The sequence below is a fragment of the Lissotriton vulgaris genome, chromosome 7, assembly GCF_964263255.1.
Source record: "Lissotriton vulgaris chromosome 7, aLisVul1.2, whole genome shotgun sequence".
Lineage (NCBI taxonomy): Eukaryota > Metazoa > Chordata > Amphibia > Caudata > Salamandridae > Lissotriton > Lissotriton vulgaris.
In genome coordinates, this window is record NC_141695.1 from 1,720,840,282 (window position 1) to 1,720,960,841 (window position 120,560).

The 120,560-nt window shown below is 47.0% G+C and overlaps 1 protein-coding gene across 1 annotated transcript; it reads right to left on the reverse strand.

Moving 5' to 3' along the window:
- Nucleotides 1-22,519: 22,519 nt before the first annotated feature.
- ENO2 (enolase 2) lies at nt 22,520-104,715 on the reverse strand. Its single transcript, XM_086932920.1, has 12 exons — nt 104,595-104,715; nt 78,764-78,871; nt 66,163-66,258; nt 65,206-65,264; nt 62,267-62,336; nt 61,133-61,266; nt 60,755-60,977; nt 58,539-58,736; nt 54,047-54,248; nt 53,319-53,427; nt 37,322-37,380; nt 22,520-24,270 (listed from the first exon to the last, which is right to left on the reverse strand). Exons 2-12 carry the CDS (start codon nt 78,846-78,848, stop codon nt 24,201-24,203), a joined length of 1,305 nt encoding a protein of 434 aa, XP_086789046.1. The 5' UTR covers nt 78,849-78,871; nt 104,595-104,715; the 3' UTR covers nt 22,520-24,200.
- Nucleotides 104,716-120,560: the final 15,845 nt, after the last annotated feature.

A 120,560-nucleotide genomic window follows, 5' to 3' on the forward strand; every position in this document is an offset into this window, starting at 1 on the left:
TACTCTCAATCCAAGCGTGGTTGTTATGTGAGGGTATGTTTAATGTTTAGGTTTAATTGCTTATAAAGCACTAGAATGCCGAAGCGTCTTGGCGCTAAGGTGTGAGGGTAAAAGATGAGTGGTGACATAGCCTATGTAGTTGTAAAAAGCCTCGTTTTTAGATTCTTCCTGGATCGATAGAGATTTGACTGGCGTCTCAGGGACAGAGGCAGTTTGTTCCACAGCTTAGCCTCCCAGTATGTTATAGCTTGGCCCACTCAACTGGCTCGTTTGAACTTCACAGTTTCTATGAAACCTTGGCTGGCCGACCTGAGGGCACATGAGTTAATGTATAATGTAAAAAGTTTTTGAAGATCTGCTGCACTCCCACCCCCCCTTATTGCCTTATATACCAAAGTTAAGGATTTAAATTTGAAGCGGTATTTAATGGGCAGCCAGTGGAGTGATTTGATTCCAGCTGAGGTTGGCTGTTCTCTGCGCAACCCTAAGAGAAGTCTGGCAGCCTCATTTTGTAAGGACTGCAATTTTTGCAGTTTGAATTTGCCAATTCCCAAAAACAGTACATTGGAATAATCCAGCTTTGACAAAAAAAGAGCTACCATCACTGTTTTTTAGAGCTCTTGGGGTGTGAAAGGAATTTTTTTCTCAAAGTTTTTAAAAGGAGAAAACACAAGGAGATGAGACTATTCACTTTGGGCACCAAAGTTCAATGTATTATCGAAAATGATCCCTAAAGGATGTATGACGGTACAACGCGTACCGTCACAATGCATCCATTTACACCGCATTCCTTACAACGCAAGTCGTTACCACGACTTGCGTTGGGGGCGTGTATTTCGAATAGTATAATTTACTATTCTAACACCAGTCCCCGTGGACCCTAGGGAAGGTGTTGGGATAGTAAATTTACTATTTTTAATCCTTTAGCGCCCTCCAGCGCAAGTCGTGGTAACGGCTTGTGTTGTAACGGCCGCATGGTAAAGGTACCGCGTGGTAAAAACTTTGTGGTAAAGGATGTTTACCATCCCTAAATTTCTAACCTTTTCGACTGGATGAGGACACTCTCCGGCCTCCGACGGCCACCAAGCCCCGTTCCAAAGGGGTTGGCCTGGTCCAAACTCCATCACCTCTGTCTTCTCTGTATTCATTTTCAAATAGCTCTGGCACATCCAGGCCATGATGTCAGCGAGGCAGGCGTGAAACTTAGTTGCTGTGGTCTCTGGCTGGTTAGTGATGGAAATAATGAGCTGAGAATCGTCAGCATACGAAACCAATCTGAAGCCATTTCTCCTTACTAAGTTGGCCAGAGGAGTGACATACAGATTAAACAGGGTTGGTGATAGCGCAGACCCCTGCGGCACTCCACAGGGGAGATGAAAACTCTCTGACTGCATGCCATCCCAAAACAGCTTCTGCTCCCTTGCCTCCAGAAAGGAGGACAGTATGGACAGGGAGGTCACTTCGACCCCTATATCCCTCAGCCGCTGCACCAGGACAGTGTGGTTTATGGTGTCAAAAGCGGCTGATATGTCAAGGAGCACGAGGACCGCCCTTCCCCCAACATCCACAGCCCTGCGATCTCTTCAGCTGCAAGAATTAGTGCAGACTCAGTAGAGTGACGTGGGCGAAAGCCATGCTGTGACGAATCCAGCAGGTTGTTTTCGTCAAGATAGTCTGTTAACACTCTACTGAGTTGTTTTTCTAGCACTTTTGCAGTAATAGGGAGACCGGCTATGGGTCGATAGTTCATAGGCTCACTGGAGTCTAAATTCTGTTTCTTTAAAAGAGGCGTAATAGCTGCCATTTTCCAAGTTGTAGGATAACAACTGGTGGCTAGAACTTGATTCACAATAGGGGCCAGATTTTTGCAGATCTTATGCGCTGCTTGATGCATAATAGAAGGGGGGCAGGGATCAGTAGGAGCGCCATATTTTGTGGAAAGTAGAAGTTTTTGAACCTCTCCGTGGTTCATTGGCTGAAAGCAGGTCAGCTTGCATTGTGGGCTTATATTGGCCACTATCAAGTCCTGAGGTCTAGCAGGGCTTGGGAAATTTTTGTAAATTTCTCTTGCCTTCTCTTGAAAGTAGTCAGCCACTTTATTGCATACATTTTGATCTGGCTTGAACGCTTTGTCTCGCTGAGGTTTGGCCAACAGATTAACTGATTTGAACAATTCCCTGGTGAAATTGCCTGCCTCTTTTATTTTTACATTAAAAAACTGTTTTTTTTGCAGCGATAATTGCTTCTTTATATAAAAGAATGGTGCGGTTGTAGATGGCTTTCTTGTGATTGTCATAGTTTTGCCGCCATTGGCGCTCCGCTCTTCTGCAGTGGATTTTTAAGCTTTTAAGTTCTGGGTTGTACCATGGCGTTGACGTTTTTACTCTTTTTGCCATCGCTAACTTCTTGGGCGCGACTATATCAGCTGCTGATGTTAGCCAGTCGTTAAACTACTGAACTGCTTTGTTGTTGTCAGAGTCTGGGGTTGTCGGGAAAATATTAAGTTCCGACTCAAAGTCCCCATCATTGCTTTTATCCCCTCGCCTGATTAATAATGCCTTGGAGATTTTGGCTTGAACTCCGGGTTGTATCTGGGTGAGTTTAAGTTTAAAATAAATGGCCTTGTGGTCTGTCCATGGTAATGCTTGTAGGTTGGAAACGGTGATATCAGGGTCACTAGTGAAAATCCCATCCAACGTATGGCCTGCCAGATGCGTGGATCCACTTATCATTTGTCTGAGGTTAAGAGCCTCAAGATTGTCTAACAACCTAGCGGTGTCTGCATTCTTGTTTGCTTCTAGGTGATAGTTCAAATCACCTAGAATGGTGAGGGAGAGCGGGTCAGTATAAGATTCCAGGAACGTCAAAAGGGCTTGGGAGGAGGCCCCTCTGGTTCCCTGTGGGCGATAAATCAGTAACCCTTGCAAAATCTGAGAGTTGTTTAATTTAATGCGGAAGTGCAGTGCTTCCGCTGGGAGCGTGGAGATCATCCCAAGCTGTACTGTGAAATGATCACGGTAAATAATCACTATCCCTCCCCCTTTGCTCGCCGCTCTATCGTCAGAAAGGTAAGCATAACCCTCTGGAATGGCAATGTTCCAGTCCCGAAATGGAGTTGCTGCTGAATATGCTGTATGTGTGTGAATGCATTTAAGTACACACAATTTGCGGCTGTTGTCGAACCCGCTTTGGCTGCCTTCATTTACCTTTTCTTTGTGTATGGGGAGCTTTCACTTCTGCTTTCCATGCTGTGCTTGTCTTGTACAAGTTGCGTAATTTACGTTTATTAAATAATCAATTTTGCCATACAACCACCAAACCAGTTTTAGGGTGGCCACCTTACTGTATCTAGCTACTTACGCCATCAGTTCATTTGGAATGTAGCAAGTGGCCTGATAACAAAGTGGTAACAAAGCTCTATGGGGCCCACAACCTTGGCCTCTGCAAATGCGTGCCCCTCCCCAACCCTCGCAATTTGTTCGCAACCTGGACATTATTATAGATGATCAATTATCTATGCGTCAACAAGCGGTCAAGGTTGCCTCAACTTGCTTTGTAATTTTGAAATGGTAAAAAAAATCCTGTGGATAATGCCACCAATGACTCAAAAGACAGTGATTCAAGCCCTGATCGTATCCAGACTGGACTACGGTAACGTTTTATATCTAGGTGCCAACAAGGAGGTAATACGGAGGCTGCAAGTGGTCCAAAACTCAGCGGCCCGACTCCTTTGTCAGTTACCTCGAACGGCCTCCATCACAGGGACCCTCCGGGATTCACACTGGCTAAGGATTGAAAAGGCGTCCAAATTCAAAGCCCTTTGCTATATGCACAGAATCAATGCCGGTACTGCTCCTCGTTACCTTAGCACCTTAGTCTACCCGTACATTCCTACTCGTCTTCTTAGATCCACCAAGCAGGCAAAGTTTGTGACCCCCAGGTTAAAACTCACACGTATGGGTGGTCGGTCCTTTGCCTACTTGGCCACGTCTTTATGGAATTCGCTTCCACTCTCACTTCGTTTTGAACATAACTATGCCAAATTTCGAAAAAGCATTAAAACGTGGTTATTCAATCTTTGAAGCTTCGACTTGCTGATCTCTTCCTTCCTGTATGGGTCCGAAGACACCGGAAACCTACGGGTAGCTGTTGCGCCCTATAAATTTAAATATAATAATAATATTAGGTTGGCGGAGGCCCCTGTTTCTGCATTTTTGGCAGCAGTTATGCCATCATACTTAAACAAAAACAAACTTTTTGTTTCAGGTGCTCCTGTTGGTGCGGTGAAAACACTTTTGACAAAACCATGTCATGGCGGTCGGAAGGCATTAATATTTGTTTTGCAAAAACAAACCCCAAAACTTGATGTTTCTTTTGGTAAACAAAAAATCGATTACCTTTCCACGCAGGGGCATTTGTTTTGGTTTTTTGTGCCGAACTGTGCCTGTCACAGAGTGGAAAAAAGCATTCACAGGCCAACACTAACCAAGGAAGGCCTTCCAGTGCTCTGAAACCTTCAGTCCTGTGACAGGTGGGTGGACAGAGGAGGTTTGCCGGGCCCGGCAAAGCTGGTTGTCGGGAAACAGCATTTACAACGCGGCACAAAGCACACATGACGTTACAACGCACTCCTTTACCACGCATATTGTTACAATTACATGCCTTTGGGAAAGTGGCGTTGGACTTCGAAGTCCAGCGCTTTCCCTACTGTTGTGCCGACTCGAGTTGGAATAGTGAATAATATGGCTCCAAAGTCCTACGCCTTCCCTAAGGCATATCAGTATACATGGTAAAGGAATGCGCGGTAAAGAGGCATGTGTTGTAATGCCCGCGATGTAACGGCATGCGTGATAAAGGCTTGCGTGGTTCTGACGTACAACCCTGGCTGTCACTCCACTGAGGGAAACCTTGTGATCCCAGCACCGGTAGATTGGACTTATTTGTGGCACTTCTGCTGACCCACTAGCCCTGGGCTTTTATTGTGTATTGTAGGTTAGATTTAGCACTTGCTAAAGCTGACAAGGCAATGAAGCACTTTGTGGACACCCATTGTTCATTTTTAGTGTTAGTTGTAAGTGTTGTAGTAGTAGGTGATATCATTTTATTATCCTTGGTATGCCGATTAGTTGCAAGCAGATTCTACTCTAGAGGAAAGTGGGTCATTAAAGGTTGTCATTGATGGAGACACTTTAGGTATGCATCAATGTGCATTCCTAATTTTATATCTGTGATTGGTGGAATGTCTATTATTCTGTTGTTTGGTTGTCCTAGGATGTTATTGGATGGCAGTAGTGTTGTTGGAGAATGCAATTATATACATTTTGGGTCAAGCTTATAAAAGCTCAGTCAGAGAGTCTGGTGGGACTCTTGTTTGTAAGATCAAACAGTATAGGATAGGGGGAGCCGTGAACTGACATAGATTGTTAGTGAAGGTATGAAACAAGTCTATGCCAGCCATGCGCGGTTTGGCGATGGCTCACATGCGGGGTCATGGAATGAAGCACAATCACAAGAGGATATTTTTACTGAGTTTTTCTTTTAAAATAGAGTTGTATAATTCAGAATATGTGAGCATAGAAATTCGATGGAATTTCCTTGCTGCTGTTCTGGTCTCCAAGGATGTGCATAAAATTAGCAGGAGTTCGTCCTCCTTTCCAGATGTTGCCTGGTGTTCTACCGCTCATGATCTGTTACCTGGATTGTTTTGGGGCACTGCAATTCCCTTTTTCCATTGATGGGTCCTTATTCTGTTTTATACTCCAATGTGCAATTGGGTGCAACCACGTCTTATGCCTCCTTCTAACTCCAGGTCCCCCATGTATTCTGTGGGTGAATTCCATAGTTTGGTAACTTGGTCGGAGAAGGAAGTACAACTGGGAGCTTTCTTGCAGTATAGACGAACAATTCGTGGAGGGGCGATTCTGGAGCACAGCATCCTTTTTGGGGAGGGCCTCTATAGTTTCATCTGCAAAATATTGTCTTTTTTCATTGGTTGCACAGTGCTTTGGGGGTAGATCTTATGGCAGCAGGCAACATAATGCATGCTGGGTGTTTCAGTCTAGGTTTAACTCGTTAGATTTGCACACCGAATAGCAACGGTTTGTAAGTGATAACAGGCACCAGAAACATGGTCGGTGATGCCCTGGCTGAGCCGGTTTTCTTTTCTCTTCTCCCCTCTTCGCTCTCCCCCTTCTTCCTCAGGTCGCTGCCAGCCTGCCTACTCTTTTCTCAAATATCTTCCCGCGGGGCCCGAACCGCAGTCTTTCCCCTCCGCGCCTGCTCTTTCATCTCCCTCCTTTTCCCTTCTTCTCCCACGGTTGTAAACTTGTCAAAGTTGCAATGTTTGAGCCGTGGCTGGGAAACGAGGGTTCAAAATTAACCCATTGGATTAAATGGGCGAAATTAATATTTTTGAGCTTCGCCTCAAAAAAATCGAGTTTAAAAAAAAAAACGAAAATTGAGTGTGAAGGGAAAGGGTGCACACTCAGTCTCTCCTCCCCCTCCCGCACACCTCCGGCTCCCCTCCAGCTCCTGCCCGCGCTCCATGCCTGCTCTTGACTCTCTCCCTTCCGTCCCCCCTCCTCCTCTTCCTCTTCGCCTTCCTCCCCTGTCTGCCTGAGGGATAGCTCAGGCCACACTTCAGTTGCTCCCTCCTCCTCCTCTCTCTTATGCACGCGTTGCTAAGCAACAGCACAAAGAAAGGTGAAGCGAGCAGGCTCGGAGGCGCCCCAGAGAGATGGAGAGAGAGGGAGAGAGAGAGGCAGACGGCTGAGACGGAGAGGGTCGGGGAGAGATAAAGGCGGACCAGAGAGAGAGGAGAGACAAGATAAAGAGAAGTACTTCCGGAGAGAGACAGGCAGGCAGAGATAGAGACGTGCAGGGCCTCAGATGAAGAGAGCTGAGGGAAGCGAGACAAAGATAGACAGGCAAAGTGAGACAGGCACACGCATCCGAGCGGAGGGCGGAGACAAAGACAACACGAAGAGACAAGCAGATGGGGGAGAAAACAGAGACAGGCACACAATGCATAGTGGAGGTAAATAGCTTCAAACCAAAGTAGGAAGACACCCAAAAAAGGGATTTGGCGAGACAAGGGTGTCTCGAGACAGGCACAGAGAGAGACACTTGTAGAATGGCAGACGTATAGAGGACGAGATACTGTTTCAGGAACAGGTAGGCTGAGACATGCAGTCGGCGACATACAGACCTGGCCAAATAAAAATAGCTTGAGAGACATTGATAGGCAAACAGAGACAAACAGGCCAAGACAAACGGAAAAAAAACACAGACGACATGCGTATAAAAATAATAATTCAGTGATGCACAGGCAGACAACGATGGAGAAGGAATTTGTCAGAGAAGCCCAGAGGCAGACAGAGGAAGAAAGGCACGAATGCGCAGTGAAGAAGAGATTGACAGGCAGAAACAGACAGGCAGAGACTAGTGACCCAGACAGGAAGGCAGAGGAAGGCTGACTAGTATAGAAAGAAACAGGCAAATCAACAGAGTAAGGCGGTACATAGAGAAAGATAGTCAAGTAAAGATAGGCAGAGCGTGAAATACCGGGGTGTGGAGACAGAAAAAGATAGAGAAGCCGAGAAACTGTCACAGATAAGAGACAGAAGTTCATGGCTATCAGACAGAGATAGACAGAAACAAACTTCCAGGCAGGGTAGACGGACAGAGCAAGGCCAATTAGGGAGAGGTAGACAGACACAACAAGGCCAACAGAGAGAGGCAGACAGACAGAACAAGGCCAACAGAGAAAGGTAGACAGACGGAACAAGGCCAACAAGAGAGAGGCAGATAGACAGAACAAGGCCAACAGAGAGAGGCAGACAGACAGAACAAGGCCAACAAGAGAGAGGCAGACAGACAGAACAAGGCCAACAAGAGAGAGGCAGACAGACAGGACAAGGCCAACAAGAGAGAGGCAGATAGACAGAACAAGGCCAATAGAGAGAGGCAGACAGACAGAACAAGGCTAACAGAGAGAGGCAGACAGACAGAACAAGGCCAACAGAGAGAGAGGTAGACAGACAGAACAAGGCCAACAGAGAGAGGCAGACAGACAGAACAAGGCCAACAGAGAGAGAGGTAGACAGACAGAACAAGGCCAACAGAGAGAGGCAGACAGACAGAACAAGGCCAACAGAGAGAGAGGTATACAGACAAATCAAGGCCAACAGAGAGATAGACAGAGTAAGGCCAACAGACAGAGGTAGACAGACAGAGCAAGGCCACAGCGAGAGGTACACAAGCAGAACAAGGCAAAAAGAGAGAGGCAGACAGACGGAACAAGGCCAACAGAGAGAGAGAGACAGGCGGACAGAGCAGGGCCAACAGAGAGAGGTAGACAGACAGCAGAAGACCAACTGAGAGAGGCAGACAAAGCAAGCCCAACAGAGAGAGGTAGTCAGACAGAACAAGACCAATAGAGGGAGGTAGACAGAGCAAGGCCAAAAGAGAGAGGTTTACAGATAGAGGCAGACAGAGCAAGGTCAACAAAGAGAGACATACAGACAGAGCAAGGCCAACAGAGAGAGGTAGTTAGAGCAAGGCCACCATAGAGAGGTAGACAGACAGAACAAGGCCAACAGAGAAAGGTAGACAGAGCAAGGCCAACAGAGAGAGGTAGACAGACAGAGCAAGGCCAACATACAGAGGTAGACACAGCAAGGTCAACAGAGAGAGGCAGACAGACAGAGCAAGGCCAACATAGAGAGGTAGACACAGCAAGGTCAACAGAGAGAGGCAGACAGACAGAGCAAGGCCAACAGAGAGAGGTAGACAGACAGAACAAGGCCAACAGAAAGAGGTAGACAGAACAGGGCCAACAAAAGAGAGAGGCAGACAGACAGGATAAGGCCAACAAGAGAGAGGCAGACAGACAGGACAAGGCCAACAGAGAGGGGTATACAGACAGAACAAGGCCAACAGAGAGAGGTAGACAGACAGAGCAAGGCCAACAGAGAGAGGTAGACAGACAGAACAAGGCCAACAGAGAGAGGTAGACAGACAGAACAAGGCCAACAGAGAGAGGTAGACAGAGCAAGGCTAACAGAGAGAGATAGACAGACAGAGCAAGGCCAACAGAGAGAGGTAGACAGACAGAACAAGGCCAACAGAGAGAGGTAGACACAGCAAGGTCAACGGAGAGATATACAGACAAATCAAGACCAACAGAGAGAGACAGAGCAAGGCCAACAGACAGAGGCAGACAGAGCAAGGTCAACAAAGACAGGTATACAGACAGAGCAAGGTCAATAGAGAGAGCTAGACGGAGCAAGGCCAACAGAGAGAGGTATACAGACAGAGAAAGGCCAACAGAGAGAGGTAGACAGACAGAGCAAGGCCAACAGAGAGAGGTAGACAGACGCAACAAGGCCAACAAGAGAGAGGCAGATAGACAGAGAGAGTCAGACAGACAGAGAGAGGCAGACAGAGAGAGGCAGACAGTCCATCCAGGGCAGGAAAGGGAGTCCGATTAAGAGACTAGCACAGACAGACATACTTAGAGAGATAGTGAGGAAAGCCTAATAGAGGGCTAGAGAAAGACAGACAGAGAGGCAGTCTCCTAAGAATATAAGGCCTGGCACGGTGAACAGAAATGTGGCTCCCTACGCACGTTTCACCTTTTCCAGCTTGCCCTGTGATTTTTTCCCCCAGTCCCAGTAAAGAAATGGACATAGGAGGTTTTCGGTGGTTACCTGTTCCAAACAGTAGAGTGCATGGTTCTGGTAGCAGGCGATGCACTAAAGTGTACCACCATCTGTAGTCGAGGGCAAGTCTTTGAGTGGGATAAAAAAAAGTGGGTCTGTACAATATACGCAGTTGTAGAAAGTAAGAATAAAAATCAACACACTCGACGCTGATTACCACCCATAAAAAGTTTTAAGTTTCATGGGATCACCATTTTTTAATGTAGTGTCTTGAGGGATCGTGCCTACTAGAACACACCACAAAAATTAGTTGTTAAGATTAAGACAACACGGTCCAGTGTATAGCAATGGAGTAATCACGGTGGAACCAGTCTGCTTTAACACTAGTTACGTTTGACTTCCATTTGTTTCTCTCTCCTCTACCTAGAAGATCTACTGAGGACACAGTGAAGACAGGTGAGCACATTAGGCCTCACTTTAGTGCATGGAATGTGTGCACCTTTCATGAGCAGGGACATTAAGCAGTAGATAAATAGCCCTGACGAATGCCCCAGGCCCAAGTGGGCTCTTAGCGCGGGCCGAAACATGTTGGCATGTTGAAAGGGGTACAACTGAACAATTATATTCAGAAAACCTTGAACTTTTCACGTTTTTATTCATGCCCCAGGTACCCTCCTAATAAAACATTGTTTAGGTATATCTGAAGGTATTTTTACTATCACTCATCTGGTTCCCTGCATGACCAGTACTTGCTTTATATAAGAACTCCCATCAAATCTTTGGTAGAGTCAGTCTGGGTAGTACCATCTTACCTGGGTGTGGATAGACGCCTATGATGAAGCATGTCACGATAAGTGAGTGCAGCATCTACTCCAATATTTTTGGGTACCCCATCGCCCAAAGATTAAGCAGAGGGAGACCAACATATGCCCTCGTGACCCGATTTTACCTCCTTTTTCTTCTCCATTCAGTGAAACTGACGTTACGACGGAGCAATAGTAAGTTCACTGCATCACTGATTGTAATGCCGAGGTCTTGTTGCCTATCTAGCCTGGCCTGCCTGACGCCCAGGCGTGTGCTGCCTGTGTGAGTGCATAAAGTTTAGCAATGATGTGACATGGTGTGGACATTTGTAAGGGGTGAGTCAACGCTGGCAACTCTGGTGGTTCAAGCAAATCCGCCCCTAGTAGGTCACACATCGTGTGACGGGCCCTGTAGTAATAGAACTGGGCCAGGACCGAGGATTCAACATTCTGTGCAGAAACAACCTGTTCCCAGTTACACATTGTACCATCTTGGAAGACATCCCCCATAGTAGTTAGACCAAGCCCCCACCGCGCCCGTATGCCCTCCTTCTCCAGATGAAACCACGTACACCAATCCAACAGGGCGAGCAACGGAAGGATTCAGCCTGTTGCTTTAGAAGCCACTGCCAGGAATAAATAATGACATTCAGTGGGTCCAGGGCACTGTAGTGTCGCATCGGCTTCGGAAACAAGGTCTGGTGTAGAGCTAACGGCCTCTCGCTCACGCCACAGTGGTAAGTTCTTCAGACCATGTACCCAGTAATGAGCACACATGCACCGCGCGGTCCTGTGGTAGGCCTCAAGGTCTGGAGTGTTCTAATACGGTAGTGCTAGCATGTCCCAAATCACCCACAGTTGCTTCACAGCCCAGGCCAAACAAACCTCTCAGATTGTTAAACCCTGCACGTGGCAGCAAGATCGGGTTATTAGCAAACAGGAAGAGGAATCGGGGCAGCACAACCATTTTCATGATGGATATCAGCCTTCTGAGTGACAAAAAAATTTAATCCACCGCTTTACAGCGTCCAAGAACTTCTGCCCTGCTTTGCCGTAGTAATCTAGTAGAACCACTAATGGGTCTGTGTGCACCTGAATCCCCAGGTATCTCTCAGAGACAGTAGTAAACTATAATGGAAATTCTGCTTGAACCTGGGTTGTAGCTTGAAAGTAACGCAGCACAGCGCAGCCAAATGGCTTGCAACACTGCACTACGTTACTTCATTGTAAATCTGGCCTTTTGTCCTGTTGTACCACAAGCTCCTTTCTGGGGCCTCATTCGTTTAGGGCAGTGAGGCTGAGCAATCAACGTTTAAGCTGCAAAGATTATGGCATGGGACCTTAGATATTGTGTGATGCATTCATCGTTCGAAGGTCAGCATCCAGCCAGGGCTATAGTTCGACAGCACAGACCTTTAATTACATTGTAGATTACTTGAACAGTAGATGGGTGATACACAGAGCAAACCAGGAGGTTCAAGCACAATCTGTGGCTCAGATATGACCTCCACTGTCACCTCCAGAAAATGATGTATCAAAGGGTTTTACTCATTCTGTGTCTATGGCAAAATGTGCACATACAGAAGGGCCTATGTTCTGATAGTAGTGCCCTGTGGCTTCATAACTGGGCTCAGCAATCCTGCCACGGATATAAGGAAGTCTCCCATTCTTGTGCATGTCCCTTGTAACAGGGAGATCAGTCTTGTTATCAACCATGACTACGGAGGATAGTGGCTACAACAGTGTCTCGGTGAGTTTCCAAGCAGATTATAGCCATCGGCTCAGCAGTCAGGGCCAGTGCTGCAGAGTTGGTTGTTTGCAAACATCCCAAATCCCACCAGCAAGTGCTGCCCAAAGAAATCTCAGACGCACCTTGTTTATGATTATAGAGGCAGTTCTGGGATAGAAGGCAAAAAATACACAATTCACTGGCTAGAACAAAACATAGCTTTTACCACTCTTCAATAACTTCTGGGGCCGTTATCTTACAATGTGGCAGACTCTAGGGGAGCTTTGAGTGGAAGGGGTTACCCGAGTGTCCCTCTTGGGCAGATGAATAAGAAGCTGGAGCATCCATGGATGCCTGTGCTCCTTCTCCACCTGGGAACCTACACCTGGACACAGCTGGGACTTGAGCTCTGGTTGCCAAATGGCAGACTGCAAGTGATGGGTGTGCAAGTGGACCAAGCAGGGAGCTAGCTCAGCAAGCTGGAATCAATCAGTGGAGACCCCTACATAGGCCAGTGTTAATTTTCATTCTTTTGGTTTGCACTGGACAGACACTCTTCTGATCTTGGGCAGGTTCCGCTGTCTCTCTACTCTGGGCCACAGGTCTGATCCACAAAATGAGGCATATGTCCTCGCTGCTCAGGGCTGTGTGCATCCTCCTCTTTCCTGATGGGCAGAGTAACTTTGTGGGTTCTGCAATTCTAAGGCTGTTACTTGTCATGAAGGACACAGTAATCACTGCCTTGCAACTGTTTCATAACTTCCTCAATGCAAATGTAGAGACTTCTTCGGGAATCAAAAGGCAATACAGTACCAACTCTGATGTCCCAGTTTTTATCTAAAGTTATGGGCACCGGAGAGTCAACTGGTACCCAGCTCCAGGAACGGCCAAAGTTGAAATTAAGGTGACTGTCTGTTCAAATGTCCCATGCTTTTCCCGCAGGAAACATAGAGAAGAAGGATGGGGCATTAAGCTCCGCCCACTCTTCACCCATATTTTTCATTGGCTTGTGTCATTGTAAATGCTGGCTTCTGATTCGTTATTAGGCCTGTTAGTCCCTCCTTAGTCCGCCTTGTCTTCATTTGTAACCTCCCATGAGGACTGGCCCTTTCATCTTCTGTTGTTACACGGTATGTCTTATTTAATCTGTTAGCACTATTTTCTTTAATAAGTTTCTCTTACTGCAGGCATGACCTGCTTTTCCTGCAACATTCAGTGCACCATGCCCGCTTTCACTTTCCAAGCAGCTGGGACAACGGCAGCCGCTTCTTTGGAATGAAATAGGTTTCACATTTACAAGACTTTGAGCTATTGGCATTGTAAATGACAATGCCTTTTATGTATGTGTTAATTATCAAAACAGACAAATAAAAGCCATTGTCATTTACAATACCAATAGCTTAACCTCTCGCAAATGCGAGACCTATTGCATTGCAAATGCTTGTTGAATTCACTCCACAAACCCAAGATGGTTCAAGTTTCTGGGCAGATTGGTCTGGCTTTGCTCTCATCCACTGCAAAGGGCAAAAGCATCATCTCATGCTTGGTTCTCTCTGCCTCAGTCTTGAGGGACAGCCATTAGTATATAACTATTAGGAGCCTATAGTGCGATAGAGACAAACATAGTGTGGGTAGGGGGGCTGGGGGGGGGGGGGGGCACGGAAGGATGGGGCTCATCCTCTAGCTAAAGACACGTTGGAATTGACCTTGCCTAACCCTAAGGGACCTCCAGGTTGGATCACAGTCACAATGTCCTTCCAAAGTGTCACCAGGCCTGGTCTTACTGCAAGAAAACTGTAACCCACCTGCTAGCCCCCCTCTGCTTTAAAGAAAGAGATGTGCCCCTGATCTGAGAGAATGATCAGCATGTGGAGTCCTGACTCCGAGTAATAACCTCTACTCCTGCATTAGATTAACAGCTACCAGAAGCCATCACTGCACATGGCCTCAGTAGGGAGCAGCGGACACTGCCATCTATCGGCGAATGTCTGCTCTGCACAGACTCCCCGAATAGCAGAGTCTAGAATCTGCTAGAGGCAGCAGTCAGTGAAAAGATGTGGATGCCTCACGGTTCTAGTCCCCTGGGAGAAGGATGCTGGCTTGTCCTGGATGCTTTGAGAGAGGTTTGACCCAACAAGGCCTAGTGGGCGTCTCAGAGCCTGTTCAGTCTCCCACAGCTAAGCTCCTTACCTACCCCAGTGTGTACAGTGTCTGCTATGCGTGTGTCACGTCACATGGGATTTGTGGAAGTGGAGATCAACTTAGACAGGGGCAGAATGGGAGACAGACCTGCAGTGACAGATAAAAAGACAGAGGCAGAAAGGGAGACAGACCTGCAGTGACAGATAAAAAGACAGAGGCAGAAAGGGAGACAGACCTGCAGTGACAGATCAGGACACAGAGACAGAATCAGAAAGAGGGAGACAGACCTGCAGTGACAGATAAAAAGACAGAGGCAGAAAGGGAGACAGACCTGCAGTGACAGATAAAAAGACAGAGGCAGAAAGGGAGACAGACCTGCAGTGACAGATAAAAAGACAGAGGCAGAAAGGGAGACAGACCTGCAGTGACAGATAAAAAGACAGAGGCAGAAAGGGAGACAGACCTGCAGTGACCGATCAGGACACAGAGACAGAATCAGAAAGAGTGAGACAGACCTGCAGTGACAGATCAGGACAGAGAGAGAGAAACAGACAGAGTGAGACAGGCCTGTAGTGACAGACCAAGACACAGACCAAGACACAGTGACAGAGGCAGAAACGGAGACAGACCTGCAGTGACAGACAAAGACACAGAGACAAGTCCAGAAAGTGAGACAGACCTGAAGTGAAAGATCAAAACACAGATACAGGGACAGAAAGGGAGACAGACCTGCAGAGACAAATCAAGAGACAGAGGCCGAAAGGAGACAGACCTGCAGTGGCAGATAAAGACACAGAGACAGAAGCAGAAAGAGTGAGACAGATCAAGACACAGAGACCGAAGCAGAAAGAGTGAGACTGAGACCAGCAGAGGCAGACAAAGACACAGAGACAGAAGCAGAAAGTGAGACCGACCAGCAGAGGCAGATCTAGAAACACGCCTCCAACATTAGATAACGTTAGACTTGGTTAGGCTATAAGAGAGGTAAAGAAATGCATATAGGACAACCTGACAGAAGGTCAGAGACAAAGAGTGACAGGAAGAGAGAAAACGGCAGAGACACTCAGAGAGTGTAAGGGCAGAAGTCATCAGTTGGCTGGGAAAGCTGTCGCGCCCTGACCGTTTGCCTTTTTTTGTAGCTTGCCCTGTATGTTTTTTCTTAGGTGGACTTCACTGTCTGCGAGTAGGGTTACTCCTTTTGTACTCTGTAATTCTGCCCCTATTTGCTTTAAAAGTGTAAAACTGTTTTAAGCTTGTTCTCAGCATTATAATCCTTTCGATGTGTTTTCATCTTGTATTTTTTTGCTTTAAGTTTATATTAAAAGGAGAAAAAAATGCACAATTTTTATTGATTTCTCAATTTTTTTTTACCTTTCTTGGCATGAAAATATCGACCAAGATACTGGTCAGCTGGCCATCCTATCTGAGTCCACCCAAGCAAACGACGGTCATTCCCCTGGAACTTCTGTGCAGTCCTCCATAACTGATTTTCATACATTCCCTCCATAAAATGTGAATATATTCCAATAGATCTGATGTAGGCGTGAGACTCAACTTTTTAAATAAAAAAATGGCTTTATTGTAGTTGTCCCCCCCCAACTAAAATATTCTCCACTTCCATTAAGTCAACAGAGAAAACTAATTTCCCTGATTTTTTGTTGTTAAAAGTCTCCCACTTTCAAAATCTTAACATGTGTGGATGTGTGCAAGCAGTTTTGTGGCATGTTACGCAATTGTTGCTGACTCTTAAACGGTGTGGCATGGAGTATGTTCTGTGCAAGCACGACATGCACAAAGAGGTCTTTCCCCCTCAGGTGGTTGTCCTGACTGTTCCTTGTGAACAGCCCCAGAGAACACATAGATGAGCAGTGAGCTGGGAGGTTATATATCAGGGTCCCTGTGGAATAATGCCTGCCTGCAGTACCTGAACACCTCCTATTTTTCTTAGTGTCACTTCGGGGGTCAGAATGCAATACATTCTATTTCCGTGTTCCTGTTATGAACCAACTTTATGCTTTGGTTGCCTCTGGCAGTCCCCACTGCTCTCAAAGAAGGATTAATGCTCAGCCAATAATGCCTGCACCAGTGGGTAATGTGTACTCGCAAGGAGACTGTGAACCACCCCAAAAAGACGGACACCAGAGGAATTGCCTCTCAAGCTCTCATCGCCAGTCGACTTGACTATGGGAATGCCCTCTACACTGGAACCACCACCCTCCTTCTTAAGCACCTCCAAACAAATCAGAACGCATCAGACAATCCCACATCACCCCCCACCTCCATAGCCTTCATTGCTCCTCATCAAGAAGAGATGCCACTTCAAGCTGCTCACGCACGCCTACGAAGCCCTCCACAACAAGGGACCAGAATACCTGAATATCCGCCTGACCTTCTACCAGCCCACCAGACACCTGTGGTCTGCCACCATCCCCCGCATCCATTGTACTCGAGACGCAGAATGTTCCTTCTCCCACTTCGCTGCCAAGGCCTGGAACTACCCCCCCATCCACCTCCGAACCTCTATCTCCTCCCCGGATTCAGGAGAGGCCTCAAGACCTGGCTGTTCGAGTAGCCCCACCCCAGGCAGCCTCTGGATACCCCTCAGGGTGATCAGCACACTCTACAAATACTTATTGATTGATTGAAAAAGATGCTTGCCAGGAAGGGGACATTTATGGTCGCTAATTCCCTCAAGTCCAGGAAAAGATATTGGACCTTGGAGAAGCCATTGACCCTCCTTGAAAGAAGAGGGTGTTGTATACCTGGTGTGAGGCCAGAAGACTTCCCCTGATGAGGAGACAAGGCGTAATGTCCAGCTGACTGAAGCCTCTGTGGCGCTTTTGTCTAGGGAGTGAGCCGCCCAGTAGCAATGAGAACTTTGCAGCCCATAATGACTGGACTGATCCAAAAAGGATCTGTGTGGCCTGAGACGTAAAATCAACTTAGATTTATTGCAGAATATCAAGTCTGGGGAGCGCGAGAATACATGCCAGCATTCGGAAGAAAGAAGGCGGGAGATTTGGAACAATAAATTCAGGAAGTTTATTTTCCCCATTGACCTGTATTGAACTGTAGGCCGTTTTAGGTGGGAGACAACTAAAATAAAGCCATTTATGTCATAAAAAATGTGAGTCACCCCATCCCAATTCTTACCATCTCCATCCTTAGGGAAACTTGTCTCAGTCTGTTTTCATACCAAGGGAGACAAACGTTTTTACTTTCCACGTCCAATCAATTTGAAATACTCTAGCTGTCAGGGTTCCAGAGGTATGCTGTTTTGAATTTGGGGTACAACCCTTATCTTATAACCCAAGTCCCCAGACCCAGCTGATGAGACTGTTGGCCCAGTAGGTGTTACCAGACTTGTGGGAATCTATGATGCGGAAGAACCCAGTTTCAAGATACTGGCCCCACAGGTTTCGTACCCCTGGAGGATGTACCGCACCATTGGTCTCCCTGCCATGACTTCTGCTCAGTTGGAACCCTAATGGAACTTCCTCAGACTGACCTGGTAGCCTTGACCCTAAGCAAACACAAGGAGATGAACGATGGAGCACTGAAACTTTTCAGACACTCACCCCCAGTCACAGATCTGGGTTGAATCCATCATCGTTCTTTAGCTCACTGTGCCACCTCAGTTCAGACCCAGCTATATGCAAATCAGTCTTGACCCTGTGCCTCATGGGAACAGTCCAGCCTGAACTGCCAAGACAGGTCTACCCTGAATCGGAAACAAGCATTGTGGGACCGGTTTCTGGGTAACACCCCTCTTCAGCCAGGTTTGCTTGAATCCAGTGCAAAGTGAGCAAGGGACCCACGGGTGGGCATACCCTGCCAACTTAGGGCGAACAAAGCAATACAAAAGGGGATGATGGACGGAGCACTGAAACTTTTCAGGCACTCAGCCTTGACCCTAAGACTACTAAACATTTTGGAGCTCCATCAACTAGACACGAAGATCTGTCCTCTTTTCACAAGGATCTTAGAACACATTTCTTTTGATTCTAATGTTTGTTAAAGGACAGGCTATAAATCTTTCAGCACCAGGGCACTTTCTGGTCACAGTGTGTTCGATAAATGGTATTTGATTTATCCATTCATTCAAGATTTGTGAAGTGCCCATTGGTATCTCAAAAAGAATCTTGGACGCAGTTTGAACATCTGTTGCTTGGCTGTTGGTCTTTTTGGCTTTCCAGGACATTTGTTTTTTGGGAAAGTAAACAACCAGGGCTGAACCTGTGATGGTCCAGCTCAGCTCTTTACCCAGGGTGGCTGAGGAGATAGAGCAGAGGTCTGATGTATCATTGCCAACTTTCTGTCCAGTAGCCTTCTGTCCTGCAAAATAGAGGAAGTGAAGAAAGTAAAGGCTATTGTAAACCAGAGAGTTGACCAATTGGGCTAGGCACACAAAGAAAGAGACAGCTACCAGGGCCGGTGCTAGGGAGCTGACTTTTTGATGGGGCGCCTGTTTGGAAGTATTTCGAGGTTTTGAAAGCACCTGCTGCTGCATTGCTGGCCTCCGCAATGTTCATACAAAAATAAAAATGTCAAGATAACTCTGTGAGTAATGCTCTTCTTGGAGCAAGAAGGAGTTTTGTCAATTGGAAGTTTTTGCTCCTTTTATGGAAGCACAGCGGGTTAATGTGCCTGCTGCAAAGAATGTGTACCATGCAGATTATAAAGTGCATATAGTTTAAATAGGTCAGTGCTTTTGTCAGAGAGATCCTTTTGTAACTTGCAGTGTATATGTTAAAATCCTAAAATGGAACAGTGAACCAATAACTGTCATCAAAGAGCTGCATGCAAACTGCAAGGAATAGATTATGATGTTTTCCTCCATCTTTCTGATGTTTCAAAAAGGGTTCATTTCGGTTAAAAAAAATCCTAAATTATTAAATGTAACTCCCAACCATGGGGTTATGTTTTATATTCTGAGTCTGTGCTTCTCCAGACCAAGCACTCTTAAACTATCCTCCCTACCAGTATGAATGACATGTCACTCCTACACCTTGTAGTCCTCTGTATTATGTAACATTTCCTAAACACTGATTTACACATGTATGATTGATGGTCTCTGTGTAGGTTTTATGATGTAAAGTGCTCTGACACCCTACACTGGTATAGGTGGCGCTATTAAATACATCTGCGAGAGCGTGGTTATGGAGACTTGAGGGGGTACCGTTCAAGGTTATTAGTAGTGTGGGAGTCTGTGGGAGGTGCCCATGAGGGGCGCTAACTAACGTTGTCGCACAGGGCGCCACCAGCGCTAAAGCCGGCCCTGACAGCAACATGCAAAAGAGAGACAGTTGTAGATTTACGGACAGGCAGAAAAATGCATAGAGAAGGAGACACACAACATTTGAGAGACAGAGATAGAGTTTGAACCTTGACAGGCAGGCATTAAGAGACAGACCCAAAGAGACGAAGCCGACACATCATCTTAGCCAGAGCTCAATGAACAGGTACAGCTGTTTTCCACTACAACAGGTGCAGATGTCATCAGCTCGCTGAGACACTCTGGTGCAGCTGTTCACAGCCCATCTGGATACACCGATACAGACGTCCATGACTCTGATGAAAGCACACATACAGCTGTCGCCTGCCTCTGAGTAAAAGACCCAGAGTCACACCAGTCAACCTCTCCAATTGCTCAGCATTGTCCAGATAGGTTTGCATTATACCAGGGGTCTCCATCGGGTACCTCTGGAGCTACCAGCAGCTCACCAGCTGTCAGTGGGCAGCTCTTGGACATGGAGGCCTGCCCAATACATAATTCAGTGGATCTGACAGCCGTACTGCCTCCTGCATTATGCAGGAGTCAGCCTTACAAAATTGGAGTCCCTAAAATTTGCAGGCAGCCCAATCAATTCCAAAGGATCAAGCACACTTTCAGAGTGATTGACAGCAGGAAGCATGCAACATAACCAATCACCAAGCATCAAAGGCCTTGGCACAGTGGGCCCTGGTGCTAAGTGACTAAGGTCTCGTCTGAGAGGGGAGAGCAGGTACCTGGAGTGAGTGAGGGCCTACAAGAGTTGAAACAATTCTGATGACCAGGTCTGACGTGGTAACTACCGTCACAGCTAATATATTAGTAGCTCGAGATGATTTCTCTTGACCAAAATAGGTCGCTTTACAGAAGAGGTTGAAGACCCTTGAGCTGTACAAGTACCTCTACATACTTAAGTACACTATGAGCAGACGCAGCAGTTCCTAACCCAACTAAAAGCAGCACTGTCCTTGGCTGTCCCTCGAAGCCATGTATGGTGTAGACTGCATAGGGTAGATGCAAACATGAAGCTGTTCTTCGTCCGGTTAAAGCAAGGCACAGCTGTGTATAACCACAGCGAGAAGAAAGACATTTGTAGCACCACTGGAAGCGTCAGTATACAGATCCTTTCCTTGGCTTCAAGAACACTTTATACTAACCTCATGTCGGCTGGAAATGCATGTGTACGAGACGCACGGGCGATGCTGTCGTATAGCACAGTTGTACAGAAAGAAGTTACTTACCTGTAACTCTGGTTCTCCAGTATTGGTATCTTTCATAGATTGAAGTTCAGGCTTAGTTTGATGGACTGTTGTTGGTCTGCAGCATCAAGAGGCGTCAATACGGCTCTCCATTGATCATCTGATGGTAAAGGTGCATTTGTTTGTGTTTCCGATGGAATATCGGTAAAGCTCTTCTCAGCTCTCAATGAAAGAAAAAGTTGCAACTTTCCTCGGCTTTGTTGCATCCTTTCCTATACGGTTGCATCTTGCTTAGTTGAGCTGGTTCAATTGGTTAGTGGCAGCAACCTAAGGGTGTAACTCTCAGAAGGCATTAGGTTGTTGGAGACCTCATGACATGGAGCAAGATGGCAATTGTATGCTCTGAGCACATCTGGAAACAGATGCACCTTGTCTTCACATGTGGATAGTTCGGTGAGGACAGGTGCTGCAGAAGTTTCCACAGTTCAAAGCGCGTGTTCAGCTGTTCTCATCTAGTGTCACCTTCGTCCTCTGGTTTGACGATTGCATCTTGTCGCCAACCCCTAAATGGGGTCAAATGAACAATGCTGTTTAAAGTCCCATGCTTGGGTCTTGGGTCATTGTGGAGTTAGATCCTGTGAAACATAAAATATTATTGCTATATTCCCGGTAAAAAAAGCAATGTGAGGGCAAAAAAATCTATATGAGAAGGTTCCATTTGGCAGACTGCAAAGAAGGGGCCAAGGTAGGTTTAGATTACAACTTGGTTCCTGGAGCAGTCTCATCATTTGATTTCTAAAGGCAAAGCACATTACCTTAAACAATCTTTGTAGCACTTATTGCATTTACTTTGACATTTGCTGTCCCAGATAGATCTAAGAAACAACCACCAACAGGAAGCAAAACCACCCCATTTCTATAATTTAGGCAGTGGGTCAATGGCCGAAACCGCTGTAATTCGCTATCTAAAGTCAGAGAACCGGGCCCTTTTTTTAAACCTATACATCAAGGATGTGAATGACTGTCTGGTTAATTTCCTCCCTTGATATCAAACACACAAGCTGCACTCAACTGAAAAGCTCCAAAACCGGTCCTGGGTTGCTTGTGTTTTGGTTCACAGAGGACCTTGTTTGGCAGTTCGGACAGGATTATTCCTATTGCAGCAGGACCAAGACAGATTTGCATATGGCTGGGTCTAACTTGCAGTGGCATGTTGGGCAAAATAACAATGGGTTGGAATGCTATGCCAAGCGATTGTCGGTGGTTAGACAAATTGCAAGCATTCCTCCCATTACCCTTTGAGTATTTGATGTAATACCCCAAGAAACCAAGGTTATGGCTAGAAATAGGTCCCTTGCTCACTGTGACACAGGAACCAAGCTGCAGCAGACCGAAGAGTCACAATTCAACCAAACCTGCTCTTGGGTTCAAAAAGGACCTGGCTTGGCAGTTCGGGTTGGACTCTTCCTATTGGAGTAGGACTAAGAGTGATTTGCATATGGCTGGGTGTAATCTGAGGTTTCATGGTGGGCAAAAGAATGATGGATTGGATTGGTGTCCCGAGCGACTGCCAGGGGTTGGAAAAATTGCACGCATTCCTGCCATCACCTTTTGTGTGTTTGATGTCCACCCCAATAGTCAACCCACTGAAGGCTTTGCCACAACTGTATTCCAATAAGACGGACAGGACAATGGAGACAGACACAGGGGTAGTGCTGAGATCAACGATTTTTATTCATTTACTGGCTTAATTTTCTCATTGCATTTTTATTTTATTTAACAGGCTAAAAGCGCATGTGATAGCAGGGATTGGTGGAACAGGGGCATTGCATGGGGTGTCACGTTTTCGGACGGAGAGCATGTGACGCGTGTGATACTATCAGTGACCAAGGCAAACTATTTCAAAATAAATAGCCGGTTATTTCATGTGGCCAAAATATATTTATACAATAATAGAAATATAATTCAGTATTCAGTGCCACTTATTTTATTGGTGTCTCCATATTTTGGGTACTTCGGCTGGCATTTTTATTTTTGAAAACATGAGAACGTGGCAGTATTATTTCATGTTCCAGTCATAACACAAACTCAGTGAATCTTCGAAGCAGACCAGAATCAAGTCGAAAGTAATGTTCATATGCTTATCTGGATGCCACGGCTAAAAATGGAACTTTACTGTTTTCTGAATGTGATGGCGGTTCCTTCATGTGGTGGGCTGTCAGATTAGGCCAGTTTAGTTGTAGGTGAACAACAAACCTTCCACGCTTACCCATTGTCTTTCTTTGGTTCCCCTTTGATTACCAGCCCCACTCACTAGAGGATCTCCGGAAAGGGTTGTTACTCCAAAGGAGTCCGCGAGGTGTGGCAACGGGAAGCTTAGTCATGGTGGCACACCAGGCCACTTGCTGCAGGAGGTCCAGCAGGGGTGAATTAGAGGCGGGAACATGGCTCCTGGTGCTGCTGTGGATTGGTTATCACGAAACATTTTATCTAGAAATGTCCTCCCTTTTTGTTAAAAATTATTGCGTCCCATCAGGCGTGGACATAAATGGCCATTGTTGTCTTTTAGGAGATAGATAAAAGATGGAAGTCAGAGAGAAAGGCCTGGAAAGACAGAGAAAGAGATGCACTGGAGGGTGTAGCAGAGAGTTGGGTGTGGAGGGAAACTAAACCTGGCTTAGAAAGGCTTTCAGACATAGGAGAGAGATTGTATTGTATTGTATATTGTATTGTATTGTATATTGGATTTATATAGCGCTTATCACCCAGGGGTCTCTAAGCGCTTGCCTTGGGAACCCGTCCTGGCTTTTCCCTGTGAGATAGCCCCTACAGGGCATCCCCAAGGTGAAAGCCAGGCATCCCGCCGCGGGGGGCCGTTGTGGAGATTAAGCAAGCTTAATTCCCAGTGTTTCAGAGTGTGAACCCATGATTAGGTCAGGCACCGAAGCGAGAATTATCGAGTCCGAGGACACTTGGGCTCAGACCCTGCCGAGCCGGGAATTGAACCCTGGTCCCGGGTCTGACCTCTGCTTCAGGGTCTGCCTGCTCTAACCAGTGAGCCACACTTCTCCACAGATGGGTCTGCTAGGGAAAGAAAGAGTAAAAGAAAAAGGCAAGGGGAGGGAATTAACATACTGATGAGGAGAGAAAAAGAAATGGAGTGAAAGACAAGCAACGTAGAGAGATTGCAAAGACTAAAGTGGAACAGGGCTAGCAAGAGAGAGCCTGGTGATAGTAACTTGGGGATGAGGGAGAGAAGAGAAGGAACAGGAGCAGGATGGAGGTGCAAGGAAGGTTTTCTGGGAGGAGTGTGGAGCCTGCAAGCAGTTGGCGAGGTGGATGCTGATACAGCAGGTGTGCTCTGGGCCCTTCAGGACCTCCACAACAGTCGGATTAAAGGGCGCTGGGATTGCGAAAGTTGTGACCAGCGAAGCGCGCCTCGTCGCCAAGCTCTTCCTCGATCCTAAAAGGAGGAGAATACAAATAAGATGATTTTAGATCATTTCACCATACAGTAACTAAACATATCATACTAAAATCACATTTATTTTACACCAGCATCACAGTCACACATTTGCTACAACTGTAGAATTACACCGCATGTTCACCAAAATGGTATGACACTGTCATTACATTGCCTACACAATTACACAACCAGAAGTCAGGGGCCTCAGGTCTCACTCATTGCGAGTGAGAATCACACATTTGGTGGGCAAGGTGAGATGTTACTGAAAGGAGATGAATTTTATACCTTGTGAGAAGTCCTAGAACTGAACTCTAAATGCAACTGTATCCAGAGAGAGCTCTACAGTGTGTGTGAGCTGCAGGGAGAGTCTCTTCTTGACCCGCTTTTCCGATTTATCCCTCTGCTCTGATTTATCTTTTTCAACTCTGTCCACAACCCTCTCCTTTCCTCTCTCAAAACACCTTCCAGTACCAGTTGAGATATTTCCATTGCGGAAGTATCCTTCTCGAATTTCCTTTTATGGTCAACTCCATAACAGTAACCAATCCTCTACCAAAAACATCCAATCATCATTTCCTGCAGCCCATAATCTTTCCTACCGCCACCCTAAACAACATTTTGCAAGTGCCCCTTACTCTTCACCCCACTACTCCTCTCCATCTCACTGCCCTGAAAATGACCTCAATTGTCCCACTTCTTCCTACCATGCCGTTAATGCTCTTATCCACTCTACGATTTCCCAAAGTATTTCTGCATCTACGTTCCATGTCAGACCAGGTACCCGCACATCTTCTTTGACACTTGAGCACAACTCCTCACATCTTTAAAAAATTGGGCGTGCATGTCCACAGGAAAGATTGTAGACAGTGCTGTCTCCATTTTGTTTTGTGGAATATAGAGAAAAACTGCAAATTTTCCTTACTCGCAGATCACAAATTTAACACCTTGTAGAATGCTCTGAGCCGGTCATCTAGCAAAATCAAAACTTCATCTATGGAGGTTGATCTCTTAACATCCATAATATTGAGTCTCAGTACCCTGGATCGCACCGTCCCTAAGACCCGGCCTGGGACTGATAGATCCCCTGAAATCAACCCATAGAAACCCATACACTGCACTTTCAAACACTCCAGCTCTAACCATCGGACGCTTCAAGGACCTTCTCCTAGCCTTGCAGAAGTGATTGCCCTATTGGCTATCGCTCCAAGGCAGCGGAATCCCATACAATGAAAAGGCACCCTAAAGCTGGTAACATCTCTGACATACTTTTAAGACCTGATGACCCTCTTGCAGCACACACCAGCCCTGAGGTTCACAGCATCCCAGTCTGGATGCAACTCCTCTGTAAATGTCTGTCCAACAGATGGGCTGAGCTAAACAATCATCATGAGATCTTGATAGCATCCTTTTCATGTGAATCCACAACCACTTCTGTGCTATGATGCCTTCTTCATAACTCATAAGATCAGATTTAATTCGCCATGGGCCTGGATGATACTGATGGAAATGTGACTGAGTGGCGGTCTAGTCTCTCATGACCTCCCAGGACTCACGGATACAAAAGCTGACGCTGGCGCGAGCGCGCAGCATGTGAGGGCAGCTCGAAGGTGGGAGGCTGCTGGTAGAGAGCTAACGGCTGTGGCTCTTGCCTTTTTAAAATGTATTTGTTACTTTGGCATTCTATTTTTGGGGCATTTCTGTTAACTTTCCTGACTTTTAAATAAATTCACCTGGACACTTTTTAAATGTACACAACTTCGCTCTGCACCTATTTGTGAGCACAAGGGGTACGGGCTAACCGCGTCTTCTTTCTTCTGCTCTCCCGACGTGGGGGTCCGTCTGTGCGAGCGGACCCGCCACCTTGGGAGTAGCATAGTGGCGGTCTAGTCTCCCATGACCTCCCAGGACTCACGGACACAAAAGCAGACGCTGGCGCGAGCGCGCAGCAGACGCACCGAAGGCGCGCCAAAGGCAAGCTCGTCTGCGCCCACCCGCGCCAAGGACGCGCCCAGCGCCAGTTACGATGCCCCTTTTGAGATGGGACCGAGGCCAGTTGTTGGGGGTGATCCTAGACATTACACCAGTAAAGAACTAAACATCATCGGTGAGTGGGGATGTGATAGAGGGATCCTTATGCTGTCCAACACTGCTTTCCCTGTGTCGGACTTCCTGAGGAGTGACACTATAGCCGGTGGGCTTTTGAATGTGAGATCTCTCCCTAAACACAGTGTTGAGATACAACTGGTGTTGGAGGCTCACGAGCTGAACTTCTTGTGTATGACCGAAACATGGAATGCGCCGGAGTGCGAAGTTGATGCTGGGAATGCTTGTCTGCCAGGGTTTAATATCCGCCACAAGCCCAGAACTAGTGGGAGGGGGGGAGGGGTGGGTGTGATTTTTAGCGATACGATGGACTTGAATGTCATCGAAATTGATGCGTGCAGCGGCTGTGAACTATTTAGATTTTCTTTTAAGAATGCACAGAGGCTTTTTCTAACAGGAATTATCTGTTATAGACCACCTGGGGTCTTTACTTTAGCCCAGCAGCAGTCATTATTGGAACTGCTCACCAACATGGCTGCTACTCACAGCCAACTGGTGATTCTTGGAGATTTTAACCTGTGGTTGAATGGCACTATGAACACAGGCCTTCCTAATATGATTCACTCATGTGAGGCCCTTGGCCTCTTTCAACGAGTCTCTCAGGCGACCCACACAGGGGGTCATTGGTTGGATCTGATTTTCTCTGAGACCAACCTTCTTACTGTTGGGGACGTTTTACCTATGGCCTGGACTGACCGTTCCCTGACCAAATTCTTTGTGAAATCAGGCACACTTACTGCAGGGACATCTAGTCAAGTGAGGGAGTTTGTTAGCAGGGATTGGAAGTCTCTTGCTTGGAAAAAAGGTGCCTCACCCATGTTCATGGTTGAGGAGTGCTTTGCCCCTGACATGCAGATTGAGGTGAATTACACCGCCCTTTGCTCGAAGATTACCTCGGTTCTGGACACCTCTGCTCCTTTAAAACATCATAGGAGTAGGGGGAGACCCTCCGCACCCTGGTTTACGGACAGCCTCAAAAATTTGAGGCGGGAATGTGAACAAGCGGAGAGAAAGTGGAGGCACGCATACCTGGATAGGGACAGGCTTGCTTGGAAAGCTAAGCGGGTGGATTATAAGAAGGAGACCCATAGAGTTAAGGCAGCGCACTTCTCTAGGGTGATTCTCGATGCCCCGAATAGCTCCCGCAGCATTTTTTATATTTTGAATAGCCTTATTAGCCCGGACTGTGCCAAGAATGAGTTCCCCCCCTCCCAGGAACTCTGTGAGAACCTAGCCAGGTTCTTCCAGGATAAAATCAAACTGATCATTGACGATCTGGGGGTGGAGCAGCAACAAACTTTAGCGTTAGCTGATTGTGGCAGCTCGCTGACTTCTGGAGTCGTTCGTGAACAGGGGGGAGATAAGTCCTCGTGGAATTTGCGCAGTTGTCTGCAGAGGAGTTCAGGGGAGTCGCCTTTGGTATTACATCTGGGTCCCCGCTTGACCCGATTCCACAAAAAATCTGGAAGGAGTTCAAGGCTGAGCTCTTCCCTATGCTTCAGCTGGTTTGTAACCAGTCGCTTACTATTGGAGTGGTTCCACCTCAGTGGAAACAAGCAGTGGTGACCCCTTTATTGAAAAAGCCCACCCTTTATCCTGAATGCCTCAAGAACTTTAGGCCCATCTCGCTTTTACCTTATCCGGCAAAAATTGTAGAGCGGGTGGTGGCAGGCACTCTTTCTAGTCACCTAGAACAGCATAAGCTCCTGGAGGAAGTCCAGTTTGGCTTTCCGCCAGCCCATGGCACCGAGACGGCCTTGGTGACCGTGCTGGATGAGCTTCGTTGGTGGGCAGACAGGGGACAGGCAGGGGTGTTGATCGTGCTTGACCTGTCTGCCTCCTTCGACATGGTGAACCATGGTATTTTGCTGGATAGGCTGAGAGAGGTGGGGGCTGCTGGTAGTGCCCTTGGGTGGTTTGAGTCCTTTCTTCTGGACAGAGAACAAGCTGTGTCCCTCCCTCCCTTCCAATCCGCTTTTTCCACCATCTCACATGGCGTTCCACAAGGCTCGGCAGTTAGTCTGATATTATTTAACATCTACATGAAGCCTTTAATTGCGGTCATCAAACAATATAAGATTGAAATTGTGAACTACGCTGATGATACGCAGTTGATTCTCTCCCTGGAGGGAGATGAGCCAACCTCCTTGGAAGTATTCCATAACTGCATGCGAGATACAGCGGGCTGGTTGAAAGGCCAATTCCCTGCAATTCAACACAGGAAAGACGGAGGGGTTATACTGCCCAAGGCCTAGGGTACAATCTCTTTTTCCAAGCAACTTCTGGCCTGCTGATTTCTCTCCTTTGGTGCAGCCTGTGAAGGTAGTGCGGAACCTGGGTGTGATGTTTAATAGCGATCTTACCCTGGAGGCGCATGTCTCAAAGATAGTAACTGGCTGTTTGGCCATTATTCGCCTCCTGAGAAAAATCCTTCCTCTGTTACCGCCCCTTGCTCAGATAGAGGTGGTGCGCTGTACCGTGCTCAGTAGGTTAGACTACTGTAACTCCCTGCTGTTGGAGTCTCCATGTTACCTTATGGATAGACTCCAGAGAATTCAGTCTGCAGCGGCAAAACTAGCCCTGGGGTGGCCAACAAGATCTTCTTCTTCAAGGGCTTTGGCTCAGCTGCACTGGCTCCCAGTGAGACAGAGGGTGCAATTTAAGTCCCTCTGTCTGGCCTTTAAAGCTCTCCACGGGTTGGGCCCTGCTATTTTACAAAAGAAGTTCTCGTGGCATGCGACGGCCCGCAATCTACGTTCCTCCTCGGCCAGGTTAGTGACCATACCTAGGTTTAGGAGATCCAGAGCAGGAGGTAGATCGTTCGGGGTGGCCGCGGCGAAACTCTAGAATTCCCTTCCGGCTGAACTTAGGCATGCCACCGACCTTCCTGCATTTAGGAGGCATTTGAAAACATGGCTTTTTCCCAACCCTCTAGCTCTTTATTAGTTGGTCCCCTTTCGATATGAGCTTGTCAGCGCCAGGATGCCTTTTTTTAGGTGATAGTGCGCTTTAGAAATGAAGTAAATAAATAAATAAATAGCATCCTTTTCATGTGAATCCACAACCACTTCTGTGCTATGATGCCTTCTTTATAACTCATAAGATCAGATTTAATTCGCCATGGGCCTGGATCTCTTGATACTGATGGAAATGTGACTGAATGAATCTTCCCAAACACTACATAGCCTCCAGGCTACAAGACTTTGATAAAGAAAGAACTCAACTAAAGGGCTAGACGGACAGCAATCACCAACAACTGCGCCAAAATTCACCAAGGGTCTGTCATGCAAGACTGGAAATGTCTAATGCTCCTCTTGTAATTCTACCCATTATCATCTCCTCCTTAATTACAAATCTTCACACAAACACTACAACTGCTAACACCTTAAGTAACTAGGGGTCACATGTACAAAAGGTTTTAGTGGTTGCAAAATGTCAGTCAGGCCATTTGCGACCGCTAATTAGCCTTTTGGCTTGTGCAAACCCTAGTTTGAGAGTCAGTAATCTATTACCGACTCGGAAAATAGGGTTTGCAAGTCGATATTAGGAAGAGGCATAACAAGGGCGTCCTTTCCTATTAGCAAGCCACAGGGGGATGTACGAATATTTTGCGACCAGTTGCGATGCAAAACATTTGCAGTTTCTTGCCTACTTCAAGTAGGTGGTAAGCCAGTGGCAAACGAGAAGGGGGTTCCCAGGGGGCCCTTTCCCCTCTGGCAGCAAAAATGTACTTTACGAGGAGGCATGCCTACTCTTAAAAAATTAAACCAAAACCTTTCATATTTATTTTTGATATGCATCCCATTTTCCTTTAAGAAAAATGGGCTGCATTAAAAAAAGTTTCTTTATTTAAAAGCAAACACAGACATGGTGGTCTGCTGTCCCCAGCAGGCCACCATCCGTGTGTTTTTTGGAAGCCCCATTGGGTGGTAAATTGCAACCTACCTCATGAAAATTGACGAGGTAGACCAAATACGACCACATTTGGAATCGCAAAATGTGACTGAGACACATTTGTACATTGCATTTGGCGAGTTCCTAATTGCGAGTCGCAAACAAACGCAATTAGGAACTCGCAAAATGACTCGGTTGCACATGTGACCGTACATTAGAAGTGTATGCGTCGACAACTATGCCTTACTATCCTGGGCGGCAGGAATATGTATTCAAACTGACAACACTTCAACACTCAGCATCCACCATCTTGTTACCAACCCCAGTAACAGTGCAATCCATACTGTAAATGAGATCTGCTCAATTCAGGCCTTGGAAGACCATCTGGTCTTAGCTTTTCATCTATCATCCTCACTGTCACGCCCTACTAACTCTTCCCAGCTGCCCTTGCATTTGGAACTCGCATCAGCACCCGATTCCTCGCCTCCAGCTCGCCCCACCACCGCTTCAAAGACAGACGTCCAACTTTTTGTCCAATGAAAACCACATACTATTTTCACAAACATCTTGAGCAAGATGGTTCAAACACTCACTTTTAAGGATCTCTATGCACCACCATAAGCTCACTGCACCTTACCATGAGAAGTCTGTCTACAAAAAACAATGAAGGCATTGCCGTGCAGCAATAAGCTATACAAAAGAAAAATAATAACACAAAACAACCCGCCACCCACCAAAAACATTTTCAAGCCCAATTATAAACCCACAAGCATCCACCAATAAAACAAAGCAATCCCAAGTCTAGGAGACTTACCATCTGACACTTCATCGTCAAAGTAATCAATACAGTCCTTCAAGTCACACAGACATTGAATCTCCACACTGAACTCCGTCCATGCAATCACTGAAGTACCACCAACTTCTAGTTCACCAGCTGAATGTTCAACCATAATACTGTGCGCAGGGTTTCTTGTCTACCATCCTATCATCAGTAATTATATAATGAATATAGAGTACCTCTTCGTAACTCCACATCTAAGTACCTTGAAGATGTATATTTCTTCTGACTACAACTAGGGTATGACCCTTTCCATTGTTGCACACTGCACCAATCCTGCTTCATTACAAAATGTTTTTGTTCTGTCTATTATTTGAAACAAAATATATTCAACCACAGCTAAAAGACACACACTCAACCCAGACAACTTAAATTATACACCCCTCTCTAGCATACCCATTCCAGCTAAACTCCTATAACAACCCTTACGTGAGCACCAAAAGCAATCACTTAAGTTGTGTGACCATCCTGAGTTTTCAAAATACAGACACAAGTGGATCAAGTACTCTCTTCTTGGAACATTTAGCGACTTTCAGCACTGTAAAGCCCCTAATCAGGGCGAAACCGGTCCTGGGTTACTTTTGATCTGGTTCAGATAGGACCTGGCTTGGCAATTTGGGCTGGGCTCTTACTTTTGGAGCGGGGTCAAGACTGATTTGTGTATGGCCGGGTCTAATCTGAGGTGGTATGGTGAGCAAAAAAACGATGGGTTGGAATGCTGCCCGAGTGATTGCCAGTGGTTAGACGTATTGCAAGGATTGCTCCCAGCAACTTTTGTGTTTTTGATACACTACATGAGAATCAGCAACAGATACCTCAGATTGGATAACCTCCTTGTCTGACAGATCTGACAGATCCCCAAACCTTTTCCTAATCCTTGAATAAAGAGATTGGGGTTGAATTGAGAGGACAGGAAGATGTGGCGCTCAAGGCTGTGTGATCACTGAGTATGTCTGTAGGTATCAAAACTCGTGGTGCAAGACAGGTCAGGGGAAAACAAACCCAGATGGCAAACAACCCCTGTCCTGGTGTAGGAAGGCCTATACCAAACAGAAGAGAAACAAGTCCCGTGCACAAGCTAATGGAATACGTGGTCCTGAAGTCAGGACTCGACAGATAGTAGCAAAGTCTCTTGAGGTAGAAATGAAGGTCAAACACAAAGGTTATGAATGTGAAGAAGATTTATAGGTCAGTACAAATAATAATAGCCATCCGAGCCGGCTCCACTACTCGGATTCACAACGTTTCCCGCCCGCACTGACTAGTGCGCTCTTTTCCCAGGTCCCTGTTTTGAATCTGGGACGCACCCGTCCTGATTCAGTGATCGCGTTTTTACGAGCAGGGAACACACGTGGCTGGCAATATAGTTTGATCCGCCACCCCGCCCTGATGAGTCACATCTCCTTCACGGTGTGACGAAACACGTGTCGGCTGGCTATTATTATTTGTACTGACCTATAAATCGTCTTCACATTCATAACCTTTGTGTTTGACCTTCATTTCTACCTCAAGAGACTTTGCTACTATCTGTCGAGTCCTGACTTCAGGACCACGTATTCCATTCGCGTGTGCACAGGACTTGTTTCTCTTTTCCTAATCCTATTCACAACTCATTTCCATACACTACTCTTGTCAGGTTCATTTGTATGTGCATGCTCCCTCATTCTGCACTTGGGTCAGCTCAAGTATGAAGACACCTAAAGTCCAAGGGAAGTCTTTCCTCTCTCAGCATTTCCACTAAGGAGCATGATAATAAGCACACTGGTTCTTTCACACTCTGATTACACCTACACCCTTTGCTTTGGGCTCCCGGCTTCCCTACTTCATGATCTACAGCAAAACAGCAGTGCTATCCCTACTCCTGGTCACATCACCCCCACACAGCATTGAACAGAGAGTTGTATTTAGAAGTGGTGCAGAGTTCCTCCAAGCCAAACTGGACCAATATTGTCACAACTGTAGTTTCCAATCAGTGTCAGTAGACCTGCTCACGGTCCCTCTGCTTCTCGTAAACTCCTAGGAGGGTTTCATTCTCTGAGCCAGCCACCAAACTCTGAAACCCATTGAGATGGGACCGTCTAGAGAGACACAGCCATACCACACACTGTCACACGCCTCCAGGAAAGACATCTCAGCCTATCTCCTGCCCTCCCTACTCCCATGTCTCCAGGGCACACTAAACATAGTCACCACCTTCACACAAGGAAGACTCTTAACTTATACACTGACGCCTAAAGCACCAACAGCCACATATCTGATACCCTGGCCTACTAACTATGTACAGCTCAACTTATCGTTTCTACAGACTTCTCTCAGAAAACACACACTTACTGCAAGCTCACCAACACTCTTCTTTGCCATGCTTCACACATATATTCCCCCTGCATGCACCACTTAATAACCATCTTATTCTGTCTTGAACAAACATGCTTTGTACAGCACCAGAGGCCTCCTGCCAGGTTGGATATTGCTTTAAACGCCCTGATTACATGTTGGTCAGGTATTGTCTGACCTCTGCATAAACAACTGTTTGTGCAGGGGTCAGAATTATGAGTTTGGGTGGTATTTACTGCATCTGGTAATCACCAGGTGCCATAAATATGTCACCCTTTGTTAATTTTCTGGAGATCACACCTGGGTCTAACAAGGGAAAGGTGTGTGGTAGTTACAATGTCATGCAGATGTTAGTGCAGTAAGTATCCAAATCCACGTTATTCACTAGAAATTCCCAATATGTACTATTTATTGCACTCAATCAATAACGTACCCCTGCGTACCATTACATATCGACCGAGATACAAAGCACCTGTATTTCTTCAAACTCGAAATTAGGGCCTCTGACACAATTTCTGGCTACCCTACAACAACCACATTTTTGCTCTCCTACACTTGTAGCCATGTTCCACTCTTTCCCTTCAAGCTAAGCTGTTTGGGTCTCACCTGAGTCAGCGCACGCACTGTCGCCTGTAAGAAACTTTGTTGGCTTACAGTGAGTTTTGAGCCCACCCATTGCTTACCATTGGTTGGCCTCTCATTTGCTTGCTTGTCTGTGGTCAGCATGTGCCAGCTTCACTTCCTTCTATTGAGTTTGGGCCTCCTCTGGAGCCTTGCCCAAGTACTTGTGCCCTTTCACTGCTCCTGCTTTCAGGGCTACTTTTTTCTTTTTGTTAAATCACTCCACAAGAGTGCACGTGTTTGCAGGCCATCTCCCTTATGTGCCTCCTTCCCCACACTCCATTCCCGCCAGACGTTTTTCAAAACTTCCAGCTGCACTGCTGTACAACAAAGCTAAAACAAATCGACAAAGCCAGTAGTTCTCATAGGTGAAACCTATTAGCTTTGGCAATGCTAGTTTTCTCTGCATCTAACACAGTAGCCATAGATGGCTCTCAACACAATACCTATACCACCTGCTCCCCTTGCTTCACTCCTGCATGGCACAGCACAACCCAATTCTATGTCCTTAACTCACTCTTTATATGAACTCTGCCTTCAAGAGTGTCTCTCAGAACAACACTAGTTCCCACTCTTGGTCCCTCCCTCTCTCCACAACCCTGCCCACAATCTGCCTGCCCACCAGAGTCACAGCACCCTTTTCTTGAACCTTGTGTACACCCCTGGAGCCAGATGGCGTTGCACCATCAGTTCGCCTAGGACCATGTTGCTCACTAGCTGCAGCACACACCTGACCTTTCTAAAAGTGCTTGTAAATCATACTAATTCTGGAAATGCAATATACAACTATCAGTATCACAACAGAACTACGTTACCAGTATGCAAGCACTAGAACTATTGTGTCAGTAAAATGGCACTGCCAGTGCACTGGAAGTACATCAGCACTACAGTTACAAACCAGTGGCACCTGTTTGGTAATTACACTACCATAGACCCGCACTGGAAAGACACTGGGGCATATGTACAAGGAAGTGGAGGAGAGAGGCGTTGGCTTTCCTGGCTTAACACCCCTCTCCTCCACTTCTGAAACGCAAGGCTGCACCATATTTACAAGAACGTGGTGCAGCCTTCGGTTTCTCCCTGCGATGATGCTAAGTTTAGCAACTTAGCGCCAATGCAGGCACCCTACACCAGAGTGCAAGGGTGTCTGTGTGCAGGGGATAATTGTTCATGTGTAGGAAGGTGTCCCTTTCTGCACATAAACAATCCTAGAAATGCCATCCTGTCACTTTAATGGGTGCAGCTTCATGCAGCACATATGAAAGTAACAAAATGACACCTTCCTGTACATAAACCAACAATGGCATTTTGCTTTGTCCATGTGTGCTGCACAAGGCAGCACACATGGAAAATGCAAAAACGAGGAGAAATAATGCATTCCTCCTTGTTTCGCCATTTTAAGACCAGTTTTTACCTGGTCTTGATTTTGGCGCTACCTCCTATGTACGCCACCCTTTTACATAGGGGGCAGCGTCTAAATGAATGGGTGCTGCAGTGGAAAGTCCACTGGCCACCCCTTTCACGCTAACCATAGCATTAAAGGGGACCTTATGAGGCAGCGTTAAGCAGCTTAACACTGCCATGTACATAAGGCGCAGCCCCTATCGCCACCACAGCGTCTATAAAAGTGACGTTGTGGTGGCGATAGGGGCTTATACTAATGCCCCACTGTCTCTACACCAGCACTGCAAATCCACTGCTTGTATACCAGGTAGCCAATTACACTGCTTTTATAAAAGTGGGGGGACCCCACTGCCAATACCAGCACTGCACTTACAGTACTGTTACAACAGTATTACCTTTATACTGGTGGTGTCCCAACAGTAGAATTACACTGTCAGTACACCATCAAAACACCATCACTAGAAGTACACTGCTGCACACAAGGATCTTTTTGTGTAGGGGCAGGGGGGTTGACTGCACAGGTGGGTTTTGTTGGTGGAGTGGACTGCACTCAGTTGTTGCGCTGATAGGGTTGACCGCATATAGGTGTGTTATTGGTACAGGGGACTGCACACATGTGTTCATTGCTGGAGTTGACTTCACCCAGGTGGTTCCTTGCTAGGGCTGCCTGCGCACCTGTGTCACATGGTTGTATGACAGAACCACGCACGCCTAAACGATGCGTGGCTTAACAACACAGTCACTACCACATCTGGGTCGTTACCACATGTTCCTTCAGCACGTCAGTCAAGACAACAACTTGCCTTGACGTTGGAATAGTATAATTTACTACTCCAACTCCAGTCAGTGCATCATCAGTATGGAAGGTGCCGGACTTTAAATCCACCAGCAGTCCAACACTGTGTTCCCTAAAGCAAGTCGTTTGTAACGACTTGCGCGCTAAAGGAACGCGTGGTAACGACTCATTCGATGTAGTGCCTGTGTTGTAAAGGCATTAAGTGGTTTCGACTGCGTGGTAAAGGGTGTTTCCCATGTCTCATTGGTGGAGTGGACTACATATAGGTGTTTCAATATCAGTGTGGACTGCACATAGGTTTTTGGTTGGTGGACTGCTCACATGCGTTCATGGAGCGAACGGCACCCACAGGCCTCAGGGATAGTTTGGCAGCATACTGCTGTTTCTTTGGTAGAGTGGGCTTTACAGAGATGCTTCACTTTAAGGTTGGCTTGAAGAAGGCCTTGTCGGGTAGAGTGGACGAGACGCAGGTGTTTCATTCACAGCGTGGACTCCACACATGTGTTTCCTTGGGGGAACAGCGTTTACAACGCAACTTTTACAACGTAGTACCTTTACGACGCAACCATTACAACGCAAGTCATTACAACGACTTGCGCTGGGGGGCGCTCTAGGATAGGGAATAGTTTTAATTTACTATCTAACACCTTCCCTACTATCCACGGGGACTGGAGTTGGAATAGTAAATTAAACTATTCACTATCCAGCGACGCAAGTCGTTGTAAAGACTTGCGTTGTAAAAGTTGCGTCGTAAAGGCATACGCTGTAAAAGCATGCGTTGTAACGACGTACATCCGTTTCCTTGGTAAGGTGGACTACACACAGGCCTTGCATTGGTGGAGTGGACTGTAAACAGGTGTTTCATGGACAGCACACAGCTGTATTTGTAGAGGAGACTGCACACAGGAGTTTCATTGGGCGGGTTGGCTGCACACAGGTGTTGTATTGCTGGACTTCACACAGGCAATGCATTGTTAAGGTGAACATCACAAAGGTACTGTACACACCAAGTGCAACATATGTAGTTAAAACACAACATTACAGAAAATTGTCCTTACCTCATGAGCTGGTTGTATTTTGCTAGTCGTTCAGACCTGCAGGGAGCGCCAGTCTTAATCTGCCAGAGAATACAGAAAATTCAGCATTTTGACCCAAAAACAGAACTGTCAGAGCAACAGTCAGAACTCATACTTCCTCAGGGGTGTGGAATTTTGTAAAATATCTACTGTGGGAGGAGTGGGATGCTTCATGAATCTACTTGTCCTGAAAACCCCCCAAATCCAGTTCATTTAGGTGCCATGCAGTGAGGTGACAAGCTATGGCCGTGTTCTCAATATACCAGATATCTCACAATAGTCCTTCTGATTATGCAAGGGCTCATAATATATCAAGGTTTGGATTCTAGCAAACTTCTTATTTTGGCACCTAGTGGTAGTTCCTTGAAGTAGGCAGAAGGCGATCTGATGCTGGACTGCGCTCTAAAGGCCAGATTTTTTTAAAAAAGCCACACAACGCAGAGCATCCCCCAAAGAGGCTGCGCTGATTGCGTGACACGGAGGGAGAAGGAGAGTGCCATAACTACAGAGATATGGCTCTCTCATCCCTTTTCCCAGCGCTGGCACTGATTTCAGCTGCTGTGTGCCAAGCACACACCTTAGCGCCAAAGCGCCAAGGGGCTTGACCGAGTCTAGCACAGGTTTTGTACATGAAGGGTACCCTTCCTGTACACAATACTATGCTTAGACAAGTTCAAACACTATTCCCACTTTGTATGTATGCGGCACGGTGCAGCACGCAAAGTCGTAAAAGAAAGAAGAAATGAAAGCATATCTCCTCTTAACGCCTCCTTTTAGATGGCGTTAACCTTTGGCGCTATACCATGTCTACCGTTGTTTGTAGATAGGCTTTTGCATCAAAAGGCAGGGGTGGTTGGATGGGAACGCCCATGTACCACCGATGCAATGCCCCCTTGCCTCTCAGTAATGCTTCGCAATGCTTTGTGTTCCTTGTAGGGTACTTTCCAGTGCAAGACAAGTTTGGGCTGGAAAGTAAATTGGTAAAAAAAACTTTTGTGCTGGTCACTTTTGTGACGCTAACACAGTGCAAAATGTTTGACAATCTACCCCTAAATCTGTGTGCATCCGCAAACTATCCTGTCTGACAAGAGTAAAACTTTTTCAAGATTTTGAGAAAAGGGGTTGAGGAAACGTGAATTTGTAATCGCTCAGCAAATGTTTGCATGAGCTAATAATATACATACATATATTTTCTCATGCAAAAATGGAATTCACAAACATTTGTTCGGAGTACAGTTCATGGTATCTGTAAACTATTGTTCAAATGTGCACCAATGCAAGGACCTGTACCTATAGGTTCACTGTTGTGACTTTCTTTAAGAATCGTGCCCCTAACTTATTTTGATGATGCTCATTATGGTTTGGCCCTAATTTTCCATTATTAATTTTTTTTCAACATATTGACATTCATCAAACACAAGTTATTAAACAATATCACAGAGAACAGGTATTGGAGGTTGCACAACAGTTTAGCAAAAACACATTTTCAAGTTCCAATTCTTTTTGTGTATATTTTATTCTGCAAAAAACAATGAACTATTATACTCAACCTTATGCATGTAGTTGCATATAATGAAGGATCATTCCAGAAACATTATATATAGCCTCAAATGTTAAAATATTGGAAACATGTTTACACGTGTCTATACTGCAGCCACTGTCAGTAACGCAAGATTAACATACAGCTCACAGCATATTTTATGAACACTCTCCCTTTTCGTAAAGGCGTTGCAGCAATGAACCATATATACTGGTTTGAACATTCAATATATATTTGGCGGAAAGCTTCAGTCTGTGCGTTATACTATCCTGTCATTTAGTAATTAGATGCAAAATTATTTATAGTATTTTTAAATCTGGCTGAGAGAGGGGCCTGTGCTTTGCCAATATTTATGTTCTTCTCCACAAGTTTTTGATTGGTCAGAACATGTGTGCTTCCATTGAAAAAGAATGCTTTTTCCCTTGTGGGAAAGCTTATGATCAATTCAGAAGGCCTCTTTGGTCAAGGCTACCCACCTGTTTGTTGTTTGGAAAACGTCATGCCATTGGTCTGTGTTTATTATGAAAATGTACAACAAAGGAATTATGCCTAACTTACTTGTTGCTTTTTAGGTCTGGCCTGCGACAACGCGTGTGATTACCCTCATTTCCTTGTTTCTCTTTCTTTAGTGCATGCCAACTTCACTTCTTGTTCCTGTGTTTGTCCCTCCCCTGGAGCATGGCACAAGTACTGCGTACTTGCTCAGCGTGTGTCCTTCCACTACTTGTCAGACTTTGGAGGTTCTATATTTTACTTCTAGTTGCAGCAGAGCATGTGTTTGCAGGCCATCTCCACCCCACCCCACTCTGTGTTGTTGCTTGCGCTGTTGTTTGTTGTGGCCATTGCCATTTATTGCTTGCCCTACTGTTTGTTGCCTGCACTGTTGTTTATTGCTTTCCCTATTGTTTGTTACTTGTCCCGTTGTTTGTTGCTTGCCCCGGTGTTGTTGTCTGGCCCTCCCGCGTTGTGCTTGCCCCCACAAACCTCACCACATTCCTCTGTTGTTGCTGTCCCTCTCCAGCCCCCTCCAACTATCCGCCCCCCAGAAAAAAAGCAATGGTAAAGCCAAAATATCTCGCCTATGAAAAGCTAGGTTTCCGCAGACTGGTGTGAGGAGATCTCATCCTTTTTCATTAACAAGATAAAGCTAATTGAAGAGGGATTTGCCTCGAGTGCTGCTGCCGCACCTCCATTGGCAGAGACGCCCGGTACTCTCTTGAGCAACTGCCTTGCCAAATTCAACATGGCTGACCAATCGGACATTCTTGTCCTGCTGAAGTCTCTTAAATCGGGTTCCCCTGCGGACCCTTGCCCGGCAAGAGTTTTGGCTGGAGTAGCAGATTGGGTAGCGACAGAAGTAACAGCCATGGTTAACTGGTCACTGCAATCTGCAACGGTACCTAGGCAGTGGAAGCAAGCAAAACTTCTGCCCCTCCTAAAAAAGCCTTCAGCAGACCCCCTTGTCGCAGCAAACTACCGCCCCATCTCTTTGCTCCCGGCACTGGCTAAAGTCTACGAAAAGGTGATTTTTCGGCAGCTGAACGCCTTTGTGGAGAGTCGTGGGCCCTTCACCCAGCCCAGTCGGGCTTCAGGGCCTCCTTCAGCACGGAGACCGCCTTGGTCGAGGTGGTGGAAACCATCAGGGAGTGCACGGACAAGGGTGGCAGAGCGGCGCTTATTCTATTGGACCTCTCTGCCGCCTTTGATACGGTTCCTCATCAACTCCTTCTGGCTCGCCTCACTGACATCGGCCTCTCTGGGGCTGTATGGTCATGGCTGGAGTCCTTCTTGGACTCAAGGTGCCAGCAAGTTTGGATGCCCCCACACTCCTCTACGGCCAGGTTAGTTCAGACGGGGGTCCCACAGGGCTCAACATTGAGCCCACTTCTTTTTAACATCTATATGACCCCTCTGATCTACCTGGCCAAGAAGCTGGGTGCAAAAATTATGGCCTATGCCGACGATACCCAGCTCCTGTTTACCTGGGGTAAATCACAATTAGAAACGGCTGCAGCACAAAGATGCCTGGCGGCCGTATTCACATGGTTGGCACATGCCAGGCTTAAATGCAACGAGGGAGAATCGGAGATTATACTATATGGTCACTTTCCAAATCAATTTACTGAATTGGTTTGGCCTCCAGATTTTCCCCGTCCCCTCTCTGAGGGGGGCCCTGCCAAGAATCTGGGCATTTGGTTCAATGAAGATCTAAGATTCTCAGAACAGATAAAAAGACTGACGGGCGCCTGCTTTGGGACCCTTAAATCCCTAGGCAGATTCTTCCCTCTATTGCCCCAGCCGGGCAAAGAAACGGTCGCTAGAGCCCTCATATTGTCCAGCCTAGATTACGCTAACACTCTCTATCTGGGCTCACCCTCTTTTTTGTTAAACAAGCTGCAGCTCATCCAAAATGCGGCGGCAAGACTTTTGCTGGGCATCCCCAGACGCATCAGCATAAGATCACAACTGGCCACACTCCACTGGCTGCCGGTGGCCCAAAGAGTGCAATTCAAGGCTCTGGTTCTCACTCATCGAGCCCTGCACGATACTGGCCCGGCTTATCTTAAGGAAAGAGTGACGTTCCACATTCCCAGTCGCCTCCTCAGGTCGGCTGCCCAACGCTGGCTGGTAACTAACTCCCCGCTTTAAGCGCACTAGGCTGGGCGGCCAATCTCTTTCTGTCAAAGCAGCCACCCTCTGGAATGCCCTTCCGTTCACTCTTAGGGACACCAGAGACCTGAGCTGCTTCAAAAAGCTTCTTAAAACTCACCTCTTGGGAGGAGCCAAGCCAGCGACCAAGATGGCCGCATAGACGCTCGGCTCCGTGAGCCCTCTCACCCTGCGCATACATCCTGGCAATTATCCTGAGCGAATGTCTGACATAATATCGACAGACAGAATATCGAAATACAAAAATATCGGCACAAAAATATCGACATCAAAAATATCGGAGTCATATCTTCATAAAGGTAAGTACAAAAATATCGAAAAAATAATATCGTAGTACAAAAATATCGAAATTAAAAATATCGTTTTTTTAAATGTATTAATAATAATGTAAAAATAATTTTAAAATACATATAATTTTACAAATATTAAATAAAAATATTAAAACAAAATTAAAACTAATACATATACATTTAAAATAAATAAAACACTTAATAATTTAATGTAATTTTCTTTTTTTTAAGTTCATTTTATTGATTTAATGTAAAAAAAAAATATTTTTACCCTGTACGCCTGTACCCCAAAAACCCAAAACTGACCCTGAACCCTAAAAATATCCCTGTACCCCAAAAACCCAAAACTGACCCTGAACCCTAAAAATATCCCTGTACCCCAAAAAACCAAAACTGACCCTGAACCCTAAAAATACCCCTTTACCCAAAAACTGAAAACTGACCCTGAACCCTAAAAATACCCCTTTACCCAAAAACTGAAAACTGACCCTGAACCCTAAAAATACCCCTTTACCCAAGAAATGAAAACTGACCCTAAACCCTAAAAATACCCCTTTACCCAAAAACTGAAAACTGACCCTGAACCCTAAAAATACCCCTTTACCCAAAAACTGAAAACTGACCCTGAACCCTAAAAATACCCCTTTACCCAAGAACTGAAAACTGACCCTGAACCCTAAAAATACCCCTTTACCCAAAAACTGAAAACTGACCCTGAACCCTAAAAATACTCCTTTACCCAAAATTAATTAATATTATTTAATTACCAATTAATTATTAAATAACAATAACAATAAAGTAAATATATTAGCACATTAGCTGTAATTAATTTAATTTAATAATTAATATTATTTTCCCCAATTAATTAATTAAGAATAACAAAAAATTATATATAAAAAAATTACTCAAATTAATGTAATTAACTAATTAACATTAATTAATTACCAACTAATTAATAATTAAAAATATGTACAAAATTATATTAATTAATTAACTAATTAATATAAATTAATTACCAATTAATTATTAATTAAAATATGTACACACATATATTAATTAATTAATTAATTGTTATTAAATTACTTCCCACCCTATTCCCCTATAAACCCATAACCCGCTACAGAACATATTTATCAATTAATTAAAATTAATAAAAAATTAATTCTCAATTAATTAATTAATAATTCCTACTAATTAATAATTAATTTAACATAATTAAATTACTTCCCACCCTATTCCCCTATAAACCCACAACCCGCTACAGTAGTAAAAGACAATATTTAATTAAATTACATTAAAAATAAATAATAAAACATAATAAATACAATATAATATACACTAAATTTATTTAAAAATTGATATTAGTAACATCGAAGTTATTTATTTCGATATTATTGACATCGATATGTAAAACTTCGATATTACTGATATCATACTAATATCGATATTAAGACTGTCGATATTACTTACCTTCGATATTTTGTCCCATCGATATTTAAACTTCGATATAATTGTATATCGAAATTTAAAACTCGATATTTTGTCTGTGTACCATCCTGAGCCGTAACGGCATATTTAAGTAGGCGAAGGAAAACTTTCACTTACCGTTTGCTCCTGAGGCTTCTACTTGCGGCAGACCCGGAGAAATGTCCCCGACTGTTTTGCGGCCCTCGCGGAGCTGGGACCGGGGTGTCGAGTGAGAAGAGCAGCCGGCCGCGACTGCGACAACAGCGGCCATTGGTGGAGGTGAAGAGTCGGCCGGAGGGCGCCGGAGAATTGATGGGCCGATGGCGACAGTGACGACCCAGTCCACCTAGCGGAGTGCCTCGTGGGGATGCGTGGCAAAGCAGGGTCGAGGGGAGTGCACGATATTTGGCCCCCTTTCCAGTTTTGTGTCCGGGCATAATCAAGGACTTCCCCCGGAATCGGCGGGCGGCTCCCGGGGAGCGGCAGAGATTTTGTTTAGCCCTTCGGTGACTCTCCTCTGGGAAGCCTGCCTTGACTCTCTGAGTCCTCGCTGTGAATCCTGTTGCGCCCTGGTGTGGGGCCCGGTCCCTGAGGTGAGGTGAAGAAGGACGAGGCCGGATCAGCTAAGATGGCGGCTGTCACCCTCTTACGCAGTCCACATCCAGATAGAAAAGCTGCCTTGCGGGTGAGATCAGGGGACTGGCGGCACGAGAAAGAGCCCACGTCCAAAGATATATTGGCTGCTCTAACGACCCTGCATGCTACCCTGATCTGTAATGCCCGGGACCTGGGAAGAAGGATGGCCACCATTGTTGTCCTGCCGTTCCACACGGGCATAGATCGATCTCAAGGCAGTGCCGAAGTGCCCGCCTCTATGTTAGTGAAGAGTGCTCCAGCTACGCCTAGGTTCATGGAGACGCTGGAAGACCCGGCTCATGAGATCCCCTTGGACAGATCTGTTGTACATGAGAGTGTCTCGTCGGGGCATATATCTAATTCGCGGCTGGGGAAACAACGCCGATCTATGTCTTGGGCTGCCCCGGCGACGTCTCGGAGCTTGCCGGATGGTGTGACTCTCTCTCCTTGGATGGTGAGACTGTGTTCGGACTTGAAGATGTTTTCGGGGTCGATATCGACAAAGACGGATTTCCGCCATACATGTTCGGCTGGGTTTTGGTTGCTGAAGTCCCATGGAGTAATAACACGGCCCGGTCCGCCCGGATCACTTGGACCCTCCACGCCGCGCTGTATGCCGATTGATAAGTGGACGTATGTTGGTACTACTGATAGACAAGGCCAGGGTGATACCGTCTAGAATCCAGTGGACTTATTGTTGGCTGACGGTGATTGGGGGACATTCGGCGGGGATTATATTGATGGTGCGGTCGGTGATTAATGTTTTCCATGGCTATTCTGATCTTGCATTTAGGATGTTTACTGGGCGCAGGGGTGGGGGGGGGGGGGGCCGGGTGGCAAGATCGAGTGCCCTTCTCCACTTTTTTCTTCTTTCTTCTTTCTCCTCTTTTTCTATATTTCGGGTCTCTTATTTAGGGCGACAGGCACGCTGCTGGGAGGGGGGGGGGGGTAGGCCGTGGCCTTCTGCAGGGGTGCAGGGTGGGGGGTAGGGGGATGGGGTTTGTTAATTTGTAGGTTATTTGTTTTTATGGCCCTTTAGTCTTTCTTCCTTTTTAGTGTCGTCGTTCTTCATGTTTCCTACAGTATGTTTTGTTTTGAGGGGTGGGGTTCAGCTTTGCTACGGAACGGGTTTGTGCTTACATTTATCCTGACTTGTGTACCTTACCCCCAATACTTCACTTGTATTTGCACTATTTGCGGATTTCCTGCTTCATGCTGTTATTGTAGGACCATGTATGACCGTATGGCATTTATTCTTAGTTTTTTCTCTACTATAAAATGAACCTTCATAATCCTGAATTTCGGCCAGCACGCTTGAATACAAGTTATATCCTGGACATTTGTTAGCCCCCGGTTTTCGAGCTGCTATAATTTCCCACATTGCTTTGCTGTACTTACGATTTGACTAGCGGCCGGCCGGGGTGGTTGTAGGCCCATGCTTGTAATTGCTTGAAGTAATAATAAAGGTTCCTCAAAAATTTAAAAAAAAAAAAAACTCACCTCTTCAATCAAGCTTACTAAAATAATGCTGTGCTTTTCTTCGGTGACTTCTCTGTGGTTATGCTTCGCGCCAGGATACTCAAGAGTAGTCGTGCTCGTAATAAATACCCATATAACATATAACATAACATAATAACGTTGCCAATGTTTTCTAGCCATGCTGTATAGCAGCATGGCTAAAAGTTAAAACTGCCTATAGGTGCCGCCTACGTGAGAGCGATTGCCTTTGTCAATGTTTCATAGCAATGTTGTACCACAGCATGGCTGCTGTGCAGCATGGCTAAAAGTTCACAATAGCCAATAGGTCTTGCCTACGTGAAAGCTAATGCCTTTGCCAATGTTGTTTTTAGCCATGTTGTACAGCATGGCCGAACGTTTTTAAACAAAGCTCTATGACATGGCTAGTGCTGACCTATTGGCTTTTCAATGTCGGTTTATTGTTTGTGTGGTCCTTCTGTAAAAGTCTGTTCAAATGTGGGTACATTTCTTAGACTTCACTAGTTTTAAATTGGCCAAGCTGAAATTACTACTTTGACATCACTAATTATTACAGCGTCACTTGGTCTACATTCGCAGTTACAGTGACTGGTATGTTTCATCCAGACGCTACTTCTTTCCTGTTAATGTAGATTTTATGGAATATGATCATGAAAATTCTCAAGAGGGTATTACTCTAGTTTGAGGTATTAACTATTTTCTTTTTGCTTTCAGCGTACGAATACGAGTCATAATTCTGTCTGCTTTACTTTTGACTTCACAATATGGTTTGCTGCTTAGTGTCCTGATGCCTTAGTTGCTGTTGCTGATGTGACTTAAGATGAGGCTTAGCAGAACCAGGGGTGATTTGTGCTTCAGATCCAATTATGGTCTTAAAATCTAACAGCAGGCTCATTTGCGAATGTTGACATTTGCTTTTACTGCACTTTGCCTGTTCAGGTTACCCTTCGTACTGTACAACACATGCTAATACCACACATTTTTTTTAGATTGAAAAACAATGTATTTGTGGGGGGAGACCCCCACCCACCCACCCAAACCTACCTTAAATGAGTGGTATTGGCATGCATTGTAAATGCATATTCGTGGTAAAATCATGCGTGCTAACTTAAAGGCACAATGAGGTGAAAATCTTGTTGTAAAGGCTGTTTCCCGTTGTTTACCCAGTAAATCGAAGCACCATTTGGACCATCCCCAAAAATGACATAAAGCACCTGTTATGGGTGGTGGTGTTTTTGGCAGTTCAGCACAAAGAGTGAAAGAGCAAGCCCTGTGTGTACAAGACTGTAGGAAAGCTCCCTTTTTAGGTCGAGCATTCAAGACCTCTTTTATATACTTTAGTATATACTTATAAGTGTATGTACTTTGTGGGCTCTGGAAATCAGCCCTGGGACTTATCTGCTTCCGCTTAAGGACCTTTTTCTGTTCAACTGCCTCAATTCAACTGTCTTGATAGAAAATGACCAGTAGAGGTCCGTAAAATACCATAATTGCTTTCTGCTTCTTCAACTGCCTCTATTTTCCTTTCTTGATAGAAAACGACCAGCAGAGGTCAGTAAAATACCAGAATCACTTTAGCATTCACTAGATTCCAGTTTCTTGTAAATGAGCACCGGTAGACAATGATATTTTTTCAAATCTTGTATTTTCAGTAATATGACCACCGAAGGCCCTGATTTTAAAATTAAAAATAGAGCGTTGGACTCTACTTTTTCCAGTTGAAAGACAATATTTCTCACCGTGTGTTCCCATACCTGGTGTGTCACGCAGTTTAGTGCTTACTTTCCCTCCATGTTAAAGAACAGTAGATGTTTCAGCACCAAGGCTAATGTGCTGCATAGCTAAATACATATGAGGTCCCAAAGGCGAGAGCAATTGCATTGCAAATGCTTGTTGACATGGTCACCCCCACTTTTTGCCCTAGTACTGTTGCTCTTTGACTGAAAGTCCACTGGGTCCCTGCTGACCAGGCCTCCAGTGCAAGTGCCCTTTCCATTAAAACAATGTGCATGTCTAATTGTAACCCAGTTGGCAAGGATTTTAGCACCAATGTAAGTTTATAGTAAATGGTACCCCTGGTACCCAGGTCAGGGGTACTAAAGAGGGTCCCATGTATCATGCCACCCTTAGGGACCCACACAGCATGTAGACTGCTTTGCAGGTTGTGTGAAATGGTGCAAACCATTCTGAAAACACGAGATGGCACACTCACTGTGTGCCATGCCAAGGTACACTTCATATACTATATGTAAATCACCCCTACAGGTGACCTTACAGCCCTAAGCCCCCCATATGATATGTGAGGGCACACCCCTGCATGAGCAAATATGCCCTGGTGATCTCCAATTACATTACTAGATATTGCAAGTGATAAGGCAGCCATCTTAGGGACATGTACTGGGCACTGGTCGTCACAAGTTACAAGGCTACATGATGGCTGCACTGAAACCAAAGGTGTTTTGGTATCAAACACCTCATCTAAATACATCTATACTGATGCCAGTATCAGATTTATTGAGACATGCACCCAGAGGGCATATTAGAGGTGACCCATGAAAACCTACAAGTCCTCTAGTGTGCTGACCGACTGGTATCCTGCCACCCCAGATGAGTTTCTGACCCCCTGTAGGTGAGAGCCCGTGTTCTCTAAGGCCAGAAACTGGGCCTGATGCGGGGAAAGGTGTTCATACCTCCTTTAGCAGGATGGTTAGTGAAATCAGCATATCAAGGACAGAGGCTTCAAAGCCTCGGCTGCCTTGCATATTTGACCATTGCCTCCAACCAGACCTGGGGAATGCCACCCTCTCCCCTGAGGCCCATCTGGCACCAGAGCAATCAGGAACATTAGAGTCAGAAGGCATGTCACACTTTCAGGCTAGGCACACCCCCTAAGGTGGGCCACCTGAAGTGTTTCAACATCTTTGATTTGGTGAAACGGGGAACGCTGGGTCAGGATTATGCCCACTTTCCACAGAAAGGGGATATATAGGGTATTATTGGGGATGTAGTCACCACAGGGGCAGGTAGCCCATTTCCTACTACTCTGCACTCCTCTAAACACTCCTAAATTCAGTATGTAGTGGTCTCATGACACCAAGAAAACAAATTGTTCTACTTGACACTGAAGGAAGGCTAAAGAAGAGCCGATGTTGTGAGAACAGAGGTCCTGCACTGAAATTTGCGCCAGAACCTGCCTGGCTGCGTTGCACCACGAGAATCACAAAGACCGACTTGTCCAGAAGCTGAACAGTCTCCCCAAACCCTTGGAGAACTGTTCCCCCCTTCAAAAACCAAGCAGCATCTCTCTTGGGGTGGAGGAGCTGTTCTCCTGCAACTGCACACACCAACTACCCTGTACTTTGTTTTGCTGGCCAGCGGACCCACCAAGGGAGAAACTCACCTGGAAGAGGTTGTTGTGAGTCCAGGAGGTCAGCCTAGTCGCTTTCACCAAGTATCAAGATGCTGACCCCTACACGAGTCTCTCAGCACCAATACCCTGGATACCTGAGCCCTTACAACTACCAGGGCTGGTTATTTGTCCAGTCTGGACACCACCAACGCTAACAATGAACTGCAGTCGAGAGACTTCAGGAAGCACATGGCCTTCATCAAGAGTGGCCCTGCTGCCCTGTTTTATCTCCCTCTTCAGGTCACCAAAGCCAAGTGAGAGCCTCTAACTACAGCGACCCGCTGGACAAAACATCTCTGCACCCGAGCCCACCAGCATAGGTTCACATAAACCGACTGTGTCCCTGAGTTGAGCCCCCTCTGGGGTCTACCAGGCTGGCCCCCAAGTCCCCACTTACACACTTTCTTTTGCAGGTACTTCTCCTATAGACTATAAAGTGTAGCGCTCGATGGTGCCAATGCGACCAGCACCTCTGCATCTGGACACCCCAGGGCTGGTAAAACCGAACTGCGGGTCGTTTCTTGGACCTCAGCCCATTTAAAGTAGTGGTGGGGAACATCTGGCAGAATTTAACTCGACTGTATGGATTTAGAGCAGAGGGTATCCTGCAGCAGATTCTCCACCAATCACAATGCTTAATTTGTAAAACAATGAGTGCTGGTGCTCAAAGCTCTGCTCTGGCGGTGCTATTAAAAATGGGTGAGCCGAATATAAAGGTTGCATAGTCTTGAATTCACCTCATGCCTCTTTAATCCACAACCAGACCTTACTGCTCCTTTACCTCACTCTTGCTGGTCTCTGTTTTCTACTTTGTACTGGTTTTACTGTCTTTCTCTTCCTCTGTCTTTTCACTTCCCTCTCTTGCTCGCAGTCAATATCTGATGGGGAAACAAAAGTGCTGGTCCTCAAAAATGAGTGCCGGTGGGCCCCACTGACAACCACAGGTTCAAATTGAGCCCTGATCGTAGAACAATCATCCAACAGAGGTGTTATTACTTCCTCCTCTAATAAAAGGATTTCTTGAGACCGGCCACCTGGTATCCTAACAAGTCCTTCCTATAAATCTCCTCCAGGGTTAATAGCCAAACTCGACCTTCATAGAAGCCATAGCCACAAATTAATTGTGAACAAATTAACATGGCCTGTAGACCATACTCCGTACTTGCATTCATCTTACACATCTTTTTCTAATTCATCACACATCCCCCAACTGTCTCTACCACTGCCCAGGAATGTTGGAAATGTTGCCATAATAGCAGTCCACACCCTGGCATATGACATGGTAGCTGTATGGGCATATGATGGGATTGTTTAGAATATATAAGGAGTATGTACCAGGGTATAAAATAACACTATATTGCATGTGGTAGTAGTACATGGTCAACTTTTAGGATTCTTTAGCTTTTGTGGTTGATGGACCTACAAGTTGTCCTGGAAAAGTTGTACATCGGTCACTCTAAGTAAGACACAAGCAGACAGACCAATAAAACAAATTATTTTGCAAGCCAGTGATGAGGTCCAAAAGAGAGTACCACCTATATCTGGAGCTAGAATTAAATTCAAAGTCAAATGCAATGCAAGAAAAAAATTGTCATCAAGTTTGCCTCACTAAAGGAGCTGAATCTTGGAGTAAATGGACTACATTGACCACATTTCACTGTGAGGACTACTGAGATGTTTCACTTAAAACCCACAGCTGACGGCTACCTCAGTGCCAGTTTAGTTTTGAGTGAATCCACATGGATGCTGTTTTGTAAAATGATTGCTGGGACTAATGGCTATGTCTTTCTCGCCATTTCAGCGAGTACCCTGGCATGTTACGGCGGGGGTGATTCAAACCCCACTTCTAGGTGAGTCGTTCAATGAGTTGGTTTCTAAGAGACACATGCAGGGGAACACCACCCCCCACCTCCGCAGGAATTCCCACTAACACCGGACATACTACTACTTGGCATCACCACCAGATCGTCGACAATATGCATGATTGTTTGATACATGGAACGATATGCACTTGGACCTGCTGCACATTTTTTAACCTGTAACAACAATGTTTTTATACACTGTCCTTCCCAGGCATTTGTCTTTCCCAAATAATTGTGAATGCGGCTACTTAACCATTCTGTACCTCCAGGGGCCTTTTTCAGAAGGTATAGATCTTTTTACCCCTTGTTTTTCCTAACAGGACTACAGCTCAAGTCCAGACCACAGGGGATGTGACCTTCCTTCACACATACTTATGCCGTCCCTTTAGAGTAGATGAGTGGACTATAGAGGGCATGAAACATGTCGACCCTCTGCACACCTTACACATCTTTCTGAACTGAAGCAGGTGTAATCCCCCCTCCCCAGTCTATGACTTCATAGTGAGTGTTTTTACTTAGGGCACAGGAACCCAGCTAAGAAACTCTTTTTGGAGTATCCTGTAACTATTTTTAAACCACACTCACACTATCCCGTTTCTACTCACTACAGATATGCCCCCACATTTACTTTTAGCTTCACATCGGCAACCAGAAAAGGACCTCCGGCAAAGAGGCAGCCCAACAAGAAGCTGCCCTATGATGAAGCATGAAACTCTTTGGGGTGTGTGAGGGCCCGTGATCCTTATTGAAGCTATTCCTTTCCAACCCCGTGCTCTCTTTATAAGCACCTGGTTCCAACTATTATATCCCCTTTGCCCACCTTTTTCTTCCCCCCATTCAACATAGGAACAGCATATCCTTTCTTTCTTCCTAATGGCTATGGAACCGAAGTGGTGGTCCATCTAGTATCAATGCTGTTTGATGAAAAGCTATAAAGGTATTGGCATTTAATGTTGCGTGCCAGCTAAGGGGGGCACACAACGCCAGCTTCCCAAAGAGCGAAACGTGTCGGTGGCTAAAACTAAATTGACCAACAAATGCATTGGAACAAAAAAAATTGTTAATACGATTTACCTCTGCAACTTTGCATAGGTGGAATTCTACAGGAACAGCGAGCGCTCGAAGGGCTACTGAGTTGTGCTTCATTTGAAGTCCAATTATAAAGCTATTGATGAGTGCCCAGTCCTGTTCTGAGTGAGCCATAAGGCTGTTGTATTATAAAATGGTTCCCAGGACCAAAGGCAATGGAAGAGCACTTACGAAAGCGGAAACGATTACCACCCAGCCCCGAATGCACTCCAATGACAAGATCCCAAAAAGCCAACAATGTGTCCGGAGTTTGCATTATAGGACTATTAAATGCACAAGAGGAAACAAATAGGTACCACACTTTCCTTCACAGAGAGCACGCCAACTCTGCAGAAATGAACAGTCTAGATCACAACTCGCCGGGAGGCTACTGATTTGTGTTTAACTTGAAATCCACAGCCGACGGCCATTGGTGACCACCAGTTCAGGTTGGACTATTGCCACATGGATCTAACCAACTCTTTATTTCCGTCACTAATGTGGAGGTCACACGTATGCGCTCTGCTGACCAGTCAGTTGGTAAGGACGTTTCTCCTGTATAAAAATTTCAGGTGGCCTTTATCTGAGCAACATTCCAGCCATGTACCTGGGACCATAGGAATCAGTTTTTTATTGTGATGGCCTATCCCAGATGATCCTGGTTTGCTTACAGAACGTAGCCAGGAAAGTAGGTAGTCTACTTTTCTCCAGCAGTCCCAAATGGATTGGTTTAATAAATAGTATTTGTTCTCAAAATCTGAGGCTTTGAGCCGACTAGGCTTCTGTTGGGCTTCTGAAAGGCTCTTGTAGCAAGGGTTGGAGTTGGAAGCGGGATTGGCACAGTAGGTGAGCTGTTAGATAACGCGTGCCACCCTTGACTGGTCTTCTTGGGGGAGTTGTGGGCCTGTAAGTTAGCTGCCGGAGAACGCCATACGTATCTAGAGGACTACAGAGGAGTTTGCATGACAATGGATACACACCCTTGAGTCCGTGCTGGTAATGTGTGAAAGGAAGAGGCAAGGAGGTGGCGGCTTGGGCAAGGGACTAGTAAAAGGCAATGGTGATCCTAACAATTTTGAATCGCCTGGCCATTGGCTATTTTAATTGAGGTTGCTGCCATAGAGGACATTTGTTCAACCTAGATTGTCCCCTGGCCCTTGCAGAGTCTAATCTTCAGGGATTCTTGCAAAGAGATTTCCTAGGTTAGTCACCCTGGAGTTATTGATGATCAGTATGCAAAGATCTAGTAGCCCTACTAGTCTCATCAGTCTGAGAGAACTCTTCAAGAATGACAATTGACTGTTCAGGGTGGCCACCCATGGGGCTCAAGCACATGCATACACACACAAACACACATGCACATACACCCAAACACACGCGCAGGCACATGCACACACACACACACACACACCACTACAGCCTCCACCATCTCTTCCAAAGCCCTCACCCACATGGAGACCAGGACTGGTGAGGCTCTCCCTCTCTGCATCTGTATTTGCACAACTGTTCAGGGATGAAGCTGCGTCACCTGCACACATACCTGGCCAGTGCAAAGTCCAACAACAAGGTCTGCGATGAAAGTGTCCTCAGTTTCGCCAGAGCGGTGACTCACCATCACACCCCATCCATTTTCCTGAGCAAGTTTACAGCTGTAACAAGAACATTAGAATAAGATCAGGGTTAAAGGAAAATGTACACACTCCCGCCCCTGGTGTATTGAGTTGCTAAGTATTGGCCTATGGTTCTTTGACACAGTTTCACAGCTGTTCCTTGTGGTTTTCAGGAGCCAAAGTAGTTAAGGTGCATCCTCTCGCCCCATGTTCCTGCACAAGGGGGCTCCATAAATGTTGAGGTTCAAGAGACCACAAAATTGAGATGTGAGAGGATGGGACAAAAGTGAAATTTTTCACTTAAAAGTAAGTTCCAACTTTGAGGCTTCAAAAAAGGGACCTCATTAGAGAACTGCTGCTACACAGGGGATGCAGAACTTTTTACAGCCTCTTCTATAATATAATGCTTGTGCGTTTGCACAGTTGGTGCCAGAGTTAACTCTTTTCCTGACTCCAGTGCCAAAGTAAAGCTGAAAATAAATGGAGGTAAATGCCACACTTGGCTTGAAAGTAACTGTATTGATGAAGACCCTTTGATAGAGCTGTAGGGCCATTCTGCCCTATCTAAATATCTAAATATACCTGTAAGCAATGTGACAAGAGTGAGAACGCCTCCTGGAGCGCCATGAGTGAGATGGAAGGCGCCCGGCATACTCACGCCCTGATGGCCTCGGTGACGGAGCCGATCTGGTTGACTTTGAGCAGGAGGCAGTTACAGGCGCTCTCTTCCACAGCTTTCTCAATGCGCTTGGGGTTGGTCACTGTCAGGTCATCTCCCACTACCTGGATGCCGACCTCGGCCGTGAACCGGGACCAGGCCTCCCAGTCGTCCTGGTCGAAGGGGTCCTCGATGGACACAACTGCAAGGAATGAGACGGAAGGGTCTGAGGCTGTGATCTTGTGCAACAGCATCCACACAAGCAAACACAGTCCCAGCGAAGCTTTGGGGGTTCACAGTGGGAGGCCGCAGATTGTTTTTGGGTGCTGTTTGCTCAGATTGGACTTCGGTGTAGTAAACGTGTGACTGTTCACTCTCTGGTTTACTAGTGAGTGGGTTCATGCACCATGAATCCTGGCGCAATTTTTACCCTACGAAACAGTGGCCTTTCTAATTGAGGCCGCTCAAACTTGCGCCAGAGTTCGTGTTGCTTTCTAGAGCTGAAAGGCCTCATTAACAAGAAACGATGCAATGGATGTGTCAGCTTCTTTGTGCCTGACCCAAATGTCCTTGCGACACCATGAATGCGCTGTATTTACAATACAGGGCTCCATGGCGCAAGGATTAACATATGCGTCAGAGTTTCTGGCACATCTGTTGGCGCAAAAGTGACGCTTTGCTGCAGTTGGTCATAAAACTGACACAACTCAAGCAATGCACAGAACGCCTAGGTGAGTCCCATTGTAAAAGGCCTGCGTCAATCCTAATGCCTGGTCTGAGCAGGCGTATGGATTTTGATGGAGTATAGTCGTAGAGTAATGCAGTGAAATATTGTAGATTTCACTGCCCCAGTTCTACGTGGCTCTTTTGCTTGGGAATGCTTGTCCTGCATACATTACACCTGGCGCAGGAATAATGTGATGCAGGGATCTACAGTCTGACGCATTGGCCCAATGCATCAGTTAGCAGATATGGCGCAGTGTGGCGCACTGATAGCATCGTCGCTGCGTTAAAAAAAGTGACACAACGGCGGCGCAAGGGGCCCAAATACATTCCCCACTTCCAAACTTCAAGATTAATACTCACTAGTGCCAGTGTTAAGCTTCTTGATTTAAAATATTAATTAGGAGAATGTATGATCAACTGCAACAGCAACAAAATTCACAACCCATGTTAGAATTCACACTAGTTTTCAGAATTCAAGCCAAAATACATCAGGGTCAGGATTTACATTCATTACCACTAGTGTCAGCATTCATGTTAGCAAGGATCACTGTCAAGACTCATGGTCACAATCACAAACATTGTTGGCAAACTTGACACCCATGTGTGCTAAAATCTGGATGTGCACTATAGTACTAGTGATCGGATACAAGCCCAAGCACCACTGGCAGCATTTAGGATCACAAGCACTAGTGTCAGGGGGAGTAATATCACTGCTAAGACTCATGGTCACAATCACAAACATTGTTGGCAAGCTTGACACCCATGTGTGCTAAAATCTGGATGTGCACTATAGTACTAGTGATCGGATACAAGCCCAAGCACCACTGGCAGCATTTAGGATCACAAGCACTAGTGTCAGGGGGAGTAATATCACTGCTAAGACTCATGGTCACAATCACAAACATTGTTGGCAAGCTTGACACCCATGTGTGCTAAAATCTGGATGTGCACTATAGTACTAGTGATCGGATACAAGCCCAAGCACCACTGGCAGCATTTAGGATCACAAGCACTAGTGTCAGGGGGAGTAGTATCACTGTCAAGACTCATGGTCACAATCACAAACATTGTTGGCAAGCTTGACACCCATGTGTGCTAAAATCTGGATCTGCACTATAGTACTAGTGATCGGATACAAGCCCAAGCACCACTGGCAGCATTTATGTTCACAATCACTAGTGTCAGGGGGAGTAAAATCCACGAAAACTAGTGGCAAGTTTCTTGTTCAAAGTCTTGTGTCAAGAGGATTAACACTTGAAATTACTCCTGGCAATTTACTTGGGAAAGTCTCTCGAGGATCCACCTTCACAAGGACTAGTTTGAGAAGAATTCCTACTCAAACACTATTGACAAGCTTCTGTGTCACATGCACTAGTGTGGAGAGAACAGACTCACAATCACTGGTCCCAACTTTCATAAAATACAAACCAGTGCCAGGAAGATTCATGCTCACTAGTATCAGAACTCCCGGGCTAACAAAGACACGTCACGACTCACAATCCATGCGGACAACACTCGTGTCAGGATTCATCTGCACAAGAACTAGTGTCAGGTCTTATTCTCACACTTAGAGCTGTCAGGATTCAGGTTTACGAAAACTCACAGGATAAACACATACTAGTGTCCCAAACAAATGCATTGATTGATTCTCACAAGGACTAGTATAAGGAATCACAATTACAAACAGTAGTGGCAGGGGAATTTACGCTCATAAACGCTATTGTGCAAATCGATTCCAGTTCAAACGTGTTCATCTGAAGACTCACATTCACAAGAGACATACTTAGGTTTCATGCACAGAACCACGAGTTGTGAATTTTCATTTAAAGTACTAGAGTCAAGATTTAAAATCACAAACACAAACATGAAGGTTCACGATCATTAGCACTGGTGTCAATACTTTTCACTATCAATAGCGCTGTCAGAAATCATTACAGCTCGTAGGCGCTAGAGTCAGATATCACACTCCCAAATGACACTATCAACATTTACTATCACACGTGCTAGTGTTGTGACTAACGTCTAAAGGCACTGATAGCAGGGTTAACAATTACATTGCTAGTATGAGTAAAATCAATGCTGGCAAACAATAACACCCGAATTGATTGAAACTCACAAGCACCAGTGCTAGAGTTCGAATTTATAAGTGTTTGTCTTGGGGATCACTAGAGTTAGGATGCATACTTAGAACTACTAGTGTCATGATTAAGGCAAACGCGCGCTAATGTCAGGATTTATGGATTAGGATTATGGCACATTGTGCACCATTTCCAAGCAATGGTGTATCATACACACTCACAAGTACATGTCAGGCATTTATGTAAATGAGCAGTAGTGTTAGGACTAGTGCACATGAACACTATTGTCAGGATTCCCACTTCCAAGAACTACTGAGAGAATTCAAGCAAAAACAATACTTTAAAAACCATGCTCGCGGATAGCAGTTTCCAACTTTACAAAGACGCCCCTCTCTCACATATTAGCTTCAGGAGGGTTCAGGTTCACAATCATCATTTTTAGCACACACTCACACAAGCACTCATAAGTAGCCGTGTCAGCATTCATGCACACAAATTTATTTTGAAAGATCTGAGGATATCCCCATGCTATAACTTGCAGTGATGTAAACACCCATCCCATCTCCTGTGACCTACAATAGCAAACTAACCAACTGGATTAACCCTCACACAAACATGTTGTCAGGGTTCACCGTTGGAAACGTAGGGCCCGGTTCACAAAAGTAATCTGAGATAAAATCCTAACTTTATGACTTTCGGTATTCACAGAAGGCATTTAGGAGTAGTAAAGTTAGGGTTTCTAACTTTACCTCTCCTAAATGCCTTTTGTGAATACCGAAAGTCGTAAAGTTAGGATTTTGTCTCAGTTTACGAGTAGTAAAGTTAGGGATCCTAACTTTTACTATTCCTAAATGCCTTATGTGAATACCGAAAGTCGCAAAGTTAGGATTTTGTCTCAGTTTACGAGTAGTAAAGTTAGGGTTTCTAACTTTACTACTCCTAAATGCCTTTTGTGAATACCGAAAGTCGTAAAGTTAGGATTTTGTCTCAGTTTACGAGTAGTAAAGTTAGGGATCCTAACTTTACTACTCCTAAATGCCTTATGTGAATACCGAAAGTCGCAAAGTTAGGATTTTGTCTCAGATTACTTTTGTGAATCGGGCCCCTAGTGTCAGGGTCCAGCCACAAAAGTACATGATCATTATCTGTATTTACAGCTAGTAACCTTTGAACTCCTATCCACAACCTCGACTGTGAAAAGCCTTTAAAGTAGGAATCAAGCTACCTCACATGCAGCTGTCTCCCAATGTATGCTCAAATAGTGGCAAGGTTCGCTTACAGAATCACTTATCTAGTGATTAACATAGCACTGGTTTCAGAGCACCCACTTCAATGAACTTGTGCCAGGATGCACATAGTATTATCAAGGAGATTTGAGCATGTAAATGCAACTGCCAGGATTCAAGATCACAAGATGCAGTCCCAGTGCTCTCCCTCACAATACCTAGTGTCAGTCGTCACACTCAAAATGAACGGTGAGAATTGAGGTCTTCTCTTTCGAAGTTGGTGGCCATCCTGAAAATAAAGAAGGCCAACTGGGGTGGCAGGAGTTTCTCATTCTTAGCCGACAAACTTAAGGAACTCTCTGCCTCTATCCTTAAGATCTCGTTGAAGAAGCCTGCATGAGACACAGGTTTGCATATACTGCCTGTGAAAGAATCGGTGGTCTTGATCCACTTTGTCCCCACCTGGGTAGTCCCGGATAAAACTCTGGTAGAGTTCGCCTAATTCCTCGGCCGAGATGTAGCGGCTGGGGTCATCTGGTGACTTGAAGTCCAGATCGTACTTCCCATCACGGAAGAACTCGGACGCAGCCACATCCATCCCCAGCACGATCTTATCCGTGTAGCCGGCCTTCTCGATGGCTTCCTTCAAGAGCTCCAAGGCTGGAAAAGATGCAGAAATATGTTAACAATTATCAAAAATTATCGAGCTAGAGCCAAAGACAATAGCATCTCTGACCACATCAGGGGTTTCTATAGGACCTCAGAAATGTCAGAGACGATCCATCCGTAACCTTATATGTGCCTGTGGTGGAGCACCCATGGTCAACTTCATCTATGGGTTTGTGTATGGAATGCTTCAATTACTTACCGGTAATCCCATTATCCCGATACACCATCCCCCGTGGCAGTCCATAGGTCATGCGGTGTTTCCACACAGACATGCTGCAGCCAACCAAAAAATAAACTCCTGCCCCTCCAGGTGTGCCTATAAATGGCCACCTCTACTCAGCTAATCCCTGAGCAGACTATCTAAATCTGGGTAGGGAGTGTGGAGTGCGCAAGGGATCATCAGTCCACTGACAATGCAAACAACAAATAAAAAAGGTGTGGACTGGCAGGGTGGAATGATGGAACAGAGAAAAAGTCACATTACACAAGGACAAGGACAACTAGCAATGCACTCATAGCAGGCAAGGAAATGTCTAGCAGGGCACAAGGGACAGGCCCATGGCAGGCTGCGAACCTTAGGAACAAGAAAAGGGAAGGGAAAAACATCTAGGCTCAGGAAGACCTAGTCGGGGGACATGTCCCTTGGGGTGCAGAAGGTTTAAGGGGATGGTGGTGCAAAGCTCGGGCCAGAGTTCATTACTGATACCAGGCAACTCCAATAAGCTCAGAAGAGAGGCGGGGCATAGGGACCGAAGTGAAACAGGGATACAGGGTACGCATCTCATAAACCCCCTAGTCCAGCAGGGTGAATAGAAGGATGCATAAGACCAGCCCACTCTCCTTAAACAAACAAGGATTTGCAATGCAATAGGTTTTGCATTTACTTGATGTTAAACTATTGGCATTGTAAATGACAATGCCTATTATAATTTTTTTTTTTAAATGTAAATAAAAAGCATTGTCATTTACAATGCCAATACCTTAAACCCGCATAAATGGAGAACTATTGCATTGCAAATACTTGTTTACGTTTAAAACAGTGCGGCTCCGCTTCAAGGACACCGCACTCAGTTCATTTTTTTTTTTAACGTTAACATTGAGAGCGGTGCCCTTGAATTGGGTGCCGGACTCAGTGTTAGTGTAAGAAAAACAAATAAAGAAACCAAGCATGGTGTCCTTGAAGCGGCGCAATGCCCAGTTTTACAGTTAGAAAAACCCAAACAAACAGAGCACGGTGTCCATGAAGCGGCCACCGTGCTCACTATAAAAGTACCCACATTTTTTTATTAAACAGAGCGTGGTGTCTAAGAAGTGGACGGCGTGCTCGGTATTAAATTAAAATAAATAAACAAACTGAGTGCGGTGTCTCTAAAGCGGGCGCCACGCTGAGGGTAAAAATACAAAAAAAATAGCAGCTGCCATTTTCACCATAAGTGGCCATAAACAAAATAGTACCCCCTAGATAAAGCCAACCATTTACAAAGCCATGTAAAATATCCAGTCGTCATGGGCGGTCACAAATTGGGACAGGGCGGTACAAGGAGGGACTAACAGGCTTCATAATGAATTGGAAGCCAGCATTTACCAAGGACACCAGCCAATCAAAAATATGGGTGGAGAGAAGTTGAGGCTTCCACAGCATACTCGGCTACTGCATGCCTCACACAAAGAGAGGCGAATGCGCGCTGCTGCCAGGCTAGACCTAAAAAGGGGGTGACACACATCTGCCCACTAGTGAAAGATGTTCCAGTGCCTTCCCCAGCCCCAAATCGAGTTGGAAGTCTGTGAAGGATGGGAAAAACATCAGAATGAGTACCACGAGGGCCCCAACAAACCCAGTAGGGAGGGAGAGATACACAGAGGCTTCAGGGCCTTGAAAGTAAACACATACCCATCTTAACCCAGTTGCACCAAGAAACAGACTTAAATATCTGATTCATCTCTCACAGTTTCACAGCACTGAGATCTGAAGGACACACAGAAATTGCCACTTTGAGTCATTCCCTCACCTTCACTGTTCTCCAGGATATTGGGTGCAAAGCCACCCTCGTCGCCAACATTGGTGGCGTCCTTGCCGTACTTCTCCTTGATCACACTCTTGAGGTTGTGATAGACCTCGGCGCCAATGCGAAGGGCATCCCGGAAGCTCTCTGCCCCCACTGGGAGAATCATGAACTCTTGCATGGCCAGCTTGTTGCCCGCGTGTGAGCCCCCATTGATGACGTTGAACGCCTGGCAAAGTAACAGGAGGTTAGTAGATTGAAACAGGCCAGCTAAGAACTCCCTTCCACACTCATCCAGGGAAGGAGGTGGACTGGAGTCCTCTCTGTCTCCCCAAAGAGATTCCTGCCCCTAAAAGAGAGATAAAGGACCGGAAGTTATCTCACCGGCACAGGGAGGATGAGGTCTGTGTTGCCCGCCAGGTTGGCAATGTGGCGGTACAGCGGCACGCCTTCTTCTGCTGCTCCCGCCTTACACACAGCCAGGGACACCCCGAGGATGGCATTGGCACCAAACTGAGCTGTAGACACCACAGAAAAAAGTAAGCATTAGAGTTACATGGGATGGGTGCATAACTGCAGGTGCTGATCCCCAACACAACCTTCCCCATCTACAACCCTGTCTTCACTGGTACAATCTCCAGCTTTGCTCTTCAGCTGGTGGCATGCCCTCCTCCTTTTAGGTTTCAATTTCAATTTTAATGATATTTTATTTTCCTAAAGGAAAAACAACCATATTCCCAAGTGCCACTATGACAGAACTGTTTATAAAAACACAAAAAGAACAATTGATGGACAGAATGCTGAACATTGTCAAACATTAAACCCCCAGTACAGAGATCTGGGTACAGAGAGTACAGATGTGGGTCTCAGGCAAGTACAGAGGTGGGTCCTGGACTCACTGTGCCACTGGATTCAAGCTAACCTGGCTAATGAAGAGTGACATACCCTGAAACCGGTCCCAGGAGGCATATTTCTGGTTCAGGGAGGACCTGGCTTGGCAGTTCGAGCTGAACTGTTCCCATGAGGAGGAGGGTTAAGACTGATTTTCATATGGCTGGGTCTAAACTGGGGTGGCGAGGGAGCAATAAAACAATGGATTTAGGCCCAGATATCTTGTCTGGGGGTGAATGTGTGATTTGGTCTGCATTCCATCCATCATTTGTGTGTCTTTTGTGAATATAAACACAGCACAGATCCCAAGTGTTTTTCTAGTTTAATGGTTTTAATACTTTTTGAGGAGGATTTATTATTTATCTCAATCTCATAAATGTCTTTATGGCTTTCCTTTTTAGCTCTTACTCTCGCCTTGAAACGCTCCCATTTCCCCACCCATCCTCTCCCCTAGGATTTAATTTCTTTCACCATTTTCTGTCTAGGGCTTCAGTTAAACATGAAGGTGTTTGGGCAGAGAATGGCATAAACCCTCCTTCATTAAATTATATCCATCTGAACAAGTCCTAAAAGCAAGCATATTTGTAATTTATTTATTTCGTAGAATTGTGTTTCTTCACTTCTCACATTTGTTCTCCGTCCCATCCATCTCGAGCATAAGGTTGTCAATCTTATCTTGCTCCGTCACAGCCAAACCCTAAAAACAAGAGAATTGCATCAGAAAGTTGCAGCTCCTATCAATGTGAACGGGAAATCAATTCAACACATAGACATGCACTGGTGATTCAGTACTTGAGACCATCATAGCTTATATACACACAGGTCTTCATCCCAACTCTTGCACACATTTTGGACCAGATGTATGAAACATTTCTGACAGCAAAATGCCTGTATAAACCCATTTTAGGAGTCTGTAGACTTTTACAAAAGGATAAAATGGAATTGGGACAGGATACCAATTCAGTATTTGGTAGGGTGGACTGCTATTAAAAAAAATGTTTTTAAACGCTGGGGGCGTGGCTATAACACCAATCCAAGATGGCGTAACTGCATTAAGCTCCAACCGGCAGAGGAGACAGTCAAGTATTATCCCTCCTGGGCCCACTAGGGCCGGTGACTCCCCAGTTGTTGGCAGGCAAGAGGCAGTGGTGACTGGTGGTGTCCAGAACGGCTATACACCCGGGGGAGCTGTAAAGTGCCGCTTTAGAGCTGGGGCACTGCTCCCCCAATGCTTGCCTCCAAGATGGCGCCTTGTGCCCGCAATTGGTGGGGGCCTTCCCTGAAAGATACCAGGCCGCAGCCTCCAGGGAGGACCCAGCCCGACGCCTCACAGTATGAGGTGGGAGGCGCAGTGCTGCAAAGAGACAGCCTTGGTATTATCAGAGAGCAGAGACCAGCGGGCCCACCGTGAGAAGAGGACACGGAGAGAGCCACAGTGCGCCCACACATCTAATGGGACTTCCCTGCAGTCACAGCACACTTCATGGGACCACGACCTAACCCGCTCGGCAAGACCCACAGGACATTGTTGCTGCTCGACCTCAGGGATGTGGCGGCAGGCAGTATCCACCGCCTCCTCTCAATTTCAGAGCGATGGTGGCCATGTGGGGGGCGGGTACCTGTGTGATGGTGAGCCAGGGCATCGGCCTGCATATCCCCACAACTGCTGGCGAGACTGGGGTACACCTGGGGCCTACTGGAGATGGAGCTGCATTTTTTATTTTTATTTTTATTTATTTAAAGAGTTTTATATAGCGCTGGCTAGACCCGAAGGTATCAGAGCGCTTTACATGAGAATCAACAATGTAACAGAAAAAGATCAACAATTACACAATACATAAAAAAATAGGCAATACAATAGGAGAGGAGAGAAAGGAGGGAGAAAGTAGTGGAGGGGGCAGGGGAGGTGAGAAGGGAGGATAAGGGAAGAGACAACAAGGCGAGACGAAAGGAAGTCTGTCTAAAAACCGACTGGGTAGGTGACGACCTAGGAGGGAACCCACGGCCCATCTCCTCTATAGCTAAACCAGGTAGCTCTATCGGGCATCAAACAAAATAATTCAGTCTCAATAAATTGAGAGAGGAGAGACATAAATAGAGGGAGGATGCGGGAAGAGACGACAGGAGAGACGAAAGGAAGTCTGTCTAAAGACCGACTGGGTAGGTGATGCCCAAAAAGGGAATCCCCTCCTCTATAGCTAAACCAGGTAGCTCCATCGGGCATCAGACAAAATAGCTAGATCTCAATTGACGAGGGAAAGTTCACAGACAAACAGGGTGGGGACTAAGGGCCAGGACAGGTAAGGGCAACGGTCAGTAGCAGGAAAGTGGAGAAGAGTAGAGTGGGGAGGGGTAGGGGGTAGGGGGAGGAGGGAGATAAGGTCAGGAGAGACGCAGGAGGGTTTGTTGCAGCCATCATTTTAGGCAGGTACAGGCAGTATATACGAAAACACGTTTAAGGAGTGTGGAGGAAGGATAAATAGGGAGGATAGGGGTAAGGGGGAAGGAGGGAGAAAACGGGGTAGCTCCACCGGTCATCGGTAAGGTAGTAAGGTCTCCGCGGTCGAGGGAAAGTTCACAGGGTAAATGTCCTGAAGGGTGTGCAGGTTCCAGGTCGGAAAGGGGTAAGAGGGGAGGGGGAAGGAGGGAGAAGACGGCAGGAGAGACAAAGGAAGGTCTTCCCAATGTCCGGCTGGGTAGGGGGCGGCCGAGGGGGGAAACCACAACCCATCTCCCCTATAGCTATCCGGGTAGCTCCACCGGGCATCGGCAGGGTGCATAGCTGATACCATATAACCCACCCCAACATCACACAAGCCAACCCGGCTGACCATCACCTCCCTTGGGGTTCTTTCACACCCGGGATACTGAAGGGGGTGGCCACTGCTCGGCCCAGAGCACCAGCAGAAGGGGACTGTACTGATAACGGGGAAGATGCATGAACCCTCAGGCACCCCAACCCCTGATACAAACAGAAGATACAATGGTCAAAACAGCAGCCAACCGCCTGGACCACTAGGCTTTCAAGACCCTGCCACCCAGAGGAGACGATGTCCCCTGGTCAGTGAACAAGGGACACCGATTGGGTGGCAGCCATCTCTCAGAGAGATAATGGCTGTAATCAAAGAGTCAAGAGAGCCATTAACTAACATAATAGACACAGTGGCCCTGGACATTATGCTTCTCAGGGAAGACATGAAAAAAATATTGGCATGGGTACAGGCAGAGGAGACCAGCCCAGGCAACCATGCAGAAACCATTAAACCGCTACAGGTCGAAGTGCCCCAGCTCAAGGAAATGACAAGTAAACTGCACTTTCGTGGCCCAGGAACCCCAGCCTGCACTGGGACAGCTGAAAAAGTTCCCAAACAAAAGTAACTCTGACTCCCACTGTCTAGCCATAGGTGCATACGGAAGCTCCTGTGTGAGGTCCGAAATGAGATAGTGCTGTCGACGCCACAAGAAAAAGAGGGAATAGTGGAAGAGCAGAGATGGAGACCAGCAGAACCAAGATTTCAAGGAATTAACTCTATAAATGAAGGACACTTGTAAGTCAAATGTCTTACAGACTCCAGCAGGGCGGGGGCGATGGTGTTGTTGATGTGGTCCACAGCCATGAGGACACCTGCAGGGAAAAGAAGACACAGATCAGACTGTGTGTATGTGTGTGGTAAACATGGTTATGACTTCCTCCTCTCTTAGCCTGGGCTGTACCCCACCCTTGACTGTGCCTCCTGCCTCAGGCTGTAGCCCGGGGTTCACAACTTGTCTTGCGGCCTACCTCACACTTCAATGATCGCAGAGACCATTTTTCTAGATTTTCCTTTTGGATTTATGCTACAAATACGATTGGAACGCTGCTTCTTTTGATTTCTTGCCTTGAGAAAGATCTAAGCGTGCCAGCCACTTTGGGCAAAACACGTGTCGGCTGAAACCCTGATGATTTCAATAAAAGCAAATCAAATACACAAAGAATGTCTTGGGCATTTATTCCTGAAATAAACCATAAACTTCCTAGGCATGGCCTGTTTTCCCTGAATTACCTTTCCAATTACCTGGTGGACATTAGTCGTGTTGCCACCTGACAGGCAGTCCAATTTTTGGACCATTGAATATGGGTCGTGTCCTGGCCCCTTGAGCCGCACCCCTGCTTCTAGAAACCAGTGCCCCACACTTTGCCCACTACTGAGGCTGTGCCTCCTACCTTGGCCTGGAGAGTGGTTGAGACACCACGACGCGCCCTGCAGAGGAGGCTTTACCCTGCACCCCAAGGCTGGGCTTCAAATCTCACCATTAAGCCATGTCTGCTTCTACCTGCTCCTTTCGGCTGCAGCCCACCCAGCTCTTCAGCCCTCCGGCCTTGCTGTGCTACTGAGACTACACTGCTCGCCGTGCTCTACCTCCCACCTCGCCTTCAGTCGTGACTCTCATCAGGGCCTTCAGTCAACCCAAGCCCAGAAAGCCCACCTATAGGAACACATTTCAAACCCCCAGAGAGACAGAAGTGACGTCGGCGTCTTTACCTTTTCCCAGGAAGCGGGACTTGTCGTCGTCTCGTAGCTCGAGAGCCTCGTAGATGCCGGTGGAAGCCCCGCTGGGAACGGCGGCTCGGAACAGGCCTTAACAGGGAGACAGAAACCGTGTTTGTTTCAATAACAAGCAGGGGTGTATCTTTACCAATATTGTTAGGGAGGTGTGTGAGTCTGATATTTCCAAACAAGCACAGTGCAGGGGCATCTTAAGGATTTTGGGGGCCCTGGGCCAAACATATTTTGGGGGCCCCAGTGTGGAACAGCTTTTAATTTATGATCCAATTTGTGCCTTGTAAAGCCCTCTTTGGCCAGGTCTCCACAGGCACACTGGTCCAAATTCTAAATGGGTTTCCATCAAGATCCAGGGATAGTGGTGTGGTGGGTTCAATATTGTAATAGAGCAGCAGCTCACTAATATTATTAAAAATAATCTCTGCGACCCACTGCCATTTCGCCATTTCTCATATGTGAGGTCCTGTTTTGATCTAAAAGGAACGTTCTTTCTGGATGTTGCATGGTGTTGAAAAGCAAACAACATTTCCCTACAAAATGTCTGCAGTAGACTCCCATACATCACCCGTATTAAAAATCAATTAAAGTAAAAGAGTATTTAACTCCTTGCATGCTCATGCACGGTGGCCGTGTGCTGATGACGAGCTGAGCTCGTAATGACACGCGCGGCGCTCACACGCAGGGTTAATTCCCCCGCGGTGCTGAGCGTTCTGAAAAACGGGCGTGGTCATGACGAGCTCAGCTCGTCATCAGCACAGCGCCACCGTGCAGTGTGACGAGCTCAGCTCGACACAAGCACCGTGGCACTGCGCGCGCCCCCTCCTCCCTAGCGCCGCACGGGAATTTGTCCTGCGGCGAAGGGGTTAAAACAATCAATGTTTAAGAATCATTAGAGGTCATCAGGGGAGGACTGTGTGGAGAACAGAGCTGTAACTATTAGGGGGGCCCTGAAAGACTGAGGCACTGGGTCAGAGCCCACTTTGCCCATGCCTTAAAACGTCTCTGCAGGCATACCCACCTGAGAAGGACATGGGTGGTGCATGCGACAGGAAGCCGTGCTGGAGAAGCGTCGGAGCAGTTCTGATGCCGACTGCAGAAGCTATTTTATACCTGACTTTGGGAGACGGTCCTAACACATCCTTCCAGCTATGTGCATTTCAGTGGAAAGTGCTCACAGAAGAACACAAGCAGCAGCCCCCACACATTCAACTAACAGGCAGCAAGTGCCCAGCTCACAGACAACCACAATTCTCTTTGTTCAAGATGTTCCTGGACTGGCAGCAGGTCTTAGAGGTCAAACTGAGAGCCCACCTACACAACTCCTCCAGACAGAGCAGCCCATCAGGGGAACAAAGACACACTGGGTGGTTATACATTGCCAGGAGACAAACAGATCTGACTGGTGTATTTTTTTTAATATAGCACAACTGCTGCATTTCTGACCGCTCTACATAAGAGTTGTCGTTATTGTCCTGTCAATTCCCTAACTGTTACACCAGATGTTTAATAAAAGTAAACCAGGTTGGACTTCGGAAGGGTGGGGACTCTTGAAACCTTGACCTGCAGATCACCGCATGTTTCTTAAGCAAGTGTTCGGCTCGCTGAACCAAGGCCGTAGCTTACAAGTGGTAATGGTAAGTGTTAATACCACCCAAGAGAACTCATTTTCAACAACCTTAGAATTACAAAACATTAAGGGGATGATTACGATGCTGGTCGGACGAGCATCCGACCGGCATTGTGTCAGAAATGGGAACGGCCAACAAGGAGTCTGCAGTTCTGCTTTCCGAATTATGACGCGACCGCCTTCACAGCGGTTGGAAAGTGTATGTTTCCTATTGCGGCTTGTGCTGGGGGCCGCCGCACAAGCTCCAATAGGAAAAATACACTTTTTAAACATACATGCACCATGTGGCAGGCATAATGCGGTGCCTGCCACACCATGCATGGATGCTTAGGAGGGCACTACAGGTGCCCCTAGGGCCCGTAGTTGAGGGACACTGGGGAAAGGGGCTCTGCTAGGGGCCCCAAAGTACCTTTTCCAATAGCCTTTTCATGGCAGAAGAGCTGACATGAAATGTGCACCATAATCCCCACAGTGGTGCCTAAGTAGGCACTGCCCCCATTTTGAGGATTACGATCCGCCCCCCGCCCACAACGGACTCAGGGGTGGCCTTAGGCATGTGCAAGCTGTGCACCTGCACAGGGCCACCAAACCCCAGTGGCCACCACGCCAATATATATCCTTAATATAATAATCCTCTGAGGATGGATACATATTTGTGTGGTGGCCCCTGGCAGGGATTTGGCGGCCTCCAGCTCTGTTCCACTTCCAAACACCCTGAATCCCCCCTCTTCACTGGCCTTCACACTCAACCCCACCGGGACACCTTCTTCTGGGGCCCCCTACCTACACTCCCTGCCCAGGGCCGCCATGAGCCTAGAGCCGCCCCTGACGGACTCCTTGAGCCTGTCGGAGGCAGAACAGATTCCCCCTGCAGGCATCGATTGGACCACCTGTATTGTAATACAGCAGTCAGACTGATGCCTCAAATGTCTGGCGGACCACCACCGACGAGCTGTTGGATGGCCTTCCGCCCGACATCGTAACAAGGCCCTAAGTTACCTTGGATGGCATATGCAGCTGTTTGCAGATAGCATAAAACTCTCTGAGCTACTTTGCCATTATTGTAACTCATCTCCTTTAGGTTGCACAAGTCTTTCTGCAGCAACCGCATTAATCCACTGTGCTATCATACCTAGGAGTAGGCCTATCATTAATACCATGGCAGTGTGAACAGTTTCCTCTTCCTACTCCCTGAGCATAGAAGTCAGAAGGAGTTCACTGGGGGACCTCATGCAAACAGCAGAGGCAGGCAGTGCAGGAAGCATGAACCAAGGAGAAGAAACATGCTTATGTGTTTATACACTAATAGTAACCTTTTATATAGCACAATACAAAGGGACGTTTTTGGTCCTTAGATGAATTTTTCGAGTTCCTTATACTGTGTGTCAGGAATACTGGGGGCCGGAATAAGGGCTGGACTGGGAACCGAAAGCAGCCCTGGCAGTTTTCACGGACCAGCCTCTGACTGGCCCTGGGAGGCTGGAAACGCTTGCTTGCTGATTTTGTTACTGGGGGCCGATACTGCAGCACATCTGCAAAACTGGCCCCCGCTGCTGCAAATCGGCCCCCACCTTTCCAGCCTCCCAGGGAAATGCCCGATGCACGGTACAGCCTGTCCGGCCCTGGCCGGAATCACCAGTTCTGTCTGGTATCCCAGTACCAAAATACGGGGTTTCAAACTATTCTCCCCAGAATTGGGAATAACGTTTTATACAGGAGTACTGGGCCCTATTATGTGTGTGTACTTTCCTATTTCATGGTGAATAATGGGCCCACATCTTCATCCATTTCCCATCAGATTTATGCCAGTGGTAAGTGGATGTGGGCGCCTTGCTTTGCCCTAGGTGTAGGTAGCAGAGAGTATGAAGCAAAGGAAAGACCATGTGAAGCATCTATTGCTCTATCTAGGTTCAGTAGGAGAGTGGGGGCAAGGTGCTGCAGTTTCCCTCAACCCCTTTAACTTCTCTGTCACCTCCCTATCCAGTGTCTAAGGGCCAAAGAATACTGGGTCTGGTATTTGCTGGTCTGGTAACATTCCAGATTGAGACACTGAAAACCATATAGTTCACAGAGCAGTATCCACCCTAGGAAACTGCACCGGGCAACTAATGATAACGGTCTTAACGTTTATTTATTTATTTATTTATAAATATAGGGCAAACAAGATCCCGAGGGATATCAGAGCGCTTTACAATAGGATGGGAGGAAGGACATAGATGCAAAATCGACATCAAGTAGGAGTAGAAAACAGGAATGATCGCATATTCGGGGACATTTGCACACAAAAGCACCATAACAAATGATAGTCCAATGGAAGTAAGAACAGTGTCTTCGAGCAGGTGCGCCTAGCCCAATTAGGGTAAAAATGTATTCATAAAGAATTTTTTGGCTTCCAATTTGAACGCCATTGTTGAAGAGATTCGGCATACTTCAGGTGGAAGAGAGTTCCATAGCTTTGAGGCAGCGCTGGAAAAAGCTCTGTGGCAAGTTCTCTTTTTCCTACAGATGAGTGGCTTCTTGAGGCTCTAACACCCCAAGAAAGCTCCAGTTTTTGCGCCAGGTACCTGGGAGTACTGGAGTGAAGGGCATTGTGCACCAGAACGACGATCTTCAACTGAATACGCGCTTCATAAGGCAACCATTTGATAGAATTTAGGACAGGTTATATGTGCTCATTTCGCTTAGTGCTTGTAACCAGTCTAGCCGCTGTATTCAGTGATGCTCTTAGTGGAGCCAGGGAGTATTTGGGAAGGCCATAGAGGGTTGCGCTGCCGTAGTCCAGCCTAGGCAGGACAAGCACTAGCACCACCTGCTTGAAATCGTTTTGTGGAAGTAAAGGTTTGATATGTCTGAGTGTCCTCATCCATTGGTTTGCTCCTTTGCATACCTTACTGATGTGATTTTTCATATTCGGGTGCTTATCCGAGGTGACTCTGAGCGATTTGGCTGAGTCTACGATGAGAGGAGTGCAGTCTAAGGCAGTGAGGTGATTCAACCAGAGGTCAAACTTGGGGGTGTGGTTCGGAGGGGAGACGACCAGGAATTCCGTTTTGGAGGTGTTGAGCAGAAGATGGTTCTCAGTTAACCAGTTTTGAGTAGATGTTAGGGTCGAGTTGAGAGAGATGATGTTTTCGGGGAAAGATATTCTCAAATAGAGTTGCGTATCATCCGCATACATATGGAATAGAGTGTTTGAGGAGTTTGAAGATTTGGCATTGGTTCCAAGAACAAATTGAAGAGGATCGGAGATAGGGCTGATCCTTGGGGAATCCTCATGAGAACTGGAGAGGGCTGGGAGAGAGAGTGGTTTGCCTTGACCCTTTGAGATCTGTGGTAGAGGAAAGACGAGAACCATTGTAGCACCTGACCAGAAAAACCCATCCTATTTTTCAAAGTGGCAGGAGGTTGTCCTGATTAACCGTGTCGAGTGCGGAAGAAAGGTCAAGGAGGATCAGGAGGCAGGATTCATTTTGGTCAAGCATTTTTAACAAGTCATCAACGGCGTGAGTGAGTGCTGACTCAGTGCTGTGCCCCTTCTGAAAGCCTGATTTATGCTGGTCAAGGAGTTGGAAATTCTCTATATGTGCACAGAGTTGGGATTATACGCATTTTTCTATGAGTTTCGCTAGGTGGGGATGTTGGAGATAGGCCGGAAGTTATTGAGATCCGCTTTGTCAGCGGTCGTTTTTTTTAGTATAGGTGATACCTGAGCTGCTTTTAGGCTGTCGGCGATTTTACCTTGTGAAAGCGAGGCATTTACAATCCTTGTCCAGGTGGGGAGGAGTACACTTGATATCTTTGAAGATGGCCTGGGGTAACGGGTCACTGAAGTGGTTGGATGGGTTGATATTCAGATGGATCTTGTAGATGTCTATTTCACTAAGTAGAGTAAAGGTGCACCATGATGCATTGTTCTTGGTGATCAGGCTGTAGATCTGTGCTTTCCCGAGAGGTCATGGGATGGTATGTCCCTGGAGGAAGACAATAGAGCCTTCTTAGAGGTGAGGTCAATGGAGATGCTTTCTCCCTGAAGAAAGCAGCAAGTTTGTCGCAAGAGGGAGGGGTGCCACCAGGGTCAGAGTGGTTGGGACCTACTACTGATTGCTGTTTGTCCAATTTGAAGAGTTTCTTGGGGCGGTTTGCCTCTTGGTCCAGTTGGTGTCTGAAGTAGTCCGACTTAGCACTCTTGATTTGTTTGTTGTAGAGGCTCCTAGCCTCTCTAAGGAGGTTTAGTTGTTCCGAAGAGGGATTGGATCACCAGGAACGTTCGAGTGCTTCAAGGTTGTTTAATTTGTCATTATACCAGGGTTTAAATATTTTTAATGCTGCATTTTTTTGTTGGATAGGAGCAATGTCATCCATGATGTTGGAGATGGTCGAATTGTAGGAGTCAGTGAGTGACTATACCTCAACCAGGTCGGCTAGGGAGGCGAGGGTCAAACTACAGTGGGGCGCTATTTTAATGAAGTCTATTGAGATGAGGTCCCTTTCCATATCTTTAATTTCATTGGTTGAGCCAACCTCATCGACATCTCCCTGTTGATATAAAAGAAGATGCAGTGCTGGTCGGACCAGTCACACAGGGTCATGAAAGCCAAGGTGATGGTCTGCTCTTTGGAGATAATGAGGTCTAAAGTTTCTCCTTTAATATGATTTGGTTGGTCACAGTGCTGAGTTAGATCTGGATCATTTAAGAAAGACTTAAGGCAGGATACAGCGAGGTCGTTGGGGTTAGACCAGTGAAGGTTGAAATCACAGAGGAAGATTTGGGCCATGGTTTAATCAACATAGCAGAGATGATTTCCATTAGTTGCTCGATGAAGGGAAGCTTGTCTGCCGGGGGATGGTAAAAGGAGTGAAGTTTACAGACTGGTAGGTTCTTGCTTGAGATGCTGAGACAAAGGTATTCAAAGGAGGAAGGAGTAGAGGACTCTACTTGAGAGATCGAGAGTGTGTTTCTGTGAATACAAGCTAGGCCACCGCCCAACTTCCAGGTTCTGTCGAGCCTAATTATGTCATGAGTGGGAGGAACTAGGAGGTCTAAGATAGGAGTGGAAGAGGGGTTTAGCCAAGTTTCAGTGAGGATGATAATGTCTAAGTCCTTGTGTTGGATGAGGTCGAAGATAACGGAGGCATGTTTACTTGCTGATCTGCAATTGAGTAATGCACATTTAAGACATCACAGATTTGGGGAGGAAGGCATCTAGATGACTTTCACATGAGTGGGGTTGTCAATATTACTGCCTCATAGTACCGAAAGTTTGGAGGTTCTCTGTATGGGTTTGCATGGATGGATTGTATTTGTCTCTGCGAGGTCATGTTGGGGTTGGACCAGGTAGGATAAGAGTTGTGAGGGTCCTAAATTGCTAGCACACAGCTGAACCAGTTCAGTAAAAACAGCCAGGATACAAACATCTGCCTTACATGTTACATGCAGCGGTTTCCAGTGGGTGCATAACTCACTGAGCTTGTTTTACCTGGACTTAAACTTGTTAAGCACAAGTTGCACTGGGTTTCGGAGAACAAAAAAACTGTAATCAACTGATCTATCTTACATAGAACACAAATGACATTCTATGTTGTTAGTTTTAATTATTACTATTAGTATTATTATTATTGTTGCTTTTTATTAATGTTTATGATTGTTAATTATTACGTTTTTTTAATTATTAGCAAAATAGTAATACTACTTATAATAGTATCAGAAATATCAATAAAATAGATTAGTGCTGATAATTTGTTCTGATGTGCTTTATTGATAAGAGTTTCTTACTCAGCACTTTTCCCAAACTGCCCATTTTCTCTCTTATAATGTTAAATTGCCCTTCTCTGTTCTGAACAGGCAGCCAAGTGTTGCAGTCACAATATCAGGCAATGTAATACTGCCACTGACCACTGGATGTCACTAGTGCACTCTCTGCTCCTTCCAAGGCCTCACTCAAAGCTTGTTTCAAATGGTCACTGGTTGTGCCTGCTTTGCCAGTATCTGGCGCTGCCACCTTTTGCAGAAGAAATACCGTTCGGGTCTTCAGATTCGATCCGAAGCTGATACTTGAAAAATACTTTGGTAAAAAAATCTTGCTATTCTTTTTTAAAGGGCCCATAGAACCTCTGTGGGGCACATGAATCATTGGAAATTGCGGTAGAAAAGGGGTAGAATCTGCCCTTTGCGACTGCAATTTTTGCATATGGGATGCATCATCCCAAATGCAAAAAATCCCTATTTAAGTAATCGCTAAATTTGCAATTACTTAAATTGCGATTGCATTTGGGGAATCTCAAAGTACGATTCCCTAAATGCATTGTCACAAAAAAAAGAACAAATTGTGATTCTGCATTGAAGAAATGCAAATTACCTTTTTTTTTTTTTTTGCTGATTTATATAGCGCGCACTTGACCCGAAGGTATTGGAGCGCTTTACATGAGCAGCGGTTATGTTACACAAGGACCAACATTTTTTTTTGGGGGGGGGGGGATACGGGGAGATTAAGTGATTTGCCCAGAATCACAGGATATAGACAAAAACCCGCGGCTCGAACCTTGGTTTCCAGCACCAAGGTCGGCAGCTCTAGTCGTCAGACCACATCCTCTCCCCAACTCAAAGTTGATGGTAATTTGCGTGAAATAAAAAAAATTCACAAAAGTGCATTTTTCAAAGTTCTATGTTGCACACATGCATGCCCTTGGTCCACCTGTGTGTGCAACATGTTTTTAAATTGCAATTTCACTGATGCATTAGGGTGTCCTTTTAGCACCCTTGCACCCTTGAAATTGCATGTGCAATTTGCGAGTACCTATTTGGTACTCCCAAATTGCGCATGAAATTCCCATTGATACCTATGGGCCTCTAGGCCCATGGGAATGAATGGGACACAATTCCTTATTTGGGATTCACAATTTGCGAGTCACAAATAAGGAATGTGCAGGAATCCCAATTTCTTTTGCGATTCCTACTTGCATATGGAATTGTGATTCCTAACTTTGATGCATGTGGCCCTGTATGCTTTAAATAATTTTGGAGGAACACTTCCAAGAGCTATCATATATTTTTGAGCTCGTTTTCTCTTTAATGTTTTTCTTTTAAGGTTATTTTTCTCAGAGGAAAAATACCATGCTTCACTGGTTTTTCTAATGTTTGTATTAACCTCGACATAAAAATACCGACCATTTTGGTAAAATGCTAACTAACATAAGAAATATAGGGGCATATTAACAAGCTGAAGTATCGCCGCTTTCTCGGCACAATTCGCCGAGAAAGCGGCAATACTTCCAGCGCCCTATTAACAAGGGCATTGCAACGCCTGCCACAAGCCCACTTTGCATGTCAGCGAGAAACATCGCTAATGACATGCAAAGTGGGCGTTCCCATGTCCAACCACATGTAAAATGTGGTTGGAGGTGGCAACACCCTATCCCCAAAGCAGGCGTTGGGAGAAAAAGACCTGCGATAAACTTGTTTATCGCAGGTCTCCCAACGCCTGCTCTGACCAGGCGTTAGGCATTGTTAACATGGGCGTGTGGATCATAAAGCTGAATCCACCCCCCATATTATCAAGGCACACATTAGCGTGTGAAAACAACGCTTGTTTTCACACGCTAATGTTCACTATCACCGGCTATCGCAAGATTTACTATCGCCTACGTGTTGCGCGTTGATAATATCGCGCTAACACAGCAAAAAATCCGGCGATAGTGAAATGTGCGATGTGCGTTTTTTAACACACATCTTGTTAATATGCCCCATATTTGGAACCCATTTGCCTTCACTAAAGCTATTTCAGAGGTATGCTATTACCCAAAGGAATGATACGCATTTTATTGACCTCTGAATACAAAAGGCAGAGTTGACCTAACCAGACTTGAACCTGCAGCCACCTACCCAGACTTGAACCTGCAGCCACAAGATTCATGCTATGGAAGTATCTGCACACTGAGCCACCAGACTCACTGCAGAACATAAGTCACTACCATAGACTGACTCGCTACTAGATGGCTCCAGGCTTCAGGGCATCAATGGATGTCTCATTATTGTGACTGGCCACTAGGTGGCAATGCTGCCTTAATATCTGTTATGTGGCTGCAGGTTAGGCGGTGAATTAATGAACCATGAGACCCAGACTGGCTTAGGGATGGCTAGTGTGTTCAGTCCAACCAATCTCAGGTTGAATGAGGTGAAACAGAACCTAAAAGGCAAATACAGAAGAAAAATCTACTCACGAGTAGTAGTGATGTGGAAACTGTGTGGACTTTTACAGCATGGACATTTTGAGAATATTTCGTTCTTGGGAGGTGAACATTCGTAGCTGTGAAGAGTATGACAGTGTTTTGTGCGGCAGGAAATAGACTAGGGGGTTTATTTACAAGCCCCCTGTGCTGCCACTGCGTCACTTTTAATATGGGAAAAAGTAACGTAAAATGTAAATGTAAATTGATACTTGTATAGCGCACTACTCACCCGCAAGGGTCTCAAGGCGCTTGTACGAATACTGCTGTGGAGCCCGTCCTGGCTTTCCCTGTGAGGCGTCCACTCCTGGGCACCCCCAAGGTGGAGGCCAGGCAGCCCGCTGCGAGGGGCCGTTGTGGAGATTAAGCAAGCTATTGCCCAGAGTTGCAGAGTGGGACTCCATGATTGGAATAGGCACGAGGAGAGAATTATCAGGTCCGTGGAATTTTGAGCCCAAGACCCGCCGAGGCGGGGAATTGAACCCTGGTCCCGGGCTAGACCTCTGCATCAGGGCTGCTGCTCTAACCATTGAGCCACACTTCTCCACCGTACAGGTGGTCAAAGGGGCTTGCAATTAAACCCCTAGATTTCTAAGTGGAGTGTACGGTGCCAGGAAGGGGCACAGTGCTACAGATGCTGGGAAGTAACTCTGTTTTGGCAGATTCCTGCATAAGTGACTGGAGAGCTACCCAATGGAGACTGCCATTAATCATCAGCATGGCTAGTGGTACTTTGAAGCCATTGTAGGCAGGTACCATATAGCATCACCACAAATGGGCACAAGGGGCGCCAAATTTCAACAAATGGCCAGAAATAGCCATTTGTTAATTGAGAGAAGGAAGCACCTACACCCAATTGGGGCATATTTACAAGCCCCTATCGCCACCACAACATCACTTTTTAGGACGTTGTATTGGCGATAGAGGCTTCACCTTATTTACAAGGCAGCGTTAAGGTACTTAACGTGGCTTAGCACTGCCTTGTTAATTAGACACCCTTTCACGCTATACTTGGCGTGAAAGGGGAGGGCAATAGGTGTTGCTGTGGGCATTCCACTGCAACACCTATTGATTTTGGCGCTGCCCCCTATTTACAAGAGTGGCATGAATAGAAGGCAGCGTGAACCTGGTGAAACAAGGAGAAATGTTTAATTTCGCCTCGTTTTTGCTGGTTCCATGTGTGCTGCATTGTGCAACATACATAAAAACAGCAAAACACCATTGATTGTTTATGTGCAGAAAGGAGTCCCTTCCTGCACACAAACAATCATTAAAAAAATATGTGTTTTGCAATTTCTATGTGTGCTGTTGCAAAACCCCATTTAAAGATTGTTTATGTGCAGGAAGGGTGACCTTACTGTGCATAAACAATCTTCCCGTCAATGCAGACATCCTTGCACTGTGCATCAGTTGGTCCTAGGCTGCTAAATTTAGCACCAGCACAGGGGGAAACGCAGGGCTGCACCATATTGTTGTAAATATCAGAAGTGACGGAGCGCGTTGTTAAGCCAGGAATGCTAAAGCCTCACTCCGTCACTTCTTAGTAAATATGCCCCAATTGTGCTTGGATTTCAAAAATCTAGGCACATTCAAATCCTGGGCCAGACAGAAATGGGGATATAGAAGGCAAAACAGTAATATTAGACTGTTGTCAGCTTATGGGTGGTAAGAACAGCCAATTAGATGATGCTACCAGGGGAAGTGCTGCATAACAGAGAACAGACTGAAGGATAAACCCTTGTGGAATGGGAACAGGTGGCGACATAGAGGACCAAGATGCAGAGAAAAGGCATTCAATAATAGGATCTGAACCAGTTTAAGACGGATTCCGTAAATTTGTCAAAAGATAATATTGAGAGCAAAGAAGGGTGGTCAGCTTTTCTAACCATTGCAGATTGTTCCAGGAGGGTTGGGAGACCTGCATGTTTAACCAATAGGAGAACAGTCAGCATGCTCTCCCTGACTGATCGATTGATTGATTGGCTGTAGGGCAGATAATTATGAAGTATGGATATGATGAGGTTAGAGAGCAATTTAGGCAGAATAGAATCCAGGTTCCAGAGGGCTAAGGTAATGGTGTGTAGAGAAGTAAAAAAAGATGACTCCAAACTAGCGGGCATATTTACAAGCCCCCTTGAGGGCGGCGGGGTCAGAGGTGGGTTCAGCTTGGGGAGTCCTCATGCTGAGGTGCCAGGGTCTGGTCAGAGCGTAGGGCCTGTTTGGGTGTATGTAGCATTGAGGGGAGCACCTCCTCAAATTGAGGTGGGTATCTCAGCTGAGGGCGCAGGAGCGGGTCAGGGGAGACTCCTATTATCTCGAGTTGCCTATTGTGGGAATTTATTTTCGGGGTGCCCCTTGATCTGAGATAGGTTTGGGTCAGGGGGTTCTCACGTGGAGGGGCATCAGTTTGAGGTGCTATCAACTATAAGGCACAGGGAAGTTTGAGGAGAAGCTCAAACCTTGAATATGGGTGGTGTACATTTATTGGGGCTCACCTTGAGGTGGATATGCTCAGTTTGGGGAGCAGATCTCATCTGTAGGGTGAAATGCGATCACTTTGCAGTCTGTTGCCTTAAGGAGTGATAAAGGTATATCAGGCGGGCTCCCGCTTTGAGGGGAGGAGGGACAGGGTCCTTTCGGGGTACCCAGTTTTATGAGACTGCGATCAGTTTTGGTTGGTTTCACACAGGGAAGTGGGGAGGGGTCAAGAGTTAGTTTGAGGGTGCTCACCTTTTTCAGTGCACAGGTCCACCTCCACGGTGGGGTTGCCCCTCGAGTCCAATATTTCACGCGCATGAATCTTCTGGATGGACATTTTGGAAGCCGCGGGGGTTATTCCTGGTGGAGAGAGAGAGACAAACACACAGGAGGTTCAGCTTAGGGGAGAGAAGGCAGAACAGAAGAATCTCATCCCATTCTCACCAAACCACCAATCGTATCCAACCTTCACCACCCAAACCACTGCAACCCCATCGCCAATGCTTTGACCACTGAGGCAAGCCCCTCACTTTACTCACCCACCCTACTAATCCTGCCATCAGACCAGAAAACCAGCTCCACCCATGCCCAGGTCTTTGTGTGTAGAACTGTCCTGGACTGTGTTCCATGAAATGTTTTGTCTCAAATGGGCAGTGATGCTGTTGCCCCTGGTGACAGCAAGCACCTCGGGCAGGTCTGTAGTTGTTGTAACATGATTAAAATGACGCTTTTGTATGTTGTGTGGAATGTATTATCAGTCGAGATAGACGTTCGTGGGTGGGTTAGGAGGTGTTTAAATGGGGGGGGGGGGGGCGCCGTTATTTTCTCAAAATGTCAAATTAAGGTAAAGCCGGTGGGGTGCTAGTGGTACAACCTGGCCGGCGCTTGGATTGGGTGAGTTAAGGCCCTGGGCGCCACCTAGTGGTGATTCAGAATGATTGCAAAAGTCCCAGAATAAATCCAGGTTTTAATGTTTCAGAAGGATTGTACTACTGAATAGCAACACTCACAATATTGTGGCATACTAATATACTGATATCGAGGACCGAATAATGAGGAATAAAATATCGAAAGCTAAGTGCATATAGGGAAGTATAGATTTACTGTTCCTAACCCCACATCTACGTACCTTGAAGATATATACCTATGTCAGTTCATATTTGCAAAGTTAGCTATAGAAAATCTAGGCTTACCCGTCAATATTTTATTTTTGATATTCTGTCCTCGATACTCTGTCCCATTGATATTGTTAGATTCGATATTCAGGGGGCACACCTATTCAGAAGAGCTCCAGCTGGTAAAAATACATCTAGGCTGCTGTGACGAATCCGTGCCCAGTTTCTGGGGCACACCGCGTTGAAAGGCATGGTGTCCCCCCAAAAGAGGACTTGTAAAAAAGCATATGAGAAGCCGTCCATCACCTTGACAAACTGTTGACTCTGGGGCTGATTAAACATTATGTAAAGTTTATTTCCCACTTCCCCCACCAGGGGCAGCTCTAGGCTCATGGTGGCCCTGGGCGGGAAGAGTAGGTAGGGGTCCCCGGAAGAGGGGGTCCGTGTGGGGCGGAGCGAGAGGCCAGTGAAGAGGGGAGGGTTAGGGTGTTTGCAAGTGGAACAGAGCCGGAGGCCGCCAAATCCCTGCCAGGGGCCGCCACGCAAATATGTATCCATCCTCAGAGGATTATTATAATAAGGATATATAATGGCATGGTGGACCCTGGGGTATGGTGTCCCTGTGCAGGAGCACAGCTTGCACATGCCTAAGGCCGCCCCTGCCCCCACCCTCGTAAAGTGCGGAACACGTGCGGTTGGATGAGTGAGTTAGACCACAGACACAATATTTTAAATCATTCCTATGGAGAATAGTGTACAAGTTAAAGAACGGTCCATAAGCCATTGTTAATGATGCTAAACAAGCATTGGGAAAGCAACTAGATCTGGATTTTTGTCAGAAGAAGAGTTTGATAAGAAGCAATTGTATGTGTGTTGCCCCAACTGGTCTTGAAATCAACTCCCATCTAAAAGCAACATCTGGCTACAACATTATGAACGCCGCCATAGGGTCCTTTTGCTGAACAGGCTGCATTAGTGCAGTAAAGCTGAAACCTCAGAAACGAGTGTTACGAAAGGTAGTCAGAAGATGACATTTGCATTGTAAATAGTGAACTGAAACGTCGTAGAAGGCAAAATATTACATAGAAGATACTTTGACAAACTGCTGACGCATCGTAAGAAAGTGTTGGTTCATGCATGTGTTTGTGAGAAAAAAAAGGTTTAAACCCAGCGACATGTTAGCACAGCAGTAAAAGGAACGTTCACAATGTTGATTCGTGAATAGCACTGACTTATTGCATTGTGCACTTAGATATGGTTTATTACCCCTGACGAGGCATTGAAGTGGCTTTGCCAGTGCTTATTTTCTGACATGCACAAACACGCCTTTCTGCTTGTCCGGCTGTTTTTGCGCATTTCAATTGGGGTGACTCAGATTTGTCCTCTGTATTTTTCTTCCCCGGAAGTGTCCCTCAGGCTCCAGTGAATTACACTGTACGTCTTCACATCTAATTCTGCGGTTTGCTCCGTGTTGCGGTGTCGGCTAGGCACTATATCTAGTCTCTGGGCACTTACATTTGATCCCTGTTTCCCCAAGACACCTCCGGGTATTCGGGCGCTTTATAAATCCCAGTAACATTAACATTAACATTAACAAGGCTGGCTTTTCTGCACTTCTCGTGCTAGTGTTATGTGAAATTGTAGTTTGCTGTTTTCCCCTTTTTGCTTCCACCAATAGGCCGTGAAATGACTTTACTGGGCCTGTTTCAGGTTCCTGAAAAATCCTCTTATCTTACAAACCCCTAAGGCTTACGCTATGGCCCTCACCTCTCTTTTACACCTACTCCTACTCGAGCCTAATCCCAGGGTAGCGCACCAGGAACTCCACTCCCTCTTAACCCCTCCCATGCTCGTGACGGAACGGTTCAGTCACGGCCCGCTCGCCGCGCCTGCATGGCACGAATCCCGCGCCTGAGCTGACGTTCTAAAGAGCGGGCAGGGCCGTGACGGAACCGTTCCGTCACAAGCACAGCTCACCCGCGGGCTGTGACGGAGCACGGGACCGCCGCGTGGCCCCGCCTCCCCTTTAGCGCTGCGGCGGAATAGCCGCCGCAGCGAAGGGGTTAATATCCATATCCTATCTGCAGGACCTTCTTTGTTTTAAATTTAAAAGTGAGTTCATTGAAAATCTAATAACACATAAGATATGGAAAAAAATAATACAAATAATTATGCAAAGAATAACACTCAGCTAAACAATTTGTCTATGAAAAGAAAAACGATAAAACGGTATGAAATCTTCAGGCCCTTCTAACCCTTGATCCCATCGCCCCTGAACCCACCTCAGGGTCTTTTCTATATACCTAACTCTTAGCCTACCTGGGACATTCATTTCCCTCACATCTCTTGCTTAAGGAACAGAGAATATTTTTTTGAGACAGCGTGCACTTAGAGGATGCCCGAATGTAGAGAGAAAAAGCATTATTTGGATGTGAAGATAGTGCTATATTAGGTACTTTGATAGGCGCTAGAGTACGGTCAGCAGTCTGCCCATTTCTGGGGTACCACTACATCACCCCATCAGCAAGGAGAGCTGGTGGCGTCCGGTACGACAATCACTTTTGGCCCCCCAATGTGCCATGACCGCCTCCTCGGATTCTCTCCGTACCACCTGCAAAAGTACCCCTCATCTCTCCTATCATAAGATATCGCTAAACACAGCACCCCTCTGAAGTCACAGCGCCCCCTCCTCAGGTCAGCGCCCAGTGCGGCTGCACCAGTCGCACTGCCCCAAAGCCGGCCCTGCTGGTCGGCTCATGGAGTGGAAGCGTAAAGTAGCGGCTCGATGTAAGCATTGACAGGAGCCTCTGCGAATGCCGCAGCGGATGTCTACTGATGTTCAACCTCAAGCGCGGCTCACGGTATTAATTATAAATCAGAGTGGCATTCATTTAGGACGCCTCTGGTTTGATGTGCAGAAGATGGAGGGTGAGGAGAGCTTTCGCAGACAGCGCTAATTCACTGCATGCATTCCTGTGGTTGGAGATCCAGAAACTGAGGTAAGGAGGCTCCATATGAATTTATTAAAGTAACCCTGGGCTTAATACTAACAAGTACACAGCGTCATCAGCTACGCTACGCAGACTACGTGTACTACGTGAAGTTCAAAGTATACTACGTGAAGCTAATTGTAGTGCTGCTACGCAAACTACGCCCAGGCCTACAATAAAGCCTTTACTCTCAAAGGGCTGCTGATCAGACTTCCAGAAGCGTGCCCCGTTGTGAGACGGTGGGGCTGAGGGGTGGAACTGCAGAGTCTGTTTGTGCAACGGGAAGGGGTCCTTAAGGTAAGCCCCAGCCTTTTGTCTTTCTTGATCACACTTTCAGAGTTCAAAGTCCACACCTTTATGCAAGACTAAGGCATACAAGGAGCAGGCTCTTCCTAAACAAACAAGCACTTGCAATGCAAATAGGAGTGGCTTATAAATGAAAGTGTCTCTTTAGTCACTGATGAGTTTAGGTGCTCAATAAGACATCATACATCCATTCTGTCACTCATTAGAAGCAAAATAAAAAATAAATGAAAGGGGAATTATAAAAGGAGAAAAAGAAATGGCTCACCATCTCTTGCACTGAAGCCCACTTATTTTCAGATGAATGTGCACATGTGATCATAATGCCATCGCTCACAGATGAATAGAGCCAATGGCTTAAGTGGGCCGACTCATAGGCCCACGCTGGTTGCTGCCGCAGGTAGAAGCAGAATGTGAATGACACTGTAATAGACACATGGTAGAATAGGACTGATCTAAAGGCCCTCTGTATATGTATGTATAGATTTGAAGGAATTCGTTGTTTCTAGAGCCTGGTAGACAAATAAACCAGGTGAAACTGAGGTAGTTTCCATTGTGGAAATTGCACAAAATGCCCACAATTACTAGAAATTGTGCATTAATTTGCAAACTGATGGTATTTGACATAACTTTCTGCCAATGTACCAATCAGTGTATAGTTGCTGAAATTAGCTTCACATCACAAACAACTCAGGTGTTTTTTTATTGATCATAACGTTTCCCACAAGACATCCATTAGGAATGCAGTCATGAAATTATAAATAAACACAAAATCACAGTTGGCAAAACAATGTGCAACTCCTCTTATGAGGGCCTAACAAGGGTTCTAACAGTGTAAACTTTCTACGCCAAGGGTTTGTGAGGGGGGTATTGAACACCATGCCTACAGGGAAAATTATGAATTCACCTGGAACTAAACACCTGTCTACAGGCTTTAACACAGTGTAATAACAATACTATCTTAAAAGTCTACTGGCTTTACCCAACATTCACAACAAATAAATCAGCTCTACTGCTTCTGTCTTAACATTTCAGAATAAGCAGATCAACCAATGGCGTCGGATATAACATTTCCCAATAGACCAATGAGGCCCACAGCATTTATCTTTGGCTTTTCACCATAACCATCTTAGGCCTATTGTATTAAGCAAATGCATTCCCACGAGGCAATCTTCAGGTGAAGAGTGATAAAACTAAAAATAAGAACCCAATTACAGCCGGAAGAACAATCTTTAAATCCACTTAAGACGGCCAATGATAATCCTAGTACAAATCTTCTACCCAAGGGTTTGTCAGAGAGAGTCCATGTAATAAATATCTGTCTACAGTATCTACAGGTTTTAACCCCTTGCACGCTGTGCTAATTCTCCCGCTGTGCGGGCAAATTTAGAGTGTGGGCGGGATTCGGACGCCCCCCAGCCGTTCTCCGCTGCACACGCCCACCATCACGTGGGAGGCCGGTGGCCGTCCGCAGCACCGAAAGGGTTAATACAGTTTAATAACTACCACAATCAAAACCGTAAGGCTACTACCTTTGTTGTAACTTTTCAGAATAATCAGAGTAGATCTATGGCACCTAATGTAAAAAAAAATTCCCAATGAGCCAGTCAGACCTACAGCTTTAATCACTGGATTCACACCATAACCAGCTCAGCACATTAACAACCAAAATAAACTGTTTCCCACACCACTGAAGTTTTTTTGTTTAGAATGCCACTGTATGGGGACAGCCAGTATAATCACGCCCTGGACCAGAAACACAGGCCATTTAAAAGAACAATGTCATACTAGCTGCTTAATCTTACAGCTAAACAAAGTAGGAGCCACCTCACGTAAGCAACCACCACGACCTCTGACTAGTCCCCCTACAGTCAGGTTCTATGTTTGGAGCCTTAATTTACTTGTGAAAAGGAAAAATAAATTCTGGGGTGTGGGATTTTTTTTGTTTTGTTATTGTTTTGTCTTGAGTAGAGAGCTCCCCCTTTTTTCCTATTTCCCTCTTTGCTCCCCTTTGTTTAAGACCATAACCAGCTCAGGCCTACTGCTGGCGCATAAGCTTTCCGACATGGCAACCATCAGGCATATAGTCATAAAATTATAGATATGCAAGAATTGCCATTGGCAAAACAATATACAAACTCCTAAGAGAGGGCCCGATTAACAGAACTAACTTAAGACAAAATCCTAAACGTACTACTTTTGCTATTCACAGAAGGCGTTTAGTAGCAGTAAAGTTAGGATTTTGACTTAAGACAAACTTAAGACAGACTTAAGACAAACTTAAGACAAACTTAAGACAGACTTAAGACAAACTTAAGACAAAGTTAAGACAGACTTAAGACAGACTTTAGTTAGGATTTTGTCTTAGGTTTGTCTTAAGTCTGTCTTAAGTCAAATTTAAGACAAAATCCTAACTTTACTACTCCTAAATGCCTTCAGTGAATACAAAAAGTAGTAACTTTAGGATTTTATCTTAAGTTAGGTCTGTGAATCTGGCCCAACGTCGCCAAAGATGATCAAACAGAACATCTTCTACACCCAAGGTTTGTCAGGTGGTAGCCAAATCCCTCGACTACTACAATAAATCTATGTGAACCGATGTACCTCAGTACCTGTATACCGTCACAGTGTAAAAGCAATGACCACTTAAAGATCTACTGTATCAGCCATAATCTTTCCCAAAAGGCAATCATCATGTATACAGTCATTAAATTACAAATATGCACAAAACTACTTTTAGTAAAACAGTGTGCACCCCCCACTAAGAGGGCCCAACAAGGATTCTTAAAGGGCAAATCTTCTGCCCCCAGGACTTGTCAGAGGGGGTAACTAACACAAAAGGGATTGTCTACTATGGTAAATCACGAGATTCCATGTATTGAAATTCCGATCTACACGCTTTAATACATTGCAATAACAATTCACAGTTAAAGACATATTGGCTTTAACATAAGCGATTCACAATAAATCGGTTAGGCATACTGCTTTTCTTGTAACTTTTTCTAATAAACAGATCAAACATATTGGTAAGGACATATATTTCACAACGAACCTATCAAGCCTTCAGTCTTTATCATTGGCTTGTCACCATCAACATCTCAGACCTACTGTGTTGAGCTGAGGTTTTCCCAAAGAGAAACCCTCAGGTGAGCATCAATATTGCAAACATTTCCAAAATTACAGTTGGCAATACAATATACAGCAATTATGCAAAGGGTGATGGGAGGAATGCTTGCATTAAGTCTAACAACTGGCATTTGCTCGGCCATCATTCTTTTACCCACCATGCATCTCAGTTTGAACCTAACTATATGCAAATTAGTCTTGAACCTGCTCCAATAGGAACAGTTCAGCCCAGGCTGCCAGGCCAGGCCAGGTCCTCCCTGAACCAAAGACCAGTAGTGGTGCCTCCGTGAGGCAGAGTTTCACCCACCCTGCTGCCAGTGCAGCAAACATGAAAAATAAAACAGTAATACAATTATTTTATTTATCAGGCCAGCCTATGCCAAGTGTTGGGGCGTGGTCATCACTACTGATTGGCAGCAGGGGAGGAGGAATGGTGCACCCCTAAAGTTTAAAGTATGCATGTCAATTTGGCCAGGCATCTTGCAACGGCCAGCCTGACATGCGCACTTTAAACCTCTCCTGCCCAAGCTGTCTTAAACAGCTGGGTGGGGAGCAGACACAGGCCACCAGTGCCTGCAGGAGCATTGAGCCAGCCGGCTCCATCTTACCTGGCACTTCTCTCCTGCTGGTTCACGGCATGAGAGTAGCATCTGGATTGCTTAGGGGAGTTGGCTCAGAGACCCCTTACTACCGAACTTCGGGACCAGAGAGGACGGGAGTAGGTAAGTGCATTTTATTTTTTTCATTTATTGTACTTTTTATTTCTTTCTACACACTGCCAGGCAGTGTGAGGAACTCGCACTGCCTTCAGCCCCAACTCCTGAGCTCTTCATTTTGGCCCATTATAAGCACTGTTTGTAATAGACCACGAATAAGAGTTTTGGGTTGGCGCCTAAGGGCATTCCTGGAGTCCCCACCACTTTCTAAAGCAGTCAGCCGCCACTGTCCAAGACTGGTTTCACCCTAGATGGGGCTCATGTCTCGGCATACACTTGCCTCTTAGGGCAGTATATCAAAAATCCAAAAGGTTATGGAGGAATGCTTCTAATCTCTCCTAGCTATACTTGATGTTTCCACTTTGAGGTCATTCTCCATGTAAATTCTAGTCCTCGCCAGTTTGACTGAGTTTCATGCTACATTCCTTTCCCTTTGTGTGGGCTTGCCCTCAAGCCTGATGCTACCACCTGCACAGTGAAACAGGGCAGTTTATCCGCAGCAAAGTTTGCAATGTTTAAGGTCATGCCTACCAGACACTGCAAGCTGTCTGTTTCTAAAACACCTTTTGTGATCTGGCAACGAACTGACACAGACTTAAAGCCCGGCCATTGCACACCATTTGCCGGCTTTAATGTCTCATTCATTTGATTGCTTCTTTATCGACCTGGCCTGTCTTGTTCTTTTTGTGTTTGTATTCTCCCTACCCCCAAAACCCTGAGCATAGCCTCTTTACTTGTGTCCTTCCACTGCTCACTTTTAGGGAACTACTTTTCTGTATTACTTGAGTGCTCCATGAGAGTGCATGTGTTTTCCAGCTGTCACATTTGTGTGTGCTCCTCCTCCCTGTGCTTTGAGTTGCTTTCTCTCATCTGTTTGCTTCTTCTCCCAGACTCTGGTGCTCGCTCTCACCAGTGTGCTTCTCCTCCCCAATCTGGATGTTGTTGTTTCCCTCATGTGTTTCTCCGTCAGCCCTCTGTGTCGTTGCCTCCTTCGTCTTCTTCCCCTACATGTTGCTCTCCCCTCATGCTCTCAGTCGACCATTACATTGCCTTTCCACACTTTCTCCCCCACCTGCTCCTCTGTTGACCATCCACCACTACCACCATTTAAAAAAAAATAATAAGAATAATTGTGAGGGTCAAGCACAAAATTGTTGCTGGCCCACCCCGAAAGTGTTTTCCCACAAATATATATATATTTTTTTGATTGCTCTAAGTGGCCTCCATCATCTGAGCTTGATCAGTGAGAAATAAAAGAAAATGGCGCCTTTGTCATTCTGTAGGCACCGGTATGCATGATGACACATCCACACACCTATGGAAGGACTCCATCAGCAGTCCCGCCATTGATACTTTTTAATAATATATTAAACAGCTCCAGCAAAAAAACATTTTGTTTTACTAATGCTGTTCGGCATCACCAAAGGCAGTGGCAAAGTCAGTTGGTTCCAAAGGAGACACATAATGGCTTCGCCAAGGCTTGTTTTCTGTGAAATGCACAAGCACGCTTTTCTGTTTTTTTCTGCAGTTTTCCTGCATTTCAAAACGGGTGACTCATAGTTTTCCTCTGTAATTTTCTTCCACGGAAGTGTCCCTCACTCTCTAGTGAATCACACTGTAGGCAGCTGTGACCCGTGCAGGTAAGAGCAGTGGGGCCTGGTGGGGGGGGATTTCGACAGACGACGACGAGGGACCATTGTGTGGGCCACAGCTGGAGGTCTACCTTCCCGTCTGATTGTGTGCTTTGATTTGTGGCTGTATAGACAGACTCTATATCTAGTCTCTGGTCACCTGTATGTGATCCCTGTTTGCCCATGGCTGGCTTTTCTGCACTTCTTGTGCTAGTGTTATGTGGTATTGTAATTTGCTGTTTTGACCTTTCTGCTTCTACCATTAGGCTGTCAAATTACTTCACAGGGTCTGTTTTAGGTTCCTGAAAAATACTCCACTCTTACAATCCCATCAAGCCTACCACCAGGGCCATCCGACCCATCTAACACCCAGCCTACCACCAGAGCCATCCAACCATCTAACAGTCAGCCTACCACCAGGGCCATCCAACCCATGTAACTGCCAGCCTACCACCAGGGCCATCCAACCCATCTAACACCCAGCCTACCACCAGGGCCATCCAACCCATCTAACACCCAGCCTACCACCAGGGCCATCCAACCCATCTAACACCCAGCCTACCACCAGGGCCATCCAACCCATCTAACACCCAGCCTACCACCAGGGCCATCCAACCCATCTAACACCCAGCCTACCACCAGGGCCATCCAACCCATCTAACACCCAGCCTACCACCAGGGCCATCCAACCCATCTAACACCCAGCCTACCACCAGGGCCATCCAACCCATCTAACACCCAGCCTACCACCAGGGCCATCCAACCCATCTAACACCCAGCCTACCACCAGGGCCATCCAACCCATCTAACACCCAGCTCATCACCAGGAACGTCGAACCGATCTGACAGCCAGTCTACCACCAGGGCAGTCCAATCCAGGTAACACCCAGCCTACCACCAGGAATGACCAACCCATCTAGCACCAAGCATACCACCAGGTACAGCCAACACATCTAACACCCAGCCTACCACCAGGGCCATCCAACCCATCTAGCACCCAGCATACCACCAAGGACGTGCAACCCATCTAACACCCAGCCTACCACCAGAGCCATCCAACCCATCTAACACCCAGCCTACCACCAGAGCCATCCAACCATCTAACAGCCAGCCTACCACCAGGGCCATCCAACCCATGTAACTGCCAGCCTACCACCAGGGCCATCCAACCCATCTAACACCCAGCCTACCACCAGAGCCATCCAACCATCTAACAGCCAGCCTACCACCTGGGCCATCCAACCCATGTAACTGCCAGCCTACCACCAGGGCCATCCAACCCATCTAACACCCAGCCTACCACCAGGGCCATCCAACCCATCTAACACCCAGCTCATCACCAGGAACGTCGAACCGATCTGACAGCCAGTCTACCACCAGGGCAGTCCAATCCAGGTAACACCCAGCCTACCACCAGGAATGACCAACCCATCTAGCACCAAGCATACCACCAGGTACAGCCAACACATCTAACACCCAGCTTACCACCAGGGCCATCCAACCCATCTAGCACCCAGCATACCACCAAGGACGTGCAACCCATCTAACACCCAGCCTACCACCAGGTACAGCCAACACATCTAACACCCAGCCTACCACCAGGGGCGTCCAACGCATCTAACACCCAGCCTACCACCAAGGACTTGCAACTCATCTAACACCCAGCCTACCACAAGGTACAGCCAACCCATCTAGCGCCAAGCCTACCACCAGGAATGTCGAACCCATCTAACACCCAGCCTACCACCAAGGACGTGCAACCCATCTAACACCCAGCCTACCACCAGGGCCATCCAACCCATCTAACACCCAGCCTACCACCTGGTTCAGCCAACACATCTAACACCCAGCCTACCACCAGGGGCGTCCAACGCATCTAACACCCAGCCTACCACCAAGGACTTGCAACTCATCTAACACCCAGCCTACCACAAGGTACAGCCAACCCATCTAGCGCCAAGCCTACCACAAGGAATGTCGAACCCATCTAACACCCAGCCTACCACCAAGGACGTGCAACCCATCTAACACCCAGCCTACCACCAGGGCCATCCAACCCATCTAACACCCAGCCTACCACCTGGTACAGCCAACACATCTAACACCCAACCTACCACCAGGGGCGTCCAACGCATCTAACACCCAGCCTACCACCAATGACTTGCAACTCATCTAACACCCAGCCTACCACAAGGTACAGCCAACCCATCTAGCACCAAGCCTACCACCAGGAATGTCGAACCCATCTAACACCCAGCCTACCACCAAGGACGTGCAACCCATCTAACACCCAGCCTACCACCAGGGCCATCCAACTCATCTAACACCCAGCCTACCACCAGGGCCATCCAACCCATCTAGCACCAAGCCCACCACCAGGAATGTCGAACCCATCTAACACCCAGCCTACCACCAAGGACGTGCAACCCATCTAACACCCAGCCTACCACCAAGGACTTGCAACCCATCTAACACCCAGCATACCACAAGGTACAGCCAACACATCTAACACCCAGCCTACCACAAGGTAGAGCCAACCCATCTAGCACCAAGCCTACCACCAGGAATGTCGAACCCATCTAACACCCAGTCTACCACCAGGGCTATCCAACCCATCTAACATCCAACCCATCTTGCACCAAGCCCGCCACCAGGAATGTCAAACCCATCTAACACCCAGCCTACCACCAAGGACGTGCAACCCATCTAACACCCAGCCTACCACCAGGTACAGCCAACACATCTAACACCCAGCCTACCACCAGGGGGCGTCCAACGCATCTAACACCCAGCCTACCACCAGCGACGTCCAACCCAGCCTACCACCATGGCTGTACAAACCATGTAACACCCAGCCTATTGCCAGGGACGTCCAACCAAACTAATACCCAACCTACCACCCGGTCCATCCAACCCATCTAACTCCCATCCTACCACCAGTGCTGTCCAACACATCTAACACCCAGCTTCCACCAGAGACATCCAACCCATCTAAGACGCAGCCTAGGAGCCAGGTCTGTCCAACCTGTTGATCACCCAGCATACCGCCAGGACTGTCCAACCAGTCTAAAGCCCAGCCTACCACCAAGACAGTCCACCCCCTCTAAGAGCCAGCCTACCCGCAGAGCCATACATCTCATCTAAACGTTAGCCAACCCCGAGAGCTGCCCAATCCACCTAAAACCCAGCCCACGACCAGGATCGTTCAACCCATCTAACACCCAGATGTCAGGACTGTCCAACACAGCTAACACCCAGCCTACCACCAGGGGCGTCTAACCATCTAGCACCCAGATGTCAGGACCGTCTAACAGAGCTAACACCCAGCCTACCACCAGGGGCGTCCAACGCATCTAACACCCAGCCTACCACAAGGTACAGCCAACACATCTAACACCCAGCCTACCACAAGGTAGAGCCAACCCATCTAGCAACAAGCCTACCACCAGGAATGTCGAACCCATCTAACACCCAGTCTACCACCAGGGCTATCCAACCCATCTAACACCCAGCCTACCACCAGGGCCATCCAACCCATCTTGCACCAAGCCCGCCACCAGGAATGTCAAACCCATCTAACACCCAGCCTACCACCAAGGACGTGCAACCCATCTAACACCCAGCCTACCACCAGGGCCATCCAACCCATCTAACACCCAGCTCATCACCAGGAACGTCGAACCGATCTGACAGCCAGTCTACCACCAGGGCAGTCCAATCCAGGTAACACCCAGCCTACCACCAGGAATGACCAACCCATCTAGCACCAAGCATACCACCAGGTACAGCCAACACATCTAACACCCAGCCTACCACCAGGGCCATCCAACCCATCTAGCACCCAGCATACCACCAAGGACGTGCAACCCATCTAACACCCAGCCTACCACCAGAGCCATCCAACCCATCTAACACCCAGCCTACCACCAGAGCCATCCAACCATCTAACAGCCAGCCTACCACCAGGGCCATCCAACCCATGTAACTGCCAGCCTACCACCAGGGCCATCCAACCCATCTAACACCCAGCCTACCACCAGAGCCATCCAACCATCTAACAGCCAGCCTACCACCTGGGCCATCCAACCCATGTAACTGCCAGCCTACCACCAGGGCCATCCAACCCATCTAACACCCAGCCTACCACCAGGGCCATCCAACCCATCTAACACCCAGCTCATCACCAGGAACGTCGAACCGATCTGACAGCCAGTCTACCACCAGGGCAGTCCAATCCAGGTAACACCCAGCCTACCACCAGGAATGACCAACCCATCTAGCACCAAGCATACCACCAGGTACAGCCAACACATCTAACACCCAGCCTACCACCAGGGCCATCCAACCCATCTAGCACCCAGCATACCACCAAGGACGTGCAACCCATCTAACACCCAGCCTACCACCAGGTACAGCCAACACATCTAACACCCAGCCTACCACCAGGGGCGTCCAACGCATCTAACACCCAGCCTACCACCAAGGACTTGCAACTCATCTAACACCCAGCCTACCACAAGGTACAGCCAACCCATCTAGCGCCAAGCCTACCACCAGGAATGTCGAACCCATCTAACACCCAGCCTACCACCAAGGACGTGCAACCCATCTAACACCCAGCCTACCACCAGGGCCATCCAACCCATCTAACACCCAGCCTACCACCTGGTTCAGCCAACACATCTAACACCCAGCCTACCACCAGGGGCGTCCAACGCATCTAACACCCAGCCTACCACCAAGGACTTGCAACTCATCTAACACCCAGCCTACCACAAGGTACAGCCAACCCATCTAGCGCCAAGCCTACCACAAGGAATGTCGAACCCATCTAACACCCAGCCTACCACCAAGGACGTGCAACCCATCTAACACCCAGCCTACCACCAGGGCCATCCAACCCATCTAACACCCAGCCTACCACCTGGTACAGCCAACACATCTAACACCCAGCCTACCACCAGGGGCGTCCAACGCATCTAACACCCAGCCTACCACCAATGACTTGCAACTCATCTAACACCCAGCCTACCACAAGGTACAGCCAACCCATCTAGCACCAAGCCTACCACCAGGAATGTCGAGCCCATCTAACACCCAGCCTACCACCAAGGACGTGCAACCCATCTAACACCCAGCCTACCACCAGGGCCATCCAACTCATCTAACACCCAGCCTACCACCAGGGCCATCCAACCCATCTAGCACCAAGCCCACCACCAGGAATGTCGAACCCATCTAACACCCAGCCTACCACCAAGGACGTGCAACCCATCTAACACCCAGCCTACCACCAAGGACTTGCAACCCATCAAACACCCAGCCTACCACAAGGTACAGCCAACACATCTAACACCCAGCCTACCACAAGGTAGAGCCAACCCATCTAGCACCAAGCCTACCACCAGGAATGTCGAACCCATCTAACACCCAGTCTACCACCAGGGCTATCCAACCCATCTAACACCCAGCCTAACACCAGGGCCATCCAACCCATCTTGCACCAAGCCCGCCACCAGGAATGTCAAACCCATCTAACACCCAGCCTACCACCAAGGACGTGCAACCCATCTAACACCCAGTCTACCACCAGGTACAGCCAACACATCTAACACCCAGCCTACCACCAGGGGGCGTCCAACGCATCTAACACCCAGCCTACCACCAGCGACGTCCAACCCAGCCTACCACCATGGCTGTACAAACCATGTAACACCCAGCCTATTGCCAGGGACGTCCAACCAAACTAATACCCAACCTACCACCCGGTCCATCCAACCCATCTAACTCCCATCCTACCACCAGTGCTGTCCAACACATCTAACACCCAGCTTCCACCAGAGACATCCAACCCATCTAAGACACAGCCTAGGAGCCAGGTCTGTCCAACCTGTTGATCACCTAGCATACCGCCAGGACTGTCCAACCAGTCTAAAGCCCAGCCTACCACCAAGACAGTCCACCCCGTCTAAGAGCCAGCCTACCCGCAGAGCCATACATCTCATCTAAACGTTAGCCAACCCCGAGAGCTGCCCAATCCACCTAAAACCCAGCCCACGACCAGGATCGTTCAACCCATCTAACACCCAGATGTCAGGACTGTCCAACACAGCTAACACCCAGCCTACCACCAGGGGCGTCTAACCATCTAGCACCCAGATGTCAGGACCGTCTAACAGAGCTAACACCCAGCCTACCACCAGGGGCATCCAACGCATCTAACACTCAGCCTACCACCAGCGACGTCCAAACCAGCTAACACCCAGCCTACTGCCATGGCCGTACAACCCATGTAACACCCAGCCTATTGTCAGGGACTTCCAACCCAACTAATACCCAACCTACCACCCGGTTCATCCAACCCATCTAACTCCTATCCTACCACCAGTGCTGTCCAACACATCTAACACCCAGCCTACCACCAAGGATGTACACCCATCTAACACCCAGCCTACCACCAGGGACGTCCAACCTTCTAACACCCAGCCTATCACCAGCGACGTCCAAACCAGCTAACACCCAGCCTACCACCAGGGCCGTCCAACCCATCTAACACCCAGCCTACCACCAGCGACGTCCAAACCAGCTAACACCCAGCCTACCACCAGGGCCGTCCAACCCATCTAACACCCAGCCTACCACCAGCGACGTCCAACCATCTAACACCTAGACTACTGCCAGGGCTGTCCAACCCGTTTAACACCCAGCCTACTGCCAGGGTCATCCCACACCCAACCTGCGACGCCATCTCATCCCACCATCTCCTGGCTGCAGCCACAGCCCCCTAACATATGTCATGCGTTCACTGCTCTGTAGCCACAGGTGTAAAGAGGCACCTACAGAGATGGCAGCACCCGAGCCATTCACAGAAGAGATAGTGTCGCTCATAAGACCACACAAGACCCACCGAAAGCTTCCTTGGTTCACCTCTGGAGACGAGGTCAATGGAAAAGTGTGCTGCTCTGCAGGGCACTGTCAGGGTGGAGTGGGAGGCACTGTAACACGGCTACATTACTGTTAGGAAATCGCCAATGGCCAACTCGAGGTATTTTCTTAAATTAAATATATCAAGTCAAGTAAAAAATAACTTTATTTCAGCAAAGCCATAACATTTCGATAAAATATAATAAATAAGTAAATAAAGAAAATGTGCAACACAGTATTACATTATTAATGGGAAAGTGTCAATATGCCAATTTAAAATCAACAATGTAATGTACAAACTGTTAAAAATGACATAAAATAAAAAAAATTATAAGACCAGTACCAGTGCATCGCTATCCTAAAATCAATATAAAAATCATAATCATTCTATGGCAGTTCTTCTCTTCGCCCACATCAGCCCCAAAAATGTTGCAACTGTACAAGCAAAGAGTACAGAGGGACAGATCTCAATAGCCTCAAAGCGGTTCCGTGGCTAGATGTACCCAGTTGTCTGCAAATGGATGCCAGCCATTTTGGAGCATGGCTAGACATAAGCCGTGCTCATGTGGTACAGACTTGGTTTGATCAAGAAAGAAAGAACAATTTCCAGAGACAGATCCCCACCATTATGCAGTGGATGATTTCAGAGGGAGTGTCCCTATTCTAAATAGTATGCTGACGGCTCCCCGTCAGCAAGAGGATCATGCTCAGACTCCTCACCCACGCACACAAGGCTCTCCACGGCCTGGGCCCCAAGTACCTCAACAACCGCCTCACTTTCTACACGCCCACCCGCCAGCTGCGTTCGACCAGCCTCGCCCTTGCCACAGTACCTCGCATTTGCAGAGCCACCGCTGGAGGAAGATCCTTCTCCTACCTGGCGGCCAAGACATGGAACTCCCTCCCCATCCGCCTACGGATGCCCCACGTCCATTTTCCCTTCAGGAAGCAACTCAAGACCTGGCTTTTCGAGCAGTAACTGACCCCCCCCCACCCCCCCCTCACAGCGCCTTGAGACCCTTCCGGGTGAGTAGCGCGCTATACAAATTTCTTTCTGATTCTAAATTGATGGTCTAAAGACACCGTAATCAAGACCCAGTACTCTTCTAGACATACACTGATCTAAACATCAAAAATTCCCCGTCAGTGAAGTGCCTGCAATATTTTGCTCCTCCCTCTGCAACATAAATGTCCAATATTCTTTTTTTAGCACCTCCTTGGAGGGGATTTGGGGTTCAGTAGGGTGGTGCCAAAAACCCCCAAAGCCGAAAGAAACCATAATTTTTTTGGTTACGGTCAACCTGGGAATTTTGTGAAATCTATCTAACTTAATGATGTCTTTTAAGGCAGCAGCATGGTGGGCCAACTCTGGAGTAGCCATAATCTTTGCCAGAATAGCAGGGGCTGCAAGGGTGCTTTATGGGCTACCTTCAAACTCCCATGTACAGAAATAGAGGGTGCAATGGTGTACTTGATGGAAGGGAGTCAGTGATCTTAAAAAAACTGTTCTCAGATCACTCCAACACAGAGACGTCAGCAAAGCCCCACATCTCCGCACCATATAGTTCCATGGCAAGGGCCTTGTCATCTGAAGAGCTGGTGCTCTTGGCTTAGGTAAAGAACCCCGATGTTCTTTCAGGATGGCGCCAACAGTCTGCCTGTGCTTCAAGCAAGCCCTATCGATATGTGGACACCATGACATGTTGGCCGACAGTTTGATCCCAAGGTAATCAAACGAATCAACCCTCTCGAGGGCCTTATCCACTAGCATCAGCTTTACCTAACTTTTTGATGGTTGCTAAACACCATACATTTCACTTTATCTGCATTGAATTCTAAGCCATGAACATGATAGAAGGCAACGAATTTGTAAAGAAGAATTTGCAGGCCACTTGGAGTTTTGATATTAAATAGTGTAATCTGCAAATGGCAATATAGGGATTTGGTGTTAGCTATAACGGGGACTTCCGCTAGGGAGGCAGAAAGATAGTTAACCAAGCCATTTATATACAAAGTGAAGAGAGTGGGTGCCAGACGCACCCTTGCTGAACACCTTGCAGCACTGGGAACTTGTCGGTCAGTTGGCCCTGTGACCCCCTTCTAAGGGTTATAGTTACTCTCATGTAGACTAATCAGTAGTCACAGAGTATCGCAAGGCATACCCATGCCTACAAAACTTGCCACAGCCTCAAGTACGGAACAGGTCAAAGGCAGATTTTGGGTCAACAAAGGCAACAACTAAGTTGCCCTTGCAGATCAAGAGTCTTTCATAAATGTATAAGAAACCGAAAGACCTGGACTATCTCGAGGTTTTGTCGGAAACCTGCTTGAAGCAGGCTCATAATATCCCAATCTGATATCCACTTTTGAATTTTTATCAGAATCAAATGAGAAAAGACTTTTTGAACACAATCAATACGGCTAATGGGCCTATATTTGACCCGTAAAGACTTGTCGCCTTTCTTATATACCGGTATAACTTCGGCGCCTTGGCAAGATTCAGGAATGGATGCTACCAGTGCAATCACAATTGATAGAGCTACTATATAGTCAACCCAGGCATCAGTACCCTGAACAAACAAATCAAGAGGAATACCGTCTGGGCCTGGAGCCCTTCCTCTTGCAAATGTGGACAGTCAGACTAGCCCGCCTCTGTAGTGAACAGGAAGGACGAGTGTGTGTATATATATATGACCAAGACCCCGAGAAGGGTCGAAAGGCGTCTTTTTTGTTGCCATCTACAATGAAATTGACTTACTTGAGCAAACTGGAGTGGCTCGTCTTCCCCCGCTGAATGAATGAATGAATGAATGAATGAATGAATGAATGAATGAATGAATGAATGAATGAATTGTCAATTTATAAGAGCGCAACTTAACCCGGAGGCATCAAGGCGCTAGCTGAAACGCGATTGCGGGGAATTTTTGGTGCGAGATATATATATATATATATATATATATATATATATATATATATATAGATATATATATATATATATATATATATATATAAAATAAAATGCTCTTAAGTTTGGTCTCATGGTGTTTATATTTACATAATAACTATTTTTCATTTGGTAATGACATCTTTGTACAAACGAGAGGAGCTGCTATGGGGACCTGCTTCTCCCCCAGTTATGCATGCTTACATGTAGGATGGTGGGAGGAGCAGGTCCTCAAAAAAACTCATGCCAATGATTTTAATAATCATGTTTTGTACTGGTTAAGATACATTGATGATGTTTTTATTGTTTGGCAAGGAAATGAAATAAGTGAAACTAATTTTATCAGTCAGATTAACAACAACGCTGCCAATCTTAAATTCACCTCCCATGTGAATAAGAACTGCATTGAATTCCTTGATGTTAAGGTCTACCCGAAACAGGGGCAATTAGCACCATGAGCGCACCCTTCCGATCACGCACTGAATGCTAATTGGCTGTCAAGTGGTTGTCAACATTCGAATTTAGGAACTGTTGGCAGCCATTTTGTGCCTCGGTAGAAGTGAGGCAGAAGAAGTCAGTGGAATATGTGTGCAAAACGTAGAAAGGGGGCAGGGTAGAAATAGTTTTACCCTCTAGACCTGCTTAGGGGTCCCAGAAGGACCCCCAGGATCCACTAAATTTATTATTATTTTTTTAAAAGACCCGGCAGGTGCGTGTAGGGTGGGCGGACTGTGCGTGACCCCCCTCCTGGAGCACTCGAGGGCAACGTCACCCCTGGGGCTACAAAAAAATGGTTGGGGGGGGGCTGCAAGGTCTCCAAAGCCCCGGGGCATTATGTATTGTGGGAGGGCCGGTTGAGCTTGTCATAAGCATGCAAGGGATTCACTATATAAAAATACACACAGTGCAAGCATTTACCAAGAAAAACAGATGGAGTTATGGAGTTAGACTGCACAATCTTTTGGATTAAAGGCTGGGAGCCCATGATTAAAGGCCGGAACACAGGATTAAAGGGGGTCAAAGTGTCCTGTCCTCGCGCTGCTGTCCAGGGTGCTGAAGCACTGTTCGTGTGAGGATCTGAACCATATTCTGTTTCATTATCTATTTTGTGAGGTTGTCAGTGTTGCCTCGCAGTCACTTCAATGCTTCATGTCAGGAGGTGGGCAAGAGGGGGTCTGCTCGAGCGAGGAAGAGCCCCCAGCTGGTATCACGGGGCTGGGTGTGTGAATGAGTGCCCCAGATATCCAGGGAAGGAAGAGTGAAAGAGTACCCAATATGTCTCTGGCTGCTAGAGATGGATGAGTGGACGAGGGAATAAGTGCCCAAGATATACAGGGAAGGAAGAGTGAATGAGTGCCCAAGTTATCTGGGGAAAGAAGAGTGAATGAGTGCCCCAGGTATCCAGGCAAGGAATTATGAATGAGTGCCCAAGGTATCCGGGAAAGAAGAGTGAATGAATGCCCAAGGTATCCAGGGATAGAAGAGTGAATGAGTACCCAAGGTGTCTCTGGCTGCTAGAGACGGATGAGTGGACGAGGGAGTAAGTGCCCAAGATATCCAGGGAAGGAAGAGTGAATGGGTGCCCAAGGTATCCGGGGAAGGAAGAGTGAATGAGTGACCAAGGTATCTGGGGAAGGAAGAGTGAATGAGTGCCGAATGTATACGGGGAAAGAAGAGTGAATGAGTGCCCAAAGTATCCAGGGAAAGAAGAGTGAATGAGTACCCAAGGTATCCGGGGAAAGAAGAGTGAATGAGTGCCCAAGGTATCCAGGGAAGTAATAGTGAATGAGTGCCCAAGTTATCCGGGGAAAGAAGAGTAAATGAGTGCCCAAGGTATCCAGGGAAGAAGAGTGAATGAGTACCCAATGTGTCTCTGGATGCTAGAGACGGATGAGTGGACAAGGGAGTAAGTACCTTTAGATATCCAAAGAAGGATGAGTGAATGAGTGCCCAAGGTATCCGGGGGAAGGAAGAGTGAATGAGTGCCTAAGGTATCCGGGGAAGGAAGAGTGAATGAGTGCCCAAGGTATCCGGGGAAGGAAGAGTGAATGAGTGCCCAAGGTATCCGGGGAAGGAAGAGTGAATGAGTGCCCAAGGTGTCCAGGAAAGGAAGAGTGAATGAGTGCCCAAGTTATCTGGGGTAAGAAGAGTGAATGAGTGCCCAAAGTATCCAGGAAAAGAAGAGTGAATGAGTACCCAAGTTATCCGGGGAAAGAAGAGTGAATGAGTGCCCAAGGTATCCAGGGAAAGAAGAGTGAGTGAGTGCTGAAGGTATCCAGGGAAAGAAGAGTGAATGAGTGCCCAAGGTATCCAGGGAAAGAAAAGTGAATGAGTACCCAAGATATCCGTGGAAGGAAGAGTGAATGAGTACCCAAGGAGTCTCTGGGTGCTAGAGACGGATGAGTGGACGAGGGAGTAAATTCCCAAGTAATCTGGGGTAAGAAGAGTGAATGAGTGCTCAAAGTATCCAGGGAAAGAAGAGTGAGTGAGTACCCAAGTTATCCGGGGAAAGAAGAGTGAATGAGTGCCCAAGGTATCCAGGGAAAGAAGAGTGAGTGAGTGCTGAAGGTATCCAGGGAAAGAAGAGTGAATGAGTGCCCAAGGTATCCAGGGAAGGAAGAGTGAATGAGTGCCCAAAGTATCCAGGGAAAGAAAAGTGAATGAGTACCCAAGATATCCGTGGAAGGAAGAGTGAATGAGTACCCAAGGAGTCTCTGGGTGCTAGAGACGGATGAGTGGACGAGGGAGTAAATTCCCAAGTTATCCGGGGAAAGAAGAGTGAATGAGTGCCCAAGGTATCCAGGGAAAGAAGAGTGAGTGAGTGCTGAAGGTATCCAGGGAAAGAAGAGTGAATGAGTGTCCAAGGTATCCAGGGAAAGAAGAGTGAATGAGTGTCCAAGTTATCCAGGGAAAGAAGAGTGAATGAGTGCCCAAGTTATCCAGGGAAAGAAGAGTGAATGAGTACCTAAGGTATACGGGGAAAGAAGAGTGAATGAGTACCCAAGGTATCCGGGGAAAGAAGAGTGAATGAGTGCCCAAGTTATCCAGGGAAAGAAGAGTGAATGAGTACCTAAGGTATACGGGGAAAGAGAGTGAATGAGTGTCCAAGGTATCCACGGAAAGAAGAGTGAATGAGTGCCCAAGGTATCCGGGGAAAGAAGAGTGAATGAGTGCCCAAGTTATCCAGGGAAAGAAGAGTGAATGAGTACCTAAAGTATACGGGGAAAGAAGAGTGAATGAGTGCCCAAGGTATCCGGGGAAGGAAGAGTGAATGAGTGACCAAGGTATCCGGGGAAGGAAGAGTGAATGAGTGCCCAAGGTATCCGGGGAAGGAAGAGTGAATGAGTGACCAAGGTATCCGGGGAAGGAAGAGTGAATGAGTGACCAAGGTATCCGGGGAAGGAAGAGTGAATGAGTACCCAAGGTATCCGGGGAAAGAAGAGTGAATGAGTGCCCAAGGTATCCGGGGAAGGAAGAGTGAATGAGTGACCAAGGTATCCGGGGAAGGAAGAGTGAATGAGTGACCAAGGTATCCGGGGAAGGAAGAGTGAATGAGTACCCAAGGTATCCAGGGAAAGAAGAGTGAATGAGTGCCCAAGGTATCCGGGGAAGTAAGAGTGAATGAGTGACCAAGGTATCCGGGGAAGGAAGAGTGAATGAGTACCCAAGGAATCTCTGGCTGCTAGAGACAGATGAGTGGACGAGGGAGTAAATGCCCAAGGTATCCTGGGAAGGAAGAGTGAATGAGGGCCTAAAGTATCCAGGGCAGTGAAGGATGGGTGGGTGAGTGAGTACCCAGAGTATCCAGGACTGGTAGGGGTGTTTTATATTGCCTTGAGTAGGCCAATCAATAGGCCTTTTACCAAAACACATTATGTTATTCACTCATTCGAAGTTTAAGGGGTCTTATGTTTTTTTTAGTTCATAGTCTTTTGGTAGTATTACAACCCCCTTTTAAATATCGTAGTATTTCAGAGAGGCCTTCTAGGTACATTCCCATTCTTTCTGAGGCCCCGCATTTAAGGGAGACGTATGGTAATGTTTCAGTCGGTGAATGCAAGGCCTTTCGTGCCCGGGTGCCTCGCTGCTCGTCTCTGCAAAGGCATTGATTTTTCCATCCAACAGCTATTTCCTGCAGGGCGCGCGCGCGCGTCTGATTGTTTGTGGGGCGTGCACCCCGAGCGACCACGGCAGCATCTCCCCCCACCAGCCTCCATATCTGCTTCCCTCCACACCCCGGTGTCCCCTGCTTACACCCCCTCCTGACGCCTTCTTTCCATCCCCCCTCCCCGGGAGTACAAGGTGGGCCTCCGCAGCGCTTTAGGGTGCATGGGGGCACCCCGGAAGGGCCCCACTCCGGGCAATGCCTTTGTAAATCCATAGGAGAGCCCCGCTAAGTGGATTTAAGGGACCCACCACCACAATGGGCGGGGGTTCATCATGTTTTCTTACAACACTACCTCTCTCTTCTTACTCCCCCACCTGTCACCCCCTCTCTCTTTCTTAGCATTCTGAGTGCGGCCCTCTCGGTCTCCTTCACGGACTCCCTCCCTGCCTTCCCTCACCTCTGTCCTCCCCACCCCCACAGGCCTCACCCCGGCCCTCTTTCCTTCCTCTCCAGCTCCGCCCGTCTCCATTTCCCGCATGAACCCCCCTTTCCTTCTACTCCTTCCCGGCGCACCCTCTTTCTCTCCATCTCTATATCCTCGTTCCCCCACTTTCTTTTGCTTCTGTAACCAACTCCTCCTTTTTCATCCTCGCTCTCCCGCCATCCTTTTCCTTCCTGTCTCCCTCCTCTCTGCTCTCCCTCTCTCGCCCCGTCCTCTCTCTGCACTCTAGACTCTTCCTCTATCCCGTGCCCCGCCACCCCCCTCTCCAGTTCCACATCTGCCCCCCCCCCCCCCCCCTTGCCCTGTTCTCACTTCCGCTCTTTCCTTATAATCTCTCGGGGATTAAGAAGTGCTTGCAATGGAAACGTAGAAGTACAGGTACTCTGTACCTGCTTGTTTCTGAGAAGTGCCGGTACTCTCCCATTAAAAGTATTGCATTTCTCTAGAGAAGTGCCGGTCCTCTCGCTCTCAAAATCAGATGCGTCGCACATCGGTCCATTTTTGCCCCATGGTGCGCCACAATGTAAATGCGGCGCAGAATAACTGGCGCATCCCGGCTGATCTGCAGGGATGCGCCAGTTATCGTAAATCTGCCCTCACTCTCCCCGTGCCTGAATGTGTAATGTAAATACGGCGCTCCTCTCTGTGTAAAGCGCTCCAATACCTTCGGGTCGAGTTCGCGCTATATAAATATGCAAAAAATAAAATTAAAATAAAAACCTGCCCAGCCATAAGACCCCCCCCCCCCCCCCCCAAAAAAAAAAAACTCTGTTATCGGGTCTGGCTGCCTGCGAGGGCCTGACATGGGGACTCGTCGGCAGGCATACCCCTGTCACTCGGTGTGACCTGCGGCAGCGCCGGGCCCTCAGCTTACAACAGAGAAAGAGTGACCGACTGTCAGACCGGGCCCTCAGCTGCAAGATTGTGAGTGACCTTCTTTTCAGTGTCGGGCCCTCGGTTTCGCTGACAGAGAGGGATGTGACTGCTGCTGAACACGGCATCTGTCAAACCGTAAGGGGCGAGCGCCCTCCACCGGTGAGGTTTGTTTTATGCCCCTTCATAATCTTCCACATCGTACCCCTTATAACCCCCCTCTCCCCCCCCCCCCCTCTCAGCAGACCTGCTTCACTTTCTGCAGCAAGTGATAGATACCGGCTTTTACCAATGATAACTTCAAGGGCATTGTGAATTCAGTGGAGGTCACTGCCGAGGGGCCGCATTGGCTGGGGCGGGTGGGACAGTGGAGGTGTGGGGGGGTGGGGGTCGTCTCTCTTCCTGGGCATCGGAAGAGAGAAGGCTGCAAGATGTGAAGCGGGGTGCCGCTGTCCAGGGGCTCGGACTGCACCCCCGGTTTTCTGGTCCTGAAGGTGGCAGAAGGGTGCGCGCAGGTGGCCTGGGGCAGCTTGGAAACTGCACCCTCGTGCCCAAGGGGGTCTGTCCCGTGCAGGGGGGTGGGCTCCCGGCAAGAGAATGCATGGTACCGAGCGCCTGGGCTGGGGACGTCGAAGTTCATCCCGCAGACCGTGGAGCGGGGCTCTCCCCCGCCCCTGGTCCTGATGCAGGGATGCCTCCACCTTGAAAGGTGTGCGTGTATCCAGGGGGGAGCGGGGGGCTTCGGAACGCTATAGCGCTACACAGGGTAGACACCGCTTCTTACAGCGCGCTAGAAGCTGCATGTAAATAAAATAAACGCATCTATAATCCACCTTAAAGCGTCGCCTTACCTCTGCGGAGGAAATGGTCTGTATCAGAGGGAGAGAGAGGGTCGGTATCCGGAGGGCTCCTGCAAGAGATGGCGAGAGATGGAGAGGGCAAGGGGTGGGCTCAGACAGAGGCACGTGACCTGTGGGGGGGGGGGGCGGTCGGGGGAGGTGCGGGGGGGGGGGGGGGTGACTCACCAACTCAAGGAGACAGATATGCCGCAAAACGGGGGGCGGGGAGGAAGTGGGGTGAAGGAGAGGGAGAGAGCGTTGAAGGAGAAAGCGAACGAGATACAGAACGAGAAAGAGAGAAAAAAAGAAACAGGAAGAAAGAAAGATAACCGAATGAATACCAAAGGAAGGATAGCAAGAAAGTATAAGGTGACACGGAGAATGACAAAGGTCGACGGGCGTGGTCTGTGGGGGCAGCTTGGCGTTCAGTGTGAGACGGGAGGGGTGCCAGCCGGAAGCACAGCTGCTGCAGAGGGTGCTGCCCACAACACCAACAAGATGACAGGTGCCATCTGCTGGGGGAGGCGAACATATGGGCAGGAGAGGCACAGAAGGCATGTCTGATGCACACACAGACACCGCAATGCAAATCACTGTAAACACAGACTCGTCCCAGGGCACTGAATTCTTTTGCAACATCGATATAGCGCTTGCACATCCTATGTTGGGCGCTGAAGCGCTTGCCTGGTAGCATGCTACACCCCGCAGGGCCTGTGGTTGGAAGGATGTTGCCTTTGTTTTCATCCTGCGTGGGAAGTGTTTTCATGTCGTGTGTGAGGACCACCTTGGTTGCCATTTTTATATTTCGCTTAAAATGTAGGCTCCTGAGAAGGCATAGTTTGGAGGGAAAGATGGTGGTGACGTCTGCTGGGACCACTTTGCTGGTATCTTACCAGCCTGATTGTAACTGTGAGATGTCAAGAAGCGGTAAAAGTATGTAGTTAGTTGGGACCTGAAGTGATGTATTAAATGTAAGTCCAAAAAGAACAATTGATGGACAGAATGCAGAACAATGTCATACATTCATCCCAGTACAGAGATCTGGGCCACGACAAGGGGGAAGGGCTCTATCAGTGGCCGGCCCAAAGTTATGGAATGAACTCCCCACTGAAATTAGATTATGCAAAGAACATCTTCCCTTTAGGAAAAAATTAAAAACTTTCCTCTTTAATTACTAAGTTATCTGGCTGGGGAATTAAGATATATGACTGGGCCTTTTTTGCTCTCAGATGTTGCCAAAGGCGCGGAGATACTCCTCAGGGAGTCGATTCCTAGCGCGGTACAAGTTTGCAAATAAATAAATAAATAAAAATTAATCAATCGTTTTTTTGCTAACCATGCCATTCCAGTTTGGACCCATCCATATGCAAATCAGTCTTGACCCTGCGCCCAATGGAAACAGTCCAGCCCGAACTGCCAAGCCAAGTCCTCTCTGGTCTCGAAACTAGCATCTTGGGACCTGTTTCGGGCTTTCAGCCCTCATCAGCCAGGAGAGCTTGACTCCAGTGGCATGGAGAGCCCGGGACTCACGTCTGAGCAATTTAAGTCCTCCGTTGGCCAGCAGCGTGTGGTAGGTCTCTTCAGGTGCTCCTCACACGTGCTTTTGTTGATGGGGGATTTGTTGCCATGGACTGGCACGCTACAGGGCGATGGGCAAGACCCACAACTATTGTCTCTTAGGGGAATATAAGGGGCCAAGCTGTAGAAGGAAGTTATATGCAGACTGTGCACAAACTAGTTCAAGTTCAAGAATTTATATAGCGCACTACTCACCCATAGGGTCTCAAGGCGCTTGGGGAGGGGGGTCATTTATTTATCAAATATCCAGGTTTTAAGTTCTTTTCTAAAGGAGATGTGGTTCTGTGTAAGGCGGAGGTGAGTGGGGAGAGAGTTCCAGGTCTTGGCTGCCAGGTAGGAGAAGGATCTACCTCCCATGGTGGATCTTTGGATACGCGGAACTGCTGCGAGGCCTTGACTGGAGGATCTTAGTTGGCGGGTGGGTGTGTAGAAGATTAGACGAGTGTTGAGGCATTCGGGCCCTAGTTTGTAGAGGGCCTTGTGTGCGTGGGTGAGGAGACGGAATGTAATTCTTTTGTTGACGGGGAGCCAGTGGAGGTCTTTCAGGTGGCCGGTAATGTGATCTTGGCGAGGGATGTTCAAAATGACTCTCGCTGATGCGTTTTGGATGCGTTGGAGTTTTTTCTGTAATTTGGCTGTTATTCCGGCGTAGAGGGTGTTCCCGTAGTCCAGTCGACTCGTAACCAGTGCGTGGGTGACGGTCTTTCTTGTCTCAGTGGGGATCCAGTGGAAGATTTTTTTGAGCATACGGAGTACGTTGAAACAGGAGGATGATACAGCTTTGACTTGTTTGGTCATCGAGAGTGAGGAGTCTAGGATAAAGCCAAGGTTGCGTGCGTGGTCTGTGGGTATTGGTGCTGATCCCAGATCCGAGGGCCAACATGAGTCGTCCCAGGCAGAGGGGGATGATCCTAGGATGAGCACTTCTGTTTTGTCTGAGTTAAGTTTTAGGCGGCTGTGTTTCATTCATACGGATACTTCTTTCATGCCTTCGTGAAGATTGGTTTTGGCGGTCTTGGGGTCTTTGGTGAGGGAGAGGATCAGCTGGGTGTCGTCAGCGTAGGAGATGATGTTAAGGTTGTGTTGATGCGCGATGGAGGCGAGTGGACTCATGTAAACGTTGAAGAGGGTGGGACTGAGTGATGAACCTTGTGGTACACCGCAGATTACTTCGGTGGCCTCTGATTTGAAAGGGGGAAGTCGGACTCTCTGAGTTCTTCCAGCTAGGAACGAGATGATCCAGTCCAAGGCTTTTCCTTTTATGCCGATGTTGCTGAGTCGTTGTATGAGGGTGTTGTGGCAGACAGTGTCGAAGGCGGCAGAGAGGTCGAGTAGAATGAGGGCCACTGTTTCTCCGTTGTCCAGTAGTGTACGGATGCCGTCTGTTGCTGCGATGAGGGCGGTCTCGGTGCTGTGTTTGGCTCGAAATCCGGACTGTGAGGGATCGAGGAAATTGTTGGATTCGAGGAAGGCGGCGAGTTGGCTATTAACGGCTTTCTCGATGACTTTGGCCGGGAATGGGAGGAGAGATATGGGGCGGTAGTTTTTAAGTTCAGATGGGTCTGCTGTGGGTTTCTTCAGGAGGGCGCTGACTTCGGCATGTTTCCAGCTTTCTGGGAAGGTAGCAGAGTCGAAGGAGCAGTTGATGACATCACGGAGATGGGGTGCGATGATGGAGTCTGCTTTGTTGAAGATGTGGTGGGGACAGGGGTCGGTTGGCGAGCCAGAGTGGATGGAATTCATGAGGCGGATGGTGTCTTCAGTGGTGATTGGGTTCCAGGCGCTGAGGTTGTTAGAGGGCGGTTTAGGGTCAGAGGGGGGTGGAGAGGATTGTTCGTTGGAGCTGTTTTCGAAGCTGTTATGTATGTCGGCGATTTTGTTGTAGAAGAAGGAGGATAACGAGTTGCAGAGGTCTTGGGAGGGAGTGATGTCGTTTGAGGCTGCGGTGGGGTTGGTGAATTCTTTGACGATGTTGAATAGTTCCTTGCTGTTATGTGCGTTGTTGTCGAGTCGGTTCTTGAATGCTGATTTCTTGGTGGATCGAATCAGCTGGTGGTGTTTGCGGGTGGCTGTCTTGAAGGTGGTCATGTTGTCAGTGGTTGGGTTTTTTCTCCATGTTTTCTCGAGAGTACGGCATAGCTTTTTGGATTTCTTAAGGTCATCGTTGAACCAGGGGGACTTTTTGCTGTCTTGTTTGGTGTGAAGGTTTTTCAAGGGTGCTAATTCGTCAGCGCTGTGAGTGATCCATTGTTTGAATTTGATGGCAGCTTGGTTTGGGTCCGATTGGGGGGCGGGTGGGTTTTGGTTGAGCGATGTGAGGAGTTGGTCGGTGGTGATTTTGTTCCATTTTCTTCGGGGAATAGGTTGTGGGGGGTTGTGCGTCGAGGTGGTTTTGTAGCTGAAGTGAACGCATCTGTGGTCTGTCCAATGGAGAGCTGTGGTGCGGTCGAAGGAGATGCGTTTGCTCGAGGTGAAGATTGGGTCGAGCGTGTGTCCGGCTACATGGGTGGGGGTGTCAACAAGTTGTTTGAGGCCGAGATTGGCCAGGTTGTCCAGAAGGGTGGTGGTGTTGCTGTCGTTTTTCTTTTCCAAGTGGAAGTTGAGGTCTCCCAGTAGAATGAAGTTCTCGGAGGCGAGGGCATGTGGGCTGATGAAGTCAGTGATGTCTTCGCTGAATTGTGTACGGGTTCCTGGAGGTCTGTAGATGAGGGAGCCTCTGAGTGTGGTCCTAGGGTCGGTGTGGATCTGGAAGTGAAGGTGTTCGGCGTTTGCAAGGTTGTCATCAGAGCTGGTCGTGATTTTGATGGTGTTCTTGTGGACGATGGCGATGCCTCCTCCTGTTTGGTCCCACCCAGCAACACAGCTGGGTTGGAGAGATGTCAGTGCGCATGACCGCTTGGTTGTCCTAAGATGTCCGGCCAAACCGTCATGCGCACTAACAGCAGGGCCCACCACTCCTCCTCCCCCTGCTGGAGTGCCTTGGCCCCGCCCCCACAGCTCAGCCACAGGACAAAAAATTTAAATGAACTGCATTAAGACAATTTTATTTTTTATTTACCTCTGCGGGCAGTGGTGCAATGCTCCTCCATCATAACGGAGGAGCCACTCCTGCTTCCTACTAGATATACATCAACATAGAAGGGCACACAACTGCTAGACTCCTTACGGATCCGATGGGAAGAGCACTTGGGTGTGCCAATTCCAGGGGGTGACTGGCCGACTTTGTTAGAACAATCCCCCAGAATCTTTCGGAATGCCCAATTTAGGTTGATCAATTTCTATGTCTTACACAGGGGCATGCCTGACTCCAGGTAGAGAAAATATATATTTCAATATGGCTGGTGCAGCATGCCCAAGGTGTGGTGTGGTTGGAGTGGAATTCTTCCATATGCTATGGATTTGCCCATCCCTGGCGGACCATTGGGAAGAGATCACACACTCACTGACATCACACTGCGGGGGGTTCCCTGCTCTCCAGGGCACTGCTTATTAAATTGGTTCCCACATACCGCCAAAACTAAGGTTACCAGCAGATTACAAGGCTTAGCCTTCATAATAATGAACAGGGAAATTACCAATAATCGGAAAGCTACTATGGGTCCTCGGATCACAATGGCGCAAAGAACTTGAGAGATGCGCTGGGGTTGTAACATCTGCGGTGTGTCCCTCCCGACTCACTTTGTTTTTTATGTGCTTTTAAATGCACTTTTTAATGTGCGCTGAATTTGAACTTACTCTTGCGTTTTAGGTCGTCCTAAGTAAAGACTTTTTTAACATTGAATATATGAATTTGAATCTGAATTGAATTTGACTAGATACTGACCTGGGTTGCTTGGGGATACATGCAATTTCCAGTGGTTGCGGGATAAGGGAGCAGCTGGTGTTTCTTACTGAGTTGCATGTACGAGGGGCTGGTGCACTGCAGCCATTTTCCCTCTTCATGGAAAGCTAGAGCGGCCATCTTTGGGAGTGTTTGCTTTAGCTTCCCTAGTTTCTCTACAACAACAACAACAACAAGTAACACGTTTTTATTTGGTTTGGTACTCCACTGAGGACCACAAATAATATATAAAATTCAATTTTTACAGCTTTTAAAAGTTCTCATGTTAATACAGAGATAAAAAAGGTTTTAAAAATTTATAAATTTTATAACAAAGTTTCTCTAATGCATTTAAGCAGGGATGCTACGTCGACACACGCAGTTGGCGTGCCGAAGATGCGCCAAAGGCAAGCCTGTCTGCGCCCATCAGCGTCCCAAAAGCGTCTAGTGCCAGCCATTATGCCGGTGCTATCATAAAAGGTAAGCCCCGTCTCTCCTAACAGCCCTTCTCAACTTCGAGATTCGGTCACACCCCCTAACTGCTTACATTTGAACCCTCTGGGTCTTTCAGAGAGTTCATGCGTATGATGTGACTTTTGCACTAATCTTAGGGAGCAATCTTTCATGCACCAACCAGAGATGAGCCCCTCTTTTATGGCTTTCTTGAATAACTCCTGTTCCCTTCCAAAACATGCCAATAATGTGCATGACCTACTGTGTGATGAATATCCTGATGCTCTATTTGTAGCAGAAACCTGGCTCACAGATTCCTCTGGCCCGGATATCTGGTCTGCAGTCCCTAAAGGATTTAACATTTTGAGGAAAGATCAAGACAAGGGCAGAGGGGGAGGACTTGCAATTATTTATAAGGAGTGTTACACTCTGACCCCGCTGCCCCTAATGGAATTAGAAGGTGCAGAGATTTTAGGGTTTACGCTCTCCTTTTCATCCAGCCAATCTATATCTGGGGCACTTATCTACAGTCCTCCTGGGCGGTTCGGAAGGTTCATATCCTCTTTATGTGTGGTCCTGACCCCCGCTAACTATCAGATATACGCATTGCATCCTGCTGGGAGATTTTAACTTACACAAGGAAAGCAAATCTGCTAAAGAAAGTCTAATGATTCTGGAGAACTTGACAGCTATGGCCTTATTTAATCAATTTCTGCCCCCACTCATCTTGCCAGCCATACGTTTGACCAAATTTTCACTTCTCTAACTCTTGAAGTTGTCTCTTCTATTCCATTGGTTTGGTTTGACCACTTTATGCTCAGGTATGCCCAGGTTTAGATCGGCAAAGCTCAGAGACACCCTTGTTAATAAAGGCAACTTATCTTGTACAGTAAGAGCCTTTCATAAAATCCAACTGGAAGCTCTATGTAGTAGACTTGAAGAGGGTAAACCTTCTCTTACCGGCAGGGCCAGACTGGGAACCAAACCGGGCCCTGGCAGAGTGCTCGGGGGTTGGGGGTGCGGCCCAGCTGTTTGCCAGGGCCGGTTTTGGCCGATTTTGTTACAGGGGGCAATATTGCCGCTATGCTGCAAAAACGGCACTGTAACAAAAAAGGCCCCACAGCGTCCAGAACCGCCCCCACCCTTTCAGCCCACCAGGTAAACGCCCGGTATCCGCTACGGCCAGTCCGGCCCAGCTTGCTGGTAATATTGATGAGTATGTTAGCCAGAAAGATAGTTGGATTGAGGCCACTATCCAAGTCTTAGCACCAGAAAGAAGGACCCAAAAATGCCACCCCAAAATGAACAAACTTCCACTGACCCTCAGATGCATCTAGGAGATGCCTGTGTTTTGGAAAAAGCTTAAGACCTGGCTTTTTTTTCCAGCTCCTAGGTCTTTCCCTTCTTTCCCCCACTGACACACTTTCGACAGTAGCCCCAGAACACTCCTTGGACTAACAGCTGCGCTTTATAAATAACCCCAGAGTGGTGTCGAGGGCCTGTCTGGGAACAGCAACCAGCCCTTGCAGATTGCTGCTCGACCGGCCCTGGGAGAGGGGTTGGAGGGGTTGGTAACCACCCCTCAGTGACAAACCAGCCTCTACGGCCAGACAAACAGCCCCATGCCTCCAGCACACTAGGGAAACACCTGTTTTTTTGCGGTGGCAACCCAAGGGGGCTTTGTGCACTAAGTGGTAGTGAGACATGGAGTGACGGCACGAGTGACATGTGGGTGAACATAGCGAGGGACGCGAAGTGACACAGTGAAATAACAGTATATACACAAAAGGTGGTTCGTCCTCTGTAAATGAGTAATTAATGTTTGATTGGGAACCAAAGAAGATGATGCGCCATGAGTCGCACTGTATTGGGGGTCAACGGCGTTTCGATACTATCGATTTAGGATCTTCATCAGGACCGGGTTGACGGATTGGGTCAGTGCTAAATGCAGAGGTATGTGTCCGGTTCTGAAACAGTCTCTGGAGTGTTGTGCGTGGAGATCTCGAGAAAGAATGGCGGATCCGGCTGAAGTCAAAGGTGGCTCAACCGAGTATAATGTTGTGTATAGGAGGGTGAGGGTCCAGAGACGGAGCCCCGCTCTGGTTCAAGGATTTGGCGTAGTTACGCTGGGTTGAGAATGCTCAATCAAATGGAAGGATCTAATTGAAGGATCGGATAGGAGATGGTCCAGGAACGGAGCCCCGTTCTAGCCAGCGAGGCAACTTGAAGAAGGTGTGATGGCGAGGGCACTTGGTTCAGAGAGTTAGCCCACAGAAACGGCAGGGTCGGAAAGATCCGCTGCCTGTGTCCCGGTCACGATACCGGGGGCCGGCGGGTGATCTGCTCAGTAGACTGCCAGTCGCGGATCGTGATCTATTGATTAGATCACCCGCTGCCACCCTCCCCCCCGCCCCCGGACTCAGATGGCGGCCTGACTTCACATCCACAGAATCGCTACCGGGACGCAGGCAGCGGATCTTTCTGACCCTGACGTTTCTTCCTCAAACCACACCCAATCGATCCTCAGGCTAGAACGGGGCTACATTCCTGGATCATCTCCTATCTGATCCTTATATTGGACCCTTCCATTTGATCGAGCGTCCTCAACCCAGCGTAACTACGCCAAATCCTTGAACCAGAGCGGGGCTCCGTCTCTGGGCCATCACCCAACGTTATACTCGGTTGAGCCACCTTCGACTTCAGCCAGATCCTCCATTCTTTCTCGAGATCTCTGCGCACAACACTCCAGAGATTGTTTCAGAACCAACGACATACCTCTGCATTTAGCACTGACCTAATCCGGCAACCTGGCCCTGATGGAGATCCTAAATCGATAGGATTGAAACGCCGTCGACCCCCAATACAGCGCAACTCATGGCGCATCATCTTCTTGGGTTCCTAATCAAACTTTAATTACTCATTTACCGAGGATGAACCACCGTTTGTTTATATACTGTTTTTTCACTGTGTCACTTTGCGTCCCTCGCTGTGTTCACCCACATGTCACTCGCGCCGTCACTCTTTGTCTCACTACCACTTAGTGCACAAAGCCCCCTTGGGTTGCCAGCGCAATCTATGCCTCCAGTGTTGTTTTTTGACTGTTTTTTGACGGCTTTGTATAAAATATTTCTTTGAATATATGATGCTATATGCACTTCTAAAAACTGAAATTCTGGGTCTCTCTCCCTTTGTCGTTCCGGTTCTTTGTAATGTCTTGTACATGCAAATATATCTGCCGCGTCAGTGAATCCAATTGAGATATTGTTGTTTTATGCATATGTACACCCAGATCTCAATCTGGTCTACAGGTTATACTCCTGTTGTTTTTCCCTATATTGTGAAAACAGACACCCCTGCGCCATAGTGCAAAGGTGCCTGCATTGTAGGGATGATTGTTTATGTGCAGGAAGCTGTCCCTTCCTGCACATAAACAATCAGTAATGGCGATTTGCTACTTCTATGCCAGGTCTGGTGGTTCAGTGGACTAATGCCTTCACTGTAGGGGTCTGTGTTCGACCTCATGGTCACAGGTTCATATCCTGGCGGGACTACTCAGCCTTTCATTCTTCTGAGGTCGATAACATGAGTACCATTGATTTGGGTAACAATTATCATTTGTTATTCAGCACCAAGGTAACCTTATGGGTGAACGTGGTCTTTACAAATACTTATGTTATGTGTGCTGAATTCTGCAGCACACATAGAAGTAGCAAACCAGCATTATATAATGATTGTTGATTGGCAGGAGGGTACACCTTCATGCATAAAAAATCATAAATGGCGTTTTGCTCTTTTTAAGCATCAAAAAGCAATGGGTGTTGTAGTGGAACACCCACAGCAACACCCATTGCATGCCCCTTTCACACAGATACCTGCGTGAAAGGGTACCACATTTACAAAGCGCGGTTAAGTCACAAAAAGTGGCTTAGCGCCACTTTGTATATATAGTGCAGGCCATTGCACCACCAGAACGTCGGTAAAAGTGGCTTTCTAGTGGCGCAATCCCCTTGCACATGTGCCCCAAAAATTTCCCGTGCATACCAAAAATGAATGTATCCTTGTGCAATGTAACTTATGCTCATTTTAAAGCACCCCAATACCTTTGGGTCGAGATGGCGCTATATAAAACGTTAAAAGAAAGCGGACCCTTCAAGCTGGTCACGCATCATCTGCCAGGACCACTGCGGCATCCGGACACCCAATGAGCTGCAATCTGTGACTGCCACTACACCCTTCATTTTCAGGGGTACACCCAGAGGACAATGCTCTGAATGAATGAAGGTCCTGAATGTGGCCGTGACCATCTAAACTGCAGATACAGAGCCAGTCTTTTTGCGTCCCTCCATGAGAGATGTCGCGTTACACTCCTCACAGCCAAGATCATGCTTGGAGGAAACACCTCAACTTTGGCCAACAGTTTAGGCGCACAGTCAGCTTCGTTGAGTGCACAGAAGCCTCAACTGTGACCAAACAGTGACGCAAACACAGGACCCTGCACAAGAGCTTCCAAGGGAGGAATCTGCATCACAGGCCGCAGCCTGTCAGTATCCCATGACACCATGTAGAGAATCCGGGGTTTCAGATTATTCCCCAGGCCCATTCCTTTACAGGCACCCGTGCTCATGTTGTAGACTGTATTTATAGAAATTGATATAAAGCAATTGGCAACTCACAGCCTCCACTCCAAACCACAATCAATACTTAAATGTACACCCATCACGATTTCGGACTGGTCGGTGTTCAGTTTTAGACAGTTGTTCTTCATCCAGTGGGTGATTTCAGTCCTGCTGGTATTGAACTTGTTCCGGGTACTGTGCATTTGGTCTGTGAGGGAGAGAATGTGTTGCGTGCCATCAGTGTAGGAGAGGACATTGATGTTGTGAGGGCATATGATGCTGGCTAGAGAGGTCATGTATATATTGAAGATGGTCAAGCTCAGGGAAGATCCTTGCAGAGCTCCGCAGGTGAGGTTGGGGGCGTTCGAGGTGTACAGTGCCAGACTAACTGACTGGGTCCTGCAGTCAGGAAGGAGTAGATCCATCGGAGTGCGTCTCCTTGTATTCTGGTGTCATTTAAGTGTTGAATGAGAATTCGGTAGGATACTATGTGAAACGCTGTGGAGAGGTCCAGGAGGATGAGTGCGGCCGTGTATCCTCTGTCCAGAGTCATGTGGATGTCATCCATGGAAGTGATGAGGGCAATTTCCGTGCTGTGGTTGGGTCTGAAACCAGACTGAGTGGTGTCAAAGAGTTGGTTTTTGTTGAGGTATTCAGTGAGGCGTCGGTTGATGACTTTTTCTCCTTGGCCTGGAATGGTAGCTGGGAGATCGACCTCTAGTTGGCGTGCATGGAAGGGTCCACAGAGGGTATCTTTAGTAGTGGGAGGATAGTTGCGTGCTGTCAAGAGTCTGGGAAGGTTATGAAAGAAGTGAAGGCATTCAGAATGGGTGCGTGCATGGTGCTGATGGGTTGCATCCTCTGGAGAAGGTGAGGTGGGAGAAGGGGTCAAATGGGGCCCTTGAGTGGATGGAAACATGATGACAGTGATTTCTTCTGGGATGATGTTGGGACATGCCGTTTGCATTGGTTCTTTGGATAAGATCAGGAGGTGTTTGGCGAGGTCTGTCAAGTTCGGTCAAGGTGGCTGTGATGTGCTTGAAAGACAGGTGTTCCATGATGGAGAATGACATGTCCGTAGTGCAGCTGATGGTGTTCTTGTGGAGGATGGCAATTATGTTTCAGGGCTTGTGAAGTCTCTCTTGCCTGGTGGTCTCATACCTGAGGGGAGGCTATGGCGATGGAAGGTCTCAATGCAGGAATCAGCTATGTTTCCATGAGGAAAAGTAGGTCCGGGGCGTTGTCATGCAACATGTCCCAGATCTCTGGGGCGTGTTTGGCGAATGAGCGGGTGTTGAGGAGCATGCATGCGAGTGAAGAATGGTGTAAGACTTTGTAAGTGCAAGAAAGTGGCTTGTTAGGTGCTTTCAGTGCAGGTGTGGTGATTGTTGGCTGTGGGTCAGTGCCTTCAAACTTGCAGGAAGTGCAGGAGCACAGTTCCTCCATGTTGCGTGGTGCAGTGAAGCAGCAGAGTGTTAAAGGTCTGCCAGGGTTCAGGGCACAGAGGATCGCTGCAGGGTAGTGATGGTGGGTTGAGGGAGCATCCATGATTGATGGGTATGTGACATTCTAACTCTTCTCTCCTCACGGCTCATATTTTAGGGATAAGTAATGCAGTTGTGTGGAGGATAGTATTTCCTTTAGAGAAGGCTACGAAGGCAGAAATATTGGGCCTGATTCACAGAACTAATTTAAGACAAAATACTAAACTTACTACTTTTGGTATTCACAGAAGTTAGGATTTTGTTTCAAGTTTATCTTAAGACAGACTTAAGTTAGGATTTTGTCTTAAGTCCGTCTTAATTCTGTTTTAAGACAAAATCCTAACTTCTGTGAATAACAAAAGTAGTAAGTTTAGGATTTTGTCTTAAATTAGTTCTGTGAATCGGCCCCATTGTGATATTGCATACCTTGTCTGAGTGACATAAATAACAGGGTTTATAAGCTAGGGGACAGGATAGCAGGGCTGAAGAAAATAATGTAGATTGTCTGGAAATCTTCAATAGTTAAAGCTGGTGTATTAAAGGGGAAAGAATGAAACGCCCAGGCCTAAGTTCCATTAAAAGCATCTCTTTATAAACTTGGGTTTAATGGGAAACAGTGAAACTCCCAGGGAAAACTTAAAAAAATGCATATCTTTTAAAATCTGTGTTTCAGGGAAAGATTGAAACATTTAGGGATACGTTCAATAAAAACATTTCTTTATAAACTTGGGATTAAGGGAAAGAGTGAATCATTCAGGGATAAGTTCAATAAAAAGCAGAATACAGGCTTAATAATGAGGCCTTTACAACGACTGAACTGAACAACGAATCCAAAACAACAACCTTTATATGAACCGCGGCATCATTAATCACGACTTACACGAACAACGACTTTCCTAAACCACGAATTTAACAAACAACAACCTCCTTACTGGCCAATAGATGGTGCTGGAGAGAGGTGACATCGTAGTTGAACTGAGACATGGTATTATCGATCATTATTATTGAAGGAATTACTGTCTTCCATACAGTGTTTGGACAATTGCTGGGTGTCATTTTTGAACGAGAAAGCTCTTTTTTTGTGGGTGCCATCTTGGAGCAGGAAGTGTTTTAAATGTGATATTGTGGCGGAACTCATCGGTGAAGTACGAGCTTGTTCCCAAAACACATGAATGAATCTTACCCAAGGCTATTCCGCTGTCTGACAGTGCCTTTACTATGCAAGTCGACCAAGGTTACTGAAGTCTACATTCATAGAGTGTGTTGGCGGAAAGCAATAGGCAAGTTGTGTAGCATTTGGCATCACGTGTAAACGTAACCGTGAGCGGTGGTGAAAACAACACTTAGGGGCAGATTTACAAGCCCCTTGTGACACTTTTACGCCATCGTTGCGTCACTTTTGTGACGCAGCGGCATCATGTGGGTTTCATGTGGGCATTCTGTCGCAGGGTGGGCGTTCCCTCGCAGGAAAGCCCTGTAAAACTGACGCAGTGAAATCTACAAGATTTCACTGAGTCAGTTTTACGACGCTGCTACGTCAAATCCTTACGCCTCTCTACAGATGTACCCTTGGCACACTGTTTGCCTATATGTGAGTTTGAACTAACAAGCAACATCATTATTCTGACATGGCAGGCACAGCACGAAATTGTACTGTTTTGACAGCCCTCTACCACTTCAGTCTTTGAAGTGAGGGGCGGATGATTCAGCCCCCCTCCTCTTCCTCCCCCCTTCCCACCATTGGCTACCTTTCTGTGGGTTCATTTGGGGATCAATATCAGAGACCACTTTGATGGATCTTTATAAATAGACATCAGCTCGGTCGACTATTTCGCGCTTGCAAACACTTGCGCTATGGTTAAATAAAGCACCTTTATTTTTGACCTAATTTAAACTACAAAGATGGCCGTAATGATGTCATCTTGTAGTTCTTGGGTGAACTACAACACAGTGGATTGTGACATCACTCTGTAGTTCAATCGAATCCCGCGAGAGTACGTGATACTCCGCCCCTATCTCCTTTATAAGCTTCCTGTGGGCAGCCATTTTTGCCTCCTACGAAGCTCGGGTCCTGCAAGGAGACAACGCCGGACAGGTTAGTGGCTCATTAGGATTTATTTTTGGCCTTTTGTCTTTTGGGGTGGCATAGACTGGTTCACCTATGTTTCTGGGATATGAGACCAGGCTTGGTCTGTCAAACTTTTGCTAGCCCAGATCTAAACCTGCTACAGTTTAGCTCCATCCTATTGAGGACACTCATATTTAGAGGAAAGCTTTTTACATTAAGTGATGGATCTTGGGAACCTGGGACTTTTATGGGCTCTGTGACTTATTCCACCCTTAGGATTTTTTGTGGCTCTGTGAAGCTTGACTGGTATAGGGGCTATATTATGTATTGGAGGGAGAGATAGAGTAGTACTGTCCACCCTTCCGTTCATTACCCCTTCCTTGCCTTCACAGAGCGGGGCCTCCTTCTTCCTGAGCTGGGTTCCAGGAGAGGTGAGGTACACTCCCTGTACTATTCAGGTGAGTAACATTAGTAAAATAAATTGGCTTACTTAGTAGAAGCCAGTGCCAGGTCTTTCCTGTTTTGATAGGACTTACTACAATTTATTTCTTGTTTCTTGTTAACAGATGTAAGAGACACCGTTTGGTACAGAGGAACACAATTTTGGACTATTTATGTATATCCTTTACAGATTGTCGTTACGTTCACTTTATGTATGCAGTAGCTAATGCTTAGAACTCTGGCCCTGAAGAAAGCCATGGGATCTTGTCCCTACTGGCTGAAACATGTTGGCCTTGTAAATGCAGTTATATGTTTAGACTGCTTCCTCTGCATTGTTCTTGTTTGTTTGAGGGAAAGGACAAATTACATTAGAGTTTTTCGCCTATTGATCCTTTTACCCCTTGTTTTTAACTCACACATCTTTTGATTTTTGCACTGCACTCGATCCCATCTTTATCATTTGTTCATGGGTACCTTAGCGATTGATGGTGCGACCCAATTGAGTAAGGGCGATGGATGGGTCTCATTGATCAAGAGACATACCACCCCATTTTTGGATGACCAAATGAGAACACTTGATCTACATACCTATTTGATGGGAATCCAACACATCTCTGTACGGGTCTTACCAACAATCTCAGTAGGTCCTTCGACAGGTTTGTCCTGGCACACATTCTGATATAGAGACTTATATAGCTCTATTAGCGCCTAACTCACTTATGTAGGAGTTTTGCAGCAGCTCGGAGTACTTGAAGCTCCGTTATAGACCCCCGGTTCTTTTTGTTGTTAGGATTATAGTTAGGGGGATACGAACTGGGCAGGTCTTTAAATTTCCCTCAGACCCTTCTTCAATTGTTTGTGTTTTACTGTTTAGAGCAGCTGCCAGCTGCGGGTCTTTCTCTTAGACTACACTTTATGGAGGTAGTTCTTTCGCTAGGGACACTGTGTGCTCTAGTCTGCACCACTGAATCTTCTGGGGAGGTATTAGGTTCAGTTTCCTTTGAGTCTAGGGTCACCCACCTTCACTTTGGTCCTTTAGGGCTCTCTACAGATGTACCCTTGGCACACTGTTTGCCTATATGTGAGTTTGAACTAACAAGCAACATCATTATTCTGACATGGCAGGCACAGCACGAAATTGTACTGTTTTGACAGCCCTCTACCACTTCAGTCTTTGAAGTGAGGGGCGGATGATTCATCCCCCTCCTCTTCCTCCCCCCTTCCCACCATTGGCTACCTTTCTGTGGGTTCATTTTGGGGATCAATATCAGAGACCACTTTGATGGATCTTTATAAATAGACATCAGCTCGGTCGACTATTTCGCGCTTGCAAACACTTGCGCTATGGTTAAATAAAGCACCTTTATTTTTGACCTAATTTAAACTACAAAGATGGCCGTAATGATGTCATCTTGTAGTTCTTGGGTGAACTACAACACAGTGGATTGTGACATCACTCTGTAGTTCAATCGAATCCCGCGAGAGTACGTGATACTCCGCCCCTATCTCCTTTATAAG

Coding starts and splice junctions, on each gene's coding strand:
- ENO2 (XM_086932920.1), bottom strand. CDS start 78,848: ATGTCCATCCAGAAGATTCATGCGCGTGAAATATTGGACTCGAGGGGC. Junction 65,265..66,162: donor GTCCCGCTTCCTGGGAAAAG/GTAAAGACGCCG, acceptor TTTTCCCTGCAG/GTGTCCTCATGGCTGTGGAC. Junction 61,267..62,266: donor GGATGGGACGGAGAACAAAT/GTGAGAAGTGAA, acceptor TGGTGTCTACAG/CTCAGTTTGGTGCCAATGCC.